Consider the following 142,191-nt stretch of genomic DNA (forward strand, 5'->3'; position numbering starts at 1 on the left):
AAAATCAAAACACACTAAACTTATATAACATAGTATAAATACATAGCCACGTAAGAACACAACGCTCATTAAATTAAAAATAAGAGAGATACAAAAATCATATTATTAAACATAATGATAATATATTGAAGGGATTGAATCTCACATTGGAAGCGTTTTATATCGCTTTTAATATATAATTTTGGAAGATTCAACAATAAGAATTCAAAAGAGAAATTGTATGATATGACAATTTAAAAAAAAAAAAGCAGCCCATAACATATGTATATTTTTTTTGTATATTTTGCAAATATGACAAATATGACAAGTAATTAGATATGTGAGGGTTATCAACTTTTAAATTTGCAAATACCCTAATTAAAATCATGCTTTATGATTTTCTAGGCTGGGTGTGAATGTGCTCATATAATCACTGTGGGCTTGAATTATAATAACCTTAACTCTTGTTTGAGGTCCAAGTTATGAAACCTAGTTTTAGGGTTTCCGTAACCCCTGTTTTACCCATAACACCCCCACAGTTTCTTCCTCAACCCGTCGTAATCCTCTCCATACTACTTCACGTAATTCCCTCTCCCTTTGTTTCCGTTCCTCTCTTCTTCCTTCTCCCATGGCTAACCCACTCCGCCAAAGTAACACGACACCAAGATCTCTGCAAGCACCGTCGGGCCCTCTTCCTTCATTTTCACTCCCCTCTTCTTCCTTCTCCCATGGGTAAGCCACTTCACCAAAGTAACACGGCACCAAGATCGATCCCTACAAGCACCGCCAAGTGCAACCCCACAAAATGGGCTCAAGCAGGGGTGTTGGTGCGATAGCAAAGGCAAAAAAAGTGGCAGGACTCCTGGGGAGGTTGACGAACAACAAGAGGATGAAGGGGAGAAACAAGGCAATCCAAGCTGTGTGGAGGTGTTTTGGAGCCGTCATTGATGAATTTCACAGGCAGAGAAATTTTGACGCACAAATGGGGGATCTTACGACGTGGGTCAGAGCTATGCTAATGGATGAAGATACTTGCATCAGACGATTTAAGGGTGAAAGAGGAAAAGTAGTGAATTTTCTAAGGAATCAAGGGTGAAAGTTGGTTGTATTACAAGTAATGCACTTGCTTTGGTTAATAAATTGGTTGCCTCTGGCTTTAAAATTGCACTAAATATGTGAAGAGACTTGTAATTTCTCTTTTACTTGATGTGGATATTAGATTTACATGCTATAAGATTGTATAACTTGTAATTGTACTAAAAAAGTTAAAATTATATACTATTTTTGAATTGGAAATTAGATTATGATCTTCCTTTTTTTTTTTTTTTTTGTTGAAATAAAATTATGATCATTAATTGGGCTAGCTCTTTTTTTTTATATCTTCCCTTGAATTCAGACTATAATGGTGATGTTGGACAGTTTCTTCTTTGCTGCATATGGAGATTTATTCTCTTTTCTTTGTTTAAAGAGATGTTCCACTCTTGTTTCATGTCCTTTGTAAATTGTACAAATATGCCAAAGGTTTCATGCCTCTTTTAATGATGCTTTACCCTAGTGGATTTGAGATGATATTCATCTTGAATGAATTTCAAATAATTTTTGTTTGTTTGAATGCTTCAAAAAAAAATTGGAAATTTGAATTTTAGTTTAAGATTTCAAATCTTAATTTTAAACCAAGTAAGATGGATGTAGGTTTTATTTTTTTATCTCTGTTTTTGAATTCTTTTTCTTAATTTTTCATTGAGTAATAACAACGATTTTAGTTAGTTTTTTAAACTAAATAATATGTTTTTATTATTGCATATAATTTAAATTGATATTAAAATAACGGGTAACAATTAAAATAAGCTATTACAACATAAAAAGTAATGGAATGGAATATGCAAATAACGGAATGGAATATGCGAATGACTATATGTCGACGGAATGGAACATGCGAATGACTAGTCGAAGACGTCTACAGACAGAGTGGTCGAATTTACAATGTCGTAATTAATAAAATTAAGGCCAAATGATTTTAAGAAAAGTAAGATTATTTAATAAAATAAATTTGTGTATGGAATCTACATTATATATATTCGAAAAAAAATATTATAACACTACTATCATAACCCTTCATCCAAACACATTTTATCATAACACTATCATAATACTATCCACATAACACTTCCCCTAAACACCTCTTATCATAACACTATTATAAACCTACCCACATAACCCTTCCCCCAAACACCTCTTACCATAAAGCTAGTTACCATAACACTAGTTTTATCATAACTCTAACCCTTCCATAACTCAACCCTTCTCCCAAACGCTCCCTAAAGGTTGAATAATAATTACATTGGAAGAGCTCTTCTCTAATTTTCTCCAAGTCTTCACTATAACAAAACACATCAACATTATTTTCTTATATGTAAAGTCGTTTGACACCTCCACTTTAATTTGATTTTTCTCCTGTATCTCAAAGTAAAAAACCATCTTGTGGGAACCATTTTGAAAGAGAAGATAATTTTTTTGTTTATAGAAAAAAAAATTATTCTGCAACTCAAACAAATGGTAAGAGATTTTAAAATAATGAATTTTTTTGCAGAACAACGTCATGTAAAAATGTAGACTTTATATGTGTTTTATGGAGAGAGGGGATAACCTAACTTAAAAAGGAAGACATGATGAACTTGATGACTTAAGTTAGCACTCAGGTTAATAACTAGAGTAACAAGAAAGTAGCAAAGAGTAAAAAAATAATCAGAACACCAGGAATCGATAACCCAATTCGATGACACATCTACATTTGGGGGCTCCTTGACCCATAGAAAGAGATCATATATTGCTATGTAAAATAATGATATAGGAGTACACACTAATGACCTACAATACTAGAATCGACACAAAATACTTATCATGTTGTACACAGTGAAAACTTGATATACTAATACATAATTCAAAAATAAGATCACTAAAATTGCCACACATAAACACTGGGAGGTAGCTCCCCCTGAATTCAAAGTCACTAGGCATTAATACTACCAAGTGCCCACTTGACCATGTATGACCTCCTCAAGTAAAACCTCTTATCACTCAACACTAGTTGTAGGGGATCGATATCATGTGAGATGCACTCACCGTAATCTCCAACCTAGAATCGTCGGAGAAATTACCTTCTCTATCTCAGTATCTTTTTCGATCTTGCTTTCTGGACACCCTGCAAAAGTCCTACCTACATCAACTAAAACCAAAGCCAAGAGACCAACAACCAATCGAAACAAGAGCTCAAATCCAGACAAATCAACCCAAAAAATAGCTTAAACAAAACAAGCAAATCCAATAAAAATAGATTATTTAAATAAAAGAAAGTGGAACCGACCAACATAACATTAAATACTTCCCTCAATCTCTCTCGTATAATGGAGGAGAGTAATTTAACTAAATTAAATTAATTAATTATAAAAGTTAGGAAAATTTTCAAAAATGGAACATTTGATAAAATATTTATACTTCATAGAAAAATCAGATATAATAAATTTTGTATTTTAGTGGTTTTGTTCTATGGAATGCAAATAGTTTGTCAAATGTTCTATTTTTGCAAAAATCTCAACCTCTCAAGAAAAGCTCTCCTGGCCTAGATGCATGTTGGCCGCTTATGGCATTCTTTTAAAGGTTCGCACACCTAAATATGCACACACATGCCTTGGCCGCCTAGCATCATCCTTAGAGGTTATTTGCCTTTAATTTGGCCGTTCACCAAGCCATCTTGCCTTACCTATGGACTTCGCCAAAATTTCCTTTTGTCAACCCAAAATTAAAACCTCTTTAATCATCTTAACCTATCTTTCCTTATTTTCAACAACCTTATGCTCTTAAAAGACTCAAGTTTTTCCTAAGGTTCGGGGTTTACACAAGTTATCCATTGTTGGATGAACTTGAAGATCTTTAATGAAGTTTACATTTTCAAAGTTTGAGACCCTTTTCTTTTTGCACTTTTATATCTAAGCTTTAAAAAGAGATAGATAAGAGTTACAGGTTAAGCAGGATCGATGGGTATCTTTAGAAGAAGAACGATGTTGGTTGGCTTCAAGCCACATTTCGAGCCTAGTGAGAAGGTGCTCCAAGATGGGCTGTGACTGGGAATATATTAAAAGTGTGTCATGTCACGTCCTGCCCCACAAGCGTCCTTGATTGTCCTGCGAGATGTGACATGACTAGAGTACCCTTGGCGCATTTAAACACCAAAGGCAAATTCTTGAGGTCCTTAAGCTTTCCTTAATCGCCTGAAATGTTTTCCTTATACAACTTACAATTTAACCATTACTTGAGGCGATATAAACAACCTATTACACATAAATAAAACAACTAAATCCTTTATTGATCTTTGTCCAAGTGCTTATAACAGATTTACATACATAAACATAAATACAAACAAATTAAACTTAAGCTTAGATGCCTTGGCAACCTTCTCACCTAGCAAGCCTTTCACTCTTTCTCGCTTGGCCTTAACGCCTTCTTCCTGGAAGATGAATTTTAAAACATAAGTCTAAAAGATTCAGTGAGGTTTTAAGAAAACCTTTCTACGAAATACCATTTGTATAAACATCATTTCACCAAACATATCAATTTCATATATAAACATTTTATTTTGCATAACACACATTAGTTACCAAACATTTCTTTCACCAAGAATCCCAAATCATCTCTATTGGAATTTTTTGTCCTAAAACTCGTAGTTTGTAAATCATATTCTGTTCAATAAAGTTGTTATTGAGAAATTAAATATTATAATCTTAAATCCAATAAATCAAGTTCCAAGGCTATTTTTGAATAAACTTGAACTTTACGTGTAAACATAAACGTGGATCAAGTTCGAGTATATAGCCTAAATAGTCTATAGTATATGAAATAAAGATTGGGCGCCTTATTTAGAGAAACTATGGATGCGGCCCACTTTGTAGTACAAATGAGGTGATCCTAATCGTTCATGTAGAGACATGAAAGTGGGGGCATCCTATGTAAAATGTTTACATAAGACTTAACCATGAATTAGTCTTTTTTACGTTATAACACCATTTACTGTTTAAAACTGACTATCTCAATTATTGATGACCTAGGTAACTTAGTCTTAATCCTGAGTTAACTATGAACTCCTGTTCACACGAGATTATCCTTAGATCTGCATAGGTGATGGAAGCTCATCAGCGTTGGCCCAATAAGCCTCCCATTTCAGGGGTAAGATCGGGTGGATAGCTGGGAACATAGGGTACAAGATGAAATTCACTCCTACCCGCTTTAGAGTTAGTAGATAGGTTGATCTATTAAGCACTAAATCCAAGTCTTGAACAAGGGGCCCCACCCTCTCATTGGCCTGAGAGGGATTAAGTTTATAGGTTGAACCTTAAACCAATTGTTCAATAGTAGATTAGTGGGACTTAAGGAGCAAGATGTAATATTGGGGGTAAAACTGTATTTTGACCCAGCCAAGGTTAGGAGCAACCTGTGAAGGATTAACTTACTGATTATGGTTTTATCAAATGGACACAAATATATCTATAGTGAGGGAAGTGCAACTAGGGGACTTTAGTGGAATGACCCGTTAGTTAACGAATGTTGATTAACTCGGTTTAAAAGAGTTTAGCTAGTTAATCTTGAATCGTTGAAGCCCATGGTCTATAGGTCCATTAGGTTCCTCTGCTAGCTCATATGGATTAAACTTAGAACAGTGTGATGAAATAAGTCGAATTGTTCGAATTGGGAGAAGAAAGAGAAACCGACAAATATAGTGATATAGTCGTCGGTCTTCTAATTAGAAATAGAGCTTTATGTTTTACATACTATAAGTATGAATGCGGATTTATACTAAGAAGCTCGGAATTGATGGAATTGGTCAAAAATAGTAAAAAGTCAAAATGTTGACTTTTGACTTTGAAAAGTCAAACTTTGACCGGCCTTATATTCAAATGTGATTTGAATTTTGGAAAAATGAATGCGGATTCATGCTCGGGAGGTTGGAATTAGTCAAGACGGACAAAATGGTAAAAAGTCAAAATATTGACTTTTGACTAGAAATATCTAATGACCATTTTACCCTTGGACTAAGTTAGTGGGATTATCCAACAAAATGTTGGATTTTCCCACTAACTCTTAGTGGGATATGTGGCTATATGAGATATAGACACCTAGCCCACTAAGTTCCACTAATTGTTAGTGGAACATTAGGTGTTGAGATTTGGCAAATGAATTACATGCATTTTTGCATGTAATTAGGTTATAAATAGAGGTGTTTTCAAATGTTGAAGGACTTTTGCCTCTTTTATCATTTTCATCATCTCAACCAAAGAAAAAAGAAGAAACCTTCCAATCCCATTTTATCTCCATTACTTTCTACACCAAAATTGGGTCCCACAACCCGGTTCTTTGTCTAGAGGATAGCACTTGAGTACTAGTGGTGGTCTCGGCTTGAATTGGTAAGAAGATATCAAACTTTTTGAAAGCTTCAAAGGTAATATTTCCTAAAACTCTAATTTGATTAGTTTATGGTTACATGTTGATTGTGGCAATTATGGTAGAAATTCGATTCTTTTTCCGCTGTGCATGACTTAGTTCTAACATGTGGTATCAGAGCATGCTTCATTTTTACCCAATTGCATGTGGTGGGTTCATATTTATTAGATAAATTTTGGTTTGAACTAAAATGGATATATTATGATTTTGGCTCTAGATTAAGTGTTTTTTGTTCTAATTATTGTCATTAGCCTTGTTAATGGCTTATTTTTATTGTTGCAAAGTGTTTGTGATTTTTTATTTTAAAAAAGTCATTAAAGTTGAAGTTAGGCTGTAATTGGTTCAACCGGGTGAGAGAATTGAAAAAAATGAAGAAAAGAAGGTCACAGACGCGAAAACCCGGCCTTGACCCGCTTCGCGACTCGCCTGCGCCCGCGCGTCCGCCTGCGCCTGCGCGCCCGACCCGTGTGCGTCTGGGCTTGTTTAGTTAATTGGGCCGGTTCAAGCCAATAAATTTGGTTTTTGGGCCGGTTCAAGTTGTTTCTGTTGGTTTTTCAGCCGGTTCGAAGTTTTTGGGAGTGGTTCTGTACTACACCAAATTAATTATGTAATAATTTAGTACTTAGCTTAATTTAGGAGCCAAAAATTAGTCCATTTTAGGGTGTTTTTTTTTTTATGCATGTGATGTATGATTAAATTACTTTAAATTTGTATGTGCATTTTGAATGTCATATAGATTTAAAATCCCACCATAGGTTAACATGTTCATGCATTAAAATGTATGATATAAAGGTTATATTGTATTGTATGCATGTTAATTGATTAATATGGAAATTAATTAATATGATTAATTAATTAAGTTATTCTTGATTAAATATGATTTAATCAAATTAATTAATTATTGTTTGTTTTAATTTAATTAAATATGATTTAATTTAATTAAAAATTAAATATGATTTAATTAAAGTTAAATAAATTAAAATCCATATTAATTGATTGTTTTTATAAGATTATATATTGATTAAGTCTAGAAGTTTTTATAAGGGTTATAAAATAAATTAGACTTTTAAAATCAATAACAAAGATTAAATGCATGCTCACTTAGGTTAAACATATCTTCCATTTTTTCATAGAAATAGGTCGATATCTTGTAAAACTGGTTACAAAAGGCTCACCTGGTTCAATCTTGTCAACAAGTCAGATAAGATGACTAAGGTTGGAGGTTCTTAAGTTGACGGTTTACGGAACACCTCCTACCTGGAGATCGTAATCAGTTCTTGAGCCTAGTTAACCTAGTTTTATGAGCATTCGTGAGAGGTGTGAGGTAATAAAAATGGTTTTTCACCTAGACATCATAGGTTAAAATCCTGTATAATGGTTATACTTGGATGTTTTATCTAGACTTAAGATTTGTTTAAGTTAGCCTAAATATAAATCTTGAAGCTTGGATTACCCTATTTTTTTCTTCTTTAAAATAGAACACTTCAACTAGAGAAAAATAATGTATTTTAGCTCTAGTGTCCCTAAGAGTTCACACCGTGAGGTCCATGCAGGGCTTTGTGCCGTGCATAGGAGCGGCCTCCCTTCGGAGAGTGTTTGCATGGATCAAAATCAAGGTGAATAGGGGAAGTAGTTCATAGTAAGTGGGTGAGGGATTTGTGGCAGCACATCCCACGGTCTCTTCCATTAGGTCGCACCGTGAGATTTCTATAATATGCCTGCTTGTCTGCCCTGGAGCGACGTTCCCTTCGGAGGGTTGTATTATAGGATTCGGAACACCGCGAACTCCAAATCTGGATAGGTTTTCTTAGATTAGTTTTCATAAATGATTCTAATCTATGAAATCTGAAAATGGTGGGTAACACTTACAAGAATTACTAAGTTGTTAGTATATTCTTGACTAAAGTAGCGATAACTAAAGTGCTATAAAGAATAAGCAGTTATTCTAGAGATAGCATCTAGTCAAGATTGTCTTGGTTCAAAGGAGGAATAATCAACTACCCTTCGGAGAAGGTTGTTCTAAACCTTTGAAATATTGTTGCAAAATACAAATAATGAAAGGGTACATTATTAGTAATTGCTAAATTAGATTGGATATTTTTTATGATTATAGTTTTTTCCTAAAAAGAATATGTTTGTTTTTCAGCATGAATAGCTCAATAGTTCAACTTTTAGCTTCCGAAAAACTTAATGGCGATAATTATGCGGCTTGGAAATCAAATCTTAACACAATACTAGTGGTTGACGATTTAAGATTTGTCTTAACTGAGGAATGTCCTCAAAACCCTGCCTCTAATGCTAACCGAACTAGTCGGGATGCATATGATCGATGGATAAAAGCTAATGAAAAAGCCCGTGTCTACATTCTTGCCAGCATGTCTGATGTATTGGCAAAGAAACATGAATCCTTAGCCACGGCTAAAGAGATTATGGATTCATTAAGGGGAATGTTTGGGCAACCAGAATGGTCCTTAAGACACGAGGCAGTCAAATACATTTACACTAAGCGTATGAAGGAAGGGACCTCTGTTAGAGAACATGTTCTGGACATGATGATGCACTTCAACATCGCTGAAGTGAATGGTGGTCCCATCGAAGAGGTTAATCAAGTTAGTTTTATCTTAGAGTCTCTTCCGAAGAGCTTCATTCCATTCCAAACGAATGCGTCTTTGAACAAGATAGAATTTAACTTGACAACCCTTCTGAATGAACTCCAGCGATTCCAAAACCTTACTATGGGTAAAGGAAAACAAGTGGAAGCAAATGTTGCTACCACAAAAAGAAAATTTATAAGAGGATCGTCCTCTAAAACCAAAGCTGGACCCTCAAAACCTAATGCTCAAATAAAAAAGAAGGGAAAGGGAAAGACTCCCAAACAGAACAAGGGTAAGAAAGGTGCAGAAAAAGGTAAGTGTTACCATTGTGGCCAAAACGGGCACTGGTTAAGAAACTGCCCAAAATACCTTGCAGAAAAAAAGGCAGAGAAGGAAACACAAGGTAAATATGATTTACTAGTTGTAGAAACATGTTTAGTGGAATATGAAAATTGTACCTGGATACTAGATTCAGGAGCCACTAACCATATTTGCTTCTCATTTCAGGAAAATAGTTCTTGGAAAAAGCTTTCAGAAGGCGAGATCACTCTCAAGGTTGGAACAGGAGAGATGGTCTCAGCTTCAGCAGTGGGAGATTTAAAGTTGTTTTTTAGAGATAGATATGTCATACTTAAGAATGTCTTATATGTACCTCAAATGAAAATAAATTTAATATCTATCTCTTGTATTTTGGAACAAATGTATAGAATATCTTTTGAAATTAATGAAGCGTTCGTTTTCTATAAAGGTATTCTAGTTTGTTCTGCTATACTTGAAGACAACTTATATAAGTTAAGACCAACCAGAGCAAATTTTGTCTTAAATACTGAAATATTCAGAACAGCTGAAACTCAGAATAAAAGACAAAAAGTTTCTTCTAATGCCTATTTATGGCACTTAAGACTTGGTCACATAAATCTCAATAGGATTGGGAGATTGGTTAAAAGTGGGCTTCTAAGTCAGTTAGAAAATAATACTTTACCTCCTTGTGAATCTTGTCTTGAAGGAAAAATGACCAAGAGATCTTTTACTGGAAAAGGTCTAAGAGCCAAAGGACCCTTAGAGCTCGTACATTCGGACCTTTGTGGACCAATGAATGTCAAAGCTCGAGGTGGATATGAATATTTCATTAGCTTCATTGATGATTATTCAAGGTATGGTCATATTTACCTAATACATCATAAGTCTAATAGTCTTGAAAAGTTCAAAGAATATAAGGCTGAAGTAGAAAACGAATTAGGTAAAACAATAAAAATACTTCGATCAGATCGAGGTGGAGAGTATATGGACTTACGATTCCGAGACTATTTAATAGAAAATGGAATCCAGTCACAACTCTCTGCACCTAGTACACCTCAACAGAACGGTGTATCAGAAAGAAGAAATGAGACCTTGTTAGACATGGTTCGCTCTATGATGAGTTTTTCTCAGATGTCAGATTCTTTTTGGGGATATGCTTTAGAAACAGCTGCTTATATTTTGAATAATGTTCCCTCTAAAAGTGTTTCAGAAACACCTTATGAGCTATGGAAAGGGCGTAAAGGAAGTTTACGTCATTTTAGAATTTGGGGTTGTCCAGCACACGTGTTGGTACAAAATCCTAAGAAATTGGAACATCGTTCAAAATTATGCTTTTTCATAGGTTATCCAAAAGAATCAAGAGGTGGTTTGTTTTATGATCCTCAAGAAAATAAAATATTTGTGTCAACAAATGCCACATTCTTAGAGGAAGATCACATCAGGGATCATCAACCTCGTAGTAAACTAGTATTAAAAGAAATTTCCAAAAGTGCTATAGATAAACCCAGTTCATCCACTAAAGTAGTTGATAAGACTAGGAAATTTGGTCAATCACATCCTTCTCAACAGTTGAGAGAGCCTCGACGTAGTGGGAGGGTTGTTCATCAGCCTGATCGCTATTTGGGTTTAATTGAAACTCAAGTCGTCATACCTGACGATGGCATAGAGGATCCATTAACCTATAAACAGGCAATGAAAGATGTAGATCGTGACCAATGGATCAAAGCCATGGACCTCGAAATGGAGTCTATGTACTTTAATTCTGTCTGGACTCTAGTAGATCAACCAAATGACGTAAAACCTATTGGTTGTAAATGGATCTACAAGAGAAAACGAGACCATGCCGGTAAAATACAGACTTTTAAGGCTCGACTTGTGGCAAAGGGTTATACCTAGAGAGAGGGAGTAGACTATGAGGAAACTTTCTCTCCCGTTGCCATGTTAAAGTCAATTAGAATACTCTTATCCATCGCCACTTTTTATGATTATGAAATTTGGCAGATGGATGTCAAGACAACTTTTTTGAACGGTAATCTTGAAGAGAGTATCTATATGTCTCAACCAGAGGGGTTTATAGAACAAGGTGTTTTCAAATGTTGAAGGACTTTTGCCTCTTTTATCATTTTCATCATCTCAACCAAAGAAAAAAAAAGACACCTTTCAATCCCATTTTATCTCCATTACTTTCTACACCAAAATTGGGTTCCACAACCTGGTTCTTTGTCTAGAGGATAACAGTTGAGTACTAGTGGTGGTCTCGGCTTGAATTGGTAAGAAGATATCAAACTTTTTGAAAGCTTCAAAGGTAATATTTTCTAAAACCCCAATTTGATTAGTTTATGGTTACATGTTGATTGTGACAATTAGGGTAGAAATTCGATTCTTTTTCCACTGTGCATGACTTAGTTCTAACATTCTCTATGCTAGATCACAAAACTTCGCATTTAGGCTACTAAGATCATCAGCATCTGAGAGTATATAGATTCATCCTTGTTGCTCATACCACTAAGAATAATACGCTTCTTTTAACACATTAACAAGCATTTCATCACCACGTAGTCTCTCTCACTTATAGTGGTCTTTACTGTTTATGTACACATAAAAGTTAGCTTATTCAAAGGAAGAAACTGATGGTTTGAACACCATTTCGTAAACATTGAGATCAAATCATACTTTGAAACATAATAAAACATGATGTAAACATATACACTTTTCGTATAAGTTTCTCTTAGAAACTTTCATATTTAAAATCATCATCAAGAATTTATAAAGAAAGCTTGAAGTCAAAATAAAACATTTGAGGAAAAATACTTACTCTACTTAGCCACTTAAACTTCTAAGGCTTCTCTTCTTCTTCTTCTCGCAAAACAAATCAACAACAATTCAACTCTTAGAGCTTTTCTCTCCAAATTTCAAAGTAACAAATAAAAAAATGATTGAGTTGCTCCTCCCAATTATACTACTTCCTAAAATTCTTAGTCATTCTCAAGCTCTTGTTCACTTGCCAACTTCCTCTCTTAGTGGTGCACGTGTACGCTCAAGGTTTATCTTAACCATGCTTAACATAATCTCTACATGTGACCTATTAAAACACTTAGGAAATTTCCAGGAACTTTTCTTACTTCTTCTCCCCTAATCCATCATCTCACAAAAAACCTTAATCGCCTAAACTTTTAAAAGTCTTCACACATAACCTTCTTCAGAGACTAGCCAACCTCTTCTCGTATAATGTCTTTTTCATGTGGTTACACTTATGCTTCCAAAGTCTTTCTCACGAAGTACCTTAAACATCAATTTCTTAGCTCATGACTCCATTCCAAATTGTCTTCTTTACTCCAAATGCCTAAATTAGAACACTTAGTCAAAATTTTATTTCTTAAATTCTAAATTTTGGTGCGAGTCTTACATGTCAAGTGGGCTAAATTGATTAAATGTTTACATGAGGGTTTGACTTAGGAAATTTTCTAAGTATGGAAGAGGAATTTGTATTGAGATGAATTGGTGAGAGTTTCTTATTGTGATGAAGTCTTCTATGTATTCTTTAATGCATCCAACACTTAGGCAAATTTTGGAGTTGAGAAGCCCACATCATGCATTGAACCTAGGGTGATTATCAAGCTTGACATTGATAAGCTTTGGAGATGTGTGGTAACAAGCTTAAATGTTTGTTTTGGTTAAGTGTTGAACTCTTGAAGAGGTTGTGTGTTGGTGGTGTGATAAATGTCATGTGGTTGGGTGATGGAATTATGATGAGATGCTTGTTGTTGGGTGTTGAAACTCTTAGGTGAGGCATCCATGATGCTAGAGGATGGACTAGTTATAAGGCCAAAAGAGGTTAGTGTGGTGTTAAAAGTTTGAATGAGACTAAATGTTGAAGTTGGAGCATGAGCTTGGTGTTGAGCGGTTAGCTTGACAAAGGATGGTTGAGTAAAAGAAGTATTGTGCTAAAACATTGAGCATCAGAGAATCACTATTTTTTAGGTTAGCGTTGCTAGGCGTGGAGACTTGTGAGGTTAGCATGCTTGGCATTGAAAACTAATGTGAGGTTAGTTTAGTGTTGAACATTGGGAGACACCAAAAGGCCTGGTGTTGATGTAAAGCCGTGCTCTGAAGTTGAGAGGTTGTGAAGAAGGATTTCTATAAAGAAGGAAGTTGTCATTTACTAAGTATAAGGATTAAGAGTTGTTGGGGGAAATGTGCATTTTAGCTAGGCGACCTGAGGAAGAGTAGTATGTGTTTTGAGAGTCTTCCATTAAGGATTAACATTGACCTTTCGCAACTTTCTTTTCCTTATTGTTCTTGCGAGTCTTCCTCTTTTCCATCTTTTTCATTTGTGAATGCCCAACTTTAGTTTTAGAGAACGATCCTCTCATAAACTTTTTTTCAAAAGGACGATTAGAGTGAACTCTATCTTATTCAGAGACGTGTTCATCTGAAATTTTACAAAACTCTTCGAAAGAGATTGTAAAATAGAGCTCACTTGATTTGCCTCATCAATGGGACCGCCATTTACTTCAGCGATACTGAAGTGCATCCTCATGTCTAGGACATGTTCTCTAACAGAGGTCCCTTTCTTCATTCCCTTGGTGTAAATGTGCTTAATAGATTCGTGTCTAAGAGACCATGATGGTTGACCAAACATCTCCCTCAATGAATCCATAATCTCTTTAGTCATGGCTAAGGATTCATCTTACTTTGCCTAAACATCATACATGCTGGCAAGAATGTAGACAAGGGTCTTTTTCATTGGCTTCAACCCGTCAATCATATGCTTTCTGAAAAAATCGATTAGCTTTTGAGGTCGGGGCTTATGGACGTTCCTCAGTTAAGAGAAACCTTAAATCATCTACGACCAGTATTATATTTAGGTTCGATTTCCAAGCTGCATAATCTTTTCCGTTAAGTTTCTCAAGAAGCTAAGAGTTTTTCTATTGAATTATTCATGCTGAAAATAAAACATATTCTTTTTAGTGAAAAACTATAATCTTTTAAGAACCAATTAACTTAACAATTATTAATAATGTACCCATTATTATTATGTTTTGCAATGATATTTCAAAGGTTTAGAATAACTTCTAGTGTTATGGCCTTTTCATCAACAACATCCTTTTGAGAATTTCTTGGTTCATTTTTTGTTGCTCAAGCGGCTAAGCTCAATACGCTCCTTTCAATGCATTAGTCAACTTCTCACAGTCATGTGGTTCTTTCACCCTATGGTTGCCTTGACTCATTATGTGTACAAAATAGTTAGCTCATTAATAGGAATATGACTAATAGTTTACTCTCAATTATAACATAAAATACAATCATCACATAAAGAACTCAACTTAAGAAATTTTCTTTTAAAAATCATTTTTATAAACATTAACATATGAAACACATTACAACAACAAGATGAACTTTAGAAAGAAATTTTTTAAAACAATTTAACTTCAGAAAATTACTCACAAAACTAGGTTTACCTTTTGCTTAAAATGCCTTGTCCAATCTTTCTTCTCGCTGGATAGCTCCTTAGCAGCATAACTCTTAAGTAATTTCTTATTAAAATCCCATAATAACAAAACACCTCTTTCCTTTTATCTCTTATTTATACTAAACCCAAAATAGATTAGTAATTCATTGAGTTCTTAGTAACTCGCCAGCTCATGCTTCTCTAAATTCTAAGAATTTTCATAACATGACACTTGGATTCTTAGTCAAAATAAGTTAAAGTTTTGTCCAAGATCCCAAACAAACCCTATTTTGCTCTAGCCTTGGCCAAACACAGCCCTAAAATGGTCAGGGTGCTCTTTAATTTTCACCCTAAGCTTTCAATCTCGACTAATCTCGACTAGATACAACCTCCAGATTTCTCAAGAACTTTTTATATTTGTCTCTTTTCTTCAAATCTTGGTTGGATACGGCCACGATATCGTCTGAGTTCTTAATTTTCTAAGCTTTTTGTCCTTCATCTCGACCCAACAAGCACTAAGATGGTCCCAAGATTACACTTATATCTTTAATCTTGCCTAAGATTCCAAATAGTTGCTCGAAATCCTTACATAAAAAACATTTTGTCTTTTCTTTCGGTCGAGCAAGACTGAGTTTTGCCCTGAAATTAACCTTCTATCTCGAATCTCAATTGAGATCTCACAAGGTTGTTCTGGGATTCTCTTTCCAAGACACTTAGCTTCTTATTTCCCAAAATGACCCTTCTCTTTTAGACACGGGTCTCACAACTAAGCTATAAAAAGTATGGCAAATATAGTCCTAACACATGCTTACTCGAGAGTTCGATTCCCTTAAGGCAAAACACTACTTCTATTTAGTTTGTATAAGAAAAACCTTTAGAATGGCTAAGAAACTACTACATATGTTTCCATGGGTAGTTAGACTCTTATATTTAATTGTTATTGGTTCTTTTTTCCCACGATACCCCTTATTTCTAAGGTGGTTTAACCTTTCCTATTCCTAAGCTACAATCACGTGTCTCGTTGTGACTTTTGTTGATGTCTTATCCTTCTAAGTAGTAAGGGTTCACTATAATACTAAACTAAGTGACCAATTTAACTTATCATTATTAACATTAAGCTCACAAAAAGAGTAAGAAAACCACTTAGTTGTGGTGCTGCACACCATATGACTATATTCTAGCCCCAAAGGTGTCCATACTACCAAACCCCTTAAGAAGCTAAGCATAGGATTGTTGTTTGAATAAATAATTTTATTATAGCAAAACCTATGGCTACAAGGAGTTTGTGACAAGATAATAATCTAATAGTACCAAAAGAAATAAATAAAAACAAATACTAGACTAGAAAATGCGTTTTGGGCTTGAAACACTTCAACCACCAACTCTTATTCCCTAGGTAGATGTCCCATTTTTCAAGGTGAAAATTTGTAACCTAAAACTGTGTCACCTTAGAAGAACTTACATTAAACTTATGTAATGTGAGGCTACTTATTTGATGCATTAGAAAGATGCTTATACATCAAATAGTTTATATTGAATTATAAAAATTAAATTAAACTTAAAGCTGCTTCACCTCATAAACTTTGTGAAGCTACTTTTTTATGTATAAGAAAGATGAAAATCTCAAGTGACTATTGGACTGAAAGATGTGGAAGAGATGGGGTTTTCATATGTGACATGAATCCTCTTTCTTCAAGGACTATTAACCCTTAAATAGGTCAAGGTTAGTGAAGGAAGACTAATTTCCATTGTGTATACGCTCCTCAAAAGTTAATACGCCTAACAACCCAGATCATGAAATCTTAAACCAACCTAGACTGAAATCACTTTTTCAACATCTTTATCGAATAAAATCTCAATAACATCTTTATGGAATAATATATTATGTTATCATTTTCAAACCCCAAGTTTTAAAATATAAACCCAACAATGTGGCGTCGACAGAAGGTATATGTGTTAATCCTCATAAAACAGAAGCTATAGTCAAATGGGAATGACCTATTACAGTGATAGAGTTTAAGTTTGTAGAAGTATTTTCAAAGATAGCACTTCTACGGATAAGTTTGGCCAAGAAGAATGCCAAGTTTGAGTGGACTAATTATAAGTGCGAGCAGAGTTTCTAGAAGTTGAAAAAGAAACTTGTGATGGTGCCTTAACTTTTTCATTTTCAATAGAATGAGTTTGAGATATATTGCGATGCTTCTCATCGAATTTGGGTTGTGTTTTCATGCAAAAAGGGTAGGTGATTACATATGCTTCGAGGCAGTTAAAGAACCATGAATACAACGATCCTACCATTGATGTGGAGTTAGCGACAATGTTCTAATTCTAAAGATTTGGAGACGTTAAATTGACCATAAGAGTTTGAAGTATATCTTTGATCAGAAAGAGTTAAACCTAAGACAAAAGAAGATGGTTGAAACTGATTAAAGATTGTAACTGCATGATAGAATATCACCCAGGAAAAGCTAACATTATAATTGATGCATTGAGCCAAAAGTCTAAGTTATTTAAGGCAACTCAATGTTATCGATGCACCTTTTTCTTTTTTTTGTAGAGTTAAAAAGCTTTAGTGTAGTCTTGTCAGTAGGAGCAATGAGATGTTTGTTTGCTCACTTCAAAGTGAGGTTTACATCAAGAGATGACATTATCAAGGGTTAGTTGGGAGATCTTGTAATTACAAAGTTAGCAGAAGAGGTAAACATGAACCAGAGGAAAAATTATATGTACTGAAACAGGAGAAAGCATTGATGAAACATGATAGATTATGTGTTCCTAAGGATTTAGCTCTGAAGTATGCAATCCTAGATGAGGTGCATAGTTCAACATATGCTATTCATCCAAGATGTATATAACTCTTAAGAGACATTTCTGGTGGCTCGAAGAATGAAATGTGAGATAATTGAGTATGTAACTAAATGTTTGATATGTCAACATGGTAAGCATGGGCGTCTGAGATTGACAAGACTTTTTAATCCACTTCTTATTCCAATGGAAGTGAGGCCATGTGATGAGATGAATTTTTTATTTGGTTTACCTCAAACTCCAAATGGTTTTGACAACATATGTGTGATTGTTGACAAACTTACTAAGAAACCACGTTTCTTACTAGTTAAGGTGGCATTTACGTTTGCTAAGCTAACCAAGTTATACATTGATAAAGATAGCAATTCAATATGAAATTTCAGTGTCAATTATGTCAAACAAAGACTTGAGATTTACTTCTAAATTTTGGCCTAGTTTGCAGAAGGCACTTGGCACTAAATTACATTTTAGTACAACTTTTCATCCCCAAAATGATGATCGGTCAGAGAGGACTATTCAGACTTTGGAATGATATGCTACATACTCGTGTCTTACATTTCTAAAGAAGTTAGAATTTACATTTATCATTGATGGAATTTGCTTACAATAACAGTTACCATTCTAGCATTAGGATGGCATCTTACGAGGCATTATATTGTAGAAGATGCAAAACACCTAATAAAGGAAACTATCTCAATCACATTTAAGAACTCTCCTTTATTCTACGTGAACCCCCACAACAATAATAAGAATAAACCTCCACCCATCCCCATAGTGATAACAACCTTAAGAAAGCTAAAACAAATGTACCTTGGAAAATTGATCAAAGGTCTTATTTGTTCCTATCTTCGAGATTTTGAACTCTCCACAATCTAATTGATCAAATTAGATTGAAATTCCTAAACATCTATTCTAACACAAAAATAAAAAGAAAAGCTTAAAGCTTGAGAGATAAAACTGTTTGAAAATTTTCATTAAAATTCAAGTTATTTTGTTAAATGTGGAATTACAACACTGTTTAAACTAATTGAAAGGACAGTATGAAAAAACACAACCTTTCACCTAAATTGTCTTTGATCATAAAAACCCTTCAACTACCCTCGTATTTGTAAATACATTAATTTATCGAAGATGTGAATGAATTTAAATTTTCATATTCGTTATGATTTTTGGGTGTCCAAATAACTTTTGGAGTTCCAAGTGTTGCAACTCTCAAAATTTAGTTTGGAAGCAAGCATTTAATCCCTCTTGAAGTCTTTTAGCTTAGCTCTTGTCATTGGGCTTTGTGGCGTCATGATTGTCAGATGGAATTTTGAGCATGAGCTAGTTTGTGCTTGGTAAGCTTCATTATCCTATTCATACTTGAGATGGTTTAAGCTTGTTGAGCCTCATTTCTACTCGATTGTTCAACTTCTTATCATTCTCCCCTTCTTCCAAAGTATTCGTCCTCTGATCAAAATTACCTACATCAAACAAGGATAAATTAGCAAATAGACATGTTTTCTAAAGTCTAAAAGGGAAATGGCTTAAACCACCTCTTAGTTAAGATTAATAGAAAATAGAATATAAATATAAAAGTCCAAAACATATGTAATATGAGACTTCAAATTTCAAATATATCTTATGATAGATTATTTAGATACAAATTTGGAGAATTTTCAAATTTAAAAACAAAATTTATAATAAATAAAGCATGGAAAGATGAACTTAATTCATGCTGAATATCTTTTTTTTTAAAAAAAAAAAAAAAAAAAGATAGATAGAGCCTGTTGAATATGATCAATTAATTACAAGTTAACTAATCAATATGTTGGATTTATTACAATGCAATTAAAGATAAATATAGGGAATTTTAGGATGAATATAAAATGAATATTGTGCGGAACGGATCCATAAATTTTATGTAGGAGCACTATATAACAAACACACTAATTTTTTTTTAAAAAAATATTAATATCTTTAAAGATTAATTAATTTGATACGTATTACAATTGCCCTCTACAAATTTTCATGTTTTGAAATCGATTCATGATAAGTTTATTATCTAACTTATCCAATAAATCTTTTTCAATATAATAAGCTATAAGACAATCTTTCATCCATTGATCTGATCCCATTTGATTACGCAGATGAGTCTTCACAATATTCTTAGCAGAAAATGTTCTCTACAGTAGCTATTGCAACATGTAAAATCAATGTCAATGTGAGAAACCGATAAACTAATGGGTGGACCTTATCTCTTTTCGTAACGACCATTTTCACTGCAAGATCACCAATGTTTTTTAGTTCAAAAAACTCTGAACACATATCAATAATGTAATTTTGAAGTTGATCCTCAAGCATAGAGAGTTCAATAGCTGAAAAGTCTCTTGGATAAAACTGAGCAAGTCGACTAAGTTTTTGTCTATTGAATGTAGCAAATAAATTACTCGAATTCAAACAAAACCACACATAGAAGCAATTATGTATTTGTTTCAGTAAAATGATTATTCAACTCTTGAAGTTGCATATGAGTGAAAGCATACAAGACTTCAACACAAATTATGCAAATTTGTAATTGGTTGAGATTTTCGACCTTTTCGTCCTCGAACTAAAACCATAACATCCATTTTAAAAACTTCAATATCATGACTATGGCAGAAAAGAGAAACCATTTCCAATAATAAATCCCAATGAGACTCTCTCATTAATTGCAGTCTACCTTTACAAAAGTTGATTAAATTCATTGCATTCAGAATATCATGATCTTTTCTTTGTAAGACTTGAGACAAGTCATTTATGATTCCCAATATATTTTTCATGAGATGCATATTGAAAACAAAGTCAAATGACAATATTGAATTTATTAGAATTCGTACTTCATATTTTTGTTCTGAATTTGATCTATTGTCTCAAGCACATCTAACTACTGAAGAACACATTGTAACTAAACTCATTAAAGTGTTGTAACGTGATCCCATCGAATATCTCATGACCTTTTAATCATTATCTTTTGATCTAATCCTCGTCCAATTGATATTTCACCATTATTTAAAGCTTAAAAAAATTTCATGTTATGTTTCTCCTGTAGAATATCTCGACATTTCGTTGATGCTCCAAAATATTCACTACATTTGTAACAATAAAAAAAATACCTACAATTTTCACATGATTTTTTTTGCAGTATTTGTTAGAGCTAATTGAAGTTAATGAACAAAACAATGAATGTAAAAAGCACATTCCTTTTCTTTCAAAATAAGTGCTTTCAAGCCATGGAACTCACCATGCATCATAAAAAGAAAAAAAATAATAATACATTTTTCTTGGAATATTATTGAGAGAGTGGAAGTTTGGATCATCAACTTTATTACATTTTTAAATATTATTTGTAAAACTAATTGTAATAGACAAGAATTGAACACAAACACGTGGTTATGCCAGTTTTGCAATGGGCATAACCACTACACCAAAATTAAAATTTAGTAAAACTGAAGTATTATTTAATATATATATATTATAATCTATGGGTGAAACGGTTGGATAGGCGACAGCCTGTAGAGGTAGATGGGATGGATGGTGAGATCAACGAACGGCGACGTGTTGCCCACGCACCTAACAAAAGCGACACGTGTGGTGGTTTCTGGTCAGAATAATGCGTGGACGGCGGCAAGGGTTGGCCCACTATGTAGATTGAGGCCTTCTGAATCTAGTGGAGTAGTTTTTCCATGGTGGTGCCCACAGCGGTAGCGGAGGTGGTGGCGGCGGTAACTTCTATGTTGGTCCGAGTGTTTCCTAATTTTTTTTTCAAGAGTTTCGTTGTTGCTTCTCTCTTATACCATATTAAACCACCAATTCATCCAAAAGTTTAAGTTGGTGGTTGAAAGAAAATTTAATTATATATCACCAACAATATTAAAATATAAAAATCGAGAATGTGAGGGGAACACATGGTCTGACAACCCGTTAATAATTGGGTCCTCAAGGGCAGCATATGAATTTGAGAAATTATAAAGTTGTTGGATTAATTCTAATGCAATTAAAGATGTTAAGGGAATTCTAGAATTGACACAATGAATTCACGTGCATCCCATATGCTTGTATATTTCCAAATGAAAGTGTAATTTATATCCTAATTTATTTTGGTTCTATACTTCCAACCTTTGTACTTTAGTTTCATATTTTTTTAAAATGTTAGTCTTTTGTTTCTATATCTATTTTAACTTGTATATATATTTTTTTTAAATGACTATATTAGTTTCTTACGTTTTCCAATGCTAGCATGACACTAAACTTACTAAAAACTATTAAAATGTAGCATTAAATTAGTATAAACGAGCTTCTATTGTGTATAAATTTTTTGAAAATAAAGAAGAAAACAAACCCTTTGTAGTAAAAGCCAGGGAGCATATGTTAGCAGGTAATATTGATAAGATGTTAATTTCTTTCAAACAGACGACACATTCAATTATGTATTAAAAGGTGAAAGGTAAAGAAGTTTGTAATGAAATGCAAGGCAAGAAGCCTACGGTATCCAACCATTGGTGTTGGCTCCTTGGGCTCATTTTTATTACGTAATGAGATATCGAGACTGAGAAGGAAGAGAAGCTAATTTAAGCACACTAATTTCACAAATGCATTACAATGGGCTAACTGATTCCACAAATGAAGTAGAAAAATCAGAACTGAAGAAAGAAAAAAAGAACTCTCATACAATATAATATAACACACACCCAAATCAACATTTACATCTCCCAAATCAAGTCCCCCTCTTTCTCTCTCTCTATCTCAACTTCCTTTCCTCTTGCACATATAACTTTAATGTGGAAGCTGAATATCACAAACCCTGAAACCTCACCAAATTCCACTTCAAACCCATAAAATTAAACTCTAAAATTCATTTCTCTTCAATCAATTTTTTTTTCCTTTTTTCATTTTAATATCTAAATCTGTTTCCAAGTTTATCAATGATCACGTGTTTCTCGGTTGTCAACCGTCAAGTTGCCACTGCTGCTGCTCCCTCCAACACGATTTTCGCCACCCCTTGCTGCCAAAGCAACAACTTCAGGTGACATGTCCCAGCTTCCACTTTTTCTTCCCCAGCTGGATAGCCTTGGATGTAATCCACCACGTTCACTACCTTCTTCGACGGCAGCTCTAATATCTGGAGATACTTCACCAAGTTCGCCTTCTTTTATGTTCAACCGTTCACTGATCTGAGGTTGTTGTCCATCAAAAGGATCTGCTCCAGAATTGATGTCTCCCCATACTGTTTTCCTTCCCATTTCAATGTCCTCTACTCCTTTGCCTACATTTGGACTCATAAAACCACCCGTTCCAAGTCGAGTAGGAGGTAGAACAGGTTCTTTAGGCACGGTCGCTCTGAAGTTGTTCTTGGATGCAGGAATGCTGGAGCAAAATATTTCCTTGAAGTTGTCCAACACTCCTTTGTTGTATGGATTGGCTCTTCGATCATAACGATATCTAAAATTCTCGTAGGTAGTCTGCAAATTAAGCCAGCTCAAATTGATCAAGAATGAGAATGTGATCAATTCACGAGTTCAAGTAAGTTTTGCTTGGAAATTGCAGGTGATGGCTCACCTGATTTGTACTGATGAGATATAAATGGAAGGCAGTAAGGCCGCCAACAAACCACATGGAGATGAAAGTGTAAACAATTAGCACAATGGAGGCAGGAGTCTTGATCATCGCTTTCCATATGGATGTTTCCTCTGCTGACATAATCCTCCTGATGTAGACCCAGCAGAATGAAAACACGTATATGCAAAGAAGGGTTGTCGAGAAGACGAACATGAAGAAAAACCTATAGTTTCTCTGCATTAAAAGTTAAAACATATCAATAAGCAAAAAGATTTTTCCAGAAGAAGGGAAAAAAACCCCACAAAATCCAAGTTGGAGACTAAGAAAAACTCGAAAAATGAAATATTGACAAGATGAACCCAAAAATAAGGTCTGAAAAGAAATGAACACTTACCAGACCAATACACTGCCCAACCCAAGGGCAATGATGATCAAATCTTTCCACGCAGTTATTGCAAATTGAACAATGTGAGCAGCGAGGAGGTCTATAAAGCATGCATGTATCACAATACTTGATCTTAACAGTGATACCATTGACCTCTACTTCCTTGATACGAGGCAATCGTAATTGAGGAGTTTGAGCAGATCCAGTATCAACACTACCTTCAAAGGGTTCAGGTTCGGGTGGGTGTGCATTTCGAGGAATTATTCCAGGATCTCTTCCCGAGGTAAGCAACAGGAGGACTAAAATCTAGAATAAAGCATGTAATTATAATCTCAACACCTCAAGAAACAACACATCAAGAGCGAAGCAAATACTAACAACAGTAGTACAAATAATTGTGGTTGCTATGTTATGTTGAAATGCAAAACACTAACCATGTTCATAATGGCCACTGTGACGATTACTATAAAACTGAGATAACTCTCCCATTAAACCTCAGTGGCTAAAAAAACATCTATTAGCTATCAAACATGCTGTACACTTCTAACATTCATCAAATATCTAGAATAAGTAATCCTTAGGTTACATTTATAAATAGGATGCTCTTATCAGTTCAAACTTGTAGGAGAGTTATAGGTCACTGTTATAATCCAGTAACCCCCTCTCCTCAGTCAGCGCCAGCGGATGAAATAAAATCACTAGAACAACAGCTGGTTATCCAGTTATAACAACACGTGACAGGCAAGTTGGGTAAAGCTCGTCTGGATAGTCCATTCGAGACCTTGAGAACTACCTTCAACCATAATATGTTCATCTCAAATGTAAGGATTGTTTGGAATTTTAAGGCATCAAAAAATTATTTGAATTGGGAGAACTATACTTTCTTTGTCTAAGCTGATTGATATATATTATCAAACGAGTATAAAGTTTTCAATAAGATGGAGACAGATGGTATCACAACTTGTAGAAAGGCATTAGTTGAGCAGACAAATTTATCTTGCAGAAAAAGCATTCCAAAATAGAATCCACAAAGATACAAAATGCAAGTTGGACCGAGAAAATGTTAAGGAGGAATATCATTTCTGAATGGAGTTAGAAGGATGGAACTCACAAAGACTGTAAATGCAACAGCAACAACCATTATCGATATTCCCCAATCACCAGAAAAGTCATCCATCAGCTTCTTGGCAACAAATACACAGAAAATGGAAACAGGAGCAACAATAAGAAATATCGTCAGCACCAATGACCTAACATCTGGTCCAAAAATGAACCTTCCTTGGAGGAAGAAAATCTGCAAAAGGAGATAGAAACGGATTATCAAATAACTCTCAAGAGTACAAATGTAGTTCTTATAATGAATATGAACCACGCTGATGGTTAAAATGACAAATAATATGAAAGGATATCGATAGACAATGAGTGTTCAGCAGATCACTAATCTATTGTCTATAGTACCTACTTCATAGTGAAAATAACGAATGCAAGTCATGGGAGTGGGGAAAAAATACTCGTAAATTGTGGCACCAGGTTATGGGAGCTTCATTACAGATACATTTTGCAACTTTATCAAACTATCCAATTTTTCAAGGTTGAAAGAAAAACACTAATCATATACCATTACTATGTCATCTTAATACTTCACCGCATATAGTAAGACATCATAAAAAGTCAGCTGATAGTTTAGAATACTTTCTTACACATATGCAACCACAATAAATATGACAACCAAGGAAGCAAACCTCCAAGGGAAAGTAGTTGTAGAACTGGGAAGTCTCTTATTCGAAACTGTCTTCAGTTTGGAGCTAGACTTTTAGTTTTTAAACCTCATTGTATTTGCAGTAAGACTTAATCTTCTTAATTGTATTACTATTTATCACATACAAAACGAATTCATTAAAATAGTAATTCGGCGTAGTTCTATAAAGCTCCTAAATGTTAAAGAAAAAGGCTGCTCAGTGTTTAGACATCTCTCTATAGCAGGTTCTTCATGGTATAGACAAGATTTATGAGAAATCAGAAGAAAAAGAAAAGAATGTTAAATGGGTAAAAGTTGAAGACGATAACAAGAACAGAATTTATACCAACAAAAAACTAAAACTAGAAACTATCGAGTAATCTAGAGCAAGAAAGAAAGAGATAGAGCGAGAAAATTAGGACTCACATTGCTTCCTTTCCAAGCTTGGTAGACTCGTAAATCAGTAGAAGCGCTAGAGGATCCAGAAAGCGGATCCGATCGCTGCGGTGGAGGAACCACATACATCTCTATTTTCCTTTGGTTAATCTAATGAACTTTCCGTTTCGGTTTCTCGAATCTCTCAACTCTTTCAGCTTAACGAGAGATCCTAGAAACAAAGTAAAAACAACATAAGCAACTGAAGAAAGAAAACCGCGCATCAGATCAAAGAAATAACGAAAGGAAACAAAGGAGGTGAACTACTCCGACCGAAATTTCCGGCGACCGGAAGCGAAAGCCGACAGTTACAGAAGCAAATCTGAAAATTCCTTACCGGTGAGATAACGGTGGAGCTGAGAGAGGGTTAATCGGAGTATGAGGAGAAGGAAATGAGGGGTTTGGACATTGAAAAATCAAGGGTTTCTATTTCTCTCTCTATAATTTCTCTGCGACGGCCTGCTTTTTGGTGGGGGAGAAGGAAGACGAGGAGGAGAGAGAGAGAGAGAGAGGGAAATAAAATTGTACGAGTGATTACTTTACAGTGCGAAATGGAGACGTGTCAGATTTTGATTGGGCAAACTCAAAGTTAGCCGGTTTTAGACTGAACCCGGTTGGTTCATTTTCGGAATTGTAACGAACCGGAGATTGAGCTCAAATTCCACCCATGTGAGGATGTCTTCATTTGAACAAGTCTGTTTTTCTTTCTTTTCCATATGCAAACTAATAATAAACAACAACCACAGCGCCGTTAGCTGCATTTAATATTATTTATATTTATCAAAATACGTTTTTTCTCAAAATATTAAAAAATAAAAAATACTATTTTTCATTATCTTAAACAAACAAAAAAGGAAAGAGGAAATAATTATTACTCGCACTTTTTCTTTAGGGTTCTTCACAAATTTCACTTTTCATTACGACTATACCCGTGATTTGACCTTTAAAAAAATGTTAATGAATTTTTTAATCTTTGTTTAATAATTATTTTATTTTTCTTTAACTAATTTTAAACACCACTTACTATGATTTTAGTTTTCAAATCTTTAATATTAAAATTATAAAGTTAATTAATTATATAAAGTTTCAATTTTAAAATTTGATTCCTCAATTTTCTATAAATTATAATTAACTAATTTAATTTTTATCGTTTCTGTTTAATTCAATTTTATCACTTTTAAAAATGCAAAGAACTAAGTTTTAGAATCCAAACTTTTAACATTCATTTACAACTACTACTATACTAATTTAAAAATAATTTTTGCAATTTATCAAAAAAAGTAGATGTTTTATAACTACTTAATAAAACAATTTTAAGAATTTTTATTCATAATGATAGTGGTTTGAATAAAATAAATTTTGATGAAAAACATTTTGTAGGCCCTTCATTTTTTTTTCGTATGGTCCACTTTCTAATAATGCTTTCAAAAATCAAATAAGCTTTTGATGTAAAAAGAATATTTGAAAAAATTTCAAATATAGTAAAAAAAAATATTTATAAAATAGAGTAAAATCTACCAAATTTTTTGTAATTTTTTTATGTTATATTTTGTAAATAATTTTAGTTTTTTTATGTAGAAGAATTTCTCTTTAAAATTTGTACTTTTGTTTTCAAAGTTTAAATAACTCTTTAAAAAAAGAACAAGTAAGAATATATATATAAAACAATTATAGTTTTTTAAAACAAAAATTAAAATAGTTATAAACAAAACCTTAATTGTTTATTTGTGTTGATGGTGTTACTGTTTTATTCATTAACTTTTCATTAATTATTTGTTATAAGTTTATTTCGTATTATTAACAATATTTTTTAAGATCTATGGTAGTAGGAATTCAAATCTCTAATGAAATGTTAAAGTCGAATTAAATTTTTTTTTTCAAGTTTGATTTCTTAAAAACATGAAAATGCATTTAAAATGGTCAAATTAAAAATTGAATTGTTTTTATTAATTAAAGATGTATTTTTCCGTAATTTTAAAATACAAAAAAACTGATTTTAATCCTGTCAAACCTGTGTTAAGAATGTGTTTGATTAGTGATTTAAAAACATAAATTTGACAATAATTAAACTAAAAAAATTATTATATTTTACGATTTTAGTGTTATCAAATATGTTCATCTCTTTTTTTAAAAAAAATAAACAATATCACTTCAAATTCATAAGTTTATTTATTTTCTTATCTATTTCATCCCAATATAAAAATTAAAAATGATTGTACATGACAAATATATTTAAATATTAATAAAATAGAGTAAAATTTCATATTATTTTAATATCAATATTAATAGGTATTTTTTTTGTATTCATTTTACTATGTTTAACACTTCTTCTTTTTTATATAATATATAAAATTTTAATTTATTAAAGAAGGTAGTTGGAGAAAAGGGAGGGAAGGAAATATACAAAAATGTTTCACTCCGGAAAAAGTCAATGGTCAACAATTCAAAGGAATGTTTATATCATTTTAATTAACCCATTATTAGTTTCAGGAATTATTGGATAGGAACAAAATATGAATAATATAGTCCTTTTAGTTTTTTTTTTTTTTTCTATTTAAAAAAACTCCGAAATTTTTATTGTCATTATTTTCAATTTGATTTATTATTGTTTTATCGTTTTATCAATATATTTTGGTGCAAACAATACGAATTAACTCCTGAGATTAATTATCTTTTTCTGATTTTTTTTATTTAACTTAAACTATGATATAATTAACCAATTAAAAATCAAATAAGTTTAATGGCACGTAGAAACATGTCACATATTTCAATATGATAAGAATTGTAATGGTAGAAAAAGAAAAAAAATAGTTAAATATTTAACCAAATAATCGAGGTCTGGTAATGGACATGCCATTAATTTTTTTGGGTCAAAATTAGTAAAACAAAACATGTAGAAAATAAATAAATTACATTTACACCAAGTTGAACAGAATTAATGACACAGATTACTTATATATATAATTTCAAAGTCCATGTTTTACAAAGTAGCATTTGACCAACCAATTAAATTAAATTAAGAAGAAAGGGAGATTTTTCAAAAAGGAAAAAATAATAAAAGATAAAAAAAGAAAGTATGATAATAAATTAGTTTCTATGAATAAAATAATTAGCAAATAACTAGAATGCCATATCTACGTACATTTGTAACTTCAAGAATTATTCCTTTGGACTTTCTTTCTTTGACAAATATACTAACTTTATCCACCAAAATGAGTTTTAGTGCAAATTACAAATATTATAGGGGGTTTTAAAAAAATATAACAAGCGGTCAACGAAGAATATCTAAAATCCCATTCAACACGCGACTAACGGCTACACGTGAACGTGTAATTCTTATTCTAAATGATCATGATACGCAATCTTGTAGGAAATTATACACGATCGTTCAGATATTGGTACATGATCTTGTACCAGTACCAATATCTAAATGATCTTGGTTCATGAATTATACTAATTCTAAATGATCTTGGTACACGATCGTGAATCAAGATCAGTTAGATATTGGTACAAGATCGTGTACCAAGATCTAAACGATTTTTGTTCAAAATTGTGTACCAAGATCTTTTATATTTGGTATACAATCTTGAACTAAAATCATTTAGATCTTGGTACATAATCGTTTAGACCTGAAACGAAAAATATATGAGAGACGAAGAAGAAGGAAGAAATTCTAGAAGAAGAAATGAAGAAATCACGAACAAGAACAAGTAAGAATATAATAAGAGGAAGAATAAGCAATAATACGAAGAAATTAATAATATAAATAGGAGATGAATAAATCGCAAAAATGAGGTGAAAAGTCGTAAGCAATGTTAAAAAACAAACTTGAAATTTATAAAAATATCATGATTTTTTTATTTTGTTACGTGAGTTGTAAATATTTTGGTATTTTGTTATATTTATAAAACTCTTCTTCATTCTCTCTGCACCAACCGAATTAGTCATCTTCTCTAGTATGTTGCTTATCGTTCTCATGAAGAAAAAAATTAATAAATTTAAAAAATATTAAAAATGAAAAAAAATAAAAACAACGTAATATAATTTTTTATTGTATAGGACTGATGATACAAACTCAAAATACAAATTGATTTTTGTATTCTATTTACGGTACAATTTAAAGAAACATATTTTACATAAATAAAAAAAAATACAATTTGTTTGTATTGTGTATTGTGTGTATGGTCTAAATTTTTTTTTATACAAAATCAATTTAAAAATTAATACATATTTGCTATGTGTTGGTATTACTATAGAAATGAAGTATAAATATTATTTTAATACAATTTGTAGTAGTTTTGAAAAACAGTACGAACAAAATAAATAAGTTTAGACATACGCACAAATATATATATATATATATTATATAATTTTCTTATTCCTTTTCCCCTTATTTCTTTCTGCTCCTAAATGTTGGATTAGACTTTTTTTTGGGTATTTTACAATCCTTTTATATTTAAAAACTTCTCATATATTTTAGTTGTTGTGAAACACTTCAATTTTTTCCAAAATGACTTATTCAAAACAAACTGCACTTAACATGTTAAACAAAACACCACCTAAATTTATAATTTAGTTTGGTTTATTTGTTACATCTTTCAAGTTTTTTTTCTACTTCACTGTCTTTACTTTTTCATGCATTTACCAATTGTAGGTTGGGAGATTGAGTCATAGACTTTTGACATGATAACTAATGACTTATCTATTGACTTGTACTCAAATTAGTAATAGTTTTTTGAACAATTGTTTTAAATGACAAATAGCTTAAAATATTTATAAAATATCGTAAAATTTTAGGTTATATCCATAATAAACATTGATAGGCTTCTACCATTGTTATATTTGAATATAACTCTATTTTTTTCTTAAAAAAAAGCCTTTGGTGTTTTTGTTAGTCTAAATTTTATTTAACTTTATGTTATGTGAAACTTTACATGATAACTTGACCACATCTACATTTTTAAGCTACAATATGAACATTTTTGTTATGATTAAGCATAATACTAAAATCTAATGATGAATAAAAATGGTTCATAAACTATCAAATTTTGCATTTGAAACTTATAAAAAAATAAAAATAAATAAGCGGTCTTTTAAAAAATATAACAAAGCGTCAAAAATATTTACACGCTATAGAATACTTACGAAAATAAAAAAGTTCACAAGTCTGCAATGAAAAATACAAAAAATGTCACATGTTTAATAGACATCCAACTCGCATAACATAGGTAGAAAAAGATCGTTTAGATTTAACTATTCTTTCGTAAAAAATATTTTTTTGGTATACGAGTGTTTAGATTTAGCTTTTCTTTGAATCGCTTAGATTTAACTATTCTTTAAATACACGATCGTTTAGATCAAATTTAAATTAAGGTGTAGAACGATTTTTTTTCAAGATTTTGTACATATTTGAAACAAGATTGTTTAAATTTGACTATTTTTTGTATACGAACATTTATATTTGGAACACGATCATTTAAATTTAACTATTTTTTTTGTATACAATCGTTTAGATTTGATAATCCAATATCTCACCGATTTTTTTTCACGATCTTTTATATTTGACCTATGATCTTAAACAACCCAATAACTGTTTGAAAAAAAATAGTTATTTTTTATTTGATACACGATCTTAAACCAAATAACTATTTGAAAAAAATAAAAATAAAATTGCAAAAAAAGAGAAAAAGACGATGAAAAGGAAAAAAAATCGCATAAGAGAAGAAAAATAATGATAAGAAAGGGCAAATATGGAATATTTTTTTAAAATGTTCAGTTTTATGCACTTTTTCATTTTGTTACCGGCACCATTATATTTATGAAAATTAACAAAAAAAAAAAACCAACTAATTTTATACTTAAATTCTCATCATGAGCAAAGGAATAAAAGTACAAAGGATTGTAACAAAAAAACAAAGAAAAGAAACACAAAACACATGTCAAAATAAGGAGGGGGAGGGGGACGGGGACGGGGAGAACCAAAATTTTTACTACTTACTTTGGATGATTTTGCATCATCTTCTACTTAGTTTCATCCATGGGAATAGTTTCTGGAGGATTCTCTTGGTCTTCATTTGCCACTCTTGTGTGTTGTTGTACAACCAAGATCATTGCATTCCCCATGAAATCTGAAGTGGCCAATACCTCTCCAATTGCCCCAAGTTCTGTGCGCTCATTCCAAAGCACCAAGCCTTGAACCGGCGATAAAAATGGGCTATGTCGTCTTCCAACCATTATGAGATCAAAATTGCTCCCCATCGAACGTAGTACAGAGATTGTTTTAGTGCCATCCTTCACCACCTCTTCTTTGTACCTCACTCTGTAGTTGTTTGATAAAATTTGTCGAAACTCAGCCACTGCTTCATCGTCGAGCCTTCTTTCTTTAACATCATCTTTTGGGACATTCCCGTTGTCCAGCAGTCGAATCATTGTCAAGTTTATATTGACATGCCCAACCATTCTTGCCCCAATGAACATTGCCTCACGGTCGTCTGGGCCACCTATGAAGATTAGAACTATTTGGAAATATTGCAAATTGGTTTCAATAGACTTGGAGACCCTTAAAAATCCTCGTTCAACAATAAGGGCGACAGAGCATGGTGCCTTTTCAAGGATATGATGGTTGAATATTTTTAATTTATGTTTGGAAAATGACACCAGACCATTGGAATGATATCTTTTGTGGAAAGGAACAAGAATCAAGGAAGTGCTTTTGTCGAGTGCAAGAGAACAAACATCATCATGCATAGTTGTCGAATGTGATATCGCAGTGAAAAGATTAACTGCAATAATGTTACTTTTGCTATCCTCAAAGTATTTGAAGGCATTAATAATAGGCTCAGAAGAGGATGACCTCAAATTCCTAACCATCTTGTGCTTGTGATGTATTAGTTTTGGTTGAGCACGACCAAGAAGCTCTACAAGATGAAGCATGTATACAATAAGGTGGCTTCGTCTCGTTGGATTCAAGGCGTCAAGTAAGTTAATGACACTTGGGACATCTTCTTGGTCATGAATGCAGACTAATACACAAAGATCAAACTCTGGTCTTGAGTGCATCACTGTTCTTCTCTTGTGAACTATATACCTTTTCGAAGGACGAAGGAGATATCTTATTATCGGAGTGATAATTGCAAGAATGATCATTATGCTTATGGATGCAACAACAAAAGCTTCGTCATCTATCAACTGCATGGATTTAAGGAAACAAATTATTGAGTTTTTTTTAGAAACAATAAGACGCAACAAGAGAATGATGGTCAATAAGAAATACATGTTCCTACCTTTTCTTTCTTCATTACTTTAAACATAGTAAGCTCGAAAGCCCCTTGACTGTTCAAGATGAGGCCGAGCGATATGGCATCTCTCATAGGAAATTTGTAGTACATAGAAATAATAAGGGAACCTAAAAACTTCCCCAATGCACTGATAAAGATAATGAAGGACACTGATAACAAATTTGCGAGTTTGATGGTGTAGATATTGTCAATGACCAAACCTATTCTAACAAAGAAGATGGGCATGAAAATCCAAGTGGTGATGAACTCAAGTCTCTCTATCAATGTTGATCCAATGGGAGGCTCTGAAGGTATTACAAATCCAAGAAGAAAAGAAGCAAAATAGATTCTCAAACCAAAGGTTTGGCAGCAGAAGGCAATCACCAACACCCCCAAAATCAACGTAATCACAAAATATTCCTTCAATGGTTGTCCAATCGGATTTTCCTTTGCCATCCATAAAGTGGCAGGTCGAATAACATAAACGATGAGAAATATAAGCATCACAAGAGAAACAACTTTTGATGAGGCAAGATTTTCGGTCTCACCATTTGTAGACCTTATAGCTGAAAGTATTGGAAGACATATCTTGAGAAGAGAAGAAGCCATGGATGCTGACAAAGAAATTCTCCCAAACTTGGAGTTTATCAAATGAAGCTCATAAAGAAGGGAAACAACCATGGGATAGCTGATAAATGACTGTAAGCTAGCAAGCTCAAAAATGTGTTGGAGATATTTGACGTCAACAATAGTAGACAAGAACATAGAGTAAATGCTGATAAGAATCACAGAAAAAATGGTAGAACAAGATCCAATACCAAATGCTTTGATGTCAATCTCCTTCAAAATTGAGATATCTGTTTGCAGTCCAATTAGGAAGAAGTAAAAAATATGGGCAAGTGCAGAAACAACATCAAGACAAATAAATCCTCTGAGTGGGAAAACCTTCTCTTTAAATTTCTCCAAGTGGCCTAGACCAAAAGAACCTAGAACTACACCGCCCTGATAAAAACAAACCAACAGTCACAACCTATGTTCACCGATTAACCAAATTATTGGTACGAAATAAAAATAAAGGAGCTATTACCAAAATTTGGGAGACGATGAGGGGTAGGCCGAGTCGCTTAAGAAGCTGAGAAAACAGGAGGATAGTTCCAGAAGAAATTCCAAGTTGAAACAAAAGAAGAGAAACTGAGAAGTCCAAAGGGTTAGCTCCGTTGAAAACGCTGGTGCAATGAACTCGGTTGGCAAATGTACATATGGTGCTCAAGTTTTTAAAGGCGTTATGCCGAATGTCACCATTCATGTAGGCAACAATGTCTTCTGATTCCATTACAATTGAACCCATTTTCAGAGCTAGGTGTAGTGACAATGAAAATCACTCTGAAAAGTCAAAAAGGGAAGATGGGTGAAAATCACTTTAAGAAATCAAAAGGGAAGATGAGTGAAAATCACTTTAAGAAATCAAAATGGAAGATGGGTGTGGATCGGAATCTATAATGGAAGCCATTGCCTAGATTGGTTAATAAGAGAAAGCTCAACCTTGCCTAATGAAGAATAATATTTTGAGAAAGGGAAAAAACAGTTCAAATTTGAAAGAAATTCAAATGGAATTCTAATCTGTTCTACAACCTAACAACCCACCTGTTTTTGCTATTCCTCATTCTTTCCTTAAACATTTCTATTTCTAACAAAACAACTCATCATCTAAATTTATATTTTCCATTTTAAAACACATATATATTTTTCAAAAGTTGACAAAATATCACAATAATTCATAAATTGGTTCTTAATTATTTGGTTTCTTTTCTGAAGATTGAAAACTTAGTGTTTTCTTTCTGTTCATATTAGGTTTCTTCAAAACGTATTTGATGGAGTTAAACTTGTGTTTATGTTGTGCTAATTTGATACGATGAGGTTTAATCTTTAGTACTTGTTCTATGATTCTGTCTTGATTGAATGTGTTCTTGATATATGAAAATAGAGGGTTTGATGTTTTTGAAGTTTGAGTTTTGAAAGAATATTTTTATCTTCGAAGAACTTGAGCTTCAAGGAACGATACAGTTTTCTAAACCTAAGAACTTCTCTCTTAAAGAGTTGTCTTATGAGCTTCATAGGCTCGGGTTTGGTTGGGTCTTCTTTAGTATTTGAGCTAAATTATATCTTTCTTTTTTTTACTCAATTGAACTTTACCCCCAAACAAATAATATTTAATTGAACCAAAATAATTAACTTGATCCAATGGTAATGATGATTTGTCAATTTATGTTTCAATTTCAATTTGTTAAATTAGTCTCAAATTCAGTTATTTTAAATTTTATCATTAATTTGGTAAATGAGATCGCAATTTATGATTGGTCCGAAATTTCTCATTCAACTCTTCATTTCTTACCACAAGCTTAATATTTTATAAGTAAAAAGGGTCGAATAAACAATAACAAAAAAAAAAAAGTAGATAACAAAGAGACAAAAGTGCAAGTTCGAAGGACTCCTCATTTACAAAAAGACTTTACTTTTAGTTTTTTTTTTTTTTTGAAATTATTTATATAGATGAGACAATTTTAGAAATACCAAAATAAATCAAAATATTAGCTATAGCAAAATTTTGGATTTTATCAAGGATGGTCTCTAGTAGACTTATATGAGTCTATCAAATATCCGTGATAGAAACATGGGGAATTGACAAAAATAGGCCAAAAATTAGAGATGAATTGACGAAAATACCCTAAATTAATTTCCTCCTTCCTCTTTTCTTTTTCCTTTTCTTCAACCTAAAAACAGAGAACAACGTTAAAAAAAAAAAAGGTAAACCTTCCGCATTTGAACTCTCCCGCCTCTACAGTTACTTCATCTTTTGGTGCCTTCGGTGAACGTTTCTTCTCTTTCGTCCATTTCTTCTCCACTTCCATCCATTTCTTCTCCACGATTCTCCACTATTTTTCGATTTCAACTTTTTCACCGAACGTCTCCATTTCTTCTGCACAGGTCTCTGTTTTAGTTTCGACTTCAACTCCGGTGAACGCTTCTCTACTCCTTTCCGATTTTAGCTTTGTTTTCACCGGACCTCTCCATTTCTTCTCCACTCCTCTACGTTGGCAGTGTCGTATCCATCCTCTTTGAAGTCAAGTGAGTAATAAAATCTGAGTTTTTTTTTTAAGTTAGTCTGTTGAGATATGTTTATCTATTATTACAATATCCATCATGTTTGTTTAAGTTGTATTATATATGTGCATGCTACAAATATATGTATATATACATACCTTGGAGTTTAGAACATGAATTCCAGCATATTTGGTATCCCATCTAAACTCTGCAAAGCTACCAATACAACAATGTTGAAAGACACTATCATAAGCTAGCTGCATTGTTGTTCTCTACTTTGTTAATGTTTTTAGTGATGTAGTTCCAATAGAATACAATCTTTGTTGCCTTGTATAACCAAGAAGCTCCCCATATTAATTCATTCTATGTCAAACCAATTTATTTAAGATTCATATGTTAGAGAAAATTTGAAGACAAATGATTCAATTAGTTTTGTTCCTAAACATACAGGTAGGATTTCCTCCTACTATATTAATCATTTTAGTAAAGGTGTTACAATATATGTTTAGCAGTGCAAGCAATTTGGTTTTGTAAGCAATTTGGTTTAGTAATCTAATTTGGTTTATTGGCCTTTACTTGACCAAAATTTGAGTAGAAGTCCAAAGATGAGAGTGTTACCCTTCCTAAACCGTTTAGAATGCATGTTTAGCTAGTTTACTGAGCTTTAAGGGTTTAGGGTTAGCAATTTTATTAGACTTAGCAAGTAATAACCTTGATTTTTTTTTATCTCGCACCTATCATGCATCTATCTTGCACCTACCAAAATTTGAGTAGAAGTCTCAAGATGAGAGTGTTACTCTTCCTAAACCGTTTAGAATGCATGTTTAGCTAGTTTGCTGGGCATTAAGGGTTTAGGGTTAGCAATTTTATTAAACTTAGCACATTTGCCTTGAATTTTTCTATCTCGCACCTACCAAAATTTGAGTAGAAGTCTCAAGATGAGAGTTTTATCTTTCCTAAACCTTTAGAATGCATGTTTAGCTAGTTTACTGGGCTTTAAGAGTTTAAGGTTAACAATTTTATTAGACTTAGCAAGTAATAGCCTTGAATTTTTTTATCTCGCACCTACCAAAATTTGAGTAGAAGTCTCAAGATGAGAGTGCATCCATGTTTAGTAAGTCTCTTATGCAATTTATATATATATATATATATATATATATATATATATATATATATATATATATATATATTTTTTTTTTATGCAGGCTTCAGTATGACTTCGACATCAACTGACGATCCCATGTACAAGATTGACCCTGCTCATCATTTTTAGTCTATAGTAAGCAGTTTATCTCATTTAAAAAACAGTACGCGTAAAATAAAGGCTAAATTGAAATCAGATCAATTAACCTTATTTAGAAATACAAAGTTTGGCCACCTTTTTTTATATTAATATAGTCTTTAATGGGCCGCTCATCCACTACTTATTGTTAAAGGAGGTGGAATATGAAAGAGTTGATCATATCAGTTTTATGATAGGGGAAGTTGTGTGCAGTTTTGGTAGGAGAGAGTTTAATATGATGACGGGTCTATGGAGTTCTCCAATAGAGCCTATTGAATTGGTTGGGAATAGTAGGTTGTTGGAGAAGTTCTTCGAACAAAAAAAGTGTATTTATATAAGTGACTTAGAGGACACATTTGTGGAATATGAGGGGGATGACGATGACAATGACATAGTTAAATTAGCTCTAGTGTACTTTATAGAGCTGTCATTGTTAGGAAAAGATAGACGGACGAAAGTGGACCAAACTTTATTTAGGATTACAGATGATTGGACCACATTTAACAATTACGATTGGAGAGGGTTGGTTTTTGGACGCACAATTTCTGCCTTAAAACAAGCCTTGGACATGCAACATGCCAAGGGAAAGAATAAATCAACTAAGACAAAATATATTGTCATGGGATTTTCGCAGGCGTTACAAGTATGTTACTTTACTTCCTATGCACATATTTATATATACATATATCTTGGGACAATTGCTAAACTTGTTTTGTCGAACATGGAATAGATTTGGGCATATGAGTCTATACCAACCATCACTGAATGTGGTGTACATAAAGTAAGCAACGTGCAATACCACGAATGCTGAGGTGGGTGTGCGAACTATCGCCAAAGTCTCATGTCCTACAGAGCCAGGTGTTTGACTCGCCAATGGTAAGTATCAACAAACAGTAACTAACTTACCAAATGCATGACTTTGTTCCTTTTTGTTTTGACTAACTACAATTTCTTTTCCACTTTGTAGTTCATAATTAATGCGGCAATTGAGATGATGCCTGAAGAGGAAGAGCATCTAAGAATGTCTTTAGAGGAACTTGTTGAGAAACCTCATCCATCTAACACCGTTTCTGAGAAGAATGATGATTCAAAACGACCAAGAGAAGCTAGTAATGATGACAATGACTGCAAAAAGAGTAAAAAGAGTAAGAAAAAGAAGTGGAAGTCTAAGATGAAAGATGCTGTTCGGAAACTCAAATATCGAGTAGCGATTCTCGAGAATGAACGTGGAAGCCTAAAATCAATGCTGTCGATTATATTGAAACACCTTGAAGTTCAAAGAAATGTTAGGAAGTAAAGTTTGTTTAACATTTTCAAAGTTATCCTTACCAATACATTTTGACATTTCCAAAGGGTGAAGAAGGAGACTGCACGAAATTTGAAGGTCATGATGCCCAGACCGAAGATGTTGACACACCTGGTACACCTTCTTGGTTGAGGATGCCAAAGGAGGATGACACAAGTGATGGGGTGAAACACATTGAACTTCAAAAAAAGGTTAGGAATCAAAGTTGTGTAATGGAGTGAAAATCATCCTTACTAATGCTTTATTTTGACATAGCTAATGTTGATGATTAGCTTATATCATTACCCTTACTAATGCATTTTGACCTTCCATAGGGTGTCGAAGCAGACCGCAAGGAGGATGACACAATGGACGAGTTGGATAAGAAGGTTCATATTGGTTTGGAGGAGCCAATAGACGTCGTTGACGATTTCAACAAGGAAATTGGAGAAAAAAGTCTTACCTATTTTGATTCAGACGTCATGGAAATAGAACCATTATCCACTAAACGACCACACGTTCGGCCCGCACGTAGCAAGCGTGCAAGTGTTTACTTGTCAACCCCCTTCACAGCTTTAGTTAAACGGTCTACAAAATCAACCACCACCACCTCTCAGTCTCAACCATCCATCTATGATCCTATGCACAAAATACCTAACGCACATTTAGATCGACTCAACGCTTGGATTACAGACAAACGTACGAAAGATGAGGTGCGTGAAACTTTTCACGGAAAAAAATCGAAGGAATTTTTCAGAGACTTGTTCATGTGTCGTCGGTGGTTGGCGGATGAGGTAAGGACTTTTCTTATTATTTCTTCTTTACAATTTTAGACTACTTAGTAAAACCATGTTTGTTAACTAAAAATAGTAGCTTCAGAAAGTTGGTTTGATCGCATAACCGAATTAAATGTTTTCTTTTGTTTCTATTAGAATTTGGATGCACTCTTTTTTCTCATTCGCTTCAACATTAAGACAGCCATGATACCTTCTGCTCAAAACTTCACAACTATAGACACACTCTTCATGGTTTGTATTCGCAACATTACTTTATGTAATGAGTTTACTTTTGATATTTGTCTTATTGTCTTATTGTATTTAAGTCTGACATAAATACATATACATGCATGTGTATTTTTTTTCTTTCCAGCGACTATTAGTTGCGAAGTGGCCTGAATACCAAGAATGTATTAAAGAGAATCGACAATTTCACTGGAAGGAGGAGTATCGGTTGGTTGACTATGTTGTCGGATCAAAACAAGACTTTCAAGATCCTTGGGTGAATGTCGATTACATTTACTCTCCATTCAATATCCATGGCAATCATTGGATTCTATTATGCTTGGACTTGGTAAGTTGTCAAGTTAAGGTATGGGATTCGCTTTCGTCGCTTACGAGTGTCGAAGATATGAGAAGCATATTAATGCCAATTCGAGAGATGGTGCCAAATTTGCTAGATATTACTGGATTATTTGTTAGGAGAGGCGGATCATCAACACACAAAGTGTTGGAATTTTTTGTCCTAAAACTCGTAGTTTGTAAATCATATTCTGTTCAATAAAGTTGTTATTGAGAAATTAAATATTATAATCTTAAATCCAATAAATCAAGTTCTAAGGCTATTTTTGAATAAACTTGAACTTTATGTGTAAACATAAACGTGGATCAAGTTCGAGTATATAGCCTAAATAGTCTATAGTATATGAAATAAAGGTTGGGCGCCTTATTTAGGGAAACTATGGATGTGGCCCACTTTGTAGTACAAACGAGGTGATCCTAATCGTTCATGTAGAGACATGAAAATGGGGGCATTCTATGTAAAATGTTTACATAAGACTGAACCATGAATTAGTCTTTTTTTTATGTTATAACACCGTTTACTGTTTAAAACTGACTATCTCAATTATTGATGACCTAGGTAACTTAGTCTTAATCCTGAGTTAACTATGAACTCCTGTTCACACGATATTATCCTTAGATCTGCATAGGTGAGGGCAGCTCATCAGCGTTGGCCCAATAAGCCTCTCATTTCAGGGGTAAGATCGGGTGGACAGCTGGGAACATAGGGTACAAGATGGAATTCACTCCTACCCGCTTTAGGGTTAGTAGATAGGTTGTTCTCTTAAACACTGAATCCAAGTCTTGAACAAGGGGCCCCACCCTCTCATTGGCCCGAGAGGAATTATGTTTATAGGTTGAACCTTAAACCAATTGTTCAATAGTGGATTAGTGGGACTTAAGGAGCAAAATGTAATCTTGGGGGTAAAAACGGTATTTTTACCCAGCCAAGGTTACGACCAACCTGTGAAGGATTAACTTACTGATTATGGTTTTATCAAATGGACACAAATATATCTATAGTGAGGGGAGTGCAACTACGGGACTTTAGTGGAATGACCCGTTAGTTAACGAATGTTGATTAACTCGGTTTAAAAGAGTTTAGCTAGTTAATCTTGAACCGTTGGAGCCCATGATTTATAGGTCCATTAGGTTCCTCTGCTAGCTCATATGGATTAAACTTAGAACAGTGTGATGAAATAAGTCGAATTGTTCGAATTGGGAGAAGAAAGGGAAACCGACAAATATAGTGATATAGTCGTCGATCTTCTAATTAGAAATAGAGCTTTATGTTTTACATACTATAAGTATGAATGCGGATTCATACTAAGAAGCTCGGAATTGATGGAATTGGTCAAAAATAGTAAAAAGTCAAAAGGTTGACTTTTGACTTTGAAAAGTCAAACTTTGACCGGCCTTATATTCAAATGTGATTTGAATTTTGGAAAAATGGATGCGGATTCATGCTCGGGAGGTTGGAATTAATCAAGATGGACAAAATGGTAAAAAGTCAAAATATTGACTTTTGACTAAGAAAAGTCAAAGTTTGACTTTTGACTAGAAATATCTAATGACCATTTTACCCTTGGACTAAGTTAGTGGGAAAATCCAACATTTTGTTGGATAATCCCACTAACTCTTAGTGGGATATGTGGCTATATGAGATATAGACACTTAGCCCACTAAGTTCCACTAATTGTTAGTAGAACATTAGGTGTTGAGATTTGGCAAATGAATTGCATGCATTTTTGCATGTAATTAGGTTATAAATAGAGGTGTTTTCAAATGTTGAAGAACTTTTGCCTCTTTTATCATTTTCATCATCTCAACAAAAGAAAAAAAAAACCTTCCGATCCCATTTTATCTCCATTACTTTCTACACCAAAATTGGGTCCCACAACCCGGTTCTTTGTCTAGAGGATAGCAATTGAGTACTAGTGGTGGTCTTGGTTAGAATTGGTAAGAAAATATCAAACCTTTTGAAAGCTTCAAAGGTAATATTTCTTAAAACCCTAATTTGATTAGTTTATAGTTACATCTTAATTGTGGCAATTAGGGTAGAAATTCGATTCTTTTTCCGCTGTGCATGACTTAGTTCTATCACAAAGAACCTTGGCCACTTGTCATTGTTGACTTCATTCCACTGCAACGCAACAAGAGTGATTGTGGTGTATTTACCATTAAGTATTTTGAATATGAAGCTTCTGGTTTAGATATAGCTACATTATGTAAGAAAACATGTCATATTTTAGATAACAATTGACATTTCAATTATGGACCAACAATCCCATGTATTGACTTTTAGTTCCAACTTTTGAAGGAATTGTATATGTTCCGAACTATGTACATAAATAGATTTATATAATGGAATGAATGCCATTGTTGTTTTATGGTATGAAATTTTTATTTCATTCTCTTGGAAAAATTGTCAAGTGTGCAGTATTTTGTGATGTGGTTATCTTGCATTTTGATAATATGAAGACTATACAGGTGATTGGTTTTTTGTAGGGGCTACTGCTATGGACCAACATCATTTGGGTTCCAATGTGTTTGGAGCTTTGATTGCTTCTCAGATCTTGGTTTATCCATTACTTGTAATCCTTGTTTTTGTAGGGACTACTGTTATGGACCAACATCATTTGCATGAATTCATGGAAATGGAAGTCAAGGTTTATACTTTTGGCTTTACTTCAATTACTTTAAAATATTCTCTTCAGGATGTGGACAAATTGAACATATATGTGTTTTGTTAGGTCTCTATTGATTAGAGTAAAATAGTTTTTGCTGCTATGTAAGAAAAAGTATAATGTACATATGAAAGCTTAGGAACTAAAGTGAAATTAGTGTAATCATTCCAGTCTCTTTTAGTAACAATTTCATTTAAAAATTTATACTGGTTTGCATTCAATTTTTCAATTATCATCTTCTATTTTGTTAAAGAAACACTTGAGAGTCATGTATAGGTGATTATCTTTTGTTAACTTATCATGTATAGGTGTTGAATATTCGTCTACTTAGGATGTTGTAATCCTTTAATTCTGCAGATTAAAATCTTACAGTAAAAGTATTGTTGAAGATAATGAATGCAAATTTGTTCTATTGTGTATTGCTCAAGATTTTTCAATTCTGCAGATTAAAACCTTACAGTAAAGTATCGTTACTAAATACAATTATATATTATACAAGATTGCTTTCTATTTTTCTTGATAAATTAGTTTAAGTGTGATTTTGTTTAAATACGTTTTGTTTGTATATTTTTACAATGGAAAGTATTTCATTGATGTAATGTTTACCAAACAGATGGAACTAAGATTTTGATAGATTATATAGAATTGATGAAATATCATATTAGAAGCAGATGCATAATTATAAGAAAGAAACAATAGAACTCTCCCTCTCTGTTTATCTTCTCTTTGTTTTGCTTGTTAGATTTATTTGCTTTCTTTTTCCTATTGTGTTAAAGAAACACTTTGAGAGGTTGTATATCTGTTAATCATTTGGGTTCCATCCATTGGTTTTTTGTAGGGGCTACTGCCATTTCAAAGACTTTTCACTAGTTTTCCCACCTTAAGTTTTCTTCTCAAGTTCAGGCGCTACAGTATTTATCCACTGAAAACCCATGCTTAACATACTAAACCAATGGATCAATAACTCAGGGAAAACAATCAGATGGGATGGGACCTAGTTCCCCCTAAAAGCTCGAGTCTCACCCTTTGAGCTCCTTAGCTGCATAATGGAAAGAAAAACAGTTTAGAAAGAAGAGAAGGATTTAAGGAACACGTAGAAGAACCTCGAACCTCGGTTCAAATGATCGATTTTGAACTAACAAATCAAAATGGAAAGAAGAAGGGCAAATTAATCCTGCATTTTTCTTTTCTATAGTATACTTATATGTTTCAGGTTCATACAACATTCAGGTTCTATAGAAAGTACAACATTTGGGTTCATACATTTTTCAGTTTCCTCAGGTTCCAGCCCTCGTCACTCAAGGTCAACACGAAAATCTTCTACAGCAGATCCGCTAATGTCCAACAACAACAAGGTCAGTTTGCACCACAAGCCAACCAGACTCCAGTCAACAGTTTGGTTACTCTATGTTCCCACTAGTCATTATTCAAAACCAAAGTTGAAAGGACATGCAATTCCAATGAGATAAAACCAAATACCATATAAAATGGTTGTTACACGCAAAGTAATACAAACATTGTGAAAAAAAATACAATAAGTAAATATTCTATAAAATGTTCACAGTAGGATAAATAAAAAGAGAAGAAAAGTCTTGAAGTTGCAGAAGAAAAGTCTTCAAATTAGATTTGTCATGAGACGACTTTAGTGATCTTGCAAACAACACAGGACACAATTTTATAAACATCTTCCACCTGCATTAAAACAATGAACCTTTTTTACATAGTGATCATGCAAACAACTCAAGCACAAACCAAACAAGTATAAAACTAATACTATGTACCAAGACGAGTACTAATCTTGTGTGCTCGACTTCTGAATGTATGAAATTGGATTAGTACACGTTAATCTATTGTGACCTGTTTCTTTACATCGACCACATTTATGCAATTTTGGTGCTTCAACGACACTTGGAATCATATTTTTCTTCGGTCGACCAACTCTTTTCACTACTTTCGAGGGTAAGACAGTCATATGTACATATTCTTCACTTGTCTTCCATTTCGACTGATACGGCCTCCGAATATGCTGCCAACAAACATTCATTAGTGTAATAGTTAGCGCATAAGCTATAAACATTTATATTGCGATCCCGTGCTACAGCAATGGCATGTGCGCATGGTAGTTGCTCAGCTTGAAACTTCTTACAAGTGCACTCTTGAGTATGAAGATTTATGACCTCCTCTTTATCTAAATCTTTAACATGGAATTAGTAACAATCAATTGAGTTGACCTTCATTGTCAAAGCTCGTTCTTGTTTCTTTTGTAGAACTAACTCTGCCCATTTAGTCAATGTAGACGTCACTTTAATGCCTTCTTCTCGACGCTCCCAAAACCAACGTTGTAGCAAAGCTCGAACATGTTCAAGGAATGAAGCAATAGGCAAATCTCTAGGTTCTTTCAGTATAGAATTCATGGACTCTGCTATATTTGTTGTCATCATATTATATCGTCTTCCTGGACAGTGAAAACGAGACCAACGTGTTATTCCAACATCGTTTAAATATTTTCCTGAACCATTAGGAAATGCAAGAATACTTCTCCACGCTTCTGAGAACGTTGATTCACGATATGTTCTAGATGCATTGTAAAACAAAGTAGCTACAGTGTCATTTTTATATTTATCATTCAAATTTTGAGTCAAATGTTGAACACAAAGTCCATGGAATGCGAAGAGAAAAACCGATGAAATACACTTAAAAGAATATGTTTTCTGATCTGTCACGAAGCCTAGATTAGGCACCTCTCCTATTGCACCTTTCAATTTCTCTAAGAACCACTGTATTGAAGCATCAAGAGGATAAATTTGATTGTTACCATCCAAGCAAACAGCAACTATCAACTGACCCCGATATTTGTTCTTAAGGAATGTTCCATCCATGACTATAACCGGTCTAATGCAGTTTAAGAATCCTCGAACACATGGACCAACAGCCATAAAAAGATATTTGAAGAAACGATCATCTTCAAGTTCCATGTGAAATATTGTACCTACATTTGCAAGTTTGAGAGCTTCACCATATCTAAGCAATAGATTATATGACTCTTCAGGACACCTTCGCACTCGTTCATACGCATTTTCTCTAGCGCGCCATGCTTTTTCATAACTCATATTTATGCCATGTCTTCTACGATATCACATGGTTTGTATAGACAATCGACTCCCTTGAACTTTGACTTTATTAATTCTCCAACAACCCAAGATTTTGCTTGCCTATGGTTATGATTCAAAACCTCAAGAGAACACGAATGAACTTTGACATACTTTTTAATCTTAAATATATTTGAATCCTTCAATCTCATCGCTTGCAGTCTCCAACTACACTTGTTGTCAATGCATCTAACAAAGAGAACCTCTTTTGTAGACTTTTTTACTACAAACTGAAAAAAAAAATTCATCGCCAAGACACTTAATCTCATTGACAAATATTTTTTTGTCCTACATCAAACTCCTCACTTGTAGAGCTTTCTTCGGACCAATCACTCTTGACTGTCTTCAACTTTTGGCTAGAAGAGCTGTAATGAACTTTAGATTTTCCTTTGCAATCTTTTGTAGAAGCATCTCTATGTTGTGGGATGTCAAATGATTCATTATTCATCTCTACTGGCTCCCATGTAAAAGTCTCATCTTTTGAATCATTGACTCATATGATTCTCATATAGCCGAAGTGGTCCCTATCACGTTGTCACACAAGCCAACTTCAACTTCACGAACATGAACTTCCTTCTCATTTAATGTATCCATTACAATTGGAGGATGAGGGTTTAAGTTATGAGCTTGGTTGCTGCCAGATACTGAATTGTAATCTTTGCTTAACACTTTTTTACTTTTATTACTTTTAGGCTCAAATGAGACGTATAAAGGGACCTCTAATGGATTTTCACTAAGAAGATAAAACTTTAAATCACGATCATTGCTTAACTCAAATGGAGGAGCTTCGTATTCCACTTCTATCTTATATATGCATCTTATCATTATGTCGAACTTTGAAGGGTCAACTTCTGCAAGGTCATATAATTCTGCCTGTAAATCTTTATGTGTTATTTCTTTACTGAAAACGATGCCTTTTAACATGCCTACTTCATATTTTCTTTGCCTCTCATCCCATGTACCACCCTAACGCACTAACATGGGAACATGTGACATCCTTAAACCACCTTATACTTTTTAATTACTGCAAAAATTGATTTGAAGTTAGAATTTGACATATCACATAAACAAAGTTTATTAAAAAACAGTAGCTAAATACTAAATAAAACGTGCATAGTCACACCCTACATATTTACAATATTGACAGCTACAAAATGTTTACGATATTGCGGATACAAAAAACAATAGTTAAAAGTCACCCTAAATCAATTCATTTCAGATTAAACATTTCAATTTAAGAACATGCGAGATGTCTGCGAGATGTTTGCGAGATGTTTGCGAGATGTCTGCGAGATGTTTGCGAGATAAAATAATAATAATAATAACTTGCTAACATCCTTTGAAACATCTCTAAAACAACCCTAAATCAACCCTAAATCAACTTGAAACAATTAAAAATTATATTTGATTTATACATTTAAGATGCAAATATATATACATATAACACAACAAAATTCGAATTCAGATTTTAAAAAAAATAAAACAAACCACAATGCGTGAGATGTTCGCCGGAGTAGAGGATGAACACACCGGAGTAAAGCGGAAAGTTGACAAACTTTTGAGAGATGAGAAGAATTGCAAATGAGTTTTTCTTTTTTCTTTTTCCTTTACGTAATCTATGAAGAAGAAGAACTGCAACAAATGAGTTTTTCTTTTTTCTTTTTCCTTTACGTAATCTAGGAGAAGAAGAACTGCAACAAATAGGTTTTTTTTTTTTTTTCCTGGAGAAGAAGGCAATTCAAATTTTTTTTTCCTTCACGTGAACTACATTGAAGAGAGAGAGCGGTTGGAAGAGAAGATCAAATGTGAATTGAAATTAAATGAGGGTATTTTCGTCATTTCACCTCTAATTTGTCCTAAATGTCAACTTTTTTTACAATCAATCCTAAAAGTCTTTATCTACCCTATTTTTGGCATATTTTTGTCAATTTCTCATAGAAACATATCAGTGAGTATCAATGTCTATTATTGATAGAATCTAAAAATTTTGCTGTATGTTGTAAATATTTTGTCAAATTTACTATTTTTTACAATTTCCCTTATAAATACTACTTTCAAGCCTAAGTTTTAATTTTAAATCATTATTATCCAATTTTTATCTACGTAACAAGATGAAGCAAAATTTTGAAAACTAGAAAATTAGTATTAAAGCTATTTTTTCCCCTTAACTAAGATTTCAAATGTTGTTTTAAGACATGTGAACACTTACGATTATAATTTAAAAAAGAAAAAAAAAACAAAATCATTATAAAATCGAGGCCTAAACATTCATGTATTAGGGTATGTACCAAAGTGTGATTTGCTATATGAAAATACGTTTTCTATGCTTGAAATTGTTACTATTTGAAATTAAAGCATTTGAATAGTTCAATATGACTATCAAAATATGTCTAACCTTATTTTTGGGGTTGTGTGTTGATTTGTGATAGTATTCTAATTTTTAATTAATTAAAATATTTCTTTATAAGCCTTTACAAAATCTAGGAGTATTATTAGAAAACAAAACAGTGACTTTGTAATTTAGGTAGAAAATATCATTGAACTTTTAGAAGTGTCGAGAACATCCTACATCTCCAAGCGATCAGACTCTCTAGTGAGAAATCCTTCGATTTATGTCTTAGGGTATTCTTAAAATCTCTCCACAGTTAAGCTAACTTGTCAATAATAACTTTTGAAACTTATCTTTTAATGGCCTACCTTTACTGATTATTTCACGAGCGATCTTCTGCAATTTGTGCAATTGTGCCTCTATTGATATGTTGTCAGTCATCTAGTACTGTAAATACTGACTTACAACATACTTCTTGGATTCGACCTCTTCGGTATCATACTTCTTCTATAACGCATCCCAAATCCTTTTTGTGGTGGACATAGTATTGTAACAGTCATATAATTTATCATTAAATCCATTCAAAATTAAATTCTTACATATGAAATTTGATTATGTCCATGTGTTGGGGCTCTGAATCTCTTCCTCAGTTCGGTTGTCTTTCAAAATTATTAGTTTTTTAGTAGTTCATAACTTGTAGAAATACAAGTTATTATGACATTTTAGGTAGACCAATGGAACCAAAACACATGATAATATGTCAAAATGTGTAGCTTTTATTGCAAATTCATAAATATTAGAGAATACAACTTGCATAAGTCTCCACACCTGCTTTACCCTGGTTTTCGGTGTTTTATCGTAGGATTATAGAGAAAAGAAGACATAGTGAATTGCAAAGGAGTGCATGTAAAGGCTATGCGATAGGAACCGTGTCTGGCATATAATATCCCTATGCGAGGAACCACATCAACACGTGAGAAAGATTCACTAGCATACAAGAATGATAGTTAGAGTTGATGTAACTTGACAAAGGCTGCAATCGACGCTAACATGATCAGAAGAATAGAAGTTTCATGCTGAAAGTTGCCTATATAAAGCCTCCTTCCACACTAAGTGAATTGTTTAGTCTAAATGAGTCAAAACTTAGAGAGGTGGTAGGAAGAACTAGACTTTCTGCCATCTGTAAAAGTTATCTTCTTCTAATTCTTCGGTTAGTCGTAAGTGAGAGCTTAGAGAAAGGTTGGAGAAAAATTCCACCAACTCTCCCCCCTAACTTGTAATATTCCCCATCCTCTTTACTTTCCACTTTTGTATTTCATTGTAATGTATAGTGTTCATAACGTACAGTGGCCTAAGACCTATATTCTTTATACATTGCATATTTACCGACTTTCAATCCATCATTTCTTTATTATTCATCTATCAAGGTATTATAGGTCGTTTAAGTTGTGATACGTTCTTAATAAGTAGTCTAACTTATAAGGTCTATTATGTTAGATGAAATTCACTTATTGCTTGGCTAGTACTTGTCGTCAACCACTCGAGAGAGTAAGTAGCAAGGACATAGCTAACACACACAAAGAGATGTTTAGAGACAAACTCTACCTTGACGGTTAAACTTTCACCACTTGTGTTCCGAAAGGAGAACAAGTATGGGTTGGCATTGAGAGGTTGCCACCCTTAAAAGAGAAGTCCTATAAATCTTATAAGCAACAACTTCTAGGTAGATATCGCTTAATGAAGTTTGTCGTTTGCATCTCAAGAGACGAGCAATTGTAGCGTTTAAGGAACTAAGAGGTGCCCGACTTAATCAAAAGCTAATTAATTGATGTTTATCGCATCATGGCTTACCGTGTAATTTAATCACTTACAATGTGGATACCATCCTTTATAATTTCTCAACAAAAGTTAGTTCATTCCCTCATCTTCTCGCCATGCTTACGACCTTTTATAGAATGTCTAGTGTAGATAATAGATTTATCGTAGACACACATTTACTTTATATTGTATAGATAATTTATACCGCCTAAATGAAGAAGTAAGCTTTATAGCTAAGATTTGATATCAATTCCCTGTGTTCGACTTTGGCTTATGCAGGAAACCTATTATTTCGCTTACGCTTGGGCAAGCAATAGAAAAACTTGTACTACGCGAGGATAAATACATAGTAAGCATCTCGCATGCAATGACCATGACTCACCATGTAGAAAGGTTTGCGATATAAATTTAACTTACATATCTTGATCACGCAAACCCATCGATAGGACTTTAAACATACTAGTAGTACATTGCATTAGAATCAGAATGTTTTAAAATTGTTGGCGATCATCGATGGAGCTGTACATACGAAAAATAAATATGCAAAATAAAAACTCTTTAGTAGTATGGTTGAGTATGGATCTCGCATTGTTTAAGATGTTGTGGCTTACTCAGTATTCAAATAGTCCTAAAATTTTCCTATCCTCCCAAGATAAAACAACCTCTATTTGTCATTCGAAACTACACCGAAATCGAATGAAAAACCAACACTCTAATGATAGTTACTCGAAAGTCAAAAGAAACAAAACGTAGAAAAGGAAAAAATTTAAGTAGGGAGAGAATGCTTTGATTCAACGTGATAACGGTGTAACGATCAGAAGGGTTCAATGTTAAAAAAATTAAATAAGAAAAACACTTCAAAGATAATTTTAGCAAAAATATAAATCTATCATTACTTTTATTCCACACTACACCATGCCTCGTATGTCCGGACAATAGTGGCACGTGTGGAGATATTGACAAATCTACATCTGCCTATCTCTTCACCTTCTCCAAAACTTAGGTATCCCTTTGGAGCTTAAACCCATAACTGTAACACTCCAAAAATTAAGATTATTTTTTGACATAATTATCTTAGTTTTCTTTAATTAGAATTAACTTATTGGACATTATTTTGATTTCACATAATGAGAATAATAGGTTTTTGTGTACATTGAAATTAATTAGATAATTGTTGAATGAATATTTAATTAATTATAGGATTTGAATTTGCGGTGTTTGTTGAGAATTTTGATTTAATTGTATGTAACGAGGTTTAAGTAAAGTTGTGAAAATTATTTGGTTTTATGAAAATTGAAATTTATTAAATAATTTGGATGTTATTTAATTAAATTGAAGAGTGGGGAAAATGAAAAGATAATTATATTTGTTAAAATATAATTATTTAAGAGAAAAATATTGTATTTTGTAGATAAGACAAAGATAAGATAATTTTTTGGAGAGAGGATATTTGTTTAGAAAGAAAAATAATAAGAAAATAATTATATTTTGAAAAATATAATTATTTTGGTAAAATAATAAAGTTGATTGGATTTTATGAGGTTTAATGAAGAAAAAGAAGATTTGATTGGACGAGAAAAGATAATTATTTTGGAAAGATAAACGTTGATTTTTTGAAAGATTTAATTGATGAAAGAGAAGATGAATTTTATTTAGTTTAAAAAGTAAAAATTCATTATATGATGAAATATAATTATTGGAAAATAAGATAATTAACGAGAAAAGAGATGATTGGTTTAATTGGACGAGAAAAGATATGAATTTAATCGAGAGAGAGAATAATTGTTTAAATAAATATATATATTTATTATATATTTTGGTAAGAGAATAATAATAATGATAAAGAAGTATTATTATTGTTATTAATAGTTATGAATGTCTAAGATTTCGTGGATTTTAGGAATTTATTGATAAAAGATAACGAGAATAAAAATATATGCATAATGGCATTATGTATATATCCTAAAACGAAAATGAAAGAATAATAAAAAATATTATTAATATTTGGGTTTATAAATTGCACTCGAATGCTTAAACTGAAAAGCAATGAAAAAAGAAAACTTCTTCGCATCTAAGATAACTCTCTCATGCATACATTTAGAAAATCTCTTTAACAAATCTTAAATATTTAAGTGACAAATTTTTCCCACCAAGGTTGAGTTGGTTTTCAACCTCAATTTTGGGTAAATTAATTTGGAAGATTTTTTTTGTGATAGCCAATTGATAATTTTATTAATTCAGATCCTGAAATTTCTTTTTATGATTATGATTGAATTAATTGAAGAATTTTTCGTGTTAGCTAAGGAGTATTTTGTTTGGCTAATCTATCAAGTAAGAGATTTTACTACTAGACATTCAAAAATAGCTTAAAAAGCTCGCATGTATTTTCTATTATGCGTTGATGAAGCTTAAAATGCATAATACGACTGATAGGGATGATAGGTTATGACTATAACCTAATGTGTTATGACTGAAGTGTTATGACTAATGTGTTGTATTATAACTGGGGTGTTATGATTGAGATATGTTATGATTAAGATGACTAATATGTTATGATGCATGATATGCTAATAACATTATAAGGACGTTATGATTATTATTCATGTCATGTTAGGATGTTAATGATATATTACATGCTATAGACTGTGGTGTTCTATTAACTTTGTGTATTCTATTCATATGGGTGTCCCTTGGGATCACCACCTATTTAATTTATGTGTCTGTGGTTAAGCTTGTGTGGTTAACTTTTATGAGTGATTTGATTGGGTCACTTACAGTTCGACTCTCTTAGGTGTTCCTTTCGGGTTCACAGAGAGCCCAGATGTGTTCCAATGGAATCACTGGATAACATGTGTTTCGAAGCACGATAGTTTGGGGTACTTCCTTACGAAACCATAATGAAAAGTTAACAACACCTAACTGGACTAGTAGTGGGTTCCTTACTGACTGTATGTTTATACTCAACATTTTCTATGTTTAATTTTTCAGGAAAAAGTAGAGGTAAAGGAAAGCCACTACTTTTCATTTTCATTCTTCATTTTCATTGTTTTGATCTTAAACATTTTTATTTATTTATTTTTATTATCTTTAAAATTTGTAAAATCAATGCAACATATTTTTATGGCATTTTTAATGAAAATTAGTTTTTCTCTTTTGAAGGAGTTGTCAAAATTATTATTTATTAGAAATATTTTTCTGGTAATGACCTCAGCTTAAAATAAAGAGGTAGATTGTTACAATAACTCAAAGTACATGAATTTAAAGGAGCTTCCACTTTGTTTTCTAAGCAATGTGGGAATCCAACTTTGAATAAAATAACGATATTTTTTTGGACATTTTTAAAAATAGCGAAATAAATTAAAATATATTTATAAGTTATAGCAAAATTTGGATTCTATCAATGATAGTCTTCATCACTATAATGTATCAATAACTATCAGTGATAGAATTTGCGGTAGGTCGTAAAATTTGCTATTTTTGAAAAAATTTCTACTTTTTATTTAAAACAATTTTTCATTAACAATTTTTATTATCGTATCAAGTTTTATGATTTCCCTTGTCTCGAACAACATTATAGTTGTTCTAACCTAGATATACTCACTCATGTATGTATATATATCAACGAGTTTCTTTAGAAGTTGATCATTTCAACAAAAATGTTTTCGATCATTCATGATCAAAATTAGTGAAACACATGTTTTGTTTAGAACTTGCTTCCTCTTTGTTTCTCTACAAAACTAAGAAATATTGTTCTTTAACACAACTATATGGTGAAAATTCCAAGAAAATGGATTTTGGTGTAAATAATATAAGCTATTGTATGTTGTTCCAACCTTGTAGAAAGAGAAGATGGAATGGAAAAGGAAAGACAACTTGAAAAATAATGATAAGACTTTTAAATCATGTTTTAGGTTTTTTAAATATTATTTTACTCTAACTGAATATTTAGGGTGTCATACCTCCCCCACAATAACTTCATGCATCCATGTGGAGGCGTGATCGCATAGATACTCAATGCACATCTCTCTGCGAGATAATACGTTGGATGCTTAATAAGTTGAGTGGCACAACCAAAATCATTCTAAACGCGTAATAAGGACTTATTTGACACTGCTAGAACTTTGATTTGAAAATATTGGAGTAACAAACACTTCACGAAATAAAAATATACAAGTTGTTCTCAAAAACAAACATTTCCTCTTATCGCCTAACTCTATACGCTATACAAGGCTAACTGTGATGACTAACAAGATGACACGACACGATTATAGCACAACAGACAATTAAGACGACAAGTCAAATGCTGGATGTTTTTTGCAACTTGGGGAGGGGGAATAAAACAAAAAATTTGAAAATTAGACAAAAAATTCCAGTGATTGGGGTTTTTCACCAATATATTTAATAAATAAATTCTCACCATAACGTGTTGCAAAGTTCTTTTGGCAATACCACGTGATATAAATAAGTATGTGTTTAAATATAGACATGAGTTCAAATTAAAAGATCATTAGGTTGCGTTGTGCGATTTAGACATTCGAATCACATTCGTCAATTCCGAGCTTCTTAGTATGAATTCGCATTCATACTTATAGTATGTAAAACATAAAGCTCTATTTCTAATTAGAAGAGACCGACGACTATATATCACTATATTTGTCGATTTCTCTTTCTTCTCCCAATTCGAAACAATTCGACTTATTTCATCACAACTGTTCTAAGTTTAATCCATATGAGCTAGCAGGAGGAACCTAATGGACCTATAGATCATGGGCTCCAACGATTCAAGATTAACTAGCTAAACTCTTTTAGACCGAGTTAATCAACATTCGTTAACTAACGGGTCATTCCACTAAAGTCCCGTAGTTGCACTCCCTTCACTATAGATATATTTGTGTCCATTTGATAAAACCATAATCATTAAGTTAATCCTTCACAGGTTGCTCGTAACCTTAGCTGGGTCAAAATACCGTTTTACCCCCAAGATTACATCTTGCTCCTTAAGTCCCACTAATCCACTATTGAACAATTGGTTTAAGGTTCAACCTATAAACTTAATCCCTCTCGGGCCAATAAGAGGGTGGGGCCCCTTGTTCAAGACTTGGATTCAGTGTTTAAGAGAACAACCTATCTACTAACCCTAAAGCGGGTAGGAGTGAATTGCATCTTGTACCCTATGTTCCCAGCTATCCACCCGATCTTACCTCTGAAATGGGAGGCTTATTGGGCCAACGCTGATGAGCTGCCCTCACGTATGCATATCTAAGGATAATCTCGTGTGAACAGGAGTTCATAGTTAACTCAGGATTAAGATTAAGTTACCTATGTCATCAATAATCGAGATAGTCAGTTTTAAACAGTAAATGGTGTCATAACGTAAAAAAGACTAATTCATGGTTCAGTCTTATGTAAACACTTTACATAGGATGCCCCCACTTTCATGTCTCTACATGAACGATTCAGGATCACCTTGTTTGTATTACAAAGTGGGCCGCATCCATAGTTTCTCTAAATAAGGCGCCTAACCTTTATTCATATACTATAGACTATTTAGGCTATATATACTCGAACTTGATCCACGTTTATGTTTACACATAAAGTTCAAGTTTATTCAAAAAATAGCCTTGGAACTTGATTTATTGGATTTAGGATTATAATATTTAATTTCTCAATAACAACTTTATTGAAACAGAATATGATTACAAACTATGAGTTTTAGGACAAAAAATTCCAACAAACTCCCACTTGGACTAAACCTCCTAGTGGTATGAGAGAAACTAGGGCACATGCCGAATACATACAACTTTTCTTTATTCCTTGTCCTTTATCTCAACAATAGTTTCTTCTATCTACTGAATTGTGTGACTATTTACTAAGCTTTTTAGTTCAAGTTGTCTTCCATATATAATATCATTAGCCTAAATATGCACACAATCATACATAATTATAAATTTACTCATATTAACATTATCATTATTATAAACTTGAAAACTTCAAATTTATCAAAATAAAAATATGTTTTAACAAAACGTACCTTGAAATTCTTTCAACCCTATTAAAAAAACATATAAGTCCAAAACTTTAACAAATTTATAGTTCATATTATGTATCTCAATTGATCACAAACAAAATAAGATTGAACAAATACCCAAGAGATATCTTTTCAATGTTGCATATTTTCATAAAAGCTCGAAAAGAGGTTATAATACTTCTCTAGAAAAACTCGAATATAATATATCTAACTCTCCCCATCTTTTCTCATATATCCTTCACATAGAACAGAAAAATGAAGAAACCATTCACTTTATCAAAAGCATGTCAACAACTAAATTTCAGCTTTAATGTCTATAAACATTTAAACAAAAATGAGCATTGACACAATAATTCACTCTAGGAGACACAATACTCAATCACCTAGTTAAATTTAGGCAAAAAAAAAAAAAAAAAACTGAAAAATTCAAATACCAAATAACAAAATCAGCAAGTTTGAATAGGATGTCTGTCAAACAAAGAAACATTAGTTAATCTTCCTAGAAACCCCAAAACTTATGAGATTTAGATCATTTAACAAACCCATCAACAACTAATGAGTTAACACTTAAGAACCTACCCACACTTGTACTAACGATCTTAAGTGCGGTGAACAATACTCCATAGTCCTTTAGAGTCTAAATTCTTCCAATCAACAACATGGTAATGAAAATTCCATATCAAAACTAATTGGGTAATCACAAAATTTACTAAAATGACCCAATTTCTTACTAACACTTATAAAGGTAGCCTTAATCTTAACGGAAAACACCTTAACGATTTTCAACTTCGAAAACAAGCATCCACCAACATGGTTCATTCGAAAATAGCACTGGGATTAAATAGATACTCAATACCCAAACCACAAGGCTTGAAACCTTATCCAAATTTGTGTCGAACGCCAAAGTTTTACTCCTTCTCAGCTAAATAGTAGCTAAGTCTTTCCAAGAACACTAATTTAGCATCCAAATTTTATGGGTACTGATTAATTCAAGTCGAAACTCAATGGGTACTAAGACCCACTCAATAAAGTTTAAAATCTCACCCAAGTTGTGCCAAAATGTCCAAATACGACTTTTCAAAGGGCTGGACAGTGGCTCAAACACTTCTAAAACTCGAATCTAGCGTCGAAAAGTAATGGGTAATGTTAAACTCAAGTAAAGTAATGGGTATTCAAAATCACCTAACAAACTAATCCCAAAACACAAAAATCTTACTCTAGAAGTTGAATTTGTACGAAGAATGGAGACAGACCATGATGGGCTTGATCTCCAGCGAGCTACTGCGTGCGGCGGCTGGGATTCACCGACGAGTTCAGCGGTGCAAGGGGTATTGGGTGGTGGCGTCGACTGAAGAAGAGAAATATGAGAATTTTGGGTGTGTCGTCGACGAAAAGTCGTGTTGTTTTCTGCGTGCGTGAGAGAGGGAGAGAGAGGGTTAGTGGACGGGAGGAAAAATCGAGAATGAGGTGTGGATCTTCCACGAAGAAGAAGAAGAGGAGGAGGAGGAGGTAGAGAAAGGGTTTGGAGATATTTTATAAGTTTTATTTTAATAAATAAATTATTTAATGTTTTTAGAATTAGTGAAAAATCTGATTTTAATACACTTTTGATTTAAAATGAATTTTATTTTAATAAATTAAATGAATTATATTTTGTATCTTTCCTGACACCAAATAACTGTCGCGAAAAGTGAAATTCGAAAAATTCCGTCTTTTCCCGCATAAAACACGCAATTTTAGCTTTTGTGACAGTTTTTTTTTCCTCTCTTCAATTTTGGAATATACATCACTGTCGTAATAGATACATTTTATTATAGTTGTAGTGTAGAGTAGAAGTCAAATTGTACCAAGTAAGATTAAGAATTTGTACAAAAAAAAATATATATATATATATAGTTAAAGAATAGGATTTAGTAAAGGCTTAAGCAATGTGTACTTTGTCAGAGTATATGTTATTAACATCGTGGTATTTTAAGTAATAGATTTTTAAGTGTTTCTAAATAAAAGCTTCAGCAAAGTTTAAGTAATCTCTTATTATGCTAAAGATTGAATAAGCATGAGGCAAGCATTATAAGAGATTACTTAAAGCATGAGCAAGTAAAGATGGGAGCATGATTATTTAAAGTTAATGTGTGTCTACAAGTAGTATTACACAAACTTATTATAAGCATGGTATGCATCATCATAAACCCTAGACATACAAAAATTTGTTTGAGCCCTTTCGGGAAGATAATTATATCAAACATGAGTTGAGTATTTTGAGATAGTATCATATTTTTATGTGCACGTTGATTTATTCCATTATTAATATCGAGTATATTCCATAACAATGCAGTCATCAGAAGTACTGAACAAACTATGACATAGAGAGATTACTACTACTGTGTGATGAACAATTCTATTTCAGTGCGAGCACTAAGTGTATCAATTTCAACAAGGCTATCATTGTTTCTATTGATTCAATTATACTACAACGGAGTCAAGTTGGAATCCACAACTCATTAAGATTATCATTGTCTGAATCAATCCAATTAATCACAATGGGTCAAATGAGTTGTAAAGTACCCACATCAACTGATGTATTCATTAGGATGCGATGACTTAGATAACTTAACTGATGTATTCATGAGGAGTAGAAATATTGTATTTTTTTTCTTTGATTATTGTTTGCCCATTTGGGTTTTTTAGCAAGATTTTTAATGAGGTAGTTATTTGTATATAAAATAAAGAACTTTTTTTTTCTTCACTCGGATTTTTTCCATCGAAAATTTTTTATAATAAGGTTTTAACGAGACATTTATTTTATATAATATGAATATCTAAGGGAGATTGTTGTAAATATAATTATATATTATAAATGTGCAAATATCCATAACCTACATAGATTACCAATTGTCGTAGCAATTCTCATTCATTGTAACATTCGTCCTATTGAATTCCATGTTGTAACATATATTATGATATATATATATATATAAAGGTGTGTGGTGCCTTTGTTAGACACATCATAATTGAGTTCAATTATTTTCTATACTTTCTCTTTTCTCGTTTGTGTTGTTTCATTAATCTTATCCGTTTCTTTGTTCTTATTTCATAATAATAATATATATATATATATGATATATCTCTTTTTTTAAGAAATCTATGATATATACATCATGTTATATAGATGAGAAAATATTTTTTTTTTAAAGATCACATTTTTATTTTTTGATAATATCTTTAAAAAAAGATTTTCTTTTTGAAACAATTGCATTTTTTCTCACTAATATCTACTCAGCCTTAAATAAAGGATTGTTTTTCTTAAAAAAGATTATGTATGAAAATTATTTTTTATAAAATTGAATGAGGATTTTAAAACAAAATCGAAAATATTCACGATGATGTGTATAACAAAAGAAAAGAAAAATTCATAAAATTCATGAAACTCGTACAACTTAGTTATTTTTTTCATAAATTTCAAATTTTTCCTTCTCAAATTTCTTCATCTCTTCTTCCAAAATTTATTTCTTCATCATCATTTCTCATCTTCCAGGTCATTTTTATCATAGACAATATTTTTTTCTTTATTTTTTTACATTTATCAAGTATCATGTCCTTCTTCTTCCTCTTTTTTCTTCTTATTCTTTTTTCATTATCAAACATAGTACAAGATCATTTAAACTCGGTACAAAATAATTTAGACTTTGTGCAAGATCGTTTAATCAGGGTACAAAGATTGTTTTTCGCATATGTGATCGATTAATCAAGGAATATTTTTGTTATTTCATGTTGTGGCTTTATTCCTTTTTCAAAATTGTTCTATAGGGTATAAATATTTTGCATTTTTTCTATTTTTTATTAAAAAACCGTATCTCATTTTCATTTTTCATTTTTTTTAAGTAAGTTATCTCTTTTACATATATATTTTCAAAATAGTGTTTTTTAAGAGAAATTGTTAAAAAGAATATTTGACAAAATATTTACCCTCAATAAAAAAAAATAAGTGTAATGAATTTTGTCTCTCATTGTAGTTTTGTTGTATGAAGTATAAATAGTTTGTATATTTTTTTTATTTTTAAAAAATATTTTTTCTTAATCTTCGTATGAAATTGAGATTCAATAGTTTGAAAATGAAATTTAGACTGAATTAAGTGAAAAGAAATTGAGATTTAGTAGTTTGAAAATGAAATTTAGATTGAACTAAGTGTTAATTAATTTTCAACTTTAAACACATTCAAAATTTTCTTTTCAATTTTAGGAAACACATGCAAAGGTAGGTAGTTTGTGTTGGTTATTTAAGAAAGAGGGTGGTATAATGAAATTAAAGATAAATAAATGAAAGATTATAATAATCGTAATCATCTAAAGATATGGAATCAAATCAATGGCTATAAAGTGAGGATAGAGAATCCAAACTATCATTTAAAAGAACAACTTTTCAATATTTTTCTTTTCTAAATGCCAATGAATAATTTCTTTAATAGGTTTTTTTTTATATATATATATTTATGCTGTTAAATTTAAAATAAAAATTTGGAAATATCCCAAATAACCCCCAACCCACCACCCCCAAGAACGCATAAAATAACATATCCAAAGAACAAAGAATTTTGTGTGAAATAAAGAGGTGGCAAATGGGAATAGCCTTTGGTGGAAATTAATTGAAGAAAGCATATAACAAATTTGGATGGATGGATAACATAACACACACTCCTTCTCTCGCATCTCTTTTCTATTATTATTATTGTTATTATTTTAACATATCTTACTTTCATTTTCTATCTATCAAACCTTTTAAATTTGATCTCATTTTACGTCATTATTTCCCTTTTTCTAAATGTAATCTATCAAATCAAAATACCAAAGAAATCTCTCACTATACTGTCAAAGCAATAAATCAGTACAACCAAACATAACAACGTTAAACCATTACAATTAAGTCTGCCCTACGTACACACCAAACCAAACCAAAACTGCAACAATACCAACACCAACTAAACAAACAAATAAAGAAACCCACAGAGACTTCAACCAATTATCAAAAAATCAAATAAAACCATTTGACCAATTTGATTGATATTTTTTGAAAAGAATAATATTTGTAAACACTAGAATTCCCCAACCTTTACTCAAATGACACACCCACACCAACTCAGCAATCCCCACGTACCAATCCTATGGGATCATGCTTTTGAAGAACAGTACCTTTACCTAGCTTTTACTTTAAGAGCCTTTTAGATTTACTTCTGCCAAATAGTATGTTTAAATATACCTCCCACCCTTTACTATTTGCATATACGTGAAATAATAAGAAGATTAAGCCTAAATTTCGTTCATAAACATTCAAATGTGTATTGAATACACCATCAATTTTTAAGTTAGAAGTTAGAAATGAATCTAGTGTTTAATTGTTGGTGGAACGAAGATAACGCATACAAAAAATTAGAAGTAAAACTAGTGTTTGTATGCTTAATTTTCAAGAAGAAACAATAGGGTGAATAAATAAGTTTTTTAACATTTAATTGTCTATTTCAAATGTCTCTAAACTTTAAATTTTTCAAATTTCAACTTGGTGGTTAATAATCCTTAATTTATTAAAAATAATCAGTTGATCAGTACATAAAGTTGTAGATTAACTTAACTCTATTAAACGCACGTACAAAAATCATAACCTATATAATACTTTCAAGGTTCATAAATCATCATCCACGAAATTAAAAATTCGAATACTTAATAAATACATCTAAAATTTGTAAATAACTGTATTTAAACTCATGTTAAATGGCAAAGACACAAAATGGTCGTCTTAAAAAATATTTTAAAATTTTTGTGTGTTATTTTTCATTTTGTAATAAGTAAAATATTTAGGGTTAAAAGTGAAGTGAAATGAGATGTACAACATTTAAAAAAAAAATGAAAATATAATAAAATTTATCGTGGTATCAAATTTGATTGTTGATAGACTACACGTGGTAATGCTAGTAATAGACTTCTACCACTGCTATAGCTATAGTCTATAATAAATAGATTAATTTGAAAAGTTAAATTTAAATTTGGTTAAACATGCAAACAGTAGAGTTTTAGCATTATATTTTAGTAACTATCTTTTTTTTAGAATAAAGAAAAATGAATGAATAATAGATAAAATTTGATAATGCTTGTTTATTAGACATATATTCTTTCCTATTGAACTTGGAAATTTTATTTCGTTAGTTGATTTAAAAAAAGGAACCGCCCAAATCCAAAGTATATAAGCATCTCTCAATCAATGGAATCACCAAATCTTGTGCATATTCATGCAACTAAATCGCTTCACTAACCTCATTCCATTTCTTGGTTACAAAACACACAGTAATATTGTTCCTTTATTCTTCATCATCCTCACCTTTTTTCCACTTCTATCTCCCATTACAATTTTCTCCACCCTCCGACTTAGATTACCTTCAATCTTTTTATTGTATTTTTTATCATCTTTTTTCATACCCTACAATGTTATCAACTAAATTATGTATATATACGTATACGTATGTATATGTATAGTTAAAGTTGAGTCATGAAACTCACTTCTAATTCTGTAATATTTCAGTTGGATTAGGCGTTAATTACTATATACATTGTCGTTAGTTTGTAAAATATGTCATGTGTATACTGTTATACATTTATCCCTTGTAACTTCAAATTTAAAGTTATTAAGTTTTATTAATACGATGCTACGTACATTTGACCATTAATTCATCCTATTTTGTGTTGATGATTGGAGTATAACGTGTGTTGTCTTTTCAAAATCTAGAGTGATATTTTATTTTAAAGTTACTAAAGTTTTGATTTAGTTCTAATTACTAGAGATGGAAGAACTATGAATCGGTTCAGATCGTGCATGAAGTCCAATCAAAACTCAATTGATATTTTAGTTGGATTGATTGAATTTTTGGTCACTAATTTTATTAAATTGAACGACGTCTCTAATCTCTATTAATTGTACATCCTATTTGACTTATTTCCCACTACATTATTCTCTTCGTTAGTATATTTTTGATGATTTCATGAGCTTTCAAATGTATGGTAAAGGAAAAGGGGGTGGTCTTGTCAAATTGGGACCAGGAGGATTCAAAACAAGTGTCCAAATACACAGTTTCTCTTGATTTATAATTGTAAACATAATCAATGAGATTATCAAACCCTTTCTTCTTTATTACATAAGAATATATATCAATGATTGATTACAAAAATTCTTCTCCAATAATTGTCATTTCCATCATTTCATGAAATGTACATTGGGTATTGGGTATTCAAGTTATCACTTTTTCAAATTACATATCTAACTATTATTAAAAGAATTTTTACAGTACCAATTATCATTTTAAAGATTTGAAAGTTTGATTATTTATTTTAAAATATTTCAACTAAAAAAAGTAGAGAAGAAAAAAGTTTTCAATAGATATGTACAATGTACATAACTACACTTAAATGGATAGTCATAATCAAAACTGAGTATTTAGAAATAAGATTAAAAATTTAAGAATATTGGAGAAGTTCGTTTAGACTAAGAACTTTACAATTTATTAATAAATAAATAAAATAAAGTTATTCCAACCAAACATATGTGTATTTTCAGTAAGGTATGTGCAAAATTTATATTAAGAAGTTGGTTGACTTGAAAGAAGAAGAAAAAAGAGGGGGAAAAGTGGAAGTTCTGTAAAGTTGAAGAAAATGAGAATTATAATTATATTGGAGAAGTTCAATTAAAATTTAAGATCAAAAGAAGACAAGGTTAGCATGAAAGTTATAGACATGAGATTGGAAGTTTCTTTTTACATTTTTTTTTTCTCTGAGTACATATATACATGCAAGCATGAAAGTTAGAATAACTCAAATTTGTAAATTAACCCTTTTTAAATATTCTTTCAATTTCCAAACTTTTGAGATTTTTAATAACGTTGTTTGTTTTTAATATAATGAGGGATAGAAAAAAATTAAACCATATAAACTGATCAAATGCAAATATTCAAAACTATATTATTCATTTATTTTTTTTTAAAAAAATAAAATTGTAGGTGAAGCTGAACTTTTTTAAGAAAATGACAAATTTTAAAATTTGAATTTTATATAGGCGATTAATAATGTTGTATTTGTGAAAAATAAGAAATGACAACTTAGAGAGAAAAGTTAAATAGATTTAGTGAGATGTTACTGTCATTTTCTCTACATCTCCTTTCTTCCTCATATTTCTTATAAAGTTAAATAGAATCTTTAAGACTTTTCAGTTCCATAAATTAATTTAGCCTACTGCTTAAACAAATGTTACAATTTTAAAATAAAATAACTTCAAAAAAAGCCTTACACTTTTTATCATCCAGTAAGTTCCCTATCCCTACTGTCACAAATTGTATTCAAATAGTACAACAAAAGATCGATAATTTATAAAATAATGAACTTTTACTAAAAAAGAAAAAAGAACTCTTATGCATGTAAACTATTGAGAAGTTAATTGGTGCGAAATTTTGCTTTTGAAACTATTGATTAGGAAAAATTTTACATTTCTTTTAAATTAATAAGTGAAATAGTTAAAAATTGAAATGATGGTTAAATTTAGTATTGAAATAGTTACGCCGCAACGAGGGGAGTATGACATCAAATGGATGTTTTTCTAAGATAGAGAGAGTTTAAAATTTAAAGGACAAATAATAGAAAAAATCTGATAGTTGATATAGAGAATAAAATAAAAGATTGTGAAAGGTTTATATGATAAAAGAATTAAAATATATAAAAATAATAGTGTGTATGACTATCTTTGGACTTTTGCCTACAAAAAGTCTTCTCTATAAATACAATTCCTTGGAATCCCTTTTCTTCTCATTAGCTTTTGCTCTATTCCATCGTCTTTCTTCAATACAACTTTCCTTTTCTCTTTCAAAACATATCACCCAAAACCATTGATAACCACAAAATGCAATACCAAGCACAACAACAATACGGAGCTTCTGCTTCTTCTTCCTCCTCCTATTCTGCCAACGATCCGATGCGTCGGATAGAGCGTATGGCGGCCGAGAACGCGGTGGTCATGTTCAGCATGACTTCATGTTGCATGTGCCACGCTGTCAAACGCCTCTTTTGTGGAATGGGAGTTAAGACTACAGTGTACGAGCTAGACGAGGACCCGAGAGGAAAAGAGATAGAGAAGGCTTTGATGCGTTTAATGGGAAGCTCCTCAGCTGTTCCCGCCGTCTTCATCGGTGGGAAACTCATTGGCTCTATGGATAGAGTCATGGCCTCTCATATCAATGGCTCCCTCGTCCCTCTCCTGAAAAGCGCCGGCGCGCTTTGGCTTTAAAACGTCTTCAGCGTATGTATCTTGACATATGTCGTTAATGTGCCTGTTTTCTTGACCCAGTTGAGATATGTTTGTGTTTTGCAGTAAAAGAAAAAAAATGTGAATTAAGAAAGTTGAAAAGAAGAGGAAGAGGAGAGTGTTGGGTACTTGTAATAATTAGCTCCCTCCTCTGAAAAAATAAAAAAAAAAGAATAACAGTTTTTTTTCTTTCTTGTTTATTATGTGTTTTTGTTTATGAAAGTTTGAAAAATTGTTTGCCTTTTCTTTATCTCAAGAGACGGGTTTCTTTCATAACCCATTTAGCAAATTATTCTTCATTGCATCATAGATATAAATGGATATGATTTGGATTCGAAAATGCATACAGAGAAAATAGTTGCATGGCAAAAGAAAAAAAAAGGAAATCAGGTTATTAAAATAATTTTTTAAAAAAGGAACATATTTTTAGTAAGGTAAGAATTTATCCATGAGAATGGATAACTACCAAGAAAAAAAAAAAGGGAAAAAGGTGTTAAAGAATATAATTAAAACATTAGTTTATGAAAACCCATAATAATTTAAGCATTTAAATTGTAAAGGAAAAAAATGTATTTTAAAGCTTTTTTTTTTTCTTTAATGTAATGGTAATTTAATAATAATAATAATAGAACAGACAGAATCTAAAAGAAGCTAGAAGAGAGAGAGCTTTGTCGTCCTCCTTGTCTGCAGATTTGAGTCTCAAATTCAGCCACCGCCACCGTAGGAGATAGTCGGAATCTGGTGGGAGTTTATGTTTTTTGTTTTTTGGGTTAAGGTGGTGGCCGGTGGGAAACATCCGTACAAAATGTGGAACCCACTACTCTTTCTGTTTTAACCATTGTTTTTTCTTTTGTTATTCTACATATGTTTTTGGAGCCGCACTTTAATTTGGTAGATTTTTATATATTAACTACACTAATGATTCGGATATTAAACAATATTAGTGTGTTAAAAGCTTGAATCCTCACCACATGACCTTCTCATTTTACTAGGTAAAATGCATCCTATTTATTCAACTATTCTCTTGCTTTCTGACATTGTGATAGGTAAAATATTGAATAAGTTTAATCTACATATGAGCTATGGAAAATCAAAGATTCAATTGGAGTTCTGCTAATTAAACTCGCAAGAATGACACTTCACTTTAAGAAAGTTGATGAAAAATATATACAAACTGATCTAGATTTAGTTCTTTATAAATAGGATAAGTTTCAAGTGCAAAGTATGTTTAATTATATAAATCATAGTATGGCGACTTAGAAGGTATTTTGTGTGTTTGGTTAGCATCATCGCATCCACCTATGTAGTTTTCTTGGCTTCATAAAGGATTGTTATAGTCTTCATCCACTAAAACATGGATGTTAGAAATTATAGTGTGTTAGCAATATTTGTTTAAGTCCTGTTGTTGACTCTCAGTTTGTCTCTGCTTTCTGTCTACCAAACAGAGGGTTTTTGTTTCTGGAAATGTTGATCCTGCAAAATATATATTTTCTTTATGTTGAAAATTCTGTCTGCAAGGGTTTTCTTTTTGGTACAATTCTTGTCTTTTTCGTGCACCATCTTTTTGGAAACGGGGTTGCTCTTTTGTGTTGTTTGTGCACATTTAAAGAAGTTTTGTTTGGCATTGGAGGCTGGTCATTTTGAAAATGAATATCGAGTGTCATTGTCATGTGAGGTTTTTCATCGCAGGTGTTGTGTGGATCTTTGACGAAATGAAGATCATATATTGCTTCAGGGTAGTGATTCACTCCATGTTCTATTGTTTTCATGACTTAACTTATTGAGAACGATTTCTCAAGCTAAGGGGAGTTTAAGTTATATTTAAGTAGAGTAGTCTACACTTGAGAGGGGAAAGATAAAGTTGTAGCGAGACTCACAGCTTAAAGGAAAAGCTTAAAGTTGTATTAAGATGGAGTCTCCAAGGAGCCTAAGTAGGTTTTTTTTTACTGATATTAATACTTAGAAAAAGCTCAGGTCACCAAGAAGAGAATGCTAAGTCACGTCTAAGGGAAGTGGATTAATGACTGAGTGATTAAGCTTTACATGGGACACTATAATCATGTTGTAGTTACACATAAGTACTACGCGCTATAATTGCTTATATTTATATTAGTGTAACCCTTTACTTCTTAGATGTAGGTGATGTTTTGTTGAATTGGGTTAATGATAGGATGATTTTCTTATGAAGTATAGGTATTGTTAAGCCTACATTCTCCTATCATAAAAGAAATTTATAATACCAACCTACACTCTTATCGCTATAAAGATGTAACAAAAGTAGCAAGTTTGAGTTCATGAATCTGCTGAGAATCTTGTTTAAGTTTCTTGCATCAAAATTCAATAATTCAATGAAGGGAGGGGAGGTGTTTGTTGCTAAAAAAAATGTAAAATGTAAAATGGCAAATGTAAAAGTAAATTGTTTTAGTTTTTTCTATTGCTGGAAGACAATATTTATTTTTAAAAAATCTCAGTTTTGATAAAATTGGGAATAGGGATATTAGGTTGAACTTTTTTCGTGGAATTAAAATGTAGAATTGTTAATTAATGCAAACCACAACGAATTAGTCATAAAAGATCTAATTGCTCTAATTTATTGAACATATAAGAACTGCTCTTTGTTCAAACTAAATTCTTCAAAAGCACTTTTATCGTTAGCGGTTTCCATGCCCATTCAAATTTGCATTAAGATTTTAGGTAGGAATGAATGTTGTGATAATCTAATGATTGGCTAGCACTAATCTTGGTTGATAAAACTAATATGTATCCAATTAGAATAATACATGCAAGATCGAAAAAAAAAACTCCTTTTTTTAATCAAATTAGGAGCTCTCTTTCTAATTTTATCTTTTAACTAAGGATACTTACTCATAACTGAAAACTCATATGAATCTAGTTGTTTCAAGATTTTATGGTCATTGGAGGTGCCTTATGCTCTACGTTTTCATCATGTAGTCTACTTCTATACCAAACATGGTTATCTGAAAGATAGCGTTAATGTTCCATGAAAGTTATTTTTCCTCTTATCTCGAATGACGATCTTGTTGGAACTTATGTCCTAAAACTTGTAGATTGTAAGGATAATTCATTGATCGTTATTAATAAAGTGTTATTATTATAATTTCAATAAATGTTATTGATTATATTATTAATTTTGTTTTAACAACCTAAATCCAATAAACTAATATTCTAAGTTGTTTGATGAGTCTTGAACAGTATGTAGAGACATACAATGATGATGTTCTAGATTAGCTTAAAGTGTCTGTAGTATAGGGATAAGGTTGGGTACCTTATCCTGGTAATACTATGGAAACAACTCACTTTTTATTTGATACAAATGCAATGATCCAATGTGTCTGTGTAGGTGACATGGGAGTGAGAATATCCTATGCAATGAGCTTGCATAAGATCGGACCATGAAATAGTAACCACTACATGTAACTCCCTTAACTAGTTAGGTTTCTATTTTATTAGAATAACCTAGGTAACTTAATCTTAATCCTAAGTGTATTATAAACTTCTGTTCGCAAGAGATTGTCCTTTAATTTGTACGAGTGAGAATGACTAAATTTCTGACTCAATATGCTTATCATTTTGGAGACAAGATCGAGTGGGGAGCTGGAAACATAATTATACAAGATGGAATTCACTCATTCTCGACTTTAGGTTAAGTAGACGAATGTTCTCTTAAATGGTGTCTTCGGAACTTGAACAAATGACCATACTCTCTCTATGACACGAGAGGGGTTTCTGTTTATTGGTTGGACCATAAACAAGTTGTTTCATTAGAGGAGCACTGATAGGGTTTGACCTAGCTAGTGTTACGAACACTCGTGAAGGACTAACTTACTATTATTGGTCTATATCCATGAACATAGAAATATATCTACAATGAGAAGAGCTCAGCTGTGAGTTTTTAGTGGAGTGTACATACAGTTAACGAATATTAATTAATGTAGTTAATGAATTCAGCCAATTAATCTCATATCATTGTAGCTTCTAATTTGTAGGTCCATTAGGTCTCATTCTTAGCTCGTAAAGGGTAATGAGATTTATTTATATCAGTTGTAACTTGAAATATTCAAATTTACTTTGAGAATTAGTATATTACATCGTAATACATTATAATATAAAGTTTGTATTTTAATTTAACTTTATTATATAAATTTAATTTTGGATATGATTCAAAATTAATTTATGAGAGATAAAATATTTAAATGAGTTCAAATATTAATTTAATGTGAATTGAATTCATATTAAATATATTTGTTAGGAGAGAAATTTATATATGAATATGATTCAAATTTAATTTAAGTTAAATATAATATATTTAATTTCGCTATTAATTATATTGCGTCAAACTAAGTAAGTTTTTCTCTTTCTAATCTATAATTAGAAAACATGTTTAGCCTTTAAGTTATAATAAGAAAATTAGTTTCTCTATTATTTGCCAATGTATTGTTATTTTGGGATTCTCAAATTAAATTGAGCAATAGTTCTATAAAGTCTTCCTCTGCGTAGAGCTTTTATCACTTCAAATCTATCTCTCATGCATATGGGACATGTTTGCTACCACTTCGCACCCCACTTAGTTAGGTCACCATATGTTGGGATGTCATTATTTGTCCACAACAAGGTTGCATGCAACTAATACATACACACAGCAAAAGTCCACACAAGGTTGCATGCAACTAATATATACACACACCAAAAGTCCACAAAATTTTCAATTCCTCAATGGTTGTAGGTACACATCAATTTTCCTGTCAGGAGATTTTGGACCAGAAATGAGCATTGACATGAGAAGTTTGACTCTTTCATGCATTTTCATAGTGGCAAATTGTAAGGAATTAACACCACATATCACATTTTGTACGAGGTACTCATAGGACTGAAAGAATTAAATCAATTTAAAGTTAACACCAGACGAACATACCGTGGATCTGAAACAAAATTAGGAAATTTATAATCAAAATGCTTCCATCCCTCTTCATCAGATGGATGTCTCAAGACATCCTCTATTTTCATTTGTTTATCCTTATGTCATCTCATGTCTGTCGAGCTTTCTTGCAATACAAATAAGCTTTGTAATCCCGACATCAATGAAAAGTGGCATAATACTTTTTGTGATATTTTTTTCCTGATCTGTTAGAACTAACCTTGTACTGAAACTCACCACAAGTTGGACACTGCTACAAATCCCCAAACTCTTTTCAGAACAATATACAGTCATACTTAAAGGCATGAATAGTTTCGTATCCCAGGTTCAACTCACACAGTTTTTGTTTTGCTTCATAGAATGAACTAGGAATATTGGTACCATACATTAGAAACACATGTTTTATTATATCAAACATCATGTCGAAGAACTTGTTGCTCCAACCATTGAGAACTTTCACATGCATCATCGTAACAAAAAAGTTGGGGATGAAAATTCTGAACAGTCTAGGTATAGCTCACTACTTGCTTTGTTTAATAACTCCTAAAATACCACGTTTGTTCTATCTTCTTCTAAATATACCCCACTATTAAACGACATTTCATTCTCTAAATCTTCCTTCATCTCTTCTATGTACAATATTAGCTTGGAAATCATGTTGTAAACCCTAAATCCTAACGAACTTAGATTTTTTTTAAGAACTTGAAAGGGGTTTGATTTTAGGTGTCATGGTAACTAGAAAAAGGGAAGGTTGAGTTGTTAAGGTTTAAAAAGTTAAAGATGTGAATTTGAAAAAGAAGAGAAAATTTGGCTAAGTATGGAAGTTTGGCATTTTGCCTTTGGATGAGGCGTTTAGAGGTTTTTTTGGGTGGCCAATAGGGGAATAAAACCTCTGAAGAGGTTAGTGTGGACGTATAGGATGCTTTCTAAGCGGCAAAGGACTAGAAGAAAAGAGGTTATCTTGGCATTTGTTGTGTAGCCGAGAAGAGTAGGAAAACCTCTAAGGTTTGGCATTTTGATTGAGGGCTAGGCGAGAAGAGTAGTTTGAGAGGCTATTTGGATATTTTTTGTAGGCAAGAAAGCTTGGTTAAAGGTTAGTTGGCGAGAAGACTTGATGTAGAGGGATGTGTTTAGAGGTTATCTTTGCGTTTTGTGTATGGTCGAGAAGGAAAAAAAGTGAACCTCTAAGGATCAGTGTTTTGGTTGTTGGCTAGGTGAGGAAAGTGCTTGAGAGGTTGGTGAGGCATTAAGGTTGGCGAGAAGACATGGTTTTAAAGGTTATTTTGAGCATGACCATGAGTTTGGAGGTTTGCGACAAGGCTAGAGAGGTTGGCTGGCAGTTTGGCTTGGCGTTTTGGCATGTCCTTGATATTTTTCCATTTTTGGGTTAGACGTATTTTGAGTGGAGTTTGGCAAGATGGGGAAGAAGTGGAGTCGATTAAGTGAATTTCAAGTGTCATATGCATACATAGGTTAAATTTCGGCTGTAGGAGGTATCAATAAAGATTCATGCAGACTTTAATATAAATAGGTCACTTCAGATGAACATTTTCTCCAAACTACTTGTGTGTTTTGACTAAAATTGATCTAAAAAGTTCACAAATTAAGTCTGTTTTCTAATTTTGGGCTAACTAAGGAATTTGAGAAAGGGAAGGTTGAGGTTGAGTGGAGAGAGAAGAGAAAGGTCATTCTCGAGAGAAATATGAACAATGTTCACTTCTAGGGGGCTATAGAGTTCATCACAAAAAACAATTGTCTGCAAATTTGAAGTAAGACATTTAAAACAATTTAGAGCAACTTTGTAGAATAAAGTATTTTCATTTGAGTTTTGGATTTTATGTTATAAAGATTTAAAAGATAAGTAATATTTGGCTGAATTATGAGTTTATGGGCAGTAGAGGTTGTTGGCCGAGTGTCAGAGGTTACTCGGCAAGATGGACATGTATTTTAGGTTAAAGAAGGTTAGCATTGCATTTAGGATGATGTTGGATGCACGACCTGCGTGCAACGAGCGTGTGGCCAAGGAAGCACGCGATGAAGGCTACACGAGATGTCAGACACACGGCCAGGTGAGGCGCAGTGCGTGCCTGTGTGTGAGGTTAGCACGCAGGCTTTGCCAGGGTGGGTGGCAAACCTCTTGCGAGGTTAGTGTGTGGCCAAGTGAAGCGTGCAACGTGCTTGTTCGTGAGGTTAGCACGCAGGCATGCCAGGGCTCGCGAAAACGTCTTGCGAGGTTAGCGCACGGCCAGAGATCCGCCACCCACCCCATGCACACTAGCCATGTCAAAAGGGTGTTTTTGGGTTGTTTTGATATTTTGAAAATTTTTAAGTAGAGCTCTGATGATTTCATGATTAAATGAAATTAATTGGAGTTCTTTTCAATTCTTTCAGAATAAGAAGATATCAGACAAGTCTGCAGACCAAAGGTTTGAGCTTCGAGCAGTGAGTGATAAAATAAGTTTAAATTAATTTGTAAATTTTATCATTTATCAAATGTTTTTATGCATACATTGATGTATGAATGTTTGAGTTTACTGATTTACGAGCATGTTTTAAAAAGTGTTAAAGTGTGTTATTTAGAAATAATTTAAAGCATGTATTTGTGGTTAAGTCTATTAATATTGCAAGCCATGTTTTACGAGTATGCTTGAGTTCTCATTTAGTAAAGTTTTCTGTTTTAAGAAAGATATTTGAAAAGCATGAGTTTAATGAGAATGGTTTAAAGAGAAAACCATGGTACTCTATATACCAAGTACTCGACGATCAATGTGCATAGAAATTTAGGGGTAAAGGGTTGAGCTGAACACTTAGCTGCTACCACCAAGTTTAGGCAAGATAGTATGATCAACGCTCTGCTATCTTGACCGAGAATATAGATCAAGCACGGTAGGTCGAGCTAGTTACTACCGTGATCGAGTTTCCTGAGTGTATAGTATACATAAATAAAAGAGTACTTGAATGTTAGAATATTTGTAAGACAAGTAAAAGTTTAGTTTAAAGAGATAATAAAGATTTTATACTCATATAAGTTTATGAAAAAGATTAAAGTTATTTTGTTTTAAAATATATTTTATAAAATCATCACTCACTAGGCTATTTAGCTCTCCCTTTGCAAATGTTTTCTCACTTTCCAGGTAAAGGTCGTGATCTGCAAGTCTGACCATTGTCTCCAAGTCTGTTGTGCAAAAGTTGTAGATAGTTTTACTGTTGTTGGTTAGTACTTAGGCTTATCCATGTTATGTACATAAGTTTTGATAAGAGGTTAAGCAAGTTGTAGTTTCTATTTGGTTCTAAAAAGGATAGTCTGGATGTAATGACATTTAGCCTAAACTTTTTTTGTTCTATGTAAAGAAGTTTGTGTTAGTTATGTTCTTCTACTTTTCGTTGTGTATGTTTTATTCAGCATGATTAAATATCTATAGTTAGGGTCAATTGGTGTTGTTTAGGGAAGGATAACGACGTTGGTTGGCTTCACGTCACATTTCGAGTCAAGCAAGCAGGTGCTCGGGGTGGGGTGTGACACATGCAACATACGTATCCAACATTTCATTTTCTTTAGGAAATGAGTTACTACTAGTTCCTTCATCAAAAGGATTACTACTACTCATTCATTCATCAAATCTTTGCATACCTCTGTGAAAGTTTATAGGCTCTCCATGATACACCTAGTCTATATATGAAGGACTATTTCAGTGGTTAATAGATGTTGCTCCACACCCTCAACGCGTCTCAATTTGAATTCATACATCTTTTGTGCAACTATTGACGCATGCATGCATGCATGGACACCTTATATGTCCGCAAACTATTGACGTGATATTTTGCAACCTCTAAAAATTGAAAAACTCTTTCTCTTTGTACTCAATCAAAAACCTATTCATAAGTTTCATCCAACTCTTGTCCATCTCGTTAAAAACCCTAAAACATAAATAGGTTGGTCTTCTATCTCTCCTCTCAAATACTCCACCACTTTCTCCATGAATAAGTATGCTCAATCTCCCAACTTGCACTGAAGTTAAGTTTAAATCTACTTAACAGTTCTAGCATATTTAATTAAAAGCTACCTAAGAATCATCAACACTACTAACAGATTATAAATTAATATTGACATAAAAAACTAGACTACCATAACTACATGATAGTCGTAAAATAAGTTAACCACAAATTACGTCAACCTTTTTAATTACAAGCTATCTAACACATTCAAATTCAATACTAAAATCTAAAAATAATTTGAAATTTGAAATTAAATTTGGATACATACATTATAACAATACATAATATCAACACATAATATCAATACACACATTACATACAAACATTTTTCTAATACATAACATACATTTTAATCTAAATCCTAAAAACATACATTATATAATATATATATATATTCATTTTTCTAATTTTTCTTTTAAAAAAAAAAAAAAACCTTGATTGAGAGATGAACGGGGGTGAGCGACAATGGAGGACGGTGGGCGGCAGAAAACCCTAGCGATGACGCGACGAACGACGGATGGTGAACAGCGATGGCGAAGGGCGAACAAGCTCTCGGCCTCTCTCACTTTTTTTTCTCTTGTTTTCTTTTGTTCTCGACCTTTCCCAACGCAGCTTGAAAATGTCGGGCAATACGTCTTTTTCTGTTGCCACATAAAGTAAAACATCGGTGTTAGTGTAGACCAAAGTCAACGTTTCACTAATGGCGTGGAAGAAAACTAAACATTAACATTATTCCAACTTTAAATAATTAAATATTTATTCCAACTTTCTTCGACGTTTCTGTCCTCGGCGTCGGGGAACGTTTAATAATAAAATCACAATTTTATTGTTTTTCAACAGATTTTCCTTGGACGTCAACAAAAACTTGGTGATCAATATTTAAAAATAAAAAATGTGGAGCAGTCTCAACATCTTGAAGAATGACGTCGGGGTTGCTCCCCTAAATCGACGCCTCTTGGCTTGCGTCAAGGACTCGAGAGTGGTATGTTGTGCCAATGTTTTGTTTCCTGGCGTCTTTCTCGATGTTAGAAATCCCTAGTTTTTTGTAGTGACGCTTACATCTCATATAATAGTTATAAAAGAGGATGTATGTCCACTATTACTAAAGTAAGACACCTAACTCGTATCCATTTATTGCAAAGGTTTTAGGTTATAACTTGAACATAAACTATTATTATATGTCAACCAACTACTTTTTCGATGTGACATCATACAAGTTTGGAACTTAATTCATTAGGTCTGAATGAATGTAATCTAAATATCAAATAAAATACTTCTTATTTAATTAGATATATAATTTGTATTATCACAGTGAGATACGTGAGATTTAGGACACCAAATCAAACACTATTTTTCTTTTTGTGTTTAAGACATACTTATTTTAAAAAATAATATCCAAAAACACTAAAATTAGGCCTTTTAGAAAAATAATAAATTATTGTTTTTTTATTCTAAAATTTTGTTTAGTATTGAATGAAAACAAAAATATTGAATTAAAATCAAACTTTTCTTTGAATAGAATAAGAAAGAAGAAATTGTTTTTATTTAGTATTGAATTGTTTGATAAAACAAAATTTGGATCATAAATGAAATGAAGGCTGAATTTTTGAAGGTCAACTATAAGTTTTGTATGAGTGAATTGAATTGAATTGTTAATAAAAAAGAAAAGAAGAAGAAGAAGAAGAAGAAGAAGAAGGAAAATGGTTTGAGTGGAGATTGGGTCAAAGGCTTGGGGCCGCCGCGTAGAAAGATGTGAAAAAGGTGGGAAGGGATCAAAATGGAAGGGGTTGTTATCGGAATGCTTACATTCTCAACAACCAATCGCTTTCTCCCACCTAACACAAACACTCCTCCACCCTTCTTACCATACTCCTTTCCACACCACATCCCACCTCTTCCCCTTCCCCCCCCCCCTACTTTTCACCGACAAACCCCACACACTCAAACCAATCCACTCCACTCCCTCTTTTCGTTTTTCATTTCTCCAATCTTAGACGTTAATACATTTAGTATCAATCAACTTACTTTCATTTCCATTTTTCATCCTTTTCATATTTTCCAGGCTTAAACTTACCAAATCAACTAGTTTTTCTCAACCATCCATCTACTTTTCCATGGTTTAACTTTTTTATTTTCACTTTCTTCAACTTATTCCTGTTCTTTGTTCCTACTCCATATATGTTACCCTCAATTCTCTTGTCAACAAAATAATCACTTCTTTAACTACTTTACATTTCATTGTCTTATACTCACAACTCATGCAAAATCCTAACCACTTACAATTTTATTTCATTTCATTTTCAAACATTTCCACAAAAAACCATCTCATTATAAAATCAACACTAATCAAATCATTTTCAACGAATACACAATTTTAGCACATCTATAAATCGACTATATCTCTTTTCATAATCGAGTAATCACCAATTTTTTGTTTTCTTTTATGGATTTTGATTTTTGTAGATGTTTATTAATTAAGTTGAGATTGAGATTGTTTACTATCATATCCGAGGAACTAACCATGGAAAATGAAAATGCAACATAACCAAAAAGTCCAAAATCACACACTTTCACTCTCTTCACGGCTTCTTATGTGTTTGTTGAGTTAATTTTTTCTTTTTTTGTTATTCTAATTATATCCAATTATATTTTTTTGGCACATAAAACTAAGATATATATAATTATTTCCCAAAGCTAAAAACTTTGTAGGGAGAAATTATTAAATTAATTTAATATTATGAATTTTTTAGACGCTTATTGTATATTTAATATTATATTCATGTAATTGCTGTTGACATAATAAATTTATGATGTACCTAAGGTATAATAATTGATCATTTTCCCATTTTCTTAATTTAACAAAATATAATACTTTTTTTAAAAAAATAAAATATAGCACTGAATTTTTGATAGATTTTATAAATAATTTTAATATTTTACTATTTTTTAAAAGGTTCATTTGTAATTTTATTCTGTTTTAGATAATTCTTGTTTTGAAGGGTTTGTTAGCAACTTTTTAAGCAAACTCATTTTTTAAAAAAAAAAAAACAGTAAGAATGAAAATCAACCTTGAAAATATTATATCTTTTAATCATTGTGTTCCAAGATCCAAGATATTGGATATGCAAATAAAATAGAACAACTAAGAAAGATAGATATATGAACAAGATAATTAGAGCAACATTAGTTTTTGACACTATTTTAAAATTTGATTTGATGTGAAATAATTAAGTAGTATAATATATAATTATTTTGTAAGATGTAGTTAAATGTTTTTTTTTTTTAATAAGGATATTTGAAATTGAAATCAACCATAAGAATGATTTTAATCTTTACAAGTTGATATTTGTTTATTTGTTTGTTTGTTTGTTGGGTCGTTATTTTTGTAATCAAAATGGAAGTTGAAAAAAAGAAAAAGAAAAATGGAAGAGATAATGGAAGTTGGGAGCCAATGAAATCAAAACTCGCACGTATCTGAATCTTCTTCTTCTTCTTCTTCTTTTCTTTTTTATTTATTTATTATTAATAAAAATAAAAGCATAGAGAGAAAAAAACCAAAATGAGAAGAAGGATTAATGGTATATTGTGATGGGAGCAAAATCTAGGGTTCTTTCTCATTTCAAGATCTCTTCCCGCGATTCTTTAACCTCTCTCTCTTCTCTTTAACAATTTCTCCATTTAAAAGATAAAGCTTCTGATTCCTTACATCTCTCTCCGCATCTTCTTTACTCAGGTATTCCCTTCCATCTACTCCTTTTTTTCTTTTTCTTTTTTTCTCTCTTTTCCTTTCTCATGATCTATGGTGATGATGCATCTTGTTTATCAATTTCAATTGTATTTAAATCCATTCATCCTCATCAATCTCTTTTCCATTTTCCTTCTTCCGGTTTATTTACTTTCATTCCGTGTTATTCCTGAGTCAATTACGGTCTCAGCTTGTTTTCAGATGCGCTCTTTTTTTCCTTCTTTCTTCGGAATTCCCGGTTTCAGGTTTTGCTGTTTTTAAATTCATCTTGGTAGTGGTAGATTGCTTGGGGTGTTTTGTGTGGGAGGATTTTTCGGGGGAAGCTGCTACTGGCGATGAAGCTGGGTCTTTACTGGTAGACCTCAAATGCCGGACGAAGATTTGATCGAGCTTAAGTTCCGACTTTATGATGGATCGGATATCGGTCCATTTCGTTATTCCCCAACTTCAACTATAGCCATGGTTAAGGAGAGGATTGTTGCAGAATGGCCTAAAGGTCAGTGAATTGGATCATGTTATTAGTTCCATTTTGCTCTTGTGGTGTTTCAGTTTCAATTTGTTGAATTACTTTTGTATGCAATGCAACTGTCGAATCGTAAGCACGTATGCTGTATACTCTGCAGTAATTGTGTCTAATCCAACCTTGCTCTTTCAAAATTTGACTTCCTTGACTTGGGTACCCTCTAGCTCAACTTAGAAGTTGAACACTATCATACGCGAGAAAGACAACTTGTGACTTTTAATAAGAAATAACTGATTTCCCCCCAGCTATGAAGAAATACCGAAAGGTATGGATTCTGCCAGGAGTCTTGTATAGTATGTAAACTCTTCTCATGATGATACACAGAACTAAAGGTTAATCATTACCATCTTTGTCTTTGTTGAACATGCTGGAAATTTTTTTTTTACATTTTTTGGGGGTCTGTTCTGTTATTGGTTACATAAGAGTGAATACAGTGTCCAGCTTTATCTTCATGTCTTCCTTTACGGCTGAGTGAGTTGAAGTGCTATTGCTTCCAATTACTTTGCATCTCTCTATCTCGCTTCATTCTCCCATCCATAGTGAAACTAACTACTGTAAATGTTTTTAATACTTTTTAGATAAGAAAGTTATACCCAAGGCAGCAAATGACGTAAAACTGATCAATGCTGGCAAGATTTTAGAAAACAACAAGACTGTTGGTCAATGTCGAGTGCCTTTTGGCGATCTTCCTAAAGGAGTTATTACTATGCATGTCGTGGTGCAGCCAACTATAGCAAAAGCAAAATCAGGTAGCCATCCTTTAAGTTTTATATGTGCTTCTGCATTACCTTTAATACTCAGCCATTCTACTGATAACTACGTGATGTTATATATTATCTTCGTGTCAGTCATCTAGTATTTGTATGCTCCATTTATTTGGACTTTAGTCATTAGCAAAAGCAAAAAATATTTAAGATTTTGCAGGTAATGGGATATGCCTGATTTATTTATTCATAATTCATAATTGGCATCAATATTGTCGGGGTTTCCAGTGTTGTGATGATAACATGATATCCGTGGGTGAGATTACCACTTAAGTTTAAACTAGTAAATGACAGTGTATACACACACATTACAGCGATTCTGATGATGTATAACATGATTGGGGGCAATTGTAATTTCTTTGATTTATGTTCTAGTTTTTCATTGGTTTTTATCATTGGGTTTGGTCTACTTGGGTGCTTTAACATCCTCTATAAACCGGGATGAATTGTAATTTTACCTTTTGAATGGTAACAAAATTGAGTATTGATGACTTCTTAATGTTGTGTTTATTTGATCTTTAGCTTTTAATTCTTGTAAATTAAACTTTAATTGCTGTGATTAGTTTTTTCATGGATTTGAAATAAATTAAAATTTCAATTGTGTTTTGATGACTTTAAATTTTGGTGTGCTGATGTAACCTCTCTTCTTGTCTAGAAATTGCCTGTGGAGGTTGGCAGTTTATTTCATACTCATAGATGTAGGAGGCAGAATTTTTCTTTTCTTTTCTTTTCTTTTCTTTTCTTTTTTAAGGTTTTAACTATGCATCCGAGAGTTAAGAAATGTGACGGCCACAATACAATGAATAGTATTCCCTCATTTCTTCTCCTTCTCCCCAATTCCTCTTTTAGATCTTCGTTCAGGCCCCTCCTAATTTCTCTCTCATCTGTCCCCCTTTCTTTCTTTGTCCTGTTTTATCTCTTCGATTTCCTCTTATTGAGCTTTGAGGTTTCTATCGTTGCTTATGGGGATGCAACTTGGTTGCCTGTGGCATGAATCATGATCAGATGGAAAGAGGGGAGGAAGTGAAGAATGAAGCATAATCCTTTTGTAAAATGCGTACAATTAGTTTATCCTGTCAGCTTTTGCCTTTCAGTTAAGGACTATTAGGAGCTACTAGCTATTATAGAAAACCGATGCCAAACAAACATATCATAGGAAGAAAGTTTGAAAATATAGCGTACAAATCCGGGCCATTATGTAATTTACCTTAAAGTAAGACATTTGTAGGTATTTTGAGTTTCATGTTTATAGATTGATGGGCGCATTAATTTTTGTTCACATGGGGATTCTTACTCTTTTGTTCCGTGTGCTGACTACTAGACACTTAATTTGTTGTCCACAGAAAAGAAGGTCGACGAGACCCCAACAAAAAACGTATGTTCGTGTTCCATATTGTAGGAAGTACGGATGAATGAATGGTAATGAAGCTTGCGGTTTGCGAGGGGCTGGTTCCAGCCAGCCTAATTGGGGGTCGCATTAAAGTTGTAGCTTGCAAGAGAATATAATATCACTGTATAACAAAAGTTGGAATGCCTGATTAATTACATGGTTCATTTCTGGATGATCCTGCGTGACACGAATATGTAATGTCGTGTGAATCTATATATAGAATGAGTAGTAGTCTGAAGTATGTAATGTAGGTGGGTTTTGATTGTTTCAAAATTATTTTTACAGAAAGAGATGAGGGGTCGACTTTGATCCCGAGATTTGTATGTCATACATCTGAATTCAGCACGTGTAAAAACTAAACCAAACTGGACCTCCCATAATTTCTACAGTTAATGTTTTTGAGTCTTTACTCTTTTTGCTCTTTTCTTTTCGGATTCTTGTTTTTGAAACTTCAAGTCTAATGTACTTTTTAAAATTTATTCGTCTTTTGAAATTTGGTTAAGGATCACCCATTTTGCATATTGATAAGCATGCAAAAATATGTTTCATTTTCATAAATTAAAAACTAAAAAGGATATAGTTGTCAAACGGTTTAAGGTTTATATTTGGTCTCTAAAAAGAAAGAAAAACATGGATTTCAAATTTTGAAAAAAAAAATAAGTTAAAATTGAAAATTTTTTATGCAAAGTTTTTAGGTTTTTTTTTTATAAAAAAAAATAGAACAAAGAATAAATTGAATGTAAATATTTTAATATTTTGTTATATTTTTGACAAATTTCAAGTTCTTATCTTTGGAACAATTGTTTTGAGATTAGGGAGACATAAAATCGACTTAAAAGAATTAAAAGTTATACCTATACCAACAAGGTATAACCCACCTTCCTTTTCGGTGGCTCGATCATAGGAACTCCAAAGAGTTATACTTATACCAACAAGGTGCACCATAGGAACTCCAAAGTTAATCTCTATGTTGAGTTACCTATTGGAAAAAATTTTAAAATGCATGTGAGTGAGGACAAAGTATCCTGAAAGTACTCGTGTTGGTTTGTGGGGGAGAACTTTCACTCTTCTAATAAGCCTTTAAGAATAGTAATGATAATCAGGTCGCAGGAAAATGTCCAAAATTCAAATTCTAAATCTTGGTTCAAATTTTGAGACTTTCAACAATATCGTGAAAAAACAAACCCACGAAACTGACCATTTTTTTTAAAATTATTTTTTAAAAAAAATTCAAATTTGTTATTCCTTATCATCGTCTTTTTCTCTTATCTACAGTGATTTTTTTCCTCTTCTTCTCCATTTTTTTTAAATATTTCTGTTTGTCATTCTGTTTGTCATTCCTTAAACAATGTGCCAAATATAAAATATTGTAAAAGAAAATTGTTAGGATATTGAATTGTCAAAAATAAACGATCCAGGATTAATATTTAGTCTATTCTTTTAGTAATAATGGAACAATTTGATTCTATTCGTAGGAACAAAAAGAAGCAGATCTATTCTATACTCGATAAGTACCAATACGCAATGGTAGATGGGAATTGATCATATTTTATATGAATGAATGTATACATACTTGTTCATCATTCAAAAACCTATTCGGGAAGAAGTTTCTTTTATTAATTTAATTCTGTTTTCCTTTTTTATGAACTTATTATTATTAAATCTATGTATAAATATGTTAAAAGATAAAATCTGATAAAGGCTCATCTTATTTATTAAGGCATACAAAAAAAATAGCCAAATTTAAACGACTGTTTCCCAAATATAAACGATCGCGTATCAAATCTAAACACAAAAATTGCTAAATGTAAATGATCAATGTAAACTGTAAACGATCATGTGCCAAATCTACAAGATCGTTTAAGCGATCGTGTAGGAAAGAATAGCCAAAGCTAAATAATCGCGAGCGATGAATGCCAATTAATCACATACATTGACCTATGAGCTTTTTTCGTTTTCAAAATTGTTCTTTAGAATGTAAATATTTTATCGCTTTGTTATAATTTTTTAAAAGACCCCTACTTATTTTGTATAAATATTTCTATAGATGTCTAAAAATATGTAGAACGTCTAAAAGTTTAGTCTTTAAAAAATATATTAAAATTTTTATTTCTACACATTTATTTTTACTAATTTGAATTTACTTTCAAATTAATGTAGTTTATATACCTTTTATGTGTTTTTTTAAATAAAATAATTAATATTAATTTAATATTTTATTAAATAAATAAAATATTTATTAAGATATTAAAATTTTAGATTTTCTATTGAGATGGATAACGTGAGTGTATTTTTGTCTATCATTTATAGATTTTAAAATTTTACTACATTTTATAAATAATTTACTTAATCTTATGTTTACTTGAAAACAGTTAGAATAAATACTAATTTATATTTATATTTGAAATTTTTTCTAAAATAATAAAAACATGTAGGATCTAACCAAGAAGAGTGATATATGTGGTTGATAATACTTTAGCCATAAAGATATCACAAAGTAAACTATACAAGTTAGATAAAAGTTTCACAAACGTTTAAAAACATCTTTTAGGAGAATGATTGTTGTAGGCTAGTGAGCAAGAGAGCACTATCTAGCTTTAGTAGCATACAAATCCAATTAAGAAGGATTGACTAACTAGTTTTATACCCCTACCCCTATATAGTGTATCATAATATTTTCAGTGGATGTGGCTCTTGCATGTGAAAATGGTGTGTAGTTACTCACTACAAATAGTATTAGAAAATATATATATATATATATATGTACTATAAAGGGTTTGCTTGAACATGCAGGCACGACAACATGCCATAGACAACACCATGCACGAAGTATCCATCTAGTAAGAGAAAAAGAAAAAGATGGGTAAAATAACTAAAAAGAAGGTCCTCTCGACATGAAAATCTCAAAAACTCATGCTCCAAATGTTTGGACTTATTATATATCTGCAAATACATGCTCATTCTAAGAAAATATTAAATTCCTGCGAAAACAAACCACCTCAGATGTGAATTTTCATTTCCCAACAAGAGACTTCGAGGATTTGGCAATGATAAATAGTTGTGCAGTGAGTAAACGTCTTACATTTTGGTTAAAAAATAAAAATAAAGTAAATGATCTTAATCATGTGAGAAACACTGATTCACCACACAATTTTGGTGGTTTATTTTTATCCCATCTACGAGGTGTACTATATATCTCATCGAGACAAACTCTATATTCGTTTCGAACAACAAAAGCCAATTAATTAAGTACGACAATATATTCCAACATGCTTTAAAATAATTTATAGCATTTTTACCGTAATCGAGAGTCAACAGAGTGAATCACGCACCGGGGCAGCAATGAAATAAGCCATCACCATATATTGCAACCAAATAGCCTGCTGTCATTTTTCAACCTTCAAAGGCTCCAACACTTTAAAAGTTTCTTTGTACTGCTGGGGGCAATTTGCATAAGCATTATAGGACCCTGTTTTGCTGAAGGAGGCTCGACCAACAAGCATTCTCAACCGCTCAGAGTGCTCCAATTTACCCTTTAACATCACTTTTCTGCAGAAAGTACTGGGTCCAAAATCTGGATTGCCATCCCTTAAACCCACACTACATCACGAGCTGCATAGTTTTTTTTCTAGTGGCTCAGATTCTATACTTCGATCAGCTTTCAATCTCCACCACTCAATATTTTCTCCCCCATAATGCACGTTTTTGGGCCTGCGGATTTTGGGGATTGCTGCAATTGTTAAATAATAACTTGGGGTCAAGTTTAGTTGTTCAAACCAAATACTGTTTCATTCGATCTCAATGGTGTGATTTCTTCATCCTCAGATACTCATTGCCTGGTTATGTTTCCTTGGCTCCATAGAGGTTGGCTAAGACTACAACCCCATAATTGGCACCAACCAAAACTTGAAAACTTGAAGCAATAGCTGTCTGAATCTCCTTCAAGCAATTGAGATGTAAAGAAGTCTTTACTTTTTACAAGTGACTTAGAATTGACACCAAAAAAGAATACAGGATATGGATGTAAATCTTCTCAAAACAATGCAACGAGATTCACTCCGTGTGTGTTGGTTGGCTCTTATTTTGAAATAAGTAGCTCTATTAATAGTGTTTAGCTGGGTTAGACCCTCGAATCAAGGAGCAGTATCAGCAATAATTCTGCCAAGAGAATCTAATTTCTTCTCTTTCCTACACATCAAGTTCACATGCAGAATGACAAAAGACTATCACATGTCTTTGTTTCTTGTGAAAATGTTAAATGACCTTCACTTTTTTTACTTTGCTTTCAGTTATATCCTTACCCACCAACTACTGAAGCACTGAAGCCCGTTACTTACATTACTACTCTTCCCACCCTTCATTACATATCCTGATATGCATTGAACATTAGATAGGCACTTCTTTCAAAGAATAAAAAAGCGGCTTCTCTCTTATCTTCCATAATATAGCCATGAATCATATTCTACTCTTTGTCTTAGCTTCCTTGGTTCCAAGTTTCTTTCTGTTTGAAATTAAGGCTGCTCATTCTCACCCGCCAAGAACAACATATTCTCAGATTACTGTCATGGGTCTTGTTTATTGTGACACCTGCTCCAACAACACCTTCTCCAAACACAGTTACTTCTTATCAGGTAATCCCCGATTCCATTTCTTCACACTACATATTTACTCGAGTAAGGTCAAGGTAAAAGTTTAAGTCCTAATTAAATTCAAGATGAAACTAGAATTGAAATGGTCAAAACTAGTATCTGTTTTTGTAATTATGATGTGTAGGTTTATCATTTTCAGTTTGAACTTTTTGTTTCTCCCTTCTCTAAGCTTTGATAATATGGTTGGGTTTAAATAGATTTTAGTAAACTAATTTAAAAAAGAGAATTGAATTATTGAAAGAGGGATTGAAAAAATTGATAGTCGTCGGCGCAGTGTGTGTTTATTTATTGTAAATGATGGGTGAAAAACAAACAGGTGCAGAAGTTCGAATCGACTGCAAATTAAAAGCAGAGACGCCGCGTACGGCGGAGCAGATAGCGTTCTCAGTGAACAGAACGACAAACAAATACGGAGTGTACAAGTTGGAAATACCTTCGGTGGACGGAATACGATGTGCAGAGGATTCAGCAATGGTGTCGTTCTGCCAAGCGAGTTTGATGGGAAGTTCATCGTCGTCTTGCAATGTTCCTGGATACAGAAGCACATCGGGAGAAATTTCGATAAAATCAAGACAGTCAAACATTTGCATTTACAGCTTAAACCCGTTGAATTACAGGCCATCGACGAGAGACGATATCTTGTGTGGGAATTAGAAGAAGAAGAAGAAGAAGAAGAAGAAGATTAGGTTTTGATCTCAGTTATTGTGTTCTTGTTGGGTTTGTGTGGCCATGGATTGGAAAGTGTGATTTTGTTTATTTAACAAAAAGACTTTATGTGTTAATGTTGTTTGTACAGTTTTGGAAAGAAGGAACCTCCACGTGCAGTGCGTGTGCTTTTGCTTCCTCTCTTCTTTTTCTTTTCTTTTTTCGTTTTCCAATTTACAATTAATATTTTCAACTTCTTTTTCTAACTATGGCATCCACTCTTTTATTTGAAGTCCTAACTCCCATTTTCCAAACCCTCACTTTATATACCACCAAACCTTTTTCTTTTAACTGGTTACTAAAAATTTCTCATTCTATTTTAGTACATCAAAATAGTGAGATTTGTATAAATAACATAACATAAATTTGTATTCTAATATAGTACAATTTTGTATTGTATAATTAAAATAGTTTTGTTGTATAATATCCTATTATTTAAACATATATAATTTCTATGAAAATGAAAGTAAGCACACATCATGATATTAGACACCAAACTTTCTTCCATATACATTCTATTCTATTACTAACTAATAGATGATTTTGTTATTTAAATAATTCAAAAAATATATATAAAAACTAAACCAATCTAATGTGGTTGATTTCAAAAGGAGTAAATTAAAATCATGCCCTACATTTCACAACTCAAACATGAATAGTTTCATCGTAATCAACTTTCACCAACAACCAAATTGAAATTTTGATGTGAAAATCAAACCTCATTTCAGGGTTTAATTAATCATTTTCGATACTTCATAACTCTTCTAAGCTCGTCATTTTCTACATCTCATAAGACACCTTTATTTAAAATTGACACCCCTAAATTGTCTGTAATTTGTCATAATCGATCACTCTTTGATCATAAACTCTTCTTTACCACTTTACGTACAAACAAAGAAATTTTTAGAAGGTGAGTTAAGAAAGACAAACAAACAAATTAAAAATATATATTTTTATATAAAAAGAAATAAGGTTGACTTTACATAATTAAAGCTATAAGTTGTATTAAAAAAATGTTACAGTGAGAGACTTAAAAGATTACAACACATTTTATTATGGGTGTCAAAAGCCATTATATAAAATAACTTGAAAATATCTATGGAATCCAAAAGGATTGATACCTTATGACAACATTTGTCAAATCATATATACATCTTATTGATGTAAAAATATTACTCTGCATTTTTTTTAAAAAAGTTGGGAGGATGAATTAAAAAAAAAAATACACAACAAACAAATTAACACAAACAATAAACAAATTAAGAAAAATCAATTAAAATTTTGGAAAAAAAATAGTAGAGAATAGGTGGGAGTTGGAGAGATTGATGACAAATTTCGTTATTAAATATAATTAATTGTAAAATCATTAAATATTTAATTACATTTATAAATTGAAATTAAAAAAAAATCTACATTCTAATATTTCATCTTCTAACCTTTGTGCTTTTTTTTATTATTATTAATTTTATACCACTAATTTTAAAGATTATTATTTTTAATTTAAATGTGCATAACTCTTGAAATTCCTCTATTAAGTATAATTAAATGAAAAATCATTAATTATTTACTGAATATTTAGAAATTCAAATACAAAACTTTATGCATGCTAGTATTTCATCTTCTGACCTTTCTGTTTTTCTTTTCTTTTTTTATTAAATAATTAATAGTTAGTTTTCTTAAATAATGGAAGAAAAATTGCACTAATTAATTAATAAATACAATAAAATGAAAATGTCAATTACAATAAAACCAAAGTTGTAATAAGTAAATCCAAGTTTTAAAAAGGACAAAATGGAGATAAAAAAGTGTCTCCCTATAGCCACTTTTTATATATAGTATAGGTATTAACTTTCAAAATTAGTAATTATCTCTTCAATTATTATATTTGTCTATGATCTTTGTTGTCCTAACCCTTAAGTTATCACGTTCGTTGAATCGCTTCACAACTTTTGAGAATTGTTTACTAAGAAGGGCAAGAGAATCAGTTAGGTTTCATCAACTTCTTTACTTTTATTCTAATTTGATTCCTCATCACCCACAAATTGAAAAGCCAACCCTTTATACCCTTCTTATCATTCTTATCATCAAAAGTTAGTTCAAATGTGCGTAAGGAACCAAACAGCTAATCTAACTTCTAGGTGGCAGTATCATTTGCTTCTTCATAGCTGCTAGGTTTATGTCAAAACATTTTGGTAGAGAACAAGGAACCTTACTAACCAATTTATGTTCAGAGAACTTTTCACCAAGCACAAACGACTCGTTTGCCATGTCCGGGACAAGAATATTGTAAGTCAATAATGGTTTCATCATCCATCATCTTGAATGATTCAAACTTAGATGTTAAAATTTGAAGACTAGACATCTTTGCCTTGGATGGTACCTTCAAAAGCAACCTCCACAGTTCCCCATAATTCTTTAGCGAACATAAAGGTACTTATCAGTTTGAACACATTCTTGTAACCTCCATTAAAGATTGCATTGAGAGCACGATAATTTCTCAGAGATGCTACATCTTCAGCATCGGTGCAATCTTCTTCTAGTTTAGGAGAATCTTTTCCTTCGACATCAGTGATAGAAGGATGAGTCCAGCCTGAGACGACTGTTTTCCAGATTTTGTTGTCAATGGATTTAAGAAAGACAATCATTCTGGCCTTTCAATAGGCATAGTTCGAACCATCAAGCGCATGAGTTCTAGTTGTTGAGCCACGAGAATTTCTCTGAGATGCCTCATCTTTAGCATTAGTCTAATCTTTCTCTAGTTTAGAAGACTTTTTTCCTTCAGCACCAACGATAAAATGATGAATTCAGCTTGAGACGACTACTTTCCAACTTTTGCTATCAATGGATTTGAGAAAGATAATCATCTTAGCCTTCCAATAGGCATAGTTCGAACCATTCAAAACATGAGGTCTGGTTATTAAGCCACATTCTCTGATCAAATCCATAGTCAATCTGTCACGCTAGATCCGATTCACTCTATGCAATAAAACAAATGCGACCGCCTAGACATTCAATGAGATACTCTACACGAAGTAATAGGTCACACACCTAGTGAGCGAAATTAAAAGACAAACGCAAAGAAATATAACGCGAAATATGGAGAATAAATTATGGAAATTTCATTCATACTTTGAAAACAAGTGCATTTAGTACTTTTACAACATTTATCACAAAACTACTAGACATGACTCATAACAACACTTATGCTTCTCTCGCCTAACTACTATATGTTATGCGAGTTGACAGTGGCCACTACCAAAATGATGTGATTTAGGAGGCACGATAGACGATCAAGAATCTAAGGTACAACGCTGGATGTCATTCTCTACTTGGGGGGAAGAAGGGGGAGAACAAAACAAAACATTTGAAATGTTAGACGAAAAGAGTGAGATCTTTTATCAATCGCCTTAAATAAATCAAGTCGGCTTTAACACGCCAACTCATTTCGTCAAATCACATGACATGAATAATATACAGTATCATCAAATAAACATTAGTTTAAATCAAACCAAATCTCGTGCGTTAGGCAAATCATGATATCTCATTATTATCAACCATTTTCATAAATTGTTTTGAAATTATCCCCTTTTAAAAGAATTTCATCTTAGTTTAGGGAGATCATTTCTCTTTATTTCCCTTATTGTAATTCATGTCACATCGCATGCCTTTTGCATGTGACATGATCATCTCACAAAATCGTTCTGCATGTTTAATTACATCTTTGTACTCTTTCCTTAACTCAAGCGTTTATCACACTTTTTTGTCAAGTTGCAGCTATAGACTGCTTTTTCGGCGGGAAAACTTTGCTCTTCTGATTGTGTCAGCTCTTTTATCTACCCCTGAGAAGTCACATCACTCCAACTACCGTTCTTGTCATTTTGTGAGCTTTCCTCGCGTGATGTTTTTAGGTTCATCGTTCGAGGTTGTTAGTTGCCAATCACGATCCATCGCATTGCCCTTGCGCGAGATGTCGCGTATGAATTGCTCCTTTTACCTTTACCCACTTGTCCTCCATTTGAACATGTTAAACACGTAAGACAGGAATAACATTAATCTAAGCATATTTCTAAATATTTATGCATTTACAACATAAGTTACGTGTTCTGAGCACCCTTTAGGCGTTTTAATTAACCTCATTATTCTAACAAAAAAGACTATAACGGTCGTTTCCATACGTTATCACTTGTATCTAGGGTCAAGAACTACATAAACATATAATAATAAATTGGTCTTCTCACTTGTACTTATGCCCCAATACTTGTTGAGTTTTGTCTGCATGCTTAATATCATATGACTCAATACTGCATTCTCATACAACGAGTATTCACGAATTATTTATTGGATCAAACAAAGTTTGTGAAAAAATATGTTTGAAGTCACAGACATAGATGCAGAAAACTTCATTGTTACCTTTGAAAATGTCTTTAGGAACTTTACAAATACTGTTGCAATATCCCAATCTTCAGCCATAGGAATATCATCTTTTGGCAAATAACTAGGACCATGCTCCTCTAATCTTTCAAACGTCTTTTGACATTTAATTGCACCATCCAACATAATGAAAATAGAATTCCATATTGTTGGAACATCTATCGTAATACAATTTTTTGTGACATCTTATATTTTTAAATCTTTAAATATTTGCAGTCTAGTAGAAGATGACCCAACATATTTCACAACGTTTCTGATTCGAATGATAGACATGCAAATCTTTTAAAGCATCACTAACAATTAAACTAAGAATATGAGCACAACATCTAATGTGAATAAATTCACCATCCAACACCAACCCATTTGATTTGCCTTTAAACTTTTTAACCAAGTATGCAATGGCTACATCGTTTGAACTCACATTATCAAATGTTACAGTAAAGAGTCTATCAATACCCCAACCTTCTAAGCACTTTTCAATGACTCTACCTATTATATCTCCTTTATGATTAACTATTTGACAAAAGTTTAAAATTCTTTTGTGTAAGTTCCAATCATCATCAATGAAATTAGTTGTTATAACTATATAATTAATATTCTGCACAAAAGTTCATGTACTTCTTGTTAAACAAACTCTTTGGTCACTTCGAGTTAATGCACTTTTTTACTTTTTTTTCTCCCTCATATACATTTGAAAACAATCCTTTGCAACGACTACTCTTGATGAAATCAGAAACTTTGGATTTAATGCCCGAAAAAATTGATGAAACTCTTCACTCTCTACAAACTTAAATGGCAATTCATCCAAGATAACCATACTAGAAAGCATAACAATTTATAACAATTTTCTTGAGTGAAGTATGTAGCCATCAAACTACTTTCAGAATCTTCCTCTCCTTCAACGTTATCTCTTCTTACATTTCTTAAATGTCTTTTTAGATTAGTTGTATCATTCCTTTTTAAATCAAAAGCATATGAAGTCCTACAACATTTACAAGTAGCTCTAGGATATTTAGGATCACATCTTTCTACTATTTATAAAATGTTGATGATGGCTTAACCGTTTATTTTCCCTAACATTAGACTAGAACAACTTTATTTTGAAGTTTCATCCACAGAGAATGAAGTCATATCCTAATAATCATCAAACAAAACACACACAAAATTTTAACTATTAATCATCAAATAAAACAATAAGCTAAGTAAAGTATATCACGATTTTTTTCCTTCCTTCGTATGGCCATACTACTTGATGAACAATAACATATAACATATAAAACAAGTCACTAAGAAAGTAAAGCTAAAGATGAACTATAAAATAAGAAAATGGCATGCTGATATTATTTTCCTTTGGAGATAATTCCAATGTCAAAGAATTAAGAGATAATTCAATGTCAACGGTACGAATCAAAACAATAATGATCATAATCAAATGCCTTACTACTGTTATATCTTGCTTCGACTACATCAAGGAAATTGATTAAAGAAGTAAAACAGACGCACTAAAATGAACGTTTATTTTAGCGATTTCAAAAACTTCCAAATCGACTTAACTAAATTTGCATTGCTTATCGTCCACAAATAGCCTTCAAACAATACAAAATTTACATAAACTTATCCCAGCCATGCCTAATCCTAAAATTTACATAAAAACAACATGATTAATTGTAGTATTTACATAAAAAATACTGTAAAATCGTCAAATACCTTAAAAGCTTCAACCAACACTAGAGGCTACCGTGAAAACAAAACCCATGTCAAAGGCTACCGAGAGAGCCAAACCGACGTTGGAAGATACCAAAAGGAGAGGAGACTGACGAATAATGAGAGAAGACCCAAGAAGGAGAATGATAGAGAATAAACGAAGGAGGCCCACAAATGACAGAGAATGAGCAATGAAGGAGAAAATGAAGAAAAAAACAAATGACTTCTTTTCTTTAATTTTAACCTAATCGGGTAAATACACCCGAACCGAGCCGAATCAAAATTGATTTTGATTCAATACAATTGTTCTTTTATACCAATCCAAACTCGAACCAAATCGACTTGGTTCGACTTGGTTCATCAGTTCGATTTTGTTTTCTACACCCCTAGTAAAATATACAAATTCAACACCGGCAACATTTAAAGCCAAACTGACGCCAAGGCTACCAAGGAGAGGAGACTGACGAATAATGAGAGAAAACTCATGAAGGAGAATGATAGAGAGTAAACGAAGGAGGCCCACTAATGACAGAGAAGGAACAATGAAGGAGAAAATGAAGAAAAAGACGGACAACTTCTTTTCTTTAATTTTAACCTAATCGGGTGAATGCACCCGAACCAAATCGAATCGAATCAAAATCAATTAAGTACAATTGTCCTTTTAAACTAATCCAAACCTGAACCAAATCGACTTGGTTCAGTTTGGTTCATTGGTTCGATTCAGTTTTCCACATCCCTAGTAAAACACCCTTAAATGTGATTGGTTTTGTTTTCACTCTTCACTCCACTACTTCAATGAAGCCATATGCAACAAAAAAAAAAAAAAAATGCAAATACTTAAAAAAAAGTTCATGAAAACAAATTTAAAAAGATCAAAACAACTCAACAAAATGACATTTGAAAAAAAAATGGTTCGTTTTTATATTTGAAAATAAAACAAAAATATGATTTTGTGATTTAAAACATGGGGTATTTTAAGAGAAAAATAAAGATCTATGATGAAAGAAAAGTCCTTTGGGTTAAAATAACTTAATGTTTTTAAAGAATCAACTCACAACATACAAATGAATTTGATTGTATAAAGTTGGTCAACTAATTAAAAATTCAAACGCAAAAACATAATAGAAGTTGAAAACAAATTAAAAACAATAAAATAAAATAAAATGATATTTGAAAAAAAAATTGGTTTAGTTTAGATATTTGAAAAAAAAACAATATGATATTATGATTACGAAAGTTTTTAACGATAGTTTCTGATAAGATATTTACATGACCAAATACACTTTAATTAGTCTCCAAACTATGTCCAACAAATACATTGAAAAACAAATACATCGCAACTAAAGATCGATTAACTAAACTATCTAAATTGCTTTTGAACTTAACAAAAACTCTGTATCAATAATTTTCTTATTCTAGACTCAAGATATCAGTTTAGAAAGTGATGATTGATCAGATAAATATTTTATCTAAATAATATCAATTATAAAGAAAGAAACCAATTTAGATTGGAGTATGGATTTTTCAATTAAAAGACGTCAATTAAAATTACTATTACTCATCAATTATGATATGTTGTTGATGTTAATTCAATATTTGACAATGGTGCATCCAAAACATACTTTGTGACGAAAAAATTGAAGGAAAAAAATGAAAGATTTGAAAAAAGCCAACTACAACATGAATTAAATTATTTTAACAACAAAATAATAAAATCAAATAACAAACATAAATTAAATTATTTTAACAATAAAATTATGTATTCGGACTAAGATTTAGTTAAATAAACATATCTTATAATGAAAAATTTGGAAGGAGGGGAAGATCAGTATTCTGGTGAAAGATGTAAGTATGAGTGATTTTTGGTGTGAAAAATGGAATGAGTGGATGATTTTTGGTGTGAAGTATAGAGAGATTTCGTTGAAGGATGGAAGGTATAATGGCGAAGAAGAGAAGTGAGATGGAAGGAAAGGCACGATAATTTTTTTTTTCAAATGAGAGGTAGCATGCTCAATTTTTAGGGTTTTATAGGTAAAGTCGTGTATTGGATACATGACTTCACTGCATAAAGGATAAGTGTTAATAGATTCATACAAACGAAGTCGTGTATCCGATACAAGACTTCGCTGCTACGCGACAAAATGTGGCAAATCTAGTAGTCAACGCTACAGTTGACTACCAAAAGGTAAAGCTGTATCGTAGTCGTGTACCAAGTCTACGACTCTAGTCAGATTTTTTACTATAATTATATAGTCGGTTTACGATTTAGCAAAGTCGTGTACCGAGTACACAACTTCACTATTCTTTTTTTTTGAGGACATATATCCTATTATTGTCAATATTTATAAAAATCACGTTACTTAAAAAAAGAAAATTCGAATTTGCTATATTTCAAAACACATTTTTGCTATTTCTCAAAATGAAAGTGTATACCTGATTTTTGCGGATGCTCCATATTATATTGTGACAAAAGGTGAGGTCAACTTTACCATTCAGCAGGACGACATTATTCGGCCCACTAGCATAAGCCCAAGCCCATCTTGTTCTTTATTTTGCCCTAGACGTCACCTCTCTTTCCCTCTTCTCTTCACCGCCGCTTATTTATATTTCATCCTTCTTCCCACTCTCCCTTTCACAGGCTCGCGGAAAAATGGTACGTGTCTTCTCTTTCTCTCCTTCCTTTCGGTTTGTTACTCTAGTTTTGCTCTTCCCCTAACATCCACAGTTTATCTCTTGTTTTTGGATGCCAATCTATTCATGAATCAATGTGATGTGTTTTTGGTTGCTTCCCTGCACTTTGGTTGCACATCTGTTGCGTTTTCTGGGTTTTCAGATTTGGACAAACTTCGTGTCATTTGATTTTATGAGATGTTGAAAATGTTGAATCCCTTTCTTTTTCAACCAGTTTTTGGCTTTCGTTGATTTTTTATGTGTTTATTAGCTTTGCTGCTGGGTATTCAACTGCGTCTCTTTAATTAAGCTTCCGAAGTTTGGTTGGTTGGGTCAAGGCGGAATCCTCTTACTTTTTTTCTTTTTTACCGATCTAGTATTCTTTCATGCACACCCTTGGTTTTCTGGCCTGGGCCTTTTACTACGTAGGAGCAAGTTCATCATGATTTCGTTGACAACTATTTATTAGTGAAGAAGTTCGTTCTGGAATGTGCTGCTCTCATTTTTGTTAAACTGTAATGGATGCTTTACTGATGACTTCAGCGCTAATATGCTGGAGTGTAGTTCGATCACGGATAAACATCGATGATCTTTCATGGAGGTTTTAGTATTGTAGTCTCATCCCTCGTAAACATTTTAGTACTCTGAAGAACCCTAAATGCAATTCAAAATTTGATAGTTAAGCATTACAGCAGTTGGTATGAACAGAAATGTTAAGATATCATTTAGTAAAGATTGGTGTCTATTCATACTCCCACATAAGTTTTTGCCGTAACAATTGATTCCTTCTCTTTTCATTTTATTTGATTTATCATCTTTATGATTTTCTAGAATTTGGATTCTTTGCCTTGTATAATATGCTAATATCATTTTATTGTATTCTTAAAGGCACCAAAGAAGGCTGTTGGGAAAGCCTTGGCAAAAAAGAAGCCCGTAAGTGTTTCTTTTCCTTGTTGCATTTCTCCTGTTTTGTTATTGTTCTGGTTTATTGGCTGCTTTTGTGTTTAATACAGTGTTGTGTATATAGGAGAAGGTGGTGAATCCACTATTTGAGAAGCGTCCAAAGCAATTTGGAATTGGTGGGGCCATTCCACCAAAGAGGGATTTGACAAGGTTTGTTAAATGGCCGAAAGTTGTTCAAATTCAGAGAAAGAAGCGGATTCTTAAACAGAGGTTGAAGGTTCCACCAGCTTTGAATCAGTTCACCAAGACCCTCGACAAAAATCTTGGTATTGTCACTGGATGTGCTATATTGAATGAAAATCATATGGCAAACCCTATTATACCACAGTCTTGAATTCTTTAAATAAACTTGTTAGAATTTGGTTGTTTATGTCTATGAAATTTGGATTTTAAAAACCACCTTCAATATGCTATGTTCCAATGCCTTTGCCTTCGGCAATTTTGGTTTTCCTTGAAAATGTGCTGCTTACGAATTTTGAATGGTCCTATTTTGTTACTTTTAAAATTACATGTTGTTTGACTGAGTAAATTTATTTCAAAGCTCTGTTGTTGTTCACTAATCTCATTATTTGTCTGATTGTTTCTTTTGCATAGGGTTTTGTATGATGGTTTCTTTTGTTGTGTTTCTGCTCACGATTTTTGTTTTTTTTTTAATTGGGAAAATTTTGATTCTGATAGGTGTCTGGTCATCATCTGTTTTGATTTTTGTTGGATTTTAAATTTATTTTTGCCTTAGAATTTTCGTTGATCTTGGTTTTGAAGTGTTTGTTGTATGGGTTGAAAATTAATCTATCATGTGTATGCAGCTACAAACCTGTTCAAGATGCTTTTGAAGTATAGGCCAGAGGACAGATCACAGAAAAGGGAGCGTCTTCTAAAAAGAGCTCAGGAAGAGGCTGATGGCAAGCCACATGATGCTAAAAAGCCTATTGTTGTGAAATATGGTCTCAACCACGTGACCTACCTTATTGAGCAGGTGTTGTTTTTAATTCATTCATGTTTAGCTTTTACCTATTCAGTAGTTATAACTGTCTGGGGATTCAAATATACTCATGGCTTAAAACTACTTTTTCAGAACAAGGCTCAGCTTGTCGTCATTGCACATGATGTGGACCCGATTGAATTGGTTGTTTGGCTCCCAGCTCTTTGCAGGAAGATGGAAATCCCATACTGCATTGTGAAGGGAAAAGCACGATTGGGATCGGTAAGTGCCAGCCATTATTTATAATATTTCTAGATTTTTTCGTATGTCTTGAAATACATGTATCAATGATTGTTACTTTGCATTGCTGACAGATTGTCCATAAAAAGACTGCATCTGTTTTGTGCTTGACGACTGTGAAAAATGAAGACAAGATGGAGTTCAGCAGGATTCTTGAAGCCATCAAGGTGATTTACAAAGACATCAGGAAGTCAAATAAATGCTGCATCTTGATTATCACGGTTTTATTGATAATACTGTTTGTGTTTTTGCATTTAGGCCAATTTCAACGACAAGTACGATGAGTATAGAAAGAAATGGGGAGGAGGAATCATGGGGTCCAAGTCCCAGGCTAAAACAAAAGCGAAGGAGAAGCTGCTTGCCAAAGAAGCAGCTCAAAGAATGTCTTAGAGATCGTAGTTGTCCTTTTTTAATTTGCAGATTTTGGTTTAATGGAAAAAAAAAACCACCATGGAGACTTGGCTATTATCTTCAACCTCAGAATTTAGAAGTTTTGTTTACTTATTGGTGTTTTGCTGCTTATTGGCTGATTTCAGATCTAATTTTGATGTTGCGCAGACCCTTCTACTTTGTTCTTTATATTATAGTGTAATTTTCTGCAGATGAATTTATTCTTGAGTAAAATTCGAACTTAGGTTTTTTGTTTTTCAGATGAAGAGAGAACTTGGGGCAACTGAGGTTTTCGAGGCCCCTCTCTGTTTTAGTCATCTGAGAATAATCTATCTATTTAAGATTTTCTTTCATTTCAATTCTCGGAGCATAGTTGGCTAGAGATGTCTCGAGTTTAAAATGGTGCTATGTTTTATTAATTTTCCTATTTTATGTTAGAAAAACTTAAACTAATAATAATCAATGTTTTTCCTCCTAATCTCATTCATTGGTTTTCTTCAAAATCTCATTCACTAGTCTAAACACATTAGAAATTTGTTTTATTAGAATTTATGATCTAAAACTCATTGAATACTATAGTTCAAACACTATTATGGAGTATGTTTTTAAATAGTATTTGTAGCCGACCTCTCATACTGACTCTATGAGGCCACCCGGCTGCCATTGCTACCACCGTACTTGCCAAGAGTGGCATCAGATTTAGCCTTGCACCACTCCGAGAAGGCTGCTTGAGCATTCTCAACGTTCTCCTTCTTCCCACTCCATATCTTTAGAGTACTTTACTGGAATGCTCGCTGGAAAGAGAAGGAAAGAGTCCATGGCTTCAGTGCTTCCAATTTGTTAATGGCATATTGAGGTTAAGTTTAGCTTCTTCTTCACTTTGTCCTCCAGATAGGAAGACAAGAAATTTTGCATTTTGATCAATCCAATCCCCCCTTAGTAAAGTTAACATGAAGTTTTTCAAAAAGTTGCAAATTCAAGATGGAAAAGAAAGGCAACATCAAATACATATCAGAAATCATTTACCGTTTACAAATGGTGTAAGATAGAATACATAAAGATATTTCAAGTTATATGAACTGATGCTAATAACAAATTATACCACATCTTTGTGAATTGGATAACTGCCAACGTCATTATGCCTCGTTATTTGAATAAGAAAAAATAACTCAAAAGTCGTACCAACATCCTAATGACCTATTCCAATGTTTAGAAGAGAATATAAAAGATGATCATCAAGAAAACAAGGACAAAAAAATGAACAAGATCCCAAATAATAAACGATATCACAAACAACTCCACTCCATGTCGAACTTTATACCAACGTTTAGAAACACTCATTTAAAAAACAGGGAGAAAAAGAAAGACCAACAAAATCCTAAGTAACCAAACAAATCACAATGCAAATTTTAAGTTTTGGGATAGTTGCAAATTTAGCAATTAAATTCAAAATAATTAAGTATATAAAAACAATTTAAAAAATTATAAATATAGCAAAATTTGTCAAATTCTATTAATGATAGAAGTCTATTACTGAAAGATCATGTTGTAAATATTGGTTTATCATAGATCATACGAATCTTATCAACGATAATTTTGCTATACTTGCAATTTTTTAAAAATGTTGCTATATCCTTAATTACTATTCCTAAAATGACCATCAATTATAATTACCCTTAATTTAATATGGTAATGGGCCCATAATTCATAATTGGTCTCTAACCAGACATTATGGCTACCCATATTAAATTAAGTTGGTGATCCAACATAACATAACCTAATATAATTATTGCTTTAATCATTTTATTAGGCGATATCTATAATTGAATATAAGACATGGACAAAGTCACCTTATCTAATTCAATTACTTTCTCGAACAATAAGTATACTGAAATAATAAATGACATTAATAATCTTATTAATTCATTTATAGTACGACCATGTATTTCCACAGTCACGCTTAATCGATGGGCCAAGAGATATCTCTTCATAACAAGAGGGATAAATAATTCCATCTTGATTAATTATTGTCAACTCCATATTTCATAGCGTATTCAAGTACAACCTTTATAATTATCTGGTTGAGATTATTTATGACATACATGTAATAATCTAAAAAAGGGTCAATCAAATTCTTATTATTTAATAAGAAAATATGATTATAATTAGGACGCTTGCAAAAATAGCAAAAATTGTGATAATAGGGTCCATGTCACTACATTTTCTAAATTGTAAAAGTAGCAAATTTAAAAAGCGATAACTCTCTGATAGCCTTCTGATAGCTGTCTGATAGCCTCTGATATCAATAATTTTGTCATATTCGCAATATGCAAAAAATAGGTGCATGAGTTGTTTTTTCTAAATGTTTTTGTTACTTGATGCGATTTTTCATTATAATTTATGTCTACATATATAATCATCTTATGATTATTAATTATAACTCATATACTAATCTTAATTTATTGTTGTTCTCACAATAATAACTGATTAGGGACATTTAAAATATAATAACATATTCATGGGATATTATTATCCAATAACATGCAATTGAATAATAATGAGAATAATAACTTTTATTAAATAATTAAACAATAAATAAATTATATTCATAAAATTATTATAGAGCACAATAAAAATCCAACAAACTAACCCTCTAAATATCTCCATAATGGTATGATATTTTCGACTTTGATCGTATTTCCAACAATTTTTTCATCGAACAAAGTACCATTGAGTCTCCCTTCAAATAATCATCCATCCGCGTAAGTTACTACAATTTGAAATGTTGGCCAAGACTTTTCATATGGGTTAGAAGAAGCTATTGAACTAACATCGGAATGAAAGGAGAACTCAATTTGTGTGACTCTCTGTCTCCATTTGAAGGTCATCCGTACAAAAATCCCAAATTTAAGGACTAAATAGAAAATAAGCCCAAAAAGCTTAGTTGTCAGGACATACTTAGGCTAAGTTTTAAATATAAACTTAGATGTTTAGTAATTTAACTAAAATAGAGATGTTTAATAAAATAAAAGAAAATAAATAGCCAAATAGGTGAGGTGTATGGTAATTAATAGTTATGTAAGCCAGATAGATCATAATTGAAGTTGAATTTCTAACCGGTTTTAACTGTTTTTTAAATTCATTCCTAAATATGTTCTTCATCATTACCGTTTTCCCCCATTACCCATCTTATAAAATGGCTTACATTATATAACTCCTCCCTACCCATCTTCCTTTTTCATTTGTTTAAAGAGATCTGGAATATATCACTATACTTAATTTTGTGTAAAAAGATGGGTTCGATTGTGATGGAACCAAACGACATTGCTACGTACATGAATGGCATAGTTGGGCTTAATCCCAACAAGAATTTGACCACCATTTGTACATTTGCCAATCGTGTTCACTGCACCAGTATTTTCAACGGAGCAAATCCTTTGGAGTTCTCAGTTCCTCTTCTTTTCTTGCAGCTTGGAATTTGTTCTGGAACCATCCTCTTGTTTTCTCAGCTTCTTAAGCCCCTGGGCCAACCCCTCATCGTCTCTCAAATTTTGGTATATATATATATATATTTATATTTTTACCATTGATTTTTTGATGAGCACAAAACGTTTTCTTATATATATATTGGTTGTGAGTGTTGATTTCATTCTATGATCAGGGCGGTTTGGTTCTAGGTTCTTCTGGTTTAAGCAACATGAAGATATTTAAAGAGACGATTTTCCCACTCGAAGGATTCGTTTGTCTTGATGTGGTTTCTGCACTTGGCCATATATATTACTACTTTTTGATTGGTCTGCAAACAGATATGGCTGTTATCAAGAAAATTGACAAGAAAGCGTTAAGTATTGGGTCTTGTGCTACAATTATGGCTATGATTCTCGTCTTCGTTTATTCCATATTCTTGACTAATATGATGGACTTAAGAAACTTCACATACATTTTCGAGCTTGGTAAATTAGAGTCATTTATCAACTTTCCCATGGTTGCTTCCCTTGTTTACGAGCTCCGTTTGGTGAATTCTGAGTTTGGGATAACCTCTTTGTTAACATCCATGGCTTCAACTCTTCTCAGCATATGTTTTACATTAGTAGGAAATATATTGACTATACGTGGTGGAACCAAACATCAAGTTTTATCAGAAGTATTTGCTGTTGTGGTGCTTGTACTTGTCATCATTTTCACCATTCGACCTGCCACTTTATGGATGGTAAAGATGAATCCCAGCGGACAACCATTGAAGGAGTGTTTTGTGATTACATTGCTTTTAGTTGTGTTAGCGGTTGCCTTCTGTTGTCAAAGCTTTGGTTTGCGAATCTATTTTGCTTCTTTTTTTCTTGGATTTATGATACCTTCAGGGCCTCCCATTGGATCAACATTGGTAGACAGACTTGATTTCATCACCTCTTGGGTATTCATGCCCATATTATTTGCTAGAACAGGGCTTGCTATCAATATCTACACTACTGAACTCATAAATGTTATATGCATGTCAATCATTGTGTTTATTAGTGCATTGGGGAAGTTCTTGGGTGCCCTTATGATCGCAATGTACTACAAACTTCCTTTGAGAGATGCCGTATCACTTGGCCTCATCTTGAATAGTCAAGGAGCTCTTGAGCTTAGTCAGTTAAGAAGAATGACAAGGGAGAAGGTAGGACGAACAATTGATATACATTTAATTACAACACAATAATATAATAATCACTATCTTATTACCGATCTTCTAAAAATCTTAACTATAGCAAAATTTTCCTTTAAATTATTTGGTGCAGGTGATAAATGAAGACGCATTCGCAGTTGGATGCATATGGATAATATTTATCATTGCAATTATAACTCCCATAATAAGATATCTCCATCATCCTTCAAGAAGGTATATAGTTCAGAAGAAAAGAACGGTGATGCACTCACGACCAGAGTTTGATCTTTGTGTATTAGTTTGCATTCATGACCAAGAAGATGTCCCAAGTGCCATTAACCTACTGGATGCATTAAATCCCACAAGACGAAGCCACCTTGTTGTATACGTGCTTCATCTTGTTGAGCTTCTTGGTCGTGCTCACCCGAAACTAATACAACACAAGCTTACAAAGGTCAGAAGTTCAAGGTTTTGTTGTGAGCCAATTGTTAATGCCTTCAAACATTTTGGAGATAGCAACAATGAAACTGTTGTACTTAATCCCTTCACAGCAATATCACCTTCTATAACAATGCATGATGATGTTTGTTCACTTGCATTAGACAGAAAGAGTTCCCTAATTCTTGTTCCTTTCCACAAGAGGTTTCATTCCAATGGCATGATGTCATCATCAAAATATAAAACAAAAATGGTTAACCATAATATCCTTAACAGTGCACCATGCTCCATTGCGCTGGTTGTGGAACGTGGATTTTTAAGGGTCTCAAAATCAATTGAAACCAACTTATATCGTTTTCAAGTAGCTGTAGTGTTCATAGGTGGAGAAGATGATCGTGAGGCAATGTTCATTGGGGCAAGAATGGCTGGACATAATAATATAAACTTGACAGTGATTCGGGTAATGGAGATGAGTGAGGATTATAATGATGTAGTCCGAAGCAATAATAATGAGTTAATGAAAGAGAAAAGGCTTGATGACGAGGCATTGGTTGAGTTTCGAAAAATAGTAGAAGACAACTACAGAGTGAGATACATAGAAGAGGTGGTGAAGGATGGTACAGGAACAATCTGTGTACTACGTTCGATGGGGAATAATTATGATGTTGTAATAGTTGGAAGAAGACATAACCCTTGTCTGGCGTTGGTTCAAGGGTTGGTGCTTTGGGATGAACACACAGAACTTGGGGCAATTGGAGAGGTGTTGGCCACATCAGATTTTCTTGGGAATGCAACGGTTTTGGTTGTTCAACAACACACAATAGTGGCAAACCAAAATGAATTAGAAGATCTATAACACTTTTTTATTAGAGTTGTAACGTTAATATGATGCATAGGGTGGCAGTCCCAGAGCAAGTTTTTTTAAGAATGTTTTGATTCTCCACCTCTTCTTTACTTATCATTTTTAATTCTTTTCAAGTTTTTGCTTAATTTTAATTCCCCCTTTTCTCTCTCACTTTGTTTTTGATCTACAAATTCCATATAATTTTTAGCTAAATATGATACAAAATTAAATTTCATGCAGAATTTCTATTTTGAGCTTCTACATTGAATTTAAATTTTCTAATTCTAAATTTAACACAATTAAACTGGCCTATAAATCTTTTTTACTGTTACATAAATTAGCAAACAAAGTATTAAGTTAGTAATTAAATAAGTATCTCTCATTTCTTAACCATTTCCAATTTTTATTTTTTTCTGCTTTTAAATTTTGTTTATTAGAAATAAAAACAACACATGTTTCCAATTTTGTTTTTTGTTCTGAAAAGCAAAATATAATTTTTTTGATTTTTTTTCATTTCAAATTTCCTTCGTAATTAAAAATAAAAAAACTACATCTATTTTTTGAAAAACAAAAAACAAAAACAAATACATTACCGAATATGAGGTCAACTTTTGAGTATGTAAGATAAAAAATAATTATTATAATACATATGTGATTTTAAAAAAATATTAGAAAGTTATGAATATATGTATAAAATTCATAAGAGTTGAGAAAATAATCTAGAAATGGGAAGAGAATGCCTAAGTAAATAAAAATCCATAATAATTATAAAAGAATAAAATAAAATAAAATATACGTCAATTTTCATAAATATAACAAAACACCAAAATATTTAGAGTCCATCTAACAAAATCAAAATGTTGTATGAAGGTAGTAGAAAATTTTCATATATTTCAGATTTGCCCTTGATATTGCGGATGATTCGTCATTTCTCTTTTTGTTTCTTCTTTACTATTTATTCATCTTCTCTTCCAAATTTCTTCAGCTCCTCTTCCAGACTTTCTTTCCTCTATTTTTATTTTTATTCTTTATCTTTCTTTCTTTCTTTCCTCTTACAGCTCCACTTTCAGAATATCAAAATCGTTTAAATATCACTTTAAAATGATCTTGATACGATCTAAACGCTCGTTTATATTTGAAACATTTTTTCATCGTTGAAAAAGAACTACACGATCGTATATAATTTCTTACATGATCGTATATAATTTCTTACACGATCACACGATCGTATAACATTCCCTACATGATTGCATATCATGATCGTTTAGAAGAAGAGTTACATGAAGCATTTTCCCATTGTTAAAAAGAATTACACGATCGTGTATCATTTCCTACACGATTGTGTATCCTGATCGTTTAAAAAAAGAATTACACGTGCAAGTGTGAGTGATTAATCGCATGTTGATTATAACATTTTTGGTATTTTCCATCGTGGACCTGTGGGCTTTCTCTGTTCTCAAAATATTTTGCAGGTTTGTTATATTTTTTGAAAAACTCCAAAAAGTCCACAGACCCACAATGGAAAATAAAAAAAAAAGTAATTATAATAGATGACCATTTGAGGAATAATAATTAAAGATATAACAACATTTTAAAAAAATTGCAAATATAGCAAAACTATCGCTGATAGACTTGTATCACTGATAGACTCGTATGATCTATCGGTGATAGACCAATTTTTATAACATGGCCTATCAGTGATAGACTATATCATTGATAGAATTTGACAAATTTTGCTATATTTGCAAATTTTTTAAAATGTTGCTATATACTTAATTATTTTGAATTTAATTGCTAAATTTGCAACTATCCCTAAAAAAAAAAACCCCAGTCTACATTGTAAAAACCTCAAACCCTAAGGAACTTAGATCTTTGTAAGAGCTTGAAAGGGTTGTGTTTTAAGTGATATTAATACAAGGAAGTGTTAGTTTTGTGTGTCATGGTAAGTGGAAAAATGGAAGGCTAAGTTGTTAAGGTTTAAAAGTTAAAGAGATTAGTTTGAAAAAAGAAGAGAAAATTTGGCTAAGCATGGAAGTTTGGCGTTTTGGCTATGGATTAGGAATTTAGAGGTTTTGTTGGACATCCAAGAGGAGAAGAAAATCTCTAAAGAGGTAGTGCGGAAGTGTAGGATGCTTGCTCGGGGACAAAGGAATAGAAGATAACCTCTGGTTATCTTGGTGTTGGGTGTATGGTCGACAAGAGTAAGAAAAACCTATAAGGATTGTCGTTTTGGTTGAGGTCTAGGTAAGAAAGAGTAGTTGAGAGGTTATTTGGGTGTTTTATGTACGCAAGAAAGCCTTGTTAGATGTTAGTTGGCAAGAAGACTTAGTATAGAGGCATGTGTTTAGAGGTTTGTGATAAGGCCAAGAAATGTTAGTTGGTGTTTGGTCTTGGTGTTTTGGACTTGTCAAAGGGCTTGGACATTTTGGTTTGGCGTTTTGAAGAAAGTTAGGCGAGATGTTGAAGAGGTAGAGTTGGTGAAGTGGATTCAAGGTGTCCTTGCATGCTTAAGTTTGATTTCGGCTATAGGAGGTGTTAATAAAGATTCATGCAGACTTCAATATAAATACGTAACTCCAGATGAACATTTATCTCAAACCACTCGTGCATTTTGGCTGAAATTAGTCTCAAACGATAAAAATTTGCGTCTATTTTCTATATTGGAGTTGAGAGAGGGAAGGTTGAGTTTGCATTGAAAGAAGAGAGAAAGGTCATTCTTAGGAGAATTTTGAGCAAAGTGCATTCACAAAAGGCTACAGAAATCGTTTCATTGAAGTTTCCTTTGAAAATTTGAGGTATAAAAGTTAAGACATTATCCAACAACTTTATAGAAGAAAATATTTTAATTTGAGTTTTGAATTTTAAGATATTAGCTTATAAAATATAGTTAAGGTTCTGGTCGAAAATGAGTTTTTGGACAGTAGAGGTTGTTGGCTGAATGTCAGAGGTTGTTATGCGAGATGAGTGTGCATTTTGGGTTAAAAGAGGTTAGTGTGAGTTTAGGCTGGTGTTTGATGCACGACCTACACGCAACGGACGCGCGACCAAGGAAGCACACAAGAAGCCAGACATATGGCCAAGTAAGGCATGCGACATGCTTGTGTGTGAGGTTAGCATGCGGGGCATGGCCAACACGCACACAGAATAACCTCTTGTGATGTTAGCATGCAGGTAGCCAATGCGCAGCCAAGGCCCTACTGCTCACCCCTGCGCGCCAGCCATGACATTTGGGTGTTTTTGGGATGTTTTTGATATATTAGGAAATTTTAAGCAAAGTTTTAAGGTTTTTATGATTAAAGAAAATATATTAAATAGAATTGTTTTCCATTATTTCAAGTCAAGAGGAGATTCAGCAAGTTTACAGACCAAGGTTTAAGCTACTATCCGTGAGTGAAAAAATGAATTTAAAGTTGATTTATTATCAAATGTTTTAAAACATGTTTTAATGTATGGATATTTGAGTTTACTGATTTATAAAGTCTTTCCAAAGCATGTGTTTAGAAGTTTTGACAAGCATGTATTTCTTGATGAATTTGCTCATGAGATTTACAAAGCAAGTATGATTTTAGAACGTTTTAGACTATACTGTTGAATATATATATATACACACACACACACATATATAGCAACTCCTTAGGAGAATATGGCCTATGCGCAGAGGCTCATTTGATGAAGGTATTCAGTAGATACCTAGATTCCTATCACTGGAATTGATTAATGAGACAAGGATTCTACAGGTAGATATCTAGTTTTCCATCTCATGAGATGAAGATCTTTAGGTTACCTACCTCATTGTAGCTATAATAAGATGAGACACTACCGATGCCTGAATTCTGCCTCGTAGATATTATAATTCATGTGTTGTTTATGAAATAATGTTGGTGATTTTCCTAAAGATTACATGAATATGTTTCTGTTGCGCCACCTATAGGTGTCATAGAGTTTCGAAGCTGAAAGAGACCGTGACTAGAGATCTGAGAACCTGAGCTTAGGTGAGGACATAACAGAGGATTGTGATTTGGCTTCGGGCTTAGCTAAACCCATGATGGGTTAATCTATGTGCAAATAAGAGCAGATATGGAGGTTTCTCTGTGGTAGGTGCTAAGTATATGTGAGCTTAGTTTGGCCGCATGTTTCCTTGTGGATATGTGCTTGTTTCCATAATTTGTGTTTCTATTTTAAGTATGTATGCGCATGCAAGGTTAATCATGGATGTGACTTACGAGCTTTAATTAAGTGACTATGTGGCGATTAAATAGGAGTATGTGTTAAAAGGTGCATCCCTATCCATGTGTTGCTAAGTAGCATAACATAATCATTATCATGCAGGTTTTCCTCTCATTCGTCCAAGTGTAATTCTAGGCATGGCAAAGAAGGAATAGTTTAACTATCTAAGCGTAATAAATTGCATTCAAAGATTCAAGGTGACATAAAGCATTCTCGACACTCTACCATACTTGCTCACCTTTCGGGATTCAAGTATACAAAGTTGAATCATGATTTATATCTGATCATGTTATAGGTATTCTAAGTTGTTTTTTCTTGATTAAGGCGGACAACCTATCGGTGCTTTCGCCACATACATTGTCATTTCTGCTATGTATGTAAAGGGTGAACTTAGCAATAAAAGCACATTACTGCAATATTCTTGCCAAATGCCTAGTTAACTGTGTGCTCTCATTTATTAGATGATTACAGTCAAGATCATTATTCTTCTTTCGAATAAACAATGCTCTTGATAGTCACACTTAACTCAGTAAAACCTAAAATACAGACCTCATGGTCCTCTACTCATCTAAATACATTTTATCATCTCAATCTAATTAAACAGGACAAAGGAGAGAAGAAACAAGAATACAAGTGAATGAAATATAAAATGCAATGTATTGAATAACATAACTTTAGGCCTTTCAGGCATCAAATATGTAATACAATACAATACAATATAAAAAGAAAATGAAAGAAAGAAGAATGAACTATGCCTCATAGTATGATTTCTCATCCTCCTTGGCTTTGATTTTTGCCTATTGTTGAAGGAAAAATGGAGGTGAAGAACTCTCTCTCTCTTTTGCTTCCAGCTCTGACCTAGAAACTTAGGGAAATGGAGGTTGGACGATATTTGAGCTTTCTCTTTGACCAAATTGAATAGCACACCCTATTCTGAAGTGAGAGGCTCTATTTATAGGTGAGATTTGATGTTGACAAGAGGCCACATGCCATTAATGTTCTGAAAAGCTACAACTGCACAGACTGTCCCTCTTGTCCTTTCTCATACTTTTACGCCAACCAATTTTGTCTGCTAGTGCTTCGAATTCCTTGCTTGCTTTCTTTGTTGAATGCCTTGGTTGATGCGCCTACTCGTCTTGACATTGCATTGCCAAGCTTGACTTCTTTTGCCTAAAAATCATGCGATATAAGCACTAAAACACTACAAGAAATTTAGGGTTTAGTAACAAAGTTTTAGTGGTACAAATAATTTTTGTCAGTAAATAATCTTTTTAATCAACCAAAAAAAAAAAAAAAATTGTCTCAAAATATTATTATTAGCAACATATTTTTAATTCATGTCACTAAAAGAATTAGTAAGACATAAACTAATGTCACTAAAAGTTAAATAGTTTTAGCAACAATAAAATGTTGCTAAATTTTTACCAAAATTTTCCTCTTTAATTTGCGTCCAACTTTTCATTTAATAATTTATTAAATATATTTTTTTAACCTAAACCCCTTATTTCTCTTTATCTTTTGTGACAGAAGAAGCCAAATCCCTATATCCCCAAATACTCAACTGTCTCCATCTCATTGGTCGGCTACGTTTCGGTCGACGACAACCCACGACAAGCTATTGTTTCGTCAGCCCACGGTAAGTTACCGTTTTGGCAACCTCACATTTCGATTGGTCCATTGCTTGATGTCTTCTCATCAAAAGTGACCCACGACTGACAATGACTCGAAGAGAAAGATATGCAGTATGCCCTTGAATTTAAGTTGTCCTTTTTATTTTTGAATGGGGAAGAAATGCTCAAGTCTGCGCGAGCAACATCACCTTAGAGGATATGATTTCTTCCGCTTTTGAACCTTATTTTGTTCTAATTTATTTGGCTCATTCTCTATAATTTCTTCCACTTTTAAACGTGTTACGTAGTAATATGCATATATAATTAGTTGAAGGAGGCCTGAAATTACTTCAATTTCATTGCAAACCTGCAAACATTTACATAAATAAGAAGAGATGTTTATCAATTTGTAAACAAGAACAAATATTAGATTCATAATTCTTGAACAAATTAGTAAAGATAAAACTAGAGGGGCCAGTAACACCATATTCATGTATTACACAGTGCCTTTTACTGTTCAAAAAAGAGGTGTGATGATAGAGGAGGTAAATATGAGAGACAAAGCTGGAAAATTGGCCTCCCAATAAGACATCAAAGAACAAACTTTGGAGTTGTTGGAAAGAAGTATTGGATTGGTCCTCAATTTGAATTATTGTTTTGCTTTTCTCCCTTTTTTTTCTAAATGTTTCATCCAATCTCATGTTACTGATTTTCTCTTCAACTTTAGGAAAATGAGAGAAAAATGTGCACATTTGAGTGGTTGACTCTATATTTTTTCCACCAACATGTTGTCATTTTTAATATATTTAATCAACATAATTTCCATGATAATTCACAAGATAAGAAAAATGTATCTCGGGAATAATATTTATGATATTAAAATTAAATTATTGGGCTTTTCATTCATTATTTGTGTGATATTTTACAATTTACATATAACTTTGATTCTAACACATCTGGATTTATAACTTAGGTACTTTAAGCGTTGTATTTATTATGTATCAAAGTTGGGTAAATTTAAGAGGTCGAGCTTCTAGTGAATATTCTAATGATGTTGCTAACTTTATCGAAATTGCAACTAATCAATTAGACAAAGATGGAAAAAGAAGGGGTGAGTAAATGAGGCTAAAGCGAAATATGTAAGTAATGACACCCATTGTTGAATTTTGTCTTAACCTAGAACACATTGATATTGTTATGTAATTATGGTGTAGGATGAAATGATGAAATTAAAAACCACTTCATCACAAGAAGGGAGTGAACCTTTTTAAGAAAAGAAAATATGTGAATGGGTATTGGATAAGTGATTGGGGCATGTGAAAGGACAAGGTTGGGGACCAAGACCAAATAATGCTAGAAATGAAGCAATTCAACAAAGCATAAAAGAAGCAAATACACATAATGTACACTTGAAAAGTATAATTGAATCGCAACAAACAACAAATGGAGCAAGAAGGTTAACATGTCAAGAAGCTAGCACCAACATGGAATGAAGTTTAGAACAATCAAACGACAGTCAACAGTTACAATTTTTAACTTAATTAGTTTGATATAAAGTGTCAGATTATAGTAGTATATACAAACATGATATACTGTAAATTGATATGACTATCATGCAGTTATGGTAGTCATAGATTTGTTCTTGTGATGATTTTAGTACTTGTGATTAGAACGTTATGGAGTGTCATTATGATTTTTGTGCTTGATGAAGACATGCTTCCCCTCTTCTTTGTTTTAGTATGTTGAGTTTTCAATTTAGACATGCCCCCTCCCCTCACTCATTGTTTTAGAATGTTTGAGTTTCATCCATTCGAGAGTAGTGTCATTATGCTTTGAAGTGCTAAGTTTCATTTATTGAGTTCAACCATATTGAATTTGTTGATTTTGACGTACACATGCCCTATTTTCTCATTACGGAGTTTGTTGCTTTTGCTTTATACATGCCCCTTGTTTTAGAATGTTTGAGTTTTATTCATTTGAGTAGTGTCATATTTAAAGTGCCTAAGTTTCATTTTTTGCTTACATGTTGTACTTATTTATTATGTTATGTTACACATTTTAGATTTGACACACAAATGGTCTTCTATACTAGATTTTGATGGTTTTTGGTTCATATCTTATAATTTTGTTAGAAAAGATTATTTCATGATTCCAAGACTTGTAGGAATTTTTTGTTATAACTTTTTGTTAGACTTGTAGGAAATCTAAGACATGGAACTTCTTGATGTAACTTCATGGTTATAACTTTGGAACTAACTTTAGACATTCATTTATTTGATGTAACTTTATACTTATAACTTAGGTTGACATTGCTTGAACTATTTATGAAATTATTGGAGTTTCTTGACATACATTTCTTGTGATAAAATTGGTGTTATTGCATGCTGCCTAGTGATAGTTCTTAAGATTATTATATTCGACATTTTATAACAGGTTTGTATAATAAATTATATATTATTTTTTATATAATAATTTTTTTTTACTGTTGTTTTCAATAACGTCACAAAAGCATTGGTTTTATTAAAAATTTGTAAGAATTTTTAGTGCTGCACTGCAATACATTGCAAAAGATATTTGTGATGGTCCCAAATTAATCTTTAGCAAGAACATTATTTGTCACTAAAACATAACCTTTAGTGGAAAATGCAACGTCATTATAAAAAATGACATAACATATGTTACTAAAAGTAAGCTTTTAGTAACTCAAAAATGTTACTAAAAGTATATACCTTTTGCAACGCATAATTGATGTGTCACTAAAGCTTTTAACGACGTGGATTTAGCGATAGTCCTAGCGATAAATGGCTTTGCGTTGCTAATACTTTTAGCGACGTATTTTTGCATTTTATTGACGTTTTTGGTACACCACTAAAAACGACATTTCTTGTAGTAAACACAGTAAAACAAGGATAATGTTAATTTTATGTTATGTTATTCACAAGTTAACCAAGTTGCCTACTTTTTTTTTTTGTTTTCTCTTATTCCTATGCATTTAGACCTCATCACTTTACATAAAAGACTACAATAACTTGTATTTCTACAAGTTATCAATAAGGATAAGCTATTCTTGGCTGTATATTTGGATGAAAGTTGCTAATGTGATTGGTGCTAAGTATGCGTGAGCTCAGTTTGACTGCGTGTTTCCTTTATGAATATGGATCACGTGTGAGCTATTATTCTCGATTGTGTATTTAGTATTCTATCATGATTAGATTAGATGGAGATTGTTATTATGGCAGGTACTAGATATGTGTGAGCTCAGTTTGGTTGCATGATTCCTTGAATCATGTGCTAGCTATTCTTGGCCGTATATTTAGGCGCTTTGCTATGGTAGACCCTTATCTAGTACATGTTTGTTGGCAATACTTGTGATTTATAGTAATGTGTAAGGATAACGTTCTAAATTATTATTTCATTGTTGATGCATATTTTAACATTGTTGAGAGCATGTTTTACGAGCTTTTAGTTCTAAAATTTTGCCACTTGTTGAGTTTTAGCTCACGTTTTCAATGTTTTGTTCCCCATGTAGCGATCAACGACCAAACATTGCTTGAGCTCCCCGTTATTGATTATAGACTTTCATTCTTTTTGTATGTATATACATAAGTTTTGTATTGCATTATGGGGTGGTTAGAAGTAGCAAGGGTCACACTAAGGACTTGTGTTTTGAGAGAACCCTCACTAGATTGTAATTATTTTATACATATTATTTAATTTGGTTATGAACTTTGCTTGAAACTCTGGAATAGTCTGGATGAGTGTGTGGTGAGACACAACTGTTGTGATGTGGAGTCTGAAGATTGTATATGTATACATAGAAGTGAAAATCTATCAATATTCAGGTTTAGCTAACCCATATTTTAGGGGAGATGCTGCCAAAATTTCTTTAAAAATTTCATAATACGTGTTCTATAAAAGTTAAAGTTGAAAATTAATGTTTTTTCAAGAAAGTGTTTTCATGCCACAATCTAGGTTAGAAGGGAAAACACAGAATGGGGTGTGACAAAATGTCCATGAAAACGACCATTTTTTTTAAACATTAAAGGTTTGCCCTTCTTTTTCATCTTCTTTCTTTTCTAATTTTTCTTTTCCTTTCCATCGTCTTTTTCTCTTCTTCTTCTGCAAGTTTTTTTTAATTATCTTTTTCAAACGATCGTGTACCAAATAATAGTTAAATTTAAATGATCATGTAGTAAATAATCTTGAAAAAAATCGTTTAGATTTGGGGTAACCAAATCTAACCGATCGTGTAGCCAACTCTAAACAATCTTGGTACCAAATATATTACGTGCGCGAATGCCAAATTAATCGCGTGTTGATGGGAGCATTTTTGTTATTTTTAGTGAACTTGTGAACTTTTTCTGTTTTCGAAATTGTTTTATACAGTATACATATTTTGCCGCTTTGTTATGTTTTTGAAAAAACCCCTTAATTGAACCAACTAAATTAAAATTAATTAATAATTTAATTAGTAATAATAATTAATTAATTAAATTAAATTAAATTAATAATTCATTTAAATCGTATTTAAACAAACATCTCTCCCATATAACCTATAGTTTTAATTCACTTAATTAATTAAATTAAAAAATAATTAATTAATTACCAAATTAAATATATCATATGTAGTTTAACCTATATTTAAATCATATTTCTTTCACAAAACTTATATTTTAATGTGTATCTAATACACATTAATAATTCTAATATATAGTTTCAATATGAATTCAATTCATATTAAATTAATTATATGAATTCCTACAAATATTTAATTCTCTCGTGAACTTATCTTGAATAATATTCAAAATTAAATTTATATATATAATAAAGTTTAATTAAAATATAAATTTTATATTATAATGTATCACCATATATTATATTACATTTCTAAGTAAATTTGAACATTTCAAATTCTATTCAAAATATAATAACCTCAATACCCTTTACGAGTTATGAAGGGACATAATGGACCTATAGATCAAAAAATTCTATGGTATGAGATTGATCAACTAAGCTCATTAGCCAAATTAATCAATTTTCATTAATTGGGTGTATACTCTACTAAAGACTCATATTTCCACTCTTCACATTATATATTTATGTGTCCACAGATATAGACCAATAAAATCAAGTTAGTTCTTTAGGAGTGTTCATAAGAGTATGATCAAATTATCATTTTACCCTAGGTTATTTCTAAAACCTTAATTATTGGTGCTCCTCTAAAGAACAACATGTTTACGGTTCAACCATTAAACATGCAAGCCATTCTAGGACAAGTGAAAGGATATGACCTTTCATTAAAGTCTCGTAGTCACCGTTATATTATTTTAGGGAACATTCATATACTTACACTAAAGATGGAAAGAAGTAAACTTCATGTTGTGTTATTATGTTTCCAACTCTTCCCTCAGTCTTATCCTTAACATGGTAGGCTTATTAAGTCGGGGAACTTACCACTTTTATCCATGCAAATTAAAGGACAATCCCTTGTAAATAGAGGTCAACAAAAAGTTACATATGGTAGTTACTATTTGGTGATTTGGTCTTATGCAAACTCATTGCATAGAATGCCTCCATTCGCATCTTACCTACACAGACGAGTTGGATCATGCGTTTATATCAAATACAAAGTCGGTTGTATCCATAGTGTTATCAAGATAAGGTACCCAACCTTATCCTTATACTATGGACTCTTTAAACTGTTTCTTGAGCACTTGATCCCTAGATGTCTCTATATACAATTGAAGACTCGTTAGATTATTTAGGATGCTAGTTTATTGGATTTAAAGTTATTAAGACAAGATTATTACTAATTAATCTATACTCTTATTGAGATAATGACAATAACACTTTAGTGATAATGGTAAAATTGTTTTGTTAGTTTGTAAGGGAAATTTTTTTGCTGTTATCGTGCTTATACTTGTCATCATTTTTTCTATTAGACTCGCCACTCTATGGATGGTAAAGATGAATCCGATAGGACAACCATTGAAGGAGTGTTTTGTGATTACATTGCTTTTGGGGGTGTTGCTGGTTGCCTTCTGCTGCCAGGCCTTAGGTTTGCGTACCTATTTTGCTTCTTTTTTTATTGGATTTATAATACCTTCAGGGCCTCCCATTGGTTCAACTTTGGTAGACAGACTTGATTTCATCACCACTTGGATTTTCATGCATGCCCGTCTTCTTCGCTAGAATAGGCCTTTCAGTCAACACCTACAATACTAAACTCATAAATTTCATATGCATGTCATTCATTGTCATTGTTAGCGCATTGGGGAAGTTTTTGGGTGCCCTTATGATCTCAATGTACTATAAACTACCTATGAGAGATGCCATATCACTCGGCCTCATCTTGAATAGTCAAGGAGCTCTCGAGCTTATGACATTTAGAATGAAGAAGAGGGACAAGGTACGTAGATAGGAACATACGTACATTATATTTCTTTGTTGACCATCATCATCAGCATCTTATTGTGTCTTTATGATTGCAGCTGATAGATGACGATGCATTTGTAGTTGGATGCTTATACATAACGTTTATAGTTGCAATTATCACTCCAGCAATAAGATATCTCCTCCACCCTTCAAGAAGGTATATAGTTCATAAGAAAAGAACGATGATGCACACAAGACCAGAACTTGATCTTTGTGTATTACTGTGCATTCACGACCAAGAGGATGTTCCAAGTGCCATTAACCTACTTGACGCATTGAATAATCCAATGAAACAAAGCCAACTTGTTGTGTACATGCTTCATCTTGTGGAGCTTCTTGGTCATGCACAACCAAAACTCATACATCATAGATTTACAAAGGTTAAGGCATCAAGGTCATACTCTTCTGAGCCAATTGTTAATGCCTTCAAATACTTTGGAGATAGCAACAATGAAATTGTTGTAATTAATCCTTTCACTGCGATATCACCTTTTACAACTATGCATGATGATGTTTGTTCTCTTGCATTGAACAAAAAGAGTTGCTTAATTTTTGTTCCTTTCCATAAGAGATTTCATTCAAATGGCGTGATGTCTTCATCAAAATATAAATTAAAAATGGTTAATGATAATATCCTTAAGAATGCACCATGCTCCGTGGCTCTTGTTGTTGAACGTGGATTTTTAAAGGTTTCAAAGTCTATTGAAACAAATTTGTACTCTTTCCAAATAGCAGTAGTGTTCATAGGTGGAGAAGATGATCGTGAGGCAATGTTCATTGGGGCAAGAATGGCTGGGCATACCAATATAAACTTGACAATGATTCGAGTATTGGAGAGTGAGAAAGTTGGAAGCGATGAGGATGAAGAAAGGAGGGTGGAGGATGAAGCAGTGGATGAGTTTCGAAGAATGACAGTAGACAACTATAGAGTTAGGTACATAGAAGAAGTGGTGAAGGATGGGATTGGAACAATTTGTATACTACGTTCAATGGGGAGTAATTTTGATCTGGTAATGGTTGGAAGGCGACATAGCCCATGCTCAGCCTTGGTTCAAGGGTTGCTGCTGTGGAATGAGCACACAGAACTTGGGGCAATTGGAGAGGTATTGGCCACTTCAGATTTCATGGGGAATGCAACGATCCTTGATCCTTGATCCTTGTTATACAACAACATACAAGACTGGGAAATGAAAACCATAACAATGCTGATCAGGAAATTATTCTTTAGTTAAGTAGAAGGATGATGCAAAAGAGGTGGCAATTTAATTAATTTTGTAACACCTGTTTTGATTCTCCACCCCATAGCTGATAGCTTCTTTAACCAAACGTTTTTCAATAACTATTTGTCCCCTTTTTCTTTCAACTTCCTCTCAAAACTGCAAATTTTCCTTTCATTCTATATCTCCACATGTTGAGATCATCTTTGTTCTTTTGTTGGTCAATCTTCAGTGTACATTGCAAATAACATTCCATTTTCGAAAATGTTAACTAAATAGTATATCTTCCGAACCCATAAAATTCATCAACATCTCCCAAATATATAGTTGTAATTTATACAAGATTTTCTAATGGCTAGAATTTAAATGAATTAATTAATCATTTACTTCTCTAATTCATAATAGATATATGTTTAATAACGATTTGAATTCAAATTTTATATAATGTCCTTCAATAGTTTTGGATCTTTTATATTTTATACTATTTATCAAAACTTTGTTAAATAATACATAATACATGGTTTTAATAACAATTTGGATTTATATTTTATATCATCCCCTAAATTTGTTAATTTGAATTTAAATCTTACGTAATATTCTAAAATAATGACAACGATAAATTCTCAATAACGATTTGAATTTAAAATTTAAAATTTAAAATGTTTTAATTTAAAATTTAGCAACTTATATTCTAAAATATTTATAAAAAATTTATTAAAAAACATACAATACATATTTTTAATAACAATTTGAATTTAATTTTTTTTAATCCCCTAAAGTCGTGATAATTACTACTAGCCACTTATTTTGGTTGATTTTTAATAGTAATTTGAATTTAAATTTTAGATCCTCTCCCTAAAATAATGTCAAAGATAAATACAACATATTCGAGTTCTTTATATTCCAAATAATTTAATAACAATTTGAATTCAAATTTTAGATCATTCCCTAAAATAATGCTAATTACGATTAATTAATCGTGGAAGGGAGCTGTTTTAAAGAGATATCGAGAGAGAAAAAAAAGGAGGAATAGAGTCGTTGGTTAATTGTATGATGGAAGTAGAGAAGGGGAAAGTGAAACAATGTCAAATTTTGAAATGTGTAGCTTTTTCCTTTATCGTATTGTTGTGAAGAGAAGAAGAGTATGGCTCAGAAGGACTTCAGCCAATAGATAACTAAGGCAATTTTTTATTTTATTTTGCAATTTTGCAAAAAAAAGGGGTTTTTAAAAAAAAATAACAAACCGGCAAAATATTTGCGAACAATTTTGAAAACAAAAAAATCTCACAAGCCCACGATGTAAAATACCAAAATTATCCTATTCAACACGCGATAAATCAACCAATTACGTGCCATACACGACCGTTCTAAACAATCACGTAGATTTTGATACACAATCTCAGGCATACCATGCCCCAAGATGCCTTGGGATAAAAGAATTCGTTCATTAGTTATCGGATCTTAGGTCTTAGTGTCACTGAGATGACTTGAGATGAAAGAACTATGCCTTTATTTTATTCGATGTCAAGCATACATTTTCCTGAGATACTCTAGGATGAAAGAATTCTTTCTTTAGTTATTGGATTTCGGGCCACATAGTGGCACCATATGACCCACGCTGAAAGAATTATGCCTTTATTTTATTCGACCTCGAACATACATTGTCCTGAGGTTTTCCACAATGAAAGAAATTTTCATTTAGTTATTGGATCACAGACCTTAGTGACACTAAGATGGTCTGAGTTGAAAAAATTATGCCTTTATTTTATTCGATTTTGGACATACATTGCCTCGAGATGTCTGGTGATAAAAGACTTCTGCCTTCTCAACCTCGAGCCTTAGTTGTACTAAGATGGTCAAGATTAATAAATTTCAAAGGAAAAATAAATCAAAAGGACATATATAGAATTTATGAAAAAATGATCGCACGTCATGAGCTTTACTTATTTTGTTATACGGATCGTAAATATTTTAGGTTTTTGTTAGGTGTTTGTAAGTTACTAAAAAAACAATACCAATAATAAAGTCTGGCAGTAGCAATTATACCTTCAAAAGTTTGAGAATTTGTACGGTTTTAATTACCAATATAACTTATGAATACTTTTTTCTAACCACATTACCTTACGCGCATCCCAATTTCTAAAATTTTCCAACCGATTGATTTTCTTTTTTCTTCCGTCCGTAAACGCCAAATTTATCCTTTTTTTCTTTTCTGTTTTTCAATTTCAATATAACACCAGACTCCACCAATTATTATTATTACTCTTCTTTTGTCCTTTCAAAATAAGAGCTCAAATTAAAACCAAAATTGAATCTAACCTCAATTTTTTTTTATGCTTACACCATATATTCAATCTAGGCTCTGATAGATACTAGTGATGATATGAAATTCCTAGAATTTTAAAGTTAGAAACCCAATTGATGAACACCTAATATCAAACCAACCTCTCAGTTGATTTCATCATAAAAGGAAAAAAACATTAGATTTGGACTACCCACAAATAAGATGACCAATAATTGTAAAGGTTGGTGATGAATTTGATGTCTTCAGCACTACATACAAAAAAATATTCTGCAGAAAAATAACCTGTTGTTTGAAACGGATGTCAAAACTAGCATCAACAACTACAAGCACTAACCGAAAAAAGAAATAAAGCTAATCGATCAAATCTCCAATGGAACAATTGTTTTTTACCTTGAATCTTAAAGATCTTAAAGTCCAATAAAAAACAATATGAACTGTTTTCAAATAGTTGTAGTGTTCATAGGTGAACTAGATGATTGTGAGGTAATGCTCATGGAGAAAAGAATGGTTGTGCATCCCAATATGAGCTTCACAATGATTTGGGTGCTAGAGAACGAGAGTGTAGCAAGCCATGAGATTAAGGAAATGAGGGTGAATGAGCAATTTGTGTATGGGTAATGGTTGGAAGACGGCATACACAAAACTTGTTTGGTGTTAATTCAAGGATTGATGCTTTGGAATGACTTGGGACAATTGGAAAGGTATTGGCCTCTTGAAATTTCATGGATAATGCAGTAATGTTGATTCTCCAACAACACAGACATGAGTTAGGGTGGGTAATGGGAGACAAAGGAATCATCAACAAACTATATATCATTTTCATGGATAAATATTCAAGTAGAGGATGATGCAAAATAGTTACCCATCCAATACCAACTTATACAACTTTTGATTCTCCCCCTATATTATTCTTTATTAACAATTTTTAACTTAAGTGTTTGAGAGATTAATTTTGATCCCTCTCTTTCTTTTTCTTCACAACATATACCTTATTTATTTGACAACACTAACTTCCCTAAATAATGGAACTCAAATATCTTAAACTATAAAAAAAAATTATTATAATTTTATGGGGCACAATTAAATATTTGAAAACTTTGAGCTATAATAGGAAAGTTAAATTGGTTGCAAGACTCATTATAGATAAGCACAAAAAAGAAAAAGGATTCACTGAAACTACAATATCAACAAACTTATATGAAAGTAATTAATTAGCCTGAAAGTACTATCATGCTAATGTATTGAAAAATCATAATCATAGCAATTAGTCATGTACATAATTTCCAGCTAAGCTGAATTCAATGCATGCATGACAACAAGGATGTTAACATAATCAAAACAAATGGTGAAAGAGCAAGCTTTTAATGACAATAAACACTTAGAAATATACAAAATTTCACTAAAATCAAACATCAAATTCCTGTGTGTATAGAAATAAAATGGATACAGGATTTTTTTTTTTGGGCTTTGGTCCTTTCCCTGCAAAGCCTTAACAGAATTATTAGAAACACTAATATCAGGATTGGAGACTGTTTTCAACTTCTAAACAAAGGGTAATAATAAACTCCGAGCTTTTTTTCCTTTTTCTTGAGAAAACTGAAGGCAGCATTCATCAAGAAACTCGAACCTCGGCTCATTTAGCACTCCTTTTTGATCTTATAACATAATGAGCTCAATGGTCCGACTGTCACTGTGTGTATAAATGATCTACGGTTCTACCAGAGCTAACAAAGGTGACTCGAGAAAAGATACATTCTTGCTTACTGTCATATCTTAAAGTTTCCTCAAGCATAAGCAAAAATAGCGGACAACAAGCAAACATACATAGGAGAGGAACAGCGGAAATAAATGTCGAAAGAATGAGTTCGACTTCCGGAACAAACTAACAAAGTCATAAAAGTGTACATTATCAATGTAAAGCTCATAAAAACATGCATATGAGAAAATAGAGACCATCTTCAAAGGTTCTTGTTCTTCTCAGCATTGATGTCAAATGCAAGCTTCAAAGGGATGCTTGTAAAATATAAACAATAGTCAAAGAACTCAAATGCCACAAAGGGAGAACTCAGGAGCTGTACTATAACCAAATAATATATCCCATAGCAGAACTTGATTTGTATACCGTCTCAAGCAAGTACACAATCTCACGAAACAAGCACTTTCTATAGCAGATATCAGAAAAGGCGTGAGATCAAGTAGCAGAAAAAGATGCCGAAATGACTAGTGTGCATCTATCTTAAATGCTTCAATCAGACATGAGAAATCTGTATCAAAGTATAATGTAAAAGCGAAAGCTACAAAGTCTTAAAGTCGCCTTTCGAGTAGACAACACTGGGTTTTTAGGTGTACTGATGCAATGACCGTTAATAAATAGCATAAATACACTCTCTGTTAACTGTTTGAATTAAAAGATGAAGGAGTAAATTAGATGGCTTGCCTAGCCCGATAACCCCCAGTTATCAAACATCCTTAATCGTTCCTCCGACATTAAATGCACTCGGCTAGGAATGGAAAATTTTCAAAGATTGTAAACCAGAATAAGCAGTTTAAGATTCAGAACTCAATATTGTTCATAAGAGGTGAAATAAGAACAAACTAATAGCTCCTTTGATTATGCAGAAGACTGAAAGCTTAGGAACTGGGAATAAAAAAATTCTATCTCAAATTTCACAAACCAATTGTTCAATATTATAGCAAGAACTAGAGAACTGAACAAGTAAAGTTGCCTTACAATATGATCAACACACCTTTTTTAATAGAGAAACAAACAAAAAATGTAGTTAAGCTCAAGCCAAGCTGCTTTCAGTTGTATAAAATCACACCTGCAAAAGCCAAAAAGAAACAACAATCAATAAGATAACATGAAGAAAAAGAAAGAACCTCCATTTTCTATACATCCAAACGTTTGAAAAGCTTTCAAAGAATCAAGAAATAACCTGGGATGTGAAGAAGAGTTTGAAAGATTGCAATTCACAAGGAGGGTGCAAACCAAATATAGAATTTCCTCTCAGGTAGGTATCTCTCTCTCTTTTTTTTTCTTTTCTTTTTGTTCTCACTTTAAAATTATACAATACAATACAAAAACCCATAAAGGAAATGGAAAACCAAAAGTAAAAAAAGAAAAAAAAAAAAAAAAAACCTTATAGCCATTTGCCATCCTCCCTCAAAAAAAAAAAAAAAAAAAAACAAAAAAAAAAAAAGAAAAAAGAAAAAAAAAAAAAAGAAAAAAAAGAAAAGAAAAGAAAAGAAAGAAACGAAAAGAAAAGAAAAATCCTTATTCTTCCATTTTCTAGGCTGAATCTTGAGAATCATCCTTAGCAGGAGGTTGCTGGTGGTGATGTTGATGAACTCTAGGTTGTCCCATCTGTTGGTAAATTTGGTTAAGAGCTTGAGGATTTAGGACCCCGATATGACCATCTTGGGACAATCCAAGCTCCAAACCAGGCAATTGTTGAGTGTTGGCACCTAAAATGGAGGTGAAACTCATAGGACCCATGTTGGTGGGGGTTAAATCAAAAGGTGGGAAACCAAGTTTGTGAAAGTAATTTGAAGTTTCATTAGGTAAATTAGTAGCTGATTGAGCAGCAACAGCAGCAGCGGCAGTCGAAGACTGAAAACCAAAGCCAGTGACGGATGAGGGCCAAAGGGCAGTGGGAGTGGCGGCCAAATGGGGTCGCCCCCAATTGGCCCTACTGGACCCCCCACCTCCTAATTCCTCCAACTTTTGATGCAATCCGGCCGACAAAGAAGCACCCTGTTGTGAAACAGAACCAGCTGCCGCGGCTAGAGCAGAAGCAGGAATGGTTCCGGTGCCTGTGGCGGCGATTATAGACGGCTCCGCCTGCTGTAGCAACCACTGGATGGTTTCGCCGTCGGATTTATGATCCAATTCTCTAGTCAATTGAAAAATCCTAGCAGCACATAGAGCTGGCATACGGATTCTTCGGCCTCTGCCTTCAACTTTGGTGTGACGGTCTTTGTTGGAGCTTCTTTTGGGGGCTAACTGTTTTTTTCCTTCTTCTTTCTCTGCAATTGCTATTTGAAAATCTTTGATTTCAGCAGGTTTATTTTCACCCATGATTGCAACTTCTTCTGCTGCTTCTTCTTGTGAGAGCTTAAAAAAGTTGGGTACCACTTCTTCTTGGGGCTGCTTTGTTGTTGATGAGGTTTTAGGATCCATAGAAGAAGAAGAAGAAGGAGGAGGAGAAGAAGGGCAAAAAAAGAATAAATTTTTTTAAAATTAAAAAAAAAAAAAGAGAGTATTTTTTTTTTTGAAAAATAAATAGTCGAAAAAAGAAAAAAGAAAAAAGAAAGGGGGCTGTGTTGGGTTGTGTTTGATTGAAGAAGGTGAGCTGAAAAGTCCAAGACTTTCATGGGTTTTCACTGTTTTTGGCAAGGAATGAGAGACAAAATCATAAAATTGTTAAAATCCCAATGTGTCCCATTTGTCTATTTTTTTTTTCTCTTTCAATTTTTTTTTATAAAAAATTTATTTCTCTTTTATAAAAAAAATAAAAAGAAAAAAGAAAAAAGAAAAAATAGTTTCTGGGTTCTGTTTGATATGTCCTTTCTTACCACTTTTCTCACTGTTTTGGGCTTTTGACCAAGCCAGATATGAAAGCAACTTTAACTGTCTATATTTTTCACCTTCCTTCACTCCCTCTCCTTCTCCTTCTCCCTCTCTCACTCATTTCCATAATTCATCTCTTTGCCACCTCACCATTCCATATTATTAACAATTTTCCTTCAAATCTTCTCCTTTTTTTTTTATAATATTATTTTCTTAATATTTCCAATTTCATTAGAGACTTTATCTTTTTCATTTGAATTCATAATTTCTCACACTTTCTATTCTACGTCTTATAATTGCTACAACACTCTCTTTTTCGCACATATCATTCCATCTCTCTTCTAAGTGACTCAAATGTAACACGTGTACTGGCAACATTTCTCCACTTGGACCCCTATCATTGGCTCTCTGGGCTTTGCTTCAAATCCACTCTTTACTCCATCCATTCTCATTGTTTTTCCAGAAAGAGATGGATGAGAATGAGAGAGAGAATTGTTTTTTGGGCATAAAAAGAAGGGTTTTTTTAAGATCATTTTTTGTCTTTATAAATAATACTAATATTATTTCCCCTTTTTCGTTACATGGAGATTAGAGAGAAATACAGATACTCTCCTGCATGGTCTAAGTGGGACCCCTTTCCCCCCTTTCCCCCCCTTTCATCAAATGAAAGCAAATTTAACTTTTCTAACCAAATTTTAAATAAAACACACACACACACACACACACACACACACATTGTTTTTTGTGTAACCATCTAATGACAGATTGATTATAAACTTGTAATTTTAGTGGATACCTACACCACCACCAACACAAAATGACAACATATTTCAATTTTCATCTCCAATCACAAATTATCATTCATTTTTCTTTTACCTAAGCAAAAATGAAGAACAAAAAAAGTGGATACCCCATTACTTCTTTTCAACCCAACCCTTGATGTCAAACAAAAATACCATTATATATATACATATAATGAACCTAACCATCCTAACTTTCAGGGGATAATCTATTATTATACTTTTGGCTTTCTCATATAGTTCATATAAACATCATAACTACAACCATAACCCTTCCCCTATCAACATCCATCCTTTTTTTTTTTTCTCTTTAAAATATATAGAATTTAAATATCAACCAGTTTTATTTTTTTGAAAAATGCAAATATTCTCCTATTTACCCACCTATATTCTTTCATTTGTTTCATTTTATTTCCTATGTTTATTGATGGTTGGTTTCTTGCCTTTTTCCATATGAGATTTTTTTTGTAACTTTACCTACTTTCATCACAAGTAGGAACAAGGACAGACCCTTTTTCTTCTTATTTTTGTGGAATATTATCCAAATTATACGCCTTAAATTATTATTGGTTTAGTTTTTAGAATTTTAGTAGAGAAATCGTAAAAGATAACTTGTTCTAAACTTTTAAACACTATTGATGATCATTGATAGAATATATTTAAAACTTTACTATATTTTAAATCATTTTTCTAGGTTTGAAAGTGTTAATTTTTCTTATATTTTTAATTTTATATTCAATAATTAGATTTTTAAAGTTTAAATGAATATTTTTCGTGTTTAACATTTTTTTCTTAGAAAAGTATATCTACGGTTAGACATGTAATATTAAAGGTAAGTCTCGTAATTTAAAAAGAACAAAATTTGTGTCAGAAACATCAAATTTGAAACCATAATTAACCTTCAATCATCTATTAACATTAAATTAAAAAAAGTTCAAATATGTTTTTTAAAATTGAAAGAGTTATTAAACATAAATTAAAAATTTAGAAACTAAACTTCAAATTTAATGATAAGTTGTGTTAGATTTTTGTGAATCTATATATATAAATATTTTTTTCTCTTAATTAAAAATTAAATTTCAACAACTGACTTTAGTCATCTGATCTGTTTGGTCTTTGGCAGGGGCAGGATCTTTGTTTCATGTACCTTTGCCTTCCCAAAGTACAAATGGGAATATATTAATGTCAGATTTTTGTGGTTATCAGTGATACCATGCATGCATGAATATTTGAATTACAAAAAGTATTTTTTTTAAATCTACATATGTTTTTTTTTTCTATTATATCTTATGCATCAATATATTCTATTTATACACTCATACACAACGTGCTTTGAGTTTGACATTTATTGCAACACTGTCAAGCGTTGAGAACTTGAGAATTGGAGCCAAGGATGAGGTGGTGAAGAAAGAAGTCTGGAAATTAGTGTTAGAGATGAATTAGGATTTGATATTTTGGATGCGGTGAGTTGAATTTGAGGTGGACATGTTGGCTGTCTTGAAGGAAGTGATATTTTAAGATAGAAAGGAACTAAGTTTTGGAGCTAGAGATCATGGTGATGAAAAGGTTTGACGATGAGTTAGGAGATGAACTAGGAACTGAAGTTTTGAACGTGATGAAATACTGAAACAGTGTGTTGGCCGCCTGGTGGAAAGAATGGAAAGGACAGGCCGTTGTTAATTAGGATAGAGGGCAATGATAAAATCATATTTTAAACATTTTGCAGCGGTTTAACAATGGATACTACAATTGCTTTTAAGAACACTTAAAGAAACGGTGTTAAGAGTTCAATCACAGCGGATTTTCAAAACAGTGGAATCGGGAAGTGGAAACCGCTGCAATATAATACCAATAATGTTGTAAGACTAATAACAATATATATTGTCTTCAATGAAAAAAGTTATGGCTTTAATGTCCACTTCATAGCACTATTTATTAGATTGTTATGGCAACACTTTTCCAAGGTGCTGCATTGCAACAATTGTATTGTTATAGCAGTGGTTTGATATTAATAGCAATAACCATTTCATCTGTGGTAATTTTGAACCATTGTTGCAATATTTTCCTTTCGTAGGATCGATGATATGATGACTATTGCAACAATTTTCTTTACCTAACAGTAACATAACTTGAATTGGAGCAACTCAAACTAAATTACTTTAAATGTCATCATTTATAAATATAAAAATATAAAAATTGATAGTGGCAAGCTTCTAGATTTCAACCTTTTCTAAGAATTTCCTGCTTGATTAACCATTTAAATAAATATATTATTAAAAAATTATTTTAAATCACCCTTCAAAATATTTACAAAATATAACAATTTTTTAAATTTTATTCTTTATAAACATGGATAATCTTTTATCCATATTATATCAATACACTATTAGAGATATGGATAGATAAACTCTTTTAGGAACGCATATAAACTTTGTTACATGTTTCTAAAGTATGATATTATTAAAAACACACGAATTCTTTTAGGAACATATAGATTTGATTATTTCGGTACAAAGTAATCGTAATCGATAGAAATTTTAAAAATAATAATCAAACGTATCGAAACATTTTTAAAAAATTGTAAATATAGCATAGTCTATCAATAATATACTACCAACGATATAAGAATTTATTAGAGATAGACGATTTTGCTATACTTGTAAATTTTTTAAAGTGTGGCTATATATGTTAATATTTTGATTTTGATTGTTATATTTGTAATTACGTTGAACTAATTAAAACATAGGAAGAAACAAGATAAAACTAATATGGTAAAAGAGGTGATTAAACCGCATACAAATGAGGTAGTTTATGAATTAAGATATAACTTAGTTCATTTTACTTGGGTAGACAGAAAATACTCCTTTTATTTCATACAAACAACAAAGTTACAGTACCCCAGATGTTAACAAAATGTATGAGTATTAAATGAGAGGAAAAAAAAGTCACTAAGGCTAGATATAGGGCATTTAAATTGTGACATCGTATGTCAAATTGTAAGTTGGGATTAGTATGCATGCATGAGGGTGAAAATTGAAGATCAATGCATGAGGGTGACTTCTAGTCATATTCTCAAGTTTCCTCCTCAATCCTCAGGCACATCGTTATCAAACTTTCCAATGAGAATTTGATCATTGGTCTAATGCCTCAGCATAATTTTAATGTTCTTCCACATATGAGGTAATTTGTCAATAATATTAATAGCAACTTGGAATTATTCATCTAGAACCCTACCTTTCCTCGTTATTTCATGAGAAATTTTTTGTAGTTCACGAGATTGTGTTTCTACAAGTCTTTCATTTGTCATTTGATATTTTAAGTATCGATTAGTCGCATACTTCTTTGAACATACTTTTGTAAAGCATCACAAACTTTGTACTATAATAGTTATACAAATCATCAGTTAGACCATTGGTGATAAGATTTTTGCAAATAATTAAAATCATTTTCTTTCCATGCATTCAAATTGTTGATTTGCTCCTCGGTTGGATTGGTTTTTGGAACTTGTGCATACATAGGCAACTTTATTTATGGTTAGAAACAAATGCAATTTTTCTTTCCATCACTTCGAGTGGGCTCCCTCGAATCAAAATGGATGGCTGAAATTTGGTGGATAGAAAATTAGTATGTGTTGAAGTTGTCATGACCATTGCATAGCCGAATGAATCATCTTAAAATTGTTGGAATTCGAACTAGACAATCCGGTGAAAACAAATGTTATGCGTATGAGTTTTTTATGCCTAAAACAAAAACAATTAGAACTTGGTCACCTTATGTGATTGCTTAAACTAGTTACCTTGATGAAGGTCACCCAGATAGAAGCCTTGATCTAGTCGCTTGGATAATGATCGCCTAGATAGAATTCCTAGACTATGCCATTGGAATCTGAAAGACAAAAACTTATTAGATAAAAAGTTGAGTTGCAGAGCATGCTATCTTTAAGACATTTTATGGCTCTACTTGTGCAAACAGTTCTTGATATTGTCACCTTACCTCACAATGAAATAGTCTACTGCTCAATTGGAGTTGCACCAAAACAGATCGAAATACCAAAACTCGCAAATGTTTATGCTCGAAAACAAAAATAATAAGCATGAAGTTTTAAAAGAGTTTTGTAAAAAATATGTTTTTCTAATGATTCAAATGAAATTAGCAGAAGGACTATATATAGTGACAAATTTCATAATGTCTCAATGGTAAGCACTTGAGACCTATAATGCCTTAACTATCCTCTAAATTTAAAATGTAATGCTTTAACAGTCATGTCAAAGCGCAATAATTCAACGGTTAACACGTTCAGCAATCAAAGCGTCGTCTTGTATCTCAACGCAATCAATGGTCTCAACGCCTCAACGAATCAAAACTTTAAAATAATTTTATTAATTAAATGGCATATCAATGATAGACTATCGATAGCTTTGTAAATGAGCTAGGTTTTGTAGGTTAAAACTCTTGGGATAGCAACACATATGCATTAGTTTTCTTGTTTTATAGGAAACAAAGATCTACGGGAGCCAAGGAGTCTAATGCAATAAGAATGATTCAATATTTAGCTAAAGCAAGCTAAAACTAGCAAATTGAAGATCAACAACATTTTTATAAATAAAAAGCAGTCAAGGCCTAACCGTAGCGCCATGACGCTACAAACTTTGAAATTCGTCAATCGGCACCTACACACGCCTCTCCCGGTTCCAGCCAACTTGGCTAGGGTATTTAAGCCATTTTTTCGTGTGTAATTTTCACACTTCCACTTCATTTTTCAAAATTACACAAAAATTGGACTAGTTCTCTTGTAAATTCTCTCTCAAACATCAATAAAATTTTCTCTCAATTCTTTCCAGAAATGTCTCCTTTGTTTGAATTTCTTTTTTAAGCTACTTTGGGAACAATAAATAACTAAGGTACTTTTCTTTGGGAATGAAAATTCTAGCAAATCTTTCCTAAGAATCATGTCAAATTTTTCTTTTCTAATTTCAAATGTTTAATTGAATTCCAATCTTGCTTTTGTATGAATTCGATTATCTATGATTGCATTAATTTACTTTAATCCTTAATGGTTGCAAGCATAATTTTTATGCAAGATTGATTTAGAAATGTTGAATTATTGATCTCAAAATATGCTTCTTCTTCTTTTTTCTAAGAATTCAACTAATTAATTATCAAGAAAGAGAATTTCCGAATGTCACACAATTGAAATCTAAGAACTTATTATAAACTCTAAAGAATTCATTGAAGCTTGTAAGATATGAAAATGTTCTTTTTTGAGTTGGGTATGACATTAGACTTGATGTTTGTTCATTAAGTAAGGTTAATTAGTTTCTTGAACTAATTAGTTGTCGATTGAAATTGATTGTAATAAATTTATTTGTTACATGATAGAAAGAATGCTATAATGTTGCATTCTCGTTTTAAATTAGTTGAGAGAACTCCATTCTTTTGTGCCTCTAATACTCTAAAATTCCAAAAGGATTTATTGCTTTCCTTTTAATGTTCTACATTGTCACCACAAAAACCCACCATTATGCATTAGAATTCTTGCATTTTTGTATTCAAGATTTGTATTCCCTTAACATTGATTCTCTTCGGTTCAACCCCAAAGTTACTCTTTGCTACCTATTAACTAGTTTCTTGATATAAAGTTTGGTTACAAATTTCTTTTGTTAATTTGGATGAAGAGATGCTTGAACCCCATTTTGCATATTTTCTTTATAGAATGATATCTATAAATATCAAGTTAACAAATTGGCGCCATTGTTGGAAAATCTTGGCAATAGGTTGCAAATCTTTGAGGGAAATAATTATTGATTTCTAAGTAAAATTACCAAAACTACATTGTGTGTGATTTTATTCTTCTTTTGTTGCTTGACTTGCTCCTCCAAGGAGTATTGAGTTAATTTTTTTAAAAGATATAACCTGAGAAGAAAGGAGATTACGACACAAAATATTTCACCAAGATCAAGTTCTAAATCAAGATCAATAAAGAGAGTTTGTACTTTTTGAAGTTCCAATAAGAGAAGAAAACCAAAGAAGAGAGGAGATGGGCGAAGTTCGGGCATGAATGAGAGTTCAATGAGCCAAGCCTCACACAAAGGTCGCTTTGTATAGTCTACCATGAGAGCACTATTTCTTGTGAGTTGAAGTCAAGCCTTATTCACCTTTTTCCAATTGTCAAAGGGAGTTCGAGAGAGAATTCACACTTCCATATAGTGTGTGATTCGATGAGACCCCATAAGAAAACATGAAACAACTTAACTTGAGGCTTTTCCTTACTACTTAACGGATAGTGCAAAAAGATGTTTTTACTACCTTGAACCCAAATCCATCACAATTTGGAATATGCTGAAAAAGAAGTTCCTCGAAAAGTTCTTCCCCGCCTCACAAGCTCACAACATACGTAAAGAGATATATAACATATTACATGGAAGAATCTTTATCTGACTATTAGGAAAGGTATAAAGAGTTATGTACAAGCTTTTCACACCATCAAATCTCGGACAAATACTTGATTCAATATTTCTATTTCGACTTGTTGGCTTTGAATCACAATACATCAATGCGCCCACCAACGACACTCTACCCAATAAAACTTTGTCCGAAGCAAATGATTTTATTTTCAAAATGATGGAGAATTCTCATAACTTTGGAAGTAGAGCAATCAGCACGAACTTTGCGACATCAAAAGAGGTAAATGTACTTCATTCTCAATTTTCTAGCTTAACTTTTCATGTAACTAAGTTAGGAAAGGGGGCCAATCAACAAGTTATGATATGCATGGTATGTGGTTTGCTAAAATTGGTTGAAAATGATCTGGGGCTAGACATAGCGAAATTAATATAAAAAAATTCTAATCACAGAACGTAAACAAATAGTGCATAAACAATTAAATCACGAATAAACACATCTCTTTGTCGACGTGAGTAACAATTCAAATTCGAATTTACTCTGTTCTGATAAGAACGATCCTCCAAATTCATATCACCAAAATGGTTCTCTTATGTGATTTTGCATTATTGGAAAATATATTATGACAATTGATAAACGTTGAGGATGCATTTTGGAGAATTAATGTGTAATGATACAACATTTTGAACATAAGAGATTGATCAGCTATTCATGGATGTTTGAAGCTAAGATTGCAAGTGATCATTGATTAAGGGGGAGTAATCCTATTAATGTCATGATAATTGTTATTGTACAATTTAGTTCTTATTATTGAGTTAGTCCATGTCAGCACGTTGGTTCCTGTTGCTATACCCTCGATCATTCATAACATTGTAATGATCATTTACTATACAAGCAATATAATCTCTTATCATGGGTCTAGGACCCCCAGATGTAGATGTTGTGTTATCGAACTAGATTATCAAAGTTCTATGTGTTTATAATTTATTGTTTTATATATTCTTTCTGTTGTTTCTCTAGTTATTAACTTATAGTACAATATATGTTACATCTGTAACTGAGTGTGTTTTTTTTTTCAATTGGTATCAGAGCAGACTGGCGTTATTTCATTGAATTTTCAATGATGTTGATTAGGGACGGTGAGTTAACAACTAAAAGTATTGGGTGTCATGAATGTGATGGATTCAAACAGGCCAAATGTGCTACATTTCTAAAAAGGAAAAAGAAAGGTTTGACAGCTACGATGAACCACAGATGAAGAACTGAGTAGAGAACGGTAACCCAGTGAACTGAATGTGTACTGATAAAGTCAATGAAGATTAGGAAGTTGATATCAATAACATTCATGTTAGTAAGGATTAGATCAAGAATTAGGAAGAAATTAAATTTTTTTGAAATTGTTCCATACATTGTATGTATATATTTTACCAGTTTATTATATTTTTTAAAAAACTTTTTAAAAACATTTTAGGAAAACTAAGTTTTTATAAATTGAAATAAGTTTGTTTGAAAAATGATAAATAAGACAAAGAAAGCATTAAAAGAAAAAAAAAGTGGGAGAAGAAGTAAGATGTGTTTGGAAATAAAGAATAAAAAGGAAAAAAGAAAAGATAAACAAATTCATTAAATTACAAATTTCAAAATACAAACATTAAATTGTTATACTATAAAATTAAATTATTACAAAATTGAAGTTGCTCAAATTAAAGTTGAAGTTGCTGAAATTAAAGGGTTTGATCGAGAGTAACAGTTGGAATAGTAATTTTAGAAGAAAAGATGTATATGCTCCAATTTTTTTAAAAAAATGATTTTCAAATACTTAAAATAAAATTTGAATTATTTTGGTTGGTGTAAGAGGTGATTTTAACGAAACATATAAATTAAAATATGTATAAACTATAACAAAATTTTAGATTTTATCACTCAATTTTAGATTTTATCACTCATTTTCAATGACTGCCACTGATTTTCAATGACCATCAATGATAGAATTTGTTATAGGTTTTAAATATTTTTTAACATCTACTATTTTTTAAAATTCCTCGATTTTAAAATTAACAAATTATATTTTATATTTAGAAATTTATTTGACTAATTAATTATAATAAATATATTTTATTAATTTACTTTTCATTTGTTTTAAAGATGTTTCTACATAAAAGTTGGTCAAATGTGACCATCGACAATTACTAAAAAACGATGATCGGATGTTGCCTACAGCGGTTGCTAGAAGCTGGCTTACAACAACTATTGAAAAAGTGGACATCAATAATTGGGCAACAAAGTTGCTAGGAAAACAATCAGTCGAAGTTAGCCATTGGTGTCGCCAAAAATCAGTCGTTGAAGATGGTGATTAAAGGTTGACCATAAAAAAATGTTAGAAAACAGTCACTAAAAGTTGACTGGCAACAGTTATCGAAAATAGCACCCAAAAGCTTCGATGACGACCGAAAAAGATTAATGGTCATCGATAGTTGGTTGATGGTGAAATAGGAAAGGATAATCGAAGGTTGATATCAACAATCATTAAAAGTTGGTCGACAACTGTCACAAAAAAGAAACTATCAGAAATTGACTGTTGACAGTTGCTAAAAAAATTCTCCCTAGAGTTTGACTAAGAGAAGTTGCCGATAAAATGATCATCAAAAGTTGGTTTTTGATAGTCATTGGAAAACAGTTAACAAATACATAATCGTAGGTTGGTCGTTGACAACCATCAAGGTTAGCTAGTAATCGTCACAAAAAAAAAAAAAAAAAAAAAAACAACCAAGGCTGATCATCGATGATGGTCACCAAAAAATGGTCATAAGAAATTGGTTGATAACAAACAGTCGAAAAATGGTCGTTGAAGTTTGGTTTGGCGGACAGAGGTTAGTAGATAATTTTAATAAATATCTAAATTTATTAATTTTTTTATCATTTTGAGTCCAATCATAAATTTGAATACGTTATGATAAAAATGTTGGAGGCAAACTCCACTTAATTACCAAAAGAAAAATCAGAACGTTGGGTTATTGATTCTGATTCTTCAAAACTCAAGGTAGATGGATATTTTATTTTTCAAAAATAAATTTTTATTTTGGTGCCAAACATTTTGATTAATATTCCAAATAATAAGTTTTGAAACAAACTTATTATTCTAATAAATTAGACAAACTAACACTATTATTAATTTTTTGTTAAAAAATTCCTCTTTTTGCCATATTTTGTTGCGAAAATCACTCCACTATAAAGAAATGCAAACAAAGAAGAAAAGAAATGAACAATAATCAATTTGACTTTCCACAAAATTTCCCCTTCTCCATTACATAATTACTTTTATAAATCCACATCCACTTCTTTGTCACCATCTACGCTTCTTTTTTCCTTTTTCTTTTTAATTATTATTTTCTTCTCTTTTTCCATTTTCCAAAACATTTCGTCTTTTATACTCTCCACCTAAGTTTACACAATATTATTTATATGATATCTCCCCCCTTTAATCTCATATTTAAGAAGAATGGGTTTAAATCACATATTTCATCACTAAACTTTAACATACATTTATATTTCCTATAGTGGTTCAGAATCTTTTGTCTAAACACACCATAACACATAATACAAGTTAAAAGCTCTTCTTTCCTATATTTTGCATTTTTTTCCCTCTTTTCATCTTTGTATTAAAAACAATAATTACGAATTAAAATTAAATATTCCAAAGTAATTCAAAAGGCTAAATAACTCTACCATCACCCTATTACTCTTTCTAATCACTCAATATCTCTCTAATCATATTAACATTGAAATCTATTTGTTGCTATCCAATCTCTTTTTCCATATCTAAAACCAATCGTAATTACCCGTTATATCCCTCTCTTATTTTTAAATTTATTCAATTTTTTTTGCACTAAAATTATTACTTTTATTTAATCCATTTTAGGACAAAATATAAGAATTATAGAAAGTATATGGATAAAAATTAAAATTAAACAAACAAAAATAATCTTTTGACCAACCATATATATACTAATATATGTATATCTAAATAAGATATCCAAATACCTCCCTTTTATTTGCATGTAGTGTAATGGAGAAATCAAGCAATATTTAGGTTCAATTCATATGCTTTGGAGAAGATGAAGAAAATATGATTTGGTTTTTGTTTAGGAGATGGGGAAAAGAAATAATAATTGAAGAGAAAGAAGGGTATGTGTTTGTTGGTGATTGAGTTGTTGTTAGTCATATGTGCATCCCATCATAGAGACCAAGTAGGTCCCTTCAAACTTAGTTATTAATGTATATATAATATTATGGCTTAAAATTCAAAAGATTGATTGTCACACCAATGGGGAAAAAAGAAAAAGGAAAACATAGTAATAATTTTTAAACCCTTTATTTATACACAAATTTCTAAAGCTTTCCAAAAGCTCTGATCTTACCTACCAAAATCTTGTTTTGTTTCTGATTGTAATTATGAAAGGTTTGTTTTAAATTTTCCTTCAATTTGGTTTTTTGCTATTGAGAAGAGAAAAAAATCTCTATTTGTTTTTTTAATCGTATTATCTAAGTTTGAATATTCATATAAATTGAGATGAACTAAAATTTAGATTTACTTTCATCCTATTATTTGAGTTTGAATATTCATATAAGTTGAGATGCATTAAAATTTAGATTTACGTATTATTTGAGTTTGAATATTCAAACAATTGATATTTATGTATTGCATATATTATAGGTTGAGATGCATTAAAGTTTACTTTTGAGTTTGAATATTCATATAGGATGTATTGTTTACTTTTAAGTATAAGATGCATAGATGTACTATATGCCACACATAAATATCAATTATTCTTATTAAAGATTAAAAGAAAATTCAAAAATTTTACCCTTATATAAATGGATAAAAAGAATTATCATCTCTTCACGAGATTGGAAGTAATTTGTGATATCTAAAATAATATCATATTTAGAAGGTTAAAATAAAAACTATGATCTCGAGAGATACAAATAATTGCTCAACATTTGCTTTCATACATCACTCTCATTTTCATCACTAAAAATTTTAATTTTTCTAGACACTTAGTATGTATGATTATTAAGTATAAGATAGAAAAACATATTTGAAAAACAAAAATCTCATATAAGTATGTATGATTCTAATCAAATAAACATTTCTTCTCTATTAACATAATTAATTTCGATCTTACTAAATATTGCAACGCTCACTTTAGACAATGCTATTAAATTATTTGATCGAAATTGACCATTCTTTTATAGAAACAAATGCTTAATAGCTAATATAATGTTTCAAACTTTCTCTCTCAAATTGTTAAAGCTAAGAGCAAAAATGTTTTGACATGTACAACTATACAACAATGAGCACTAACCGATTTATGCAACATCAAGTGCATTAAATCGAAATTAGGTTTAAGAAGTAATTAACTATTATACATAAATTTCATAAATTTTGTCATAAGAGAATTTAATCAAATATATATAATCACTATATATCAAATCTTAAGAATCACAAAATTCACATGACTATAATTTAAATATTCAACAATCAAATAAATTTCAACCCAAACATGACAAGCAAACAAAATTAAAGACAATAATGAAAATTTATTCTCATATTTGAAAAGTAATCTTAACATATAAAAGGTAAACACTACCACAATATTTGTAAAAAACAATGCGATCCAATTAAGAAAATAAATATTCTAATTAAATTTACCATATAAACTAATTCAGAAACAAGGTTATATGAGTTTCTCAAACATAAATTTTATTCCTTACCAATATATAAATATTTTACCTACAATTCATGAAATGTTTATCCTCAACGGAAAAAGATTGTGATAAAAACTCGTGCACATATACAATATGTAATAAGTTAATTAAAAGTTTAAATTTTTAAAAACTCGTGCACATATACAATATGTAATAAGTTAATTAAAAGTTTAAATTTTCAGATAATGGGGTTTGGAATCTAACAAGTATATGTGTAAACAAATTCAATATGATTGAAAAACTTGGAGACAAACAACGGTCTAATTCACTTAAATACAAAATAACAGTTCTAAAAAATTCTATTTTAAAAGCTCACAAATGTCTTTTAAGGCCACAACTCAATATTTAATGCTCACATAAACGTTGTATGAGTTTTATAATTTTATTAGATTAAATATAAAATAAAAATATATTTTAACAATCAATTTGCTATGATTAAAGTAGAGTACCCACATTCTTTGAACTTTATCTTTAAATTCAAGAAAGATGAATGATGGTGTTGAGAAGATAAATGATGAATACACCAAATACATACATATGCAAAGTCACCAAAATTAAAACACTTACCATACTTGAACGAGATTCTAAATACCTCAAAACTATATAGAAGGTTCCAGTGGATCTTTAATATGAATAAAAACAAAATTTTACACAATCCCCAAAGTGGTTAGACTCGTGCTAATAACGTGTTATAAAATAAAGAAGAATGAAAAAAATCAAAGAATAGAGAAGAGAGGAAGAAGAAAAGACAATTGAACTCAACTGTTGTGTGTCTTACAAAAGCACCATATACCTTTATTTATAGGACATGTCATGGGATGAATGTTACAAAATAGAATTGAGGGAGAGTTATAAGAAGACGGGTAACACATTGTACGTTATATCCTCAACATAATTATATTTATAATTATTGTATAAACTATTAAATTTATTAATAAAAAACAAATATACATTGGTTTTTATTTTTACTTTTAACATTTTTATATTAAAACACCAATTACAAGTAACATTGAAAATCAATTCAATTAATGATTAAGTTTAAATAATTTAAAATATTAATAACAAAGGTTTATATTATTAAGTATTAAAAAATATATATTATTTAAAATTTAAGCTAAATTATACAAAATAACACTCAACTTTGTACTTACTTTGGGTAAAACACACCGTTCAAATTTCAAAAGTTTAAAAAATACTCTTATACAAATATAGCAACATATTACAATCTATCTATGATAGACTACAATGGACCACTATGATCTGTGTCTATCATGATACCATTTAGATAGAGATAGTAATTTGTCTTGCTCTATCTCGATCCATTGTAGATAGGTTGTGATATCTTAATTTGCTTTATTATGTAAATATTTTGGTTTATTTTGTTGTATTTGAAAATAGTTCTATAATTTATTTGAATGAGATTCAAATAAAAAATTTATAATATATGGAAAACTACGTTTGCATGAATATGATTGAAATAATTAACTATTTATTTAGATAAAAACTCATGTACTTAAATTATTGAATGGTTGGAGAGAAAGTTAATTAATTAATTTGAAACGAATACAAATAATTAATCATTTGATTTGAAAGAGATTCAAATTGAAAGAGTTTGCAGGAGATACTTAAAATAACTGATTTAAAAATCTATACAATAGATTATCCGAAGAGGATTATAAAAATTTCGTAAAGGATCAACTTAATTACTTACCGATGATTAGTTAAATTTACTAACATAAAAATATATCTAATACTATGAAAAGTATAACTATAGGTTTTTATTGGAGTGACTCGCTACTATTAAAGATTGATTAATTTAGTTTTGAAGGTCGAAAAGGAAATAGATAATGTAAGGAAACTATATAATTAAGAAACAATAGACACAAGTTGAGTCGATACAAAATTTGGTGGGGTGAAAAACAAACTCTTTAAAAGAAATTATGTTTTGTGTTATCTAATTAAATATTAGATATTGTTTGCATTATGTATGAATCAAAATGGTACTAAAACTCAAATGCTGTAATTAAATAGAGATTTGAAGTACTACAACCAATTAAAGAAATATATTTAGTTATATTAGAAACATATTCACGTGTGGTACATTGTTTTTATCATTATTTGATCTTTAAACTAAAATCAATTGAAACATCTAACTCTAGTGTGAACTTCAAACACAGAGAGACAATATAAAAAGTTTGATCCTATGATATATATATATATATATATATATATATATATATATATATATATATATATATATGATCATGATGAAGATCAAGAAAGGAGTTGGAACCCAAAATCTTTTTTTTTTTTTATAATTTTGTTTGGATGCCAATTTCTTTGGACATTCTTTTAGGGATTAGGCAAAGGGAAGAATCAAATTTAGAGGGCAAAAGTGATGGTAGTAAGTTGAAGTCCACAATAAATGAGAGAAGAGAGAAATCCAGCAGTTGTTGAGGTTGAAATAAAGGTAGAATCTATAACCCAACCACAAGTCCTTTTATGATAAAAATGGACCTCAATAATATTATCCCTTTATTGTTATTATGCATGTGTGTCACATCTAACATTGAAATATGAGATATTCTCCTTTCTTTTCTCTTTTTGCCCATTCAACTTCTTTAGGTTTTGTTTCCTTCTTTTCTTATGGCAATCTTGTTTTTTTCCAATTTCATCCCTCCTTTTGACATCAAGGTTTTCTTTTTTCTTATGTATGTATCTCACTTTATTATTCAATTAACTTCAACAAACATCAACTCCTTTTGGGGTTTTTAGGTATACTCATTTAAGTTTTTAATTAGTTACCCTCTAAAACATTCTTTTCATCCAATTTTGTCTAAATTAATTCTAATAAAACTTTAAACACCCCATTTACTAACCATTCCATTTTTTTGTTTTTTATTTTGTAAATTAACTCTATACACACTACTTCTACTTCTAAATTTCTTCCTTTATTGTAATTTACTTTTACCAATGGTCTAAAAATCAAGCCAAATTTAGGAAACAAATTTAAAAAGTAAGTTTTTTAAAAAAAATTGATTTCGTTTTTGAAATTTAGATAAGAATTTTGTCGTTGTAATTAAGCAAATAAGAAAGATGCAAATTATTAGGAGATATCTCGGGAAGAAAATAAACTTTAAAAAATGTAAAACAAAAAAATAAAATGGATACCAAATAGAACTTATATTAATTGGTTTAATCCATACTTTGATTAAAGTCCTAATTAATTCGAGTTTTTAGTACTCATTATCGTGTTATTAAAGTTTTTTTAAAGAAAAAAAAAGACTAGATTAAAGTGTTGTTCTAATCCCAATAAATAAGTCAAATTAACATCCTTCAAACAAGGTATGAAAGTCTAGCTATAAAGAATGCTAAAATAAAACCAAAATAGCACCAAAAGCTAACAAAGGATGACAAAGAGAATTAAGTTTTCATGAGAAGGAAAAGGAATGGCTTGTGAGAAAAGAGAAAAAGTGTATTAGAAAATTCATAGATTAAGTTTTTAAGAAACCAAAAAGAAAAAACAAAAGAAAAAAAGGGGAAAATAAAAAGAAAGAAAGAGATGACAAACCTTCTACTTGATCACAATAGATCAAAGTAGGGTTTCAAAACCATTTCAATCATATTAGAGTAGAAAAAAACTATTCTAATTTGTCATACAATCCCATAAAAGCAACAAAAAGAAATGTTGTACTTTTTTGGTATTGTAGAGAATTGGTTGTTATCGTTCCATGTTTCTCTCACTTTTTGTTTCTCATTTTTCATAATTTTTTAATTATATAAATGTGCTCTAGAGAGCTGAAATGTAATTAGGATTTCTAAGAATCAAAAGAGTGGATATATAGCACCATAAACGTGTTATGTTTTTTAGGTTAAAGTACCTGAGATAGTAATTTTTGCCTTGTCGGAGTTGCCAAAAGCACACGGCACCATGTATCATGGCTTCCTAGACCTGAGAGCATCATTTTGAACAAGCACTGTCGAACCCAACTCAATGTAGCAACACAACCACCCAACGTCGTCATGTCCCCATGAAGAGAGCCACAAGGCCCAACCTTGTCTTTACTAAGAATCAACGAACTTTTTGTGCCCATCAATGCGTGCACGTTTTGCACACCTCAGCCCCCCAAAATCACTATAAATCCCCTTTTCGTTTGTATTTCTTAATAATTCATCACTCAATTAAATTCCACAATATTTAGGGCATTCTCATCTGTAATTTTCTCTCCAAAATCACCAATAAAATTTCAATATTTAATTATGTGAAGTCTCTCCAAAAGCTTTTGTGTTCAACTTTCCTCTTGATGCTACACCAATATCAATGAAGAACTAAAAGGTACCTTTCTTGGAAACAAGTTTTTAGTTTGATCTTTCTTGATAACCTATGTTTTAATTGCATTTAATTTCAACCTTTAATTGAATTCCAATTTGTTTTGTATAAGTTCTTGTTTAAATGACTTAATCAATTATGATAGCATGCATGAAACTTTATTTAAATTCTCATGCTCCTAAGTGTTGATTTTTGTGGTCTCACTTCCTTTATTTATTTATTTTTTATTTTATCGTTCCTAGATTGGTTTGTTTGGACTTCGATTGGCTGTTAAGTTTGTATTTGTTTTCCTTGTGGTTGTTGGGAGTCTGGTTGTTGAGAACTTTATTTATGTGCTCCTTCGTCTTTCAGGAGTAGGCCATTTTGGCCACTCAACACCTTGTCCTCATAGGCTTTCTAAAAAACTTGGTTGTCCATTATAACCTCCAGACACCTAATATCATGCAACACATTTGTTTTCTTGTTTGGCCACCTACTTGACAATTAGCCTTTCTTTCCAAACATTCCTCATTCCTCAAACCATGACACTCATCCAATGACACAATGTGAGAATCGTACCTAAAGTAGGAAGCCAAAATTTTGAATAAGTATTTGAAGAAAGCATTTTGAATAGAGCTAGGCGATAAGAAACAAGTGTTAAGATAGTTTGTGAGAAAATAAGGTGACGCGATAGGACTTTTGGCATTTAAGTATCATTAGACGTTTGAAGTTTTTCATATGATAAAGAGAAGGCGAGGAAACCTAAGAACGCAGACTGAGTGTTACCACAAACTGAAGAGTAAGAAAAACTTCTAGAAAATTTCCTAAGAATACTTAATGGGGCGATGTGTAGAAGTCTACGTTAAATGTGAAGCTTCCACGTGTACCATTAAGAGCAAGAGCTGGTGAGTTGCTAAGAGATTAAGGGTGACTAATCCATTTTGGAGATTAGTATAAATAGAGGAAGTAGATAAATTATTAAGAGTTAGCACTGAGAAATTGTAAGAAAAATTATGTGTTACTCTGCTGGGAAGAAAAAAAACTTCTAGGCAAGAAGAAGAAGAAGAAGAAGGAGGAAGCTAGGCATTTTTGAACGAAGTTGTTAGTGAGTGTTTTCTTTTTAAAAGGCTTTATTTATGTTAAAAGGATTTCT

General features: G+C 32.0%; 8 protein-coding genes and 1 long non-coding RNA gene across 15 annotated transcripts; 4 read left to right on the plus strand and 5 right to left on the minus strand.

The window, feature by feature from the left end:
- Positions 1-22,192: 22,192 nt before the first annotated feature.
- On the minus strand, positions 22,193-26,280 carry LOC101217453 (probable protein S-acyltransferase 7). Of its 2 annotated transcripts, none has more exons than XM_031882995.1 (6): positions 26,095-26,280; positions 25,749-25,959; positions 24,696-24,878; positions 23,594-23,890; positions 23,200-23,433; positions 22,193-23,102 (listed from the first exon to the last, which is right to left on the minus strand). In XM_031882995.1, exons 2-6 carry the CDS (start codon positions 25,845-25,847, stop codon positions 22,563-22,565), a joined length of 1,353 nt encoding a protein of 450 aa, XP_031738855.1. In that variant the 5' UTR covers positions 25,848-25,959; positions 26,095-26,280; the 3' UTR covers positions 22,193-22,562. The 2 variants fall into 2 exon arrangements, with proteins under 2 accessions (XP_031738855.1, XP_004148004.1); XM_004147956.3 differs by having other exon boundaries at positions 25,749-25,929; positions 26,095-26,278.
- A 5,498-nt stretch (positions 26,281-31,778) lies between these two features.
- LOC101203189 (cation/H(+) antiporter 15) lies at positions 31,779-34,382 on the minus strand. The gene is made up of 3 exons (XM_004151561.3): positions 34,122-34,382; positions 33,041-34,036; positions 31,779-32,945 (listed from the first exon to the last, which is right to left on the minus strand). The coding sequence occupies exons 1-3, from the start codon at positions 34,380-34,382 to the stop codon at positions 31,779-31,781; spliced, it is 2,424 nt and encodes an 807-aa protein (XP_004151609.1).
- Positions 34,383-44,934: 10,552 nt separating this feature from the next.
- On the minus strand, positions 44,935-45,837 carry LOC116402455. The gene has a single exon (XM_031881704.1). It carries the CDS (start codon positions 45,835-45,837, stop codon positions 44,935-44,937), a length of 903 nt encoding a protein of 300 aa, XP_031737564.1.
- A 19,046-nt stretch (positions 45,838-64,883) lies between these two features.
- On the plus strand, positions 64,884-65,863 carry LOC101217680 (glutaredoxin-C1). The gene has a single exon (XM_004147957.3). It carries the CDS (start codon positions 64,981-64,983, stop codon positions 65,362-65,364), a length of 384 nt encoding a protein of 127 aa, XP_004148005.1. The 5' UTR covers positions 64,884-64,980; the 3' UTR covers positions 65,365-65,863.
- Positions 65,864-77,627: 11,764 nt separating this feature from the next.
- Positions 77,628-81,157, plus strand: LOC101217926 (membrane-anchored ubiquitin-fold protein 4). 5 transcript variants are annotated; one of them, XM_004147958.3, is made up of 4 exons: positions 77,628-78,047; positions 78,335-78,555; positions 79,161-79,331; positions 80,690-81,157. In XM_004147958.3, the coding sequence occupies exons 2-4, from the start codon at positions 78,426-78,428 to the stop codon at positions 80,743-80,745; spliced, it is 357 nt and encodes a 118-aa protein (XP_004148006.2). In that variant the 5' UTR covers positions 77,628-78,047; positions 78,335-78,425; the 3' UTR covers positions 80,746-81,157. The 5 variants fall into 5 exon arrangements, with proteins under 5 accessions (XP_004148006.2, XP_011651547.1, XP_031737937.1 ...); XM_011653245.2 differs by having other exon boundaries at positions 77,799-78,047; positions 78,305-78,555; XM_031882077.1 differs by having other exon boundaries at positions 77,843-78,047; positions 78,341-78,555.
- Positions 81,158-83,853: 2,696 nt separating this feature from the next.
- LOC101218162 (major pollen allergen Ole e 1) lies at positions 83,854-86,229 on the plus strand. The gene is made up of 2 exons (XM_004147959.3): positions 83,854-85,367; positions 85,702-86,229. The coding sequence occupies exons 1-2, from the start codon at positions 85,187-85,189 to the stop codon at positions 86,037-86,039; spliced, it is 519 nt and encodes a 172-aa protein (XP_004148007.1). The 5' UTR covers positions 83,854-85,186; the 3' UTR covers positions 86,040-86,229.
- Positions 86,230-94,753: 8,524 nt separating this feature from the next.
- LOC101218399 (60S ribosomal protein L7a-2) lies at positions 94,754-97,823 on the plus strand. Of its 2 annotated transcripts, XM_004147960.3 has the most exons (7): positions 94,789-94,878; positions 95,784-95,828; positions 95,923-96,124; positions 96,665-96,834; positions 96,934-97,062; positions 97,155-97,247; positions 97,339-97,823. In XM_004147960.3, exons 1-7 carry the CDS (start codon positions 94,876-94,878, stop codon positions 97,468-97,470), a joined length of 774 nt encoding a protein of 257 aa, XP_004148008.1. In that variant the 5' UTR covers positions 94,789-94,875; the 3' UTR covers positions 97,471-97,823. The 2 variants fall into 2 exon arrangements, with proteins under 2 accessions (XP_011651548.1, XP_004148008.1); XM_011653246.2 differs by having other exon boundaries at positions 94,754-94,878; positions 96,665-97,062.
- A 23,905-nt stretch (positions 97,824-121,728) lies between these two features.
- LOC105434914 lies at positions 121,729-122,325 on the minus strand. The gene is made up of 2 exons (XR_969027.2): positions 122,125-122,325; positions 121,729-122,010 (listed from the first exon to the last, which is right to left on the minus strand). It is a non-coding gene; the product is annotated as an uncharacterized LOC105434914 (long non-coding RNA).
- A 77-nt stretch (positions 122,326-122,402) lies between these two features.
- LOC101222902 (transcription factor TCP20) lies at positions 122,403-123,557 on the minus strand. The gene has a single exon (XM_004147974.3). It carries the CDS (start codon positions 123,366-123,368, stop codon positions 122,478-122,480), a length of 891 nt encoding a protein of 296 aa, XP_004148022.1. The 5' UTR covers positions 123,369-123,557; the 3' UTR covers positions 122,403-122,477.
- Between the last annotated feature and the right edge of the window lie 18,634 nt (positions 123,558-142,191).

The sequence above is a fragment of the Cucumis sativus genome, chromosome 3, assembly GCF_000004075.3.
Source record: "Cucumis sativus cultivar 9930 chromosome 3, Cucumber_9930_V3, whole genome shotgun sequence".
Taxonomy (NCBI): Eukaryota; Viridiplantae; Streptophyta; class Magnoliopsida; order Cucurbitales; family Cucurbitaceae; genus Cucumis; species Cucumis sativus.

Bases quoted from the DNA above. Each gene is read 5' to 3' on its own strand.
- LOC101218399 (XM_011653246.2), top strand. The intron at 96,125-96,664 runs GTATTGTCACTG...ATGTGTATGCAG, and splicing joins GACCCTCGACAAAAATCTTG to CTACAAACCTGTTCAAGATG. The intron at 97,063-97,154 runs GTAAGTGCCAGC...CATTGCTGACAG, and splicing joins GAAAAGCACGATTGGGATCG to ATTGTCCATAAAAAGACTGC.
- LOC101217926 (XM_004147958.3), top strand. From the start codon at position 78,426: ATGCCGGACGAAGATTTGATCGAGCTTAAGTTCCGACTTTATGATGGA. The intron at 78,556-79,160 runs GTCAGTGAATTG...AATACTTTTTAG, and splicing joins TGTTGCAGAATGGCCTAAAG to ATAAGAAAGTTATACCCAAG. The intron at 79,332-80,689 runs GTAGCCATCCTT...TGTTGTCCACAG, and splicing joins TATAGCAAAAGCAAAATCAG to AAAAGAAGGTCGACGAGACC.
- LOC101217453 (XM_031882995.1), bottom strand. From the start codon at position 25,847: ATGTATGTGGTTCCTCCACCGCAGCGATCGGATCCGCTTTCTGGATCC. The intron at 23,434-23,593 runs GTAAGTGTTCAT...CTTTTAATGCAG, and splicing joins TTGGGCAGTGTATTGGTCTG to AGAAACTATAGGTTTTTCTT. The intron at 23,103-23,199 runs GTGAGCCATCAC...CTTAATTTGCAG, and splicing joins ATCTCATCAGTACAAATCAG to ACTACCTACGAGAATTTTAG.
- LOC101222902 (XM_004147974.3), bottom strand. From the start codon at position 123,368: ATGGATCCTAAAACCTCATCAACAACAAAGCAGCCCCAAGAAGAAGTG.
- LOC101217680 (XM_004147957.3), top strand. From the start codon at position 64,981: ATGCAATACCAAGCACAACAACAATACGGAGCTTCTGCTTCTTCTTCC.
- LOC101218162 (XM_004147959.3), top strand. From the start codon at position 85,187: ATGAATCATATTCTACTCTTTGTCTTAGCTTCCTTGGTTCCAAGTTTC. The intron at 85,368-85,701 runs GTAATCCCCGAT...AAAAACAAACAG, and splicing joins ACACAGTTACTTCTTATCAG to GTGCAGAAGTTCGAATCGAC.
- LOC101203189 (XM_004151561.3), bottom strand. From the start codon at position 34,382: ATGGGTTCAATTGTAATGGAATCAGAAGACATTGTTGCCTACATGAAT. The intron at 34,037-34,121 runs GTAATAGCTCCT...TGTTTTTATCAG, and splicing joins TCATCGTCTCCCAAATTTTG to GGCGGTGTAGTTCTAGGTTC. The intron at 32,946-33,040 runs GTAGGAACATGT...AAATCCATGCAG, and splicing joins AAGTAATGAAGAAAGAAAAG to TTGATAGATGACGAAGCTTT.
- LOC116402455 (XM_031881704.1), bottom strand. From the start codon at position 45,837: ATGAGTTATGAAAAAGCATGGCGCGCTAGAGAAAATGCGTATGAACGA.